This window comes from Onychostoma macrolepis, chromosome 14 (genome assembly GCF_012432095.1).
Source record: "Onychostoma macrolepis isolate SWU-2019 chromosome 14, ASM1243209v1, whole genome shotgun sequence".
Classification (NCBI taxonomy): domain Eukaryota; kingdom Metazoa; phylum Chordata; class Actinopteri; order Cypriniformes; family Cyprinidae; genus Onychostoma; species Onychostoma macrolepis.
The window spans coordinates 22757699-22901877 of NC_081168.1; the positions used below are offsets into that span (position 1 = coordinate 22757699).

The 144179-nt window shown below is 35.4% G+C and overlaps 7 protein-coding genes and 1 non-coding gene across 15 annotated transcripts; 5 read left to right on the forward strand and 3 right to left on the reverse strand.

The window, feature by feature from the left end:
• The first annotated feature begins 1288 nt into the window (after positions 1-1288).
• Positions 1289-5690, forward strand: si:ch1073-303k11.2 (LRRN4 C-terminal-like protein). The gene is made up of 2 exons (XM_058798221.1): positions 1289-1431; positions 3870-5690. Exon 2 carries the CDS (start codon positions 3877-3879, stop codon positions 4603-4605), a length of 729 nt encoding a protein of 242 aa, XP_058654204.1. The 5' UTR covers positions 1289-1431; positions 3870-3876; the 3' UTR covers positions 4606-5690.
• Positions 5691-7544: 1854 nt separating this feature from the next.
• Positions 7545-45010, forward strand: sec24b (SEC24 homolog B, COPII coat complex component). Its single transcript, XM_058797924.1, is given in 25 exon segments — positions 7545-7782; positions 9389-9943; positions 9946-9993; positions 10086-10232; positions 11752-11862; positions 20972-21055; positions 21144-21307; positions 21398-21582; positions 21682-21784; positions 22645-22771; positions 23234-23343; positions 23439-23551; positions 23633-23751; positions 28257-28312; positions 28498-28704; positions 31629-31752; positions 31843-32001; positions 32134-32307; positions 32424-32534; positions 34322-34497; positions 34685-34822; positions 39859-39963; positions 40065-40157; positions 41757-41860; positions 43994-45010. Coding segments are annotated over 25 exon segments (3528 nt in total). The 5' UTR covers positions 7545-7682; the 3' UTR covers positions 44109-45010.
• A 13004-nt stretch (positions 45011-58014) lies between these two features.
• Positions 58015-62474, forward strand: hopx (HOP homeobox). Its single transcript, XM_058797584.1, has 2 exons — positions 58015-58344; positions 61927-62474. The coding sequence occupies exons 1-2, from the start codon at positions 58183-58185 to the stop codon at positions 62002-62004; spliced, it is 240 nt and encodes a 79-aa protein (XP_058653567.1). The 5' UTR covers positions 58015-58182; the 3' UTR covers positions 62005-62474.
• A 145-nt stretch (positions 62475-62619) lies between these two features.
• LOC131553164 (testicular haploid expressed gene protein-like) lies at positions 62620-72902 on the reverse strand. Of its 8 annotated transcripts, XR_009274123.1 has the most exons (9): positions 72605-72890; positions 72474-72504; positions 72330-72386; positions 72020-72148; positions 70305-70427; positions 68930-69071; positions 68651-68811; positions 65691-66164; positions 62620-65362 (listed from the first exon to the last, which is right to left on the reverse strand). XR_009274123.1 is itself a non-coding variant. In XM_058797577.1 (8 exons), the coding sequence occupies exons 1-8, from the start codon at positions 72612-72614 to the stop codon at positions 65942-65944; spliced, it is 867 nt and encodes a 288-aa protein (XP_058653560.1). In that variant the 5' UTR covers positions 72615-72902; the 3' UTR covers positions 62620-65941. The 8 variants fall into 8 exon arrangements, 7 of the variants coding, with proteins under 7 accessions (XP_058653560.1, XP_058653558.1, XP_058653562.1 ...); XM_058797577.1 differs by having other exon boundaries at positions 62620-66164; positions 68651-68802; positions 72605-72902; XM_058797575.1 differs by having other exon boundaries at positions 62620-66164.
• Positions 72903-74486: 1584 nt separating this feature from the next.
• arl9 (ADP-ribosylation factor-like 9) lies at positions 74487-80323 on the reverse strand. Its single transcript, XM_058797583.1, has 4 exons — positions 79509-80323; positions 78351-78519; positions 75415-75590; positions 74487-74936 (listed from the first exon to the last, which is right to left on the reverse strand). Exons 1-4 carry the CDS (start codon positions 79701-79703, stop codon positions 74760-74762), a joined length of 717 nt encoding a protein of 238 aa, XP_058653566.1. The 5' UTR covers positions 79704-80323; the 3' UTR covers positions 74487-74759.
• A 238-nt stretch (positions 80324-80561) lies between these two features.
• On the reverse strand, positions 80562-91646 carry srp72 (signal recognition particle 72). The gene is made up of 18 exons (XM_058797574.1): positions 91498-91646; positions 90919-91039; positions 87952-88075; positions 87705-87848; positions 87502-87613; positions 86629-86660; positions 86328-86452; positions 85125-85182; positions 84861-84992; positions 84635-84763; positions 84490-84562; positions 84332-84396; positions 83580-83675; positions 83316-83497; positions 82996-83133; positions 82723-82760; positions 82487-82646; positions 80562-81340 (listed from the first exon to the last, which is right to left on the reverse strand). Exons 1-18 carry the CDS (start codon positions 91595-91597, stop codon positions 81169-81171), a joined length of 2001 nt encoding a protein of 666 aa, XP_058653557.1. The 5' UTR covers positions 91598-91646; the 3' UTR covers positions 80562-81168.
• Positions 91647-95724: 4078 nt separating this feature from the next.
• adad1 (adenosine deaminase domain containing 1 (testis-specific)) lies at positions 95725-109833 on the forward strand. Its single transcript, XM_058797130.1, has 12 exons — positions 95725-95777; positions 96317-96480; positions 97799-97933; positions 98019-98186; positions 99953-100027; positions 100201-100326; positions 104703-104826; positions 105549-105719; positions 106575-106807; positions 106879-107113; positions 108162-108294; positions 109390-109833. The coding sequence occupies exons 2-12, from the start codon at positions 96324-96326 to the stop codon at positions 109501-109503; spliced, it is 1671 nt and encodes a 556-aa protein (XP_058653113.1). The 5' UTR covers positions 95725-95777; positions 96317-96323; the 3' UTR covers positions 109504-109833.
• Positions 103041-103113, forward strand: trnak-uuu (transfer RNA lysine (anticodon UUU)). Its single transcript has one exon. It is a non-coding gene; the product is annotated as a tRNA-Lys (tRNA).
• Positions 109834-144179: the final 34346 nt, after the last annotated feature.

Genomic DNA, 144179 nt, shown 5'->3' on the forward strand with positions numbered 1-144179 from the left:
CTTGGTAATAATGCTGTTTCTGAAAATTTTTCCTCTCTGTTACAAATCTCATTTTCCATTCTGCATATTTAAACACAGAAGAAGAAAAAAATAATAATTTTACAAGTAACACATTGGAATTTTTAGGAAGAAAGACTGAAATAGTATTTTCTTGTTTATAAATGTAAAAAAAAAAAATTCTACATTGTAAAAGTTCATTTTGTAATTGAATATAAACACTGTATATATAAAAATGTATAAACAATTTTCACTCAAAAATTGCTAGTAAATTTCAGAAATAGTTAAAAAGAAACGGCAAATAACATACAAATTTGAAGTAGAAAAAAGTCTAAGAAAATAGTATTTTCTTGTAAAAAGTAGCCTACTCTAATCTGTTTTATTTACAATTTGAAAAATTAATTTTTAAAGGTTCATTTTGGAATCAAACATTAATTCTTAGCTCTATTAAAGATAAAGATTTCAGTGATTAACAACTTAAATATGAATATAAATTAAATATGAAAACGCAATGAACGCAAAAGTTTTATTTTAGTATCACTTTTATAGTTTCTGTTTCCATTTTAATTTTAGATAATAACTCATTTGTATTATTTTTTTAATGTTTGTATATTTTTATGAATATTATTTAAATACATGCATCACATTAAACTAAACAAAATTAGGAATGTTGACTTGACAACTAGCTAAAATTAAATAAAAAATTAAATGACAAAAAAAAATACAAAAGTATATAACAAAATTACAAAAACGTAAAATATTTAAATGAAAACTGAAAATGTAAAAATGATATCTCATTCAAATATTAATAAAATAATGTAATAGTATATAAATAGTACTAAAATAAAATTGTAGCTGCATTGATATTTAGATACTGTTAGCAATTTGGTAGAATTCAGAGATAAAATGATGTTTTAAAAATGTTCTACAGTTAAATATATTTGATCTTATTTGATTTCATGAAGTTCACATTTTTTATGGTTTTAGTTTTATAATAACCCTGACACGCCTGCACATACACGCACAGGACGGGACACCCAGATGAGTTCCAGCATGTCTCCTGTTGCTCCTGCTGGAGAAATTAACATGCAGAGCAGCACAAAACTCAGCGGGACTCACAAACACACTTGAAAGGAGCCGAGAGAGGGACGTGGGGAGGGGAATAGCATTGAGTGCCGAAGAGAGTCCTGGAGAGAAAATCAATGTGGCAAGATGGAAATGTTGCAAGCCAAAAAGAGTGAGGCAGGAGGGTGGGAGGCTGCAGACGGGTGAGGGGGTGTACAGAGGGAGGGGCTTTAGTGGAAAGAAAAAAGGGAAGGTGAAGGAGAAGAATGCATTTGACTGAGAGAAAATAAACCAGAAGTCTGCTGGAGAGAAGATCTCATTCAAGACGTGAGCAGAAACCATTCAGACAGCTGTCAAACAGGAACGCAGGTACGCATTTTTACTACAGTTTTACTGACGCTGAGGCTACAGGTTTCCATGATGATCAGTATATAATAGCGTGGTATTTTACGATGGGAACCACCCAGACACTACAGCAGCTACTGCAGATATTGTGACCACTCTCAAACTTTGATCAATCTTGGAATAATGGATAATTCTAAATAGCCTAAATATTTTCAAAGTAATCAGTGCACATTTAAATCTTTTAGATTATTTATATTAATTTGTAGTCAAATTAGCCAATGTTATTTAAGTGTCATTGAGTATTATAAAATATTTTTAATTAGTTTTTAATTTTTGTATTTTTCTTTTTCATTTTAATTTAAATATTAACTATATGATAATATATATATATATATATATATAATATTTTAATTCAGTGTTATTTTTATTATTATTAGTTGAAGTTTTAGTTATTTTTAGAGGCAATTTAGTTTTTTTTTCTGGGTTGGAAACAGTTTAAGGTGAACATGAAATGACGTTCGTCACAGGGTTATTATCGTTAACTAAAACTACAACCATAAAAAATGTTACTTTAAATAAAATAGGTTAAGCAACATTTCCCATTTTCCTTTGATTTAACTTGATGTACTAAAATAACTCAAACTAAAACCGAAATAAAAACAATAAATACTTTATAGACAAAAATCAAATTCTGATAAAACTGTTTTTGCCCATGCATTATTGTCAGGGCGATGTTAAGATGTTCTGAGCTGTTTTTAGCGAGTTGTTATGCCATTGCTAGAGTATTGCTTAGTCGTTACAGTCAGTCTTCAAGTCTCTATAAAGTATCTTCTGGTTTATACATGGCCTGGGTTCTTCCTCCAGTGTCAGTTTTTGGGTTTCTTTCACCTATTTTGTTACACCAGGTAGAAATTGTTAGTCTGATCACTTAGTATCACCTAGCAGCAGTGACTTTTTGGTTGTTGTTGTTGATCCAAGTGTGTATCTTTAGTGGATGTGAATTTTCAGCAAGCTGGCATCAGTCAGGGACCAGGACTTCTCTTTCGCTTTCTGGCTTTAGTTAGGTTCCCACGGTAACTGTGAGGCGCTGCCTTGAGGTTTATTCCACTGCGATGTGTGTGAGCGGAGCCCAGCGTGTGGCCTGTGCTAAAAATACATCCTCGTGTTTAGTTTGACTTTAATTCTCTCCAGAAGGAACATTCAGGCTGTTTGTTTGTTTATGCGCAGAGAAAGACTGTTGAAAGACGGATGGAAACAGTATAAGGTGAACATGAAATGACGTTCATCACAAGGTTATTATCATTAACTAAAACTAAAACTATAAAAAATTGTTATTTCAAATAAAATACATATATATAAAATGATTAAAGTTACTTACCAAAGCAACATTTCTCATTTTCATTTGGTTTATCATGACATACTAAAATAATTCAAACTAAAACTGAAAGAGAAATTAATAAATACTCTATAGACATATTTAAAAAATACTAATAAAACTAATACAAATTTAAAAAAGTAAATTACTAAAGCTTTAACCAAACTAAAATAAAAACTTATTCAAAAACATAATAGTATCTCAATAAAAAAAACCCTGATAAAATAAAATTTAATTTCTGTATTTCATTAAAAAAACATCCTTTCAAATGTAACCTTTTTAAAAAATAAAAAAAAAGATAATGAGATCAGTTTTCAGAGAATATATCTACAATTAAGTGACTATAACATCACTATTTTTTATTTAAAATATATATATTATTCATTATTTTTATTTTATCAGCATTTTATCAGTTTTTTGTTATTATCTTGAATAAGTTCTTATTTTAGTTTAGTTAAATGTTTAGGAAAAGCAAGAAAAATACACTATTCGAGTTCAAATTTAATTCATTTTTTTTCTTTGGGGAAACGAATATGACGATTGGTACGGAGCTGAAAATTCATTTCATTTTTTATATTGATTTTTGTTTATTGCAATAACACACAACAATGAATGGTTCAGAAGAGCAGGAGCTTGTATTAAGCACTAAACAGGGTCAAATTTGATCTTATGTTCTTTAATTTGTTTAAATGAAATGTCCTGTTAATTTATGGGTAACACTTTACAATAAGGTTCATTAGTTAACTACATTAGTTAACATGAACTAATAATGAACTGCACTTATACAGCGTTTATTAATCTTTGTTAATGTTAATTTCAACATTTAATAATACATTATTAAAATCTTGTTAACATTAGGTAATGCACTGTGAACTAACATGAACTAACAATGAACATCTGTATTTTTATTAACTAACGTTAGCGAAGATTAGTAAATACAGTAACAAATGTATTGCTCATGGTTAGTTCATGTTAGTTAATACATTAACTAATGTTTAACTAATGAACCTTATTGTAAAGTGTTACCAATTTATTTTCTGAATGGAGCTGCTAAAATGAACTTTAAGTGTAACTTAATTTGTTTCAGGATCAAGATGTTGCTGGTGTCACAGGTCATGTCCCTCCTCCTCTGTGTGATGGAGCTCGTCTGCGCCACATCTGTCGGTCCTTCACTGCATCAGCCTCCTCTCACACGTGTTCGCATTATTGAAGTCGAGGACGACTACGATGAAGACAGTTCAAAGACGACGCACGCGCCCCAGTCTCCAGGGGTCACGACCTCTCGTGTAATCCGCCGACCTTGTGATTATGACCCCTGTGCGGTTCAAACAACCCCTTGTGACAAGATTTCAGCCGAGACGGGCTGCCTCTGTCCTGGGCTGACGGGGCCGGAGGAGAGACCCGAGGCTCCGGAGCTCCGGGAGGTGAAGCCGGACGGATCCGGGGAAGTGTTTGTGCATTGGTGCGCTCCTCGCTCCACCGTCACCCATTATGAGGTCACACTGAAAGATGGACACAAGAAGCTGTTTTTCGGAGAATATTTAAGAAACGGTGCCGTTCCCGGACTGAAAGTCGGGGAGATGGTGTGCGTGACGGCCGGGAATCAAGCGGGACTCAGCGAGAAGTCGTGTGCACGATATGAGCCTCCGCAACCCGAGCAAGCGGCTCTGAGCGCAGGGATCATCGCGGGGAGCGTCGGCTTCCTGCTGCTGCTCTCGGCGCTCGCCGTTGTGCTGTGGAGACGAAGGACATGTCGGAAAGGCAGGATGGGAGACGCCGAGGGCCTCGGAAATCCTTCATACACCACTGATGGAGCGCTGTGATGAGGAAATGAATGCATGGAGAATGAAACAAGCTGCAAAGAGACTGAGTTTTGTGCAAGTGCACTGTCGGTCAAAAGACTGGAATAATTATCATTTTTTCAAAAAAGTCCCTTCTGCTCAGCAGTGCTGCATTTATTTGAATAAAAATATAGTAATAATTGTGGAACAATATTTGAATGTATTTTAAAATATAATTTATTCCTTTGAGTCAAAGCTGAATTTTCAGCATCATCACTCCAGTCTTCAGTGTCACATGATCCTTCAGAAATCAGTCTAATATGCTGATTTGATGCTCAAGAAAAATTTTTATTATTATGATTATTGAAAACAGTTGTGCTGCTTCATGTTTGTGTGGAAACCGAGATGCATTTTATTTTGTATGATTCTTTAATAAATATAAAGTTCAAAAAACAGCATTTATTTTATACATATAACTTAATTATTCCAAACTTTTGGCCTGTAGTGTATATAGTGGACAGTTATTGTGCACCTGACTGAAAATAATGCTCTCTATTTTAGGTTCACTACTAAACTGCTGTGATTGGTTCGGAATTATTTTTATTGTGAGATTGTGAGTGATTTGAATGTTTAAAGTCAACATGGAATCAAATCTCTTTACTTTCATAATTCACATTAGTGCTCTTAATGTGAGCTATTCATCAGTGCACATTAGTCTGAGGAAAATAATATTTGCATTTGCAAATCTCTCATCAAAAAAATCATCGCTCCGCTTCTGAAATGACTTTCCAAAAAGCTTTTTCAAAAGTAAATGCATTCAAATACAAAACACTTCCTGATAGACAAAATAAGTCCTGTGGTTCATTGTATTGTTTTTTAATAACTAAATATCATTTTCACTCAAGTACGTCTCATTATGGAAGTAAAATGTGTTTTGATTGTGATTTTTTTGCTGACTTTAACACTACTAATGGTTCTATCGCACTTAGGAAGCCTGGAGCTTCATTAAGCTAGACAGGGTTTTACAAAGTATCTGTTGTACAGCTACGTTTACTTAGAAAGTATGTTTAACTATTTTAAAGATTATTGATAATGTTTTATCAATAAAGATATTTTAATTGCTTTTACTTGACTGAGTTAGTTTTTTATTCATACATGCATAAATGCATGCTTTTTTATAAAAGTGACAGATACTCAGATTGAAGAAGTGGTTGCTCTTGCAGTGTGTTTGTTGTGTATGCTGCCAGTAGACATGGAAGGAACTACGTCTAATCTGATGAAGTGGCATCATTGAGCAACGATGAATCAAGCGCTCATAACAGATTCAGAGACAGTTATTTTACATCCAGCTTTGTCAATCATTCCTTCCTGTTGCTACCTACTAATCTTATTGCTGTTATATGAGTGTTACTTGCCTCCAGCACAGACACAGAGTGTTGTTTTCTTGGCAAAAGGGAGTGGTATTTATTACTCAGAAGTCGTATGATAAATAATGCATCATGAAATAACTTTAACCCCAAATAAGCGTGAAATGTAAACTCTTCACCATTAATACTGTGGATAAAAATGTCTTGAAAAATGTGCTCACTGATGCTTTTGTAAAGATCAGAGTCAAGTCCATCAAGTATGGTAATTTCAGGCCAAAACCTGGTTGCACTGGTCTGGATATCCGGGCCATGACTAATATGACTTGAATAAGACATTTAAAGCAACAGATTGGTATAATTAGTCAGTCTGTATGGTGCAATTACTTACGTTTTGTAATAAACACTAATGAAATTCCTCTGTTGTGTTAATTATGACTAAGTAAATTCCTCTTTCTGTCATCTGAATATACGTCTTATGCTTTGGATAAATAAATTAAACTGTAATAATTTCAGGAGACATACTTGCCCTCTCCACACAGAAACAAAGTATTCAGATTGGAGTTTAACTGGATCACAGGTCAAAAGGAGGTTCATTTAAAAAAAAATTAAAATAAATAAAAAACATTCCTTACACACCATGGGACCAGGAGGGAATGTTATACAATGTTTACTGCCGCTGTCGCCTTTGACTCGTTCAGATGGGGCTTGAAAGATGACTAATACTCAGAAAATATTATCAGTTTGACTGCACTGGATGAGAAGACAAAAACTTGTGTCCAAAAAACTTCAGAAACTGAATTGAATGACACTATTGTCTTCTGTAGAGCTGTTTTTGAAGTCATTTCATAATTGATTACCTTTTTAACACTTACACTGGATTTTAAATTGCGCCGAATAATGACATTATTGCCCTCTGCTTTATAGCTTAACAGAATTCATATCATAATTGATGTTCATTGATTTAATTTAAATGAACTTATATTTATTATGTAATAAAATGATATATTATAGATATATAAAATTACAAAAATTAATATGTATAAAATTAAACTTATTCCAAATAGTTGGCAAGGCAACATTTCTCAATTTTGTTTAGTTTAAGCAACTATGGTGACTGAAACTAAAACTAACAAATAAATATAATAAATACTACATACATAGACATTTAAATAGGCTACCATACAGACATTTAGTCTACTCACTTTTACATCTTTACAGCTGAAATTGGAGTTGTTTCAAAATTGTTGAATCGTTTCAAATCTGTATTGTACAAAACGCTATATAAATATGGAAAAAATGTCAATGAACCAAAATAGTAAATTGGCGTAGGACACGATCGTTTTTAGCTGTTAATGTTTATATTTTTCCAGCATTTAACGAAATGTACACACAGATGTAACAATAAAGCACAAATGTCTCCTTTAAATACAGTACTTACCAGCGAGTAATGATGGATCAGATCTCTCAATATCTGTTTGTTCTAAACCTGTATTATCAAATACATCTTTAATTTTGGACAAAAAGCCATTTTTTTCGGGGGTTTTATTATTATTTTATTTATTTTTTTTATTTGATAAAGACTTTTATTTTGAAGAGCTGTCAGTGACGCTTCTACCGATCTCTGGATTCACCGGCCCATGATCATCACCGTTAGTCAGACAGACCCTCCGCTCATCTGTGGGCAGGTCGATGGAGACCCATAACTGGTGACAGCGTCGTATATTTTTATAATCTCGAAGCACTCGGATAGAGATGTCCACACAGGGTTACGCGAATCCGAGCTCGTCCGTGAATAATTACAGCATGAATTCCACTCAAAACGGAGGCGGAGCGGCGCCGCCGTGTCAGAACGGTACGGGATTAAAGCGAAACCAACTGAGCTAACACGCTAAAGCTAACGCCAATATCACATTCAAATGAAAAGATAACTGGCTAAGTGTTGAGCTAAAATGCTAACAGCCAAACTAAGTTGCTAAATGCTAAAAGCCTAGTCAAATCCACTTTAAAAAGCTAAGATAGGTTAGCTACGATAGCGAAAGGCCCAAGTATTAGCTAAGCACCTGTCATCTGCGTCTTTGGGGTGGGGACTTCGACCGCGACAGATCACAGTATTATAGGAACATTTTTCTGTACTTGTCATTAAAACCATATAGCAGTTTAAGTGTGCTTTACTGAGGATTAAAGTCAGTGTGTTTTCATCTCCTGTCATTAGCCCGTTAGCGGCTAGTTTAGTTCAGGTAGCTCAGTTGTTATTTTCTTGTTTTAAAGGCTTAAAGGTCCGAGTTATTATCTGTTAAGACTAACTTACCTGAATTGGGAACTTAAATATGTCACTGTCTTGCTTGTATGTCTCATTATATTAGTTGCAAGTTGCGTTGGCATAATTGCGCATAACGTATCTGGCACAGATTTCAGCAGAATGTGGTAAATATTTACTAAATATTCCCAAATAGCCAAATTTGTAATTTTAATGTAATTTTACACAGCTTTTTTGAGATTATGAGAATGTGAGCTGCACTTTATATTACGTGAATATAATTTGACAATGTTACCGTTAAACTGCATAAAATTAATAACAGTTTTTGTATTTTCTAATGTACATTTTTGCGTTCAGTGTGAAAAGGCCTTAACATTTATTTAATATGTAGTGATATGTTGTCAAAAAGCTAGGAAAAAATCTGTGTAAAATGTCTTTTAATTATTAAAATAGTATTCTTAAAAGTACCATGAATTATTATGCAGTGTTTATATTTTATTTTGTCATATTACAGTACATTATATTATATTGTTTTCAAGTTTTTAATTGATATATTAATTATTTTTAAAATAATTTTATATTTTCCATTTTGTCATTTTTATTATTAGTAATAATAATAATAATAAGTTTATGTTATCTTTAGTTTTAGATATTTTGGTACATTGAGTTAAACTAAATAAAAATTAGAAATCTTGCTTTGGAAATAAAAGTATTTTATGTACTCTATTTTAAATATTTAAATTATGTACATATATCATTTTATATTAAAAAAAAAAAAAAATATATATATATATATATATATATATATATATATATATATATATATATATATATTATGTGTGTGTGTGTGTGTGTGTGTATGTATGTATTTTTAAATATTTTATTTCATTAGCGTTTATTTTATTTACAGTAACCAAAAATGTTTTTCTTTGGGTTTAGTTACCTATACTAATCCTGTTACCATGTAAATGTGGTTTATACATATAAATACATAATAAATGAATATGGCAATCATTCAATATTGTGGTATTACCATCACTTATTTGTAAAGGAAATGAAAATTGATGCAAGTTTCACCTGCTGTTGGTTTTCACAGGTCAATTTGTATAAAACATGTGATTTGTCTAATGATTATATGTGTCTCATTTCCATCACATTTGCATGTTGAAAGTACAAATCAAATTCATGTTGTTTTTGCCAGGTCCAGGACAAACGTACCCTGCCATGTATCCTGCATCCAGCTACTATAGTTCTGCTCCACCTGCTGCTTACCCCACTGTGGCGGGACACAGTGCTCCTCCCGCCGGCAAAATCCCCGTTTCGAGTACAGGCTATAGTGGGAACTATTACCAGAACAGCTCAGGGCCGTCACCATATCCAGCACCAGGAACGCATCAGTACTCAAACGCCCCGGTACAGTCATTCCAGCAGACTGCGCCGTATGCTATGCCGGCTGGATATTACGGACAGGCTTATAGTCACCCCTCACTGGGGCAAACTCAATCCCAACCTCAGCAGCTGCAGCCCAGCCTGGTGCCAGTGTCCAGCGGCAGCAACCTCGGCGCCCCGCTGTACCCCATAGTTTCTTACCCATCATCCCCTGGGAGCAGCCAGTACGGCACGCTGAGGTCCTCCCAAACCACCGCTGGGCAGCCACCCGTTTCTACAGTAATGCCACCGCCACCTACCCAGAGTTCTTTGCAACAGTATTCTCAAGGGATCGGGGCCATGCCCACACCAGCTCACCCAGGTTATGGAGCCCGCCTCTCAGCCAAACAGCCACTGTCAACGGCCAATCGAATGCAGGTCAGTTTGAATTCATTATGTATCTTCATGCAACAGAATGCAGTCAAACACCTGTAACATGCTTGGATCAATTTTATCTGATGAATTTCTAGTTCAACAACACTATGACCAAAACCTCCACAATCCCATGAGCCATCATTACGCTGCGGGCCCTCCTAACTCACAGGGCCATGATAAAGAGAGGCCACCCTCAGGAACCCCAGGCACCTCTGTGCATTCCTCGCCACAACACCATCCAGGTACAAACGATCCACTTTCACACATGAACCAACAGTCATTCGTTCATTTCTTTCAGTAGACTGTGTTTTGACATGACTTGTGTCTTTTTTATTGTTATGCTATGTGTATATATGTATATATGTGATGATTATATTACAAAATATAAATTAGACAAAATAAATAATATTAAATAATTTTACATTGTAAAAATTTAATCTAGTATTTAATAATAATAATAATAATTGTATTTTACAGTAACTGAAATTACAATGCTTTTATTTATGGCTGTCCTATATGTTGTTATGACTATTAAATAATAATAATATTTCATATTTATTAGTGCTGTCAAACGATTAATCGCATTCAAAATAAGTTTTTGTTTACATAATATATGTGTGTGTGCTATGTATATTTATTAAGTATAATTACAAACACATGCATGTATATATGTAAGAAAAATATGCTATGTTTATATATTAAATATATTTATATATAATATAAAATATAGTAATATAAATATATAAATGTATATACATGTAAATATTTTCAAAATATATACTGTGTGTGTATTTATATTTATACATGATAAATAAACACTACACATACATATATTATGTAAACAAAACGTTTATTTTGGATGCGATTAATTGTTTGACAGCACCTTTTATCATTTATTAATATTATTAAAAACTAAATTAAGAAATATTGCTATTGTAAAATAAAAATATCAATTATTTAAGAAATAATATAATTTTATTTTACAATACAACTGTTGAATTCAGTATTAATAGTGCTAATTATAGTACTAATACAGTATTATGGCTGCCTTAATTCATAAAAAAAAATGTTATGATTATAAATCTATATGAATATAAAATAATAATAATAATAATAGTTGTTGTATAAATAAACAAAATAAAAAATATTACTATTCTGATTTTTCATTGTAAAATAAAAAAAATATATATTTTATGTTACAGCTGTAAAATTGCACTAATATGTATGGCTCTCTTAATTTTCAAACGTTAATCTAGCTTTTATTTGGATGTGAAATCACAGGGAGCCCTTAAAGCTTCTCTTTTTTTTGACAACAGCCGGTTTATAAGTGCTTTTTGTTACAAGTTTGGGAAGATGCTTGCCGCACATTTCCTCCCAAATATGTGTTAAAGTGACCTAAACTGAAAAAAAAAAAGTAAAGTGACATTGTCAGCATTTCATTGAGTGTTTTTATAGATTAGTTGTTGCAGTTGTCATTATGATTGTTGGTGTGTCATTCTTGACAGGTCTCGCCTCTTCTGATGATTCTGTAGCCAAACGTGCTTTGTTTCTTACGTCTCAACAGAGTCTGTCATATCATTCCGCTTGCTTTTCTCACTCGTTCGTCTCTTTCTTTGCTTTTTTCCATTCTTCCACCATGTGTCGTTACTTTTCGGGTCATGTTAGTGTCTTTGTGTGATTTGGGTAGAACTCCAGCTCCGTTCTCGTCCTCTCTCTCTGTACTGAACCCGTCTGTTGTCTCTGATGGTTGCTATATTTCAGGGCTGCTGTACGGTGACCGTGGAGTGAATAACGCCGTTAGCTCGGCTGCGGGCGATCACTCCTCATCCAGTTCTGACCATGAGGAAGAGGATGAGGAGGATGAGGAAGCAGGTCTGCTTTCGCTTTTTCATTCTTCCAGTCACCTCCCTTTCTCACTTCCTTCATCCCTCCATCCCAGATTTCCGTCTTTTTCCATCCCTACACCTCCCACTGAAAATGATTAACGCACACAAATGTACACACGTTCTGCTGTCTAACTGCTCCTCAAGATTCATGTCTCATTCTTGCCAGTTATTCATTCACTTGAAGTCTACAAATTCCCATAAACACACACTTTCATACAGTCTGTGTTCTTGTTGTGTGTTCATCTTGCTTTTCTGATGACCTTCACTGAGCTACTTCAAGTGTACATAACCATGTTTGCAATGGATTATTAGCATACTGCATAAATATAATTTAAATAAAATAATTATACGACATACATATGAATAGCTTTGAACAGATGGTGTTCAGTTTAATAAATAAATTTAATAAAAAAAAATTTTCTGTTGTTCAGTCATATGAGTCAGAAAGGGAGACATTAAAAATCGTTGTTGTTATCACTTTTAGTTTATTCATAACAGTGGAAATAGACAGTCAAGTTTTGAGTGCACGCTTGTACATTGTCAAATTTCATTGGTTATTCAGTCAAGTCAAATTTATTATGCATCTGGTGCTTTACAGAAGATCATGATGTTAATATTTATATTATCTTAACATCTTCATGCCTTATAGTTGCATTTAGCAGATTAGAGCTGAACGATAATATAGTTAAATTTTGTGATGGTACAAGTAATCAAATAGTTGAGATTTGCTATTTAGTATATATCAGCCTACATACTGTATGACTGGATAAAGTTGAATGAACAGTGTGGTGTAATAATATAGTTATGTTTTGCAACATAGAATATGTCACTTTACATGAGTTTATTGTACATAGGTTGAAGTTGCATATATCATATATATATATATATATATATATATATATATATATACAGGCATTCATACTATCCTGATATGTCCTTTTTACTTGCACATCATGCAAATGCCCTTATGTAAGCACACACAAACTCCTAAAACATCATGTAAAACATGCACACTCACTGCCAGCGTTCGGCCCCTGAGGCTCCTGATCTCTTCCCCGCTCCCCTGTCTCTCTTTTCTCTGCTCATCCTCAGGCCTGAAGTACAGCAATTGTTGATATCAAAAACACACTTCTCACAGAACTAGTTTCAAGAATGATGAGAAACATGTCTCTACTTCCCCCGAACTCCTCATGGCGTTCATCTCAGAGTCACACGCCCACTCTCATGCACACATACACACACACACAATTATTTTTCAAAATTATACCGGTTTCACGGTATATGACGGTATTTATTTTTTTCATGAATGATCGGATGTTAATCACATTTTCTACTGATTGAGAGAGGAAAAACTGCAGTAGATTGACTTAGAATGCCCTATTTTACTGTCATGATGAGCGAATATTGTAGGAAAATTCCACACTAAATAGTGACTAAACACGACCCATTAATACATGTTAACCAGGAGTCATTCTCATTTGCATCTAACGTTATACTAAAGAGCGGCTATGCGGTGGTTTTGGCTATATTACTTTTTTGTCTCATGCAGCGCACTGCCTGCGTCTGAGTAAACTTTAAAAAAAAAAGTGCATAATATTAACAGACGAACTATGCTCATATTTATAATTCCAAACAGTCGCGGTACGGCCAAATGAATGTGGTGCTTCTCTGCCGCTCGCTGCACAGAACAGACGCAGAGAGACGCGACGCTTTCCATATTCTATGGAAAAAAAGCCGCTAAAAGGGTCTGAAAGTTGCTAAATATAGTGCTAAAGTCACGCTCGTGTGTGTGAGATGCGGAGCTGGTGGCGGCGGTGGATATTGTGGATGAGTTCTTCTGTGTCATCACGTTCTACTAGTTCTACAGCTTCAGAACACGCTTAGTAACACATACAGCTGCGTTCTCGCCACAATGCAATAGTGAAAAGAGACCCCTCTCAAACAGTGTGTCGCGTTCCGAACGTTATTTAAATAACACCGGTATTGCGGTATTTTAAAAATTCATATCATAAGAAAAATAAACACTGGTATTCGGTATGAACCGGTATACCGCCCAGCACTACACACACTCACACACACTTTTCCTGCTAGAGGAAGTAGTTTTTTTTATTATTATTGTAAGGCTGAGGCAGCCTGTGAACTAGGGTTGCGTATCGTTTGAATTTTATCGATTGCGATTCTTTTAGATTCCAATTCCAATGTGATTAAGTAATGATATCAAACATTTATCCTGTGTCTCTTTTTTGCAAACCATTTATTGGAGCTGAATACCATAAACAAAAATTAACAGGTTACATAAAAACTGGACTCTTTAAGAGCTGTTTGTGTGCAAAATAGAACTGCATGATTCTGGATAAATGTAGTTTTTTTTTTTTTTCCCAATGGAAGTTGTGGATCTCTCATGATTCTGATGAAAAAACATTAGACAACTAAACAAAATCACATTTAATTTAAGTAGAAAGTATACTTAGTAGAAATAATAATTAATAAAAATGAAGCAGCAAATCAGCATATTAAAAATGATTTCTGAAGAATCATGCGACACTGAAGACAGGAGTAATGATGCTGAAAATTCAGCTTTGTCTTCACAGGAATTAATTACATTTTAAAATATATTACAAGAGAAAATAGTTCCTTCAAATGGTAATAATATTTAACTATTTTATTTTTTGATCAAATAAAAGCAGCCTTGGTGAACATGAGAGACGGTTTTCAAAAATATTAAAAATCTTATTCATTCTAAACTGTTGACAGTAGTGAGTATCTTTAAATAACTCCTCAAGATGCTGATTAAAATTTACTTTTGTCTTAAAATATGTTTTGTAGCAGCACAGTCCATAATATCATCATTCAGCTCTGAAGTCAGTGCAAACTTGGCCGGATCTAAGAGAATTTTCCAGATTCGCTGTATGAGCTCTGGCACCTTTTCAGTCTCCAGTTGATGGGCTGGTAATCTTAGTAACCCTGTTTGCTCCTGCTTCATGCAGAAGTGTGTGAGAGTGTCGTGGGCAGATAGTATTTTTAGCTCTTCATTATGAAGTGTGTGTTGGGGTGCTGTGTTTTCTCATGGGGAGTTTGGATGTGTCATGTCGAAGCCTGCTACCGATTCATCACACACTCCAGAGGTTTCATCATCCTCGCTGAGTGAAACGGCTCCTTTCTTGGACTCCTTACACTCGAGGGGGAGTCTCTGGTTTGTAAGGATGACGCTTGCTGTGTTATCGTAGGGTTTGCCTTGTAGATGGTCTCAGAAGGAAGTTCTGCTTCTCTTGACTGGTGGTTCGTCTCCCCTGGGGTTAATCTGCAATCAGTGATGAACGGCAGCTTTGATTTTATTTTTTTTTTTTCTTCATGCACCCAGACTAAAATTTCATGTGTCCACTTATGTTCTGTGGTGCATGTTTCATTCTCCATCCGTTCTTAAGTTCAGGCTGCTGATCCAGTGAGGTAACAGATTGAGCACAGGATGACCAGGGCTTGGCCAATCACGGCCCGTCTCTCTCTCTCTCTTGTCTTGTCTGGTTTCAGTAGTTGGGTTATGGAGGATTAGTGTTAGGTTAAGCTCTGCTAAGGATTATTGTCTTCTTCTCGAAGAGTCCTGATTCTGTAATATTACTGAATATTAGAGAGCAAATGAGACATTTAACTTTAAATTACATACACATCATCAGAGCAGCGGAGAGTGTTCTGTGTGGATCTGGGTAGGTGTGTGAGGGGTTTTTCTCTGTACGATATGGTTCATGAAACGAAGATTGTTACTGGTTTCAATCACTGTTCACAAATGCCAATAGTTGGGCGATATTGCTTTAAAATTTATGTATAAATATATATATTAGTGGTGTAACGATACATGTATTTGTACCGAACCGTCACGGTACGGACATCTCAGTTCGGTGCATGAGGCCTTACAACGAATACAGGCAATTCACTCCCAACCCAGAAGGGGGCGCCCGCAGTAATGCAACGCTATTTGATAACCACGAGCACCAGCAGAAGAACAGCGAATGCAGAGTTGCGCACTTGAAAACAAAGCCCCCAGACAGTGACTATGTGCTGATTCTGAACGCATCTCTCACTGACAAAGGAGTATACTTTAGAGACTTGCGCACTCAACTGTTCGCGAAATGGAGCTTTGTGATCATGTATCCTACCTCTCTCATTCAGCACAAATCCAAATATAGCATAATATTTCCATATTTGCGATGTATCTGAATGCAAAATTATTATTCATTGTGTAAATGATAGGCTTTGTACTTCAGTCACGTTCCAACAGTGACACAGAGGCGCGCGCTGATGTTTGGTTCACTGTATTTTATTTTGATAAAGTACCAACTGCGCTGTCAAGTTAGCAATGCTGGAACTGATGTGGTGCGTGTATGTGTGCGCACGCGATCACTTCAACTGTTTCCTTATACCAGCAGAATCAACTTAAAACACTCCCGTCATTTATTGTCTTATTAATAATGCATCACTGTAAAAAGTCAACTTTTGTGTACACTCACAATGAAAACAAAACATTGTGCTTTTGTAAAATAAAGAAAACAAATAGGATGTCGCTTTCTGCCATTTGAGTTTCCTTTCTGTGAACAAAGTGTCACAAAAATGAACTGAAACTCAGCATAGCATAGCCTATATAGGCTACGTTACGTGTCACACTGTTTTTATCCCCTTGTTTATCTGTTTACTAAACCAAATATATTTAAAGTATTTATTCCTTGTATGTAAATATGTACTGCAGATATAATATTTAGTATTTTCACATCTAGGTGGAAAAAAATTGTAATTTGTACTTGGGGTTGGGTACCGAACTCGGTACTTTTAAGGGTACCGGCCGAATTGCGTTGGTACTACCGAGTATCGATTCACATTAAATCATTCGGTACCAAATTTCGGTACCTGAGAACACATTTGGGCGCATACGAGAGAGATAGAGAGAGAGAGACCCTGTGACATGATGTCACCCCTGCAACTCTTTAAAATACAACACGCAGGGCAAACCGAAATGTTCTGAAGTGTGCTTACATTTCTAGGGCCATATGGTTTCCGCGAAGACGCGGACAGGATGGTGGAGTCCATTTATAAAAAGTTTACTCTAATTTATGGAATTTACGCTATAGCCCGGAATGCCATGGAATTTGTCAATTTTTGGATGAATAAAAGAAGCTCTGTCACTTAATTCGAATCGCGATATGAACTAGTGTATGTGAATATTAAAACGCAAAAAGACGGTTTAAATATGAATCCTGCCTGTTCCATTAGTCTCGGTATGTATGAATGGCGGAGATGCGGTTTTGTTTACTACACAAATACTGAAGCACACGTGAACTCGCGTTGATTTTCGGACTATGCATTTCACTACATGAACTTACAGGCTGTGAGAGTCACTTCATGAGAATTTTACTGTTTCATTTGAGAAAACTAGCATCATATTATACTGTATACATACAGAAACTTCACGGCAACCTGTCAAAATAAAAGTGCGGTTTATCATGTAAGAGAAATATATTTCTCTTATATTACTTTTGTACATTATAATGAACGTCGTTATATATTCCATTTACTGACAAATTTAAATAAAACAATTAAATGATAAAAATAATTATTACAACCACATTAACGACTTAATTATAGAAAAAAAACATTATTATTATTAACTTTTTTTAAAGGAATATTCACACAATTTTTCTACCATTAATTTTAACAGTAAACCTCTGTTTGTTTGCCAAAAAATAAAAGGGTTTCATTTTCATTTGATTAAAAATAAATAAATGTTTCATGCCTTCATTTGATTATCAGAAAAAATAAAACAAGAATTTCTGGAAGAAAAAAAAAGAAAAAAATTTGTAGGGCCCTATTGTTCAAAATGTTGAAATTGAGAGTTTTGGACTTATTTTTCCACTGAAATAAATGTTTTTGTTATTACACAGAGAGTAAAGTACTGAAAAAAGGTACCGTTGGGTCTATTTGTACTACTGTCTGTTCAAAATAATGAAAAGAAACCTATCATTCTATGTTCTTTTTTGCAAACATGCTTTGCAAAAATGTCACTGCAGATATTCTGTACAACTTATAAAACATTAAAGTATGCAAAGCTCAATTATACAGTAATTTTAACATATAAGCACAAGTCAAACTGCCATACCAAATAAAACCACAGGAAGATGCCAAAGGGCTGCATATAAACTACTATACGGGTCCATTCAGAATCACTAAACACACCAAAATACAAATGAAAAATGAAACCAATCTGAAGGCGGCTTGACGCCACAGTGAATAGTTCCTCTGTCAGAACAAGTATCTGATGCCCATATGTAGGCTACATAAACACCACTGATCCTCACAAACTTCTCCAAAACATGCGAGCATCCATTATAAAACACTCGCTGTATTCAACTGCGTGAATATACTGAGCTGTATTCAAGTGGGCATATGATGTTATAGTGATCAGTGCGCAGAGAGCGCACATATACACGGTTCGTTTGCGGATCAATTATAACGCACACAACGCACCTAATGCACTGTCCTGTATGTCACTGTAATCATCTTTACCTTGAGAGCTGTAGTTTGCGTATCTGCTTATACAGCGGTTTTGACCCGCCGTTCAATCTGTATTTCACACAGTGTGATGAGAAATGGTTTGCTGCTCTGAAACACAGAATATCACAGAATACATAGAGAGGTGGTGCTGTTATTTATTTATATATTTTTTCATTATTTAACATATTAGTCATAACATTAGCGAATATAGTTGAGAACCATTGACCTAAAGCGCGATCTACCAGCATTGCCTTCAATCGACCTATTGGGCACCCCTATAGACATTTTAAAACAACAAATACTTATGGGGTGGACGATATGGCAAAAATACAGTCAGGTCCATAAATATTGGGACATAGACACAATTCTAACATTTTTGGCTCTATACACCACCACAATGGATTTCAAATGAAACAAACAAGATGTGCTTTAAATTTAACTTTGAGGGTAACTTTAATTTGAGGGTATTTGCATCCAAATCAGGTGAACGGTGTAGGAATTACAACATTTTGCATATGTGCCTCCCACTTGTTAAAGGACCAAAAGTAATGGGACAGAATAATAATCATAAATCAAACGTTCACTTTTTAATACTTGGTTGCAAATCCTTTGCAGTCAATTACAGCCTGAAGTCAGGAACGCATAGACATCACCAGACGCTGGGTTTCATCCCTGGTGATGCTCTGCCAGGCCTCTACTGCAACAGTCTTCAGTTCCTGCTTGTTCTTGGGGCATTTTCCCTTCAGTTTTGTCTTCAGCAAGTGAAATGCATGCTCAATCGGATTCAGGTCAGGTGATTGACTTGGCCATTGCATAACAGTCCACTTCTTTCCCTTCAAAAACTCTTTGGTTGCTTTTGCAGTATGCTTTGGGTCATTGTCCATCTGCACTGTGAAGCGCCGTCCAATGAGTTCTGAAGCATTTGGCTGAATATGAGCAGATAATATTGCCCGAAACACTTCAGAATTCATCCTGCTGCTTTTGTCAGCAGTCACATCCTCAATGAATACAAGAGAACCAGTTCCACTGGCAGCCATACATGCCCACGCCATGACACTACCACCACCATGCTTCACTGATGAGGTGGTATGCTTAGGATCATGAGCAGTTCCTTTCCTTCTCCATACTCTTCTCTTCCCATCACTCTGGTACAAGTTGATCTTGGTCTCATCTGTCCATAGGATGTTGTTCCAGAACTGTGAAGGCTTTTTTAGATGTCATTTGGCAAACTCTAATCTGGCCTTCCTGTTTTTGAGGCTCACCAATGGTTTACATCTTGTGGTGAACCCTCTGTATTCACTCTGGTGAAGTCTTCTCTTGATTGTTGACTTTGACACACATACACCTACCTCCTGGAGAGTGTTCTTGATCTGGCCAACTGTTGTGAAGGGTGTTTTCTTCACCAGGGAAAGAATTCTTCGGTCATCCACCACAGTTGTTTTCCGTGGTCTTCCGGGTCTTTTGGTGTTGCTGAGCTCACCGGTGCATTCCTTTTTAAGAATGTTCCAAACAGTTGTTTTGGCCACGCCTAATGTTTTTGCTATCTCTCTGATGGGTTTGTTTTGTTTTTTCAGCCTAATGATGGCTTGCTTCACTGATAGTGACAGCTCTTTGGAGCTCATCTTGACAGTTGACAGCAACAGATTCCAAATGTAAATAGCACACTTGAAATGAACTCTGGACCTTTTATCTGCTCATTGTAATTGGGATAATGAGGGAATAACACACACCTGGCCATGGAACAGCTGAGAAGCCAATTGTCCCATTACTTTTGGTCCCTTAACAAGTGGGAGGCACATATGCAAACTGTTGTAATTCCTTTTAACGTAATTCCTTTTAAGCGTAAAACGCTTTTTGACAGGCTTTAGCTCGCGCGCTTCGGCTGTACGGGCTCAGAAAAAGCGCACGTCAGACCGACGCGTGAATAAAACATTTAACCGGCAAGGCTTTAAAGCAGATCCAAATAATGTACAGTCTATTGAGACGGAGGAATAAGAACTGCAGCTGATAGAATGTGCGCTGTAGCACGATACTACGATATTTCTTCAAAAGCAGATCGTGGAGACATTTTTATCGTCCACGATCAAAAATCGTCATATCGCACACCCCTACAAATACTCATAAAACACACAGCAAAATTATTACAATTGTAACTCAAATTAACATAAAAGCAATATAAAAATAAAATTTAATTCAAAATATTAACAAAAACTATAATAGTGTCTCAATGATACTAATATAACATTGATATACACAATATATTAATCTGAATTTTAAGCAGCCATTACTCCAGTCTTCAAATAGAAATAATTTTTGACAAACTTTTGACAACTTAATGCATTACTGTATTAGTTTTGTGCTATACAAAATTGTTTACTGACCCTGAGCTTTTGAACGATGCTGTATATGCATATGATTTCAGGACATAATCAGTGTTTCAAACAATTTGGTGAAATAGCTCAAAAGTATGCATTCTTGAGTTTTTGAGTCATTTACTTTCATGCATAAAAATGAGAACAGTCCTAAACCACACATTTTGTGTTTGTGAACTGTCATAGGTGGAGACAGCTCTTCTACAACCACAGGCAGCGCCTCTCCGGTTCCCAACAGTTATGAGTCTCTGGAGGGCGGCGGTTACTCGGGTACATCCTTACAATGCTCACTGAGACATCTCAATGCCAGATCTGCACTTGAATGATTCACTAACGCTTTCTCTCTTTCTTTATTCAGATCTTGCAGCTCCTCCTGCTGGTGTTCCCACCAAACAAGCTCCACCCTTCGGATACAATTATCCAACCATGCATCCTGCTTACCAACAAAACCCCGCCCCCAAACCAGACCCCTCCCCCTCTCATGGAGGGTACAACCCACCAGGATACCAGCCGTACTCGCAGGTATTGACACTAGTTTGGAATTCAGAAAGTCTGTGTCATTCAGGAGGAGGTTTGTAAAATGTGTTTGAGGCTGTGTCTGTGTTTTTGTAGCCTTTCCCGTCTCTGTCTGAGCTGTCATCAGCGTTAGGAGGCCTCGGCGGCGTTTCTGAACTGGAGGCTGAAACCTTGAGACCCGTGAATCTACTCCAGGAGAGAAACATCCTTCCTCCCAAACGCACACCTCCACCTGAGCCCAACCTGAGCAACGACCTGCGCAAGGTCAACTGCAGCCCCGAGTAAGAGCAGAGAGATGACACAAGTGTTTGTCGGAGTTGTGGTTTCACACAACAGGTGCAGACTGTGTAACAGTTTCTCTTTCTTTCTGTCTCTTCCAGCACTTTTCGCTGTACTCTCACTAACATTCCCCAGACTCAAGCGCTGTTGAATAAAGCTCGTCTGCCTCTTGGATTACTGCTGCATCCCTTCAGAGATTTAACGGTAGGAGCAAAAAGCTCAAATCAAACTCAAATCATGGTCTGGTTGATGTGCTATGTAGAAGTTAATAGATGTAGGCCTACACTACCATTTAAGTGTTTTTTTAATTAATATTTCCCCAAGATGTATTACATTGATTAAAAGTGACACTAAAGACAAATATAATATTACAAAAATGTATATTTTCAAATAAATGCTGTTAATTTGAACTTTTTATTCATCAAAGAATCCTAAAAAAGAATGACCACTGTTTCCACATAAAGAAGCACAGTTGTTTTCAACATTGATAATAATAAGAAATGTTTCTTTAGCAGCAAATAAGCATATTATAATGATTTCTGAGGGATCATGTGACTGAAGACTGGAGTAATGTTGCTGAAAATTCAGCTTTGCATCACGGGAATAAATTATATTTTAAAATATATTCAAAAAGAAAACAGTTGTTTAAAATAACAATAATATTTCACAATATTTTTACTGTATTTTGATAAAATAAAAGCAGCCATGCTGAACGTAAGAGACTTGACCTGTAAAGCATGTTAGGCAGACCTATTGATTGGATGACTTTTGGCCATTTTAAGATTATCGATTGAATCAAGATAAATTAAGCCAGTCCCCAGACATTGTCATAGTTGTACCATCATGAACACATTGTCCCATTTAATATATCTTAGTAAACTTGATTCTGAGTTCCCAAGTGAGGGTAAACAATTTTATCAGCTTTTGATATGAAACCTTCTGAATTACAGATAAAGGTGTCATAAACGGGTATCTTATCTAGAGTTTTACTGAAACAACATTAGATTGTGATAATGCAGGTTCAGTCATCTCTTCATTAACTCTCTCTCTTTTTGTCTCTGCAGCAGTTACCAGTGATCACCTCTAACACTATAGTTCGTTGTCGTTCGTGTCGGACGTATATAAACCCTTTTGTTTCGTTTCTGGATCAGCGTAGGTGGAAGTGTAATCTGTGTTACAGAGTCAATGATGGTGAGAGTCTTTCAATTGTGTTTGTTTAGTCTATAGTTAGTCTGGTCTAGGGTTTCCCAAACTAGGGTTCATGAAGCAAATCAGTTAAATCATAAGAACGTCAAATTAAAATAAACCATTTTAAAATAAAAGCGATCAAAATAAAACACTTAAAAAAGATTAAATGTTATGTGACCGTTAACTGATATTAGAGAACCATGAACATGCAAATGCTTTGTTAAAATATTAACTTGCCTTGATACCTCACCAGAAATATTGATTATTGAGATGAAATATTAATCTCAGCCTTCAAATAAAAATTTTATGTCAGATGACAAAAAAGTTTGGAAATCACTGGTTTAGTCTATTACAGTTATTGTACCATAAATTACTATTAAATTCTCTAAAATAAATAGTTTTCTGACATTAACATGTTCTTGAGGGTTTCGATATGTTCTGATCAATTGTCTTCTTCCTGATCAGTTCCTGATGAGTTCATGTATAATCCTGTAACTCGTTCATATGGTGAGCCTCACAAAAGACCAGAGGTCCAGAATTCAACTGTGGAGTTCATCGCTTCCTCTGATTACATGGTGAGTGTGTGTGTGTGTGTGTGTGTGTATGTCTGTCTTTAAAGACCTTTAACGTTATGCTTTCATATTAATGTACATTTGCCTTCTCTCTCTAGCTTCGGCCTCCTCAGCCTGCTGTGTACCTGTTCTTGTTGGATGTATCCCACAATGCTGTGGAGTCGGGCTACTTGAATGTGTTTTGCCAGTCGTTACTGGACAACCTAGAAAAGTGAGATATTGCAGCTGATGAAATGGTTTTGAGTGTCACACACCTCAGAAGTGACCGTGGCTGTATGTGTCTCTCTCCCAGGTTGCCCGGAGATACTCGTACACGCATCGGGTTTGTGACGTTTGACAGCACCGTCCATTTCTATAACCTGCAGGAGGGTCTTTCTCAGCCTCAGATGCTGGTGGTGTCTGATATTGATGGTAATCCTGTCTGATTCTCTTACTTTTCTTTGTCTATTCATCGACTTTGGCTTTGCACTTTAAGACTGACTTTTGTCTAAATAATCAAGTTTTAGAACTGCAAATTGGCCAATTTTGATTGATAATAGCCATTTACACACCTATATTGTACTATAATTTACATAAAATATAAAAAAACTTAATAAAATAGAAAAGAAAATTTAGTAGAGTAGCTGTGTATGTGTGTATGTATGTGTACACACACATACATACACATTTATATAAATTTACGTTTAGACAATTCTTATGTCTGGAATATTTAAGTCACGACTTTAACAATTTAGAATATAAAATTACTATTGTTATTTATTTTCTATATATATGTGTGTGTGTGTGTGTGTGTGTGTGTGTGTGTGTGTGTGTGTGTGTGTGTGTGTTAAGCAGTCTACTATATTTCTGTATTTCTATTGTTCTACTTTATTTAGAATATATGAATATTAGAGCTGGGTTTTGACACAAATTTCACCATTCGATTCGATTCTCATTCACAAATTTGCAATTCGATTGCCGATTGAATTCGATTCAATATCGATTATTTTGGATATATATCAGGTACAGTACATGCCAAATTTTCTCAAGGAAAACTAATGCTTTAAAATATACATGAGAGTCAGTTGGTACTACATTACTATAATATTGAAGGTTAAAATTGACTGATTTGTTAAAATTACACTTAATGAAATTTTTAAATAATAAAGTTACAATTAGCCTACATAATATTTCTACTTCATTTAGTTAAAAAAAATATATATAAACATAATGGTGGCAGTCATAAAAACTTGATGGATTTATTCAAACATAAATTAATCATTGAAGAACAGTAAATGAATATGTTATATGATAGGCCTGCACGATTAATCGTTTGTAAACCGAAATCGCGATTTGAAAGGGTGCGATTTTCAAATCGCAAAAGCTGCGATTATTTCTATGAAGAACTATCAAATATGGTAACGAGCATCTACGTAGTTTTTGACAGTTTGCTTCATGCGCATTTTGTCTGCAGAAGAGCAAAGTCCTGCAGACGACTTGGTAAAAAGCACCGCATATGTTTGGAATAGGGATGCAACGATTATAGATTTTGTTGGTACGATTATAGTCTGAGGAATAATCACGGTTTCACGATTATTACGATTATTATGCATTTATTCATTTCACAACATAAAATCACATAAACACTCTTTAGATATTAAAGTGTTATTTATTGCTGCCTTTTGAAACAGAAATAACACAGTAACCAATAATACAGCACAAAATAATAATACTAAAGAAAAAAAGTCCATCTCTCCTATTGGAATTAAAAAGGTGACCTCTGCTCTGTAAATATCCATGTCAGTATTTCCTTTTGAAAATAACAAATGTATTTGGTGTTTTCATTTCATTCTTTCTACATTTCTTTTGGACCTGAGGTACAGAACTTGGAAAGATGGTGAAAAATAAATTGACTTATGAATAATACTATAACAGGGATGATAAATCACAATATTAATGAAGTATTATTAATATATGACTAATATTAACTTTATTTATCCCACAGAGGACACTGTTACTAATGAGGGGAATAAACTAAACTATTATTGTAATCAACTGTCATCAATACTTATTCATTTTAATAATCTTTATTCATCTGATTTTACATAAGGCCTGAGAAAATCATGTCTATTATTTTGGTTTGTGAGATCGAGATCGAGATCGAGCTGCCCACAAACATTTAGGAGGACAGAAACGTGTTGTTAACGCTGCCCAGCGACTTTCATTAATAAAATAGCTTAGATACTGGATCGCTATATTATATTCATCAGCAAAGAGGGGGTAAAATGACTGTTTAAATAACTAAACTCAAATCTTCATTGTTTGTAGTGACGCAGATGCAGGTAGGCTAAAGCCTCGTTTATACTGGCGCCTGGCTCCGCTTCGCGAGCCTCCGCTGACTCTTGGCGCTTCACACGCCGCTCGCGCTCTCTCACTGCACTATTTCATCTCTGAAGCGGCAGAATGTTCGAGCTAACGAACGTCGCGTCAGGTGGTCCTTGCCTTCACGTCGTGCATTAAAATCGTTTATTGCACAGCCAGAACAGGTTGGCTAGCTGTGCATTATCCCTTATGTATTCACTCTTTAACAGCGATTTTACGGCAATATTGATGTACCCAAATTTAAAATGGTCCCACACTATCGACTTCAGTCATTTCTCTGGTGGAAATAAAGGATCGCTGTTTGGTTCCTCTGTCATAGTTAATCTAGTAGCCTCCGTGTCTCTGATAAGCACGGCATTTTAAGCTGGTGCACCGCTAGTGTAACTTTGTTTTCGTTTTGCTCATGTTTCAACAGTTCCATTCCATACAACAGAAACATTCGGTGTAGCAGAGCCTTTACGATTAATTAACCGTGACGTTTTAAAGCGCGGTTAATCGTAAAACCGGTAAATCGCTGCATCCCTAGTTTGGAATGACTTTGGATTTCGATGTTCTGATGTACTTTGTAACCCCTGTTTCACACATGCTCCGTTTGCAGTGCGTATGCGGTGCAGAAGCAGCAGGACTCATTGTTTTGCACGGGATGCGTTTGCAGTCCGCTCCTGATCCGCGGCTGTTTACCACAAATACAACATTTATCCATTATTTTGATTTCAAATCCAAACGTTGTTAGCCTATACTGAAAGTGTTTTTTACAGCATTGTGATCCTCTTTTAATCACAGTACAGTTACACAATCTTTCATAGACATATTCACGTTTAAACTCAATTAATATAAACAACGTATTCAATGAATTTGGCTTCTAGATTTGTATATTAAGTTGCTCAAGTAAGTGGAAACATTTAAACACAGCATATAGCCTATATTTTAAATTAAAACTTACCACTGACAGAAACAGTCAGCTCTGGTGCCTTTTACATTTTAAATTTTTATTACAAACAGTCCCGCGGGTCTTAAAGAACTTTGTTTTTCTACCTCCACAGGACAAGTGCATATGTTGCCTTGTTTATCTAAAAGTGCACTTTTATTTGTTTTAAACCTAGCCAAAAAGCCTGTGAAACATAGTAGACTTTAATTATATCGATTTATTGGGAAATTACTACATTTCCATGTCAATCCATGTTCATTTTTACCGTGAACAAAGCGCGGTCACTTTAATTCAGCGCGTGCTGCAGACGCACCACTCCAGGAAAGCACTGCCAGACCGCAACCGCATGCAGTGAGAACGCTTTAATCCGTTAACATGGGTGTGGAAAAAAATACGCACCGCAAACGGAGCATGTGTGAAACGGGCGTAAAACCTGCCGAAAGTACAGTGTGTTTGGGTTCTTAAAAGTTTAAGATTTTATATATTATTAAGATTTTATATATTTATTAAGATTGTTAATTTAACTTTAATTAAGATACTGTAGTTCTTAATGTCATGACAGATGTTTGCATCCTGACAACTTTATATAAAAAAAAATGGACACAATGTTTAAGAGGTTTTAAATAAACAGTAGCACAGTGTAGCATAGTTTGTGATTATGCTTGGTCTTTCTTTGGTGCTGTTAAAACCACCACAACAAACCTGTAGCTCTTTTATGAAATAGTAATAAATCGCATTTTAAATCGCAAATTTGATCAGAAAAATCGCAATTAGATTTTTTTCTCCAAATCGTGCAGCCCTATTATATGATGCATATATTTAGCAAAATGCCCCTCTCTGCAGTTTATTTTTCTTTATTTTTTATTCTATCTGACTAATGTGTTTATGATCACCGAATATGTTTTTCTGAGGTAAATGTGACTTTACGTGACATTGTTTACAAGCTGTTATATTTACGTCTTTGCGCGGCTGAAACAATGATTGAGCGATTACATGAGTCAAGATACGGATTGTAAAGTTGTAGTCTTTCTTTTAACTTGCCTTCGGATGTTTAGTCATGTTTATTTCGTGCTGAAACTGGTATTAATGTGGAGGAGATGCCGCGTCTGTTGAACTAAGGCGCTACAGCGATCTGTCACTCCACATTAAACAGCGCCAAAACGGCATTTATTGTTTGAATACTGCAATACAATGGACAGAATTTGAAATCTGAGACTTTGTTTCATATTAAAAGTACCAAAGCACAATGCTTATTGCGATATATTGGATGGGAAGTGCCCTTCAACGTTCCTTCCATTAACTGAAAACAGACTAATCGATTCTTGGGATTTAAGATATCGATATTTTTTACCCAGCCCTAATTAATATTATAATACTAATTGTTTATTATTATTGATCTAAATCTAAATGCACAGTATCTAATGTTATCTGATAATTTTCATGACTAATGATTGCTTTTGCCACAGGATTTGGTCAGAAATCATTATTATTATTATCATTATATTGCCTTTCACATATAAACTATACTATATTGCCTTTTTAAATTCATAACATTCATAACAGTCCCACAGAGCATTGCATTGCATCTGATGAGTGATTGAGTGATGTTTTTTTGTGATTTTCTTAGATGTTTTCATCCCGACAAATGACAGTCTGCTGGTGAATCTCAAAGAGAGTAAAGAGGTTTGAATCTTATCATTCTCTCTCTCTGTATTTTAAGACCTTGTATCCTTGTGTGTGCGAGGTCAGCTGTGTTTGTGTTCCCATTTCCCGGCTTCATATCTCTCTATCACACAAGCTTTGATATGTGACACCGTTTTTGCAGCTGTGTTATCTGACAGAAAGTGTGTTTGTGCATGTGCTCACAGCTGGTGAAGGACCTGCTCAATGCGCTGCCGGGGATGTTCATGCACACACGTGAGACTCAGAGCGCTCTGGGTCCGGCTCTGCAGGCGGCGTATAAACTCATGTCCCCGACAGGAGGCCGGGTGTCCGTGTTTCAGACCCAGCTGCCCACCCTCGGCGCTGGACTCCTGCAGTCACGGGAAGACCCCAACCTCAGATCCAGCACCAAGGTACTGCTCCTGAATCATCATTCAACTTTAACAGATCCTGTTCGTGCATGAGTGCAAACATTCATATCAGTGGATGCCCAGTGATTAGAACATGGGAGGTTTTTCAGCCAGTTATAAAGGAATTAACATTTGCCAGCATAGAAATTGGCTCTACCAAGTTGTTGAAGTCATGACTTCATAAATATTCTGGCCATAAATAATCAGAGTTTCTTTAAAAGTTTTTTAAAAAAGTCCTTAAAGTGTTACTCCACCCCAAAATGAAAATTTTGTCATTAATCACTTACCCCCATGTCGTTCCAAACCCGTAAAACTTAATTTGTCTTCAGAACACAATTTAATATATTTTAGGTGAAACCCGGGAGGCTTGTGACTGTCTCATAAAAATATATTGACTTTGTTCAACTTTTTCTGCTCCTCCGTGATGCTTCCTGCAAGCGCGTTCATGAGTTCACTAGCAGAGCACGATGCAAGCACATCTCAGTTGACGCAGCACGTAAATGCCATTTACGGTGTATGCTGGCCTCGACGTCAGTAGGTCACGGCATTTAACTGAGACGTGCTTGCATCGTGCTCTGCTAGTGAACTCATGAACGCGCTTGCAGGAAATCGATATTTAGTTTTTTCCGCACAAAAAGTGTTCTCGTCGCATCATAAAATTCAGATTGCACGTCTGATGGCAGATGGACTGTTTTGACTAGACCTTTTTCATCTTCGGAACACAAATGATTATATTTTTGATTAAATTAGGGCTTATTTTGGTAATCGATTAGTTGGACGATATTTTTATTTATTTATTTATTTTTTCAATTAATCAGAGAAAAAAAAGCCCCATTTTCTTTCTTTTTTTTCTGTTCCATTCTATTCTATTCTATTCCATATTCTGCCCAATGTCCTTCAGACAAACGTGCCAAATGAATGCTATGAAAACATACAGTGCATAATAAAGAGAAAACACAAATATTTTCGGAATCTGTCAAAAAAAATGGTTTAAATCTAAACAATGTTTTTATCATTTATTGGGCAAATAACAAACTGACTATTTGTTCTGCCTTTCTTTCATAGATAACAGCAATAATTATATTATAGTATTAGAAATAGCCTACTACTGTTACTAAAGAGCTTATGCATATTGGAGGACTAAACAATACAGAAAGCTAAAAAAATATTTTGGTAATCACCAATACTGTTAGTTTAGAGCAGCAGTGGCACAAACCTTACATTATTTGTTAAAAACCTTGCATAAATTTGTTAAGCACTGTATATAGTGAACATAGTTTAATTAACTCTCTACATTAAAAAATTAAAAGAATAATACAGATAATGATAAATACAGACAGTGTTAACCAACAGGTGAGAATGTTCTGCAGGAACATATGCATTCACTTTGATCACAGTTACTGTCATTTCTTTATCCTATAAAAAGGCGGCTATGAAGCATCTGACATTTATATTCAGACACGCTGTTATCCCTTACAGTTCCTACTCTCATGAAATACGTGCACTACGTTGTCTTTTAAACCTAAATATAACGTTCAACAACAGATATTTCAGCACAACGAATGTTTTTTTGCGCTGAATGTTAATTGTCTGTCTCTATTGTGTTCCGTCTGTCCGCCGCGCCGGCGCTTATTCAGTAAAGATTTAAAAAAAGGACGGACTTTTATGCAAAAATGGAAATGCTCGCGTGAATTTGTGACATTTACAGATAAGGACATGACCATTAACTGAAAGTTTTTGAGCTGAGGACGCACACGCATCTGTCAAAATGCCTGACAGGGCAAGCTTAAAATAAAGCATTCTCATGTTTTGGGCAGCTTGGGTCACGTACTTCTCCCGCAGCATCTCATTCAATTTCTTGCACTATTGCACTATTTTTTAGATGCATTTTGTCCATAGAAATGCGTTATTCAGTGCTGTAATTTGACGCGACCGGCTGGAGATGTACATGCACTGTGGGCAGACCTGACTAATCGATAATGAGAATCGTTGTTGATTATTTATCATTCTCAATAATAATTGATTTTATCGATTAGTTGTTGCAGCCCTAGATGAAATCTGAGAGCTTTCTGATCCTCCATAGACAGCAATGGAACTACCGTGGTCAAGGCCCAGAAACATAGTAAGGACATCGTTAAAATGGCTGAACTATTCCTTTAAGGGGCCTTAAATTTTGGGGATCGAAAAACAGGATTGGCCTAATGTGAGCGTTGCCAAGTCAAATGTTGCACTGTTGCGCAGTTTACGCTCAGTTAATACTACGCATTTATGCCAAGCGATTATGATTTGCCTTTGATGAATTCTGACAATGTTTACTTTATGGTGTTAGTGTAATGTTGTAGATGGTTGTAAGAGTACATATTTTATCTTGCTTATCTTTTTGAGCAGCTGGAAGTCTGTGTATTTCAGACTTGTTTATAATTAAAGGTTCTGCATTTTATATATATAAATATAAAACAATTTCTTTTATTTTTTTTTATATTGGTATTTTTGTTACTCACTAAACTGTATCTGGAATTTAATTCTACGTCAACACTTATGGCTTCTCTCTGTGAACAAAAAAACAAACATTAACTTAATGTATAGATTTAACTAGTATCGGCACAATAATCTTTTTATTGCCTTTTTTTTTAACTATATTATTGTATTATTATTGTAGCAAAATCCAATACCAACCTTCAATTCATATGTATTGGTATATTACTACATAAACCAGTTTTAGTACACATTTGTATATATTCAATAATGCATCTTGAGTATTTTCAACTTGCAGTTACCCTGTTTGGCAGTTAAATGTGTGCCTTATTAATTAACCAAAAGTATCTTAGATACATGATTTATTGTCATTAAAAAAAAAATTTACAGATTATTATGTTTCAATTAATGTTTCAGCGTTTTGAGTGTTTTGTTGGCTTGTTTCTGTTCAGAACGTCCAGCACTTGGGTCCTGCTACAGACTTTTACAAGAAACTGGCTCTGGACTGTTCTGGACAGCAGATCGGAGTGGATCTGTTCTTACTGAGCTCCCAGTACTCAGACCTGGCTTCTTTAGGTACACATACACACACTTAATGTTCATTCTCAGCTCCTATATGTGACCCAAAGTTACGAAACAAGATTAAAAAATTTTTTTCTTCTGCAGCATGTGTGTCCAAATACTCAGCCGGCAGTGTCTTTTACTACCCGTCCTTCCATCACATTCACAATACGGCGCAGAGACAGAAATTTCAGAAAGATGTGCAGCGATACCTCACCAGAAAGATCGGATTTGAAGCCGTCATGAGGATCAGGTGCACCAAAGGTGAGGGGGCGGAGTTACACAAGCTAATTCTGTGCCAGAATTGCTTTGATTGACACTTCCATTAACCAGTATCTGCAGGGCCGTGTTTTTTCATATCTCTTTTTAATGGCACTTTCTCTGATTGGTCAATAGGCTTGTCCATCCACACTTTCCATGGCAACTTCTTTGTGCGCTCCACTGATTTGCTCTCTCTGGCCAACGTGAACCCAGACTCTGGTTTTGCTGTGCAGATGTCAATCGAGGAGAGTTTAGCCGATACGTCACTCGCTTGTTTTCAGGCTGCTCTTCTTTACACGTCCAGTAAAGGTAATTAAGCATTTTGCACATTTATGCTAACCCATATTTGATGTGTTTACAATGTCAGACCACTCCCACAAACTGAGTAAGATTTCCTCTGATTGGTATGTGTTTATGATTGACAGGTAAACGTCGAATCCGAGTGCACACTCTGTGTCTGCCAGTGGTCAGTCAGTTGAGTGAAGTCTTTGCTGGAGCCGATATCCAGGCCATCTCATGCCTTCTGGCCAACATGGGTGAGTAGAATAAACACATTGACATTTTAAGTGCAGTATATTATGTCAATATATTGTGCACAGTGTCCTGTTGCTAGTATGTGGGTTGCTAGTATTTGTATATATATTGTTTTACATCACACTGTATTTGAAGAGTTCATTTGCAAAAACCGATAAATGCCACTTTAAAAAAAAAAAGCATTATTGCCGTACATTATTCTCCACATATAGCACGATCTGAACCCTAAACTCCTTTTGTCAAAAAAGCCAGTATTGTCTGCTTTCAGGGCATCACGAGTTCACGTTTTACTGCAGAAGCCGACAAGCGCCCTTGTTGTTTTTGAACAGAAGCCGATAAGGCCATTTTAGCGAATCAGCGTGCTGTATTCAGGTCAGGTGACATGGCTACTTTCACTTTGAGGAGTTTCGTCAAAATTGACTAAAAGTGATCGAGGATGGATAATTTCGATGAACTTGATGAACCTGTGATATCTTCTTCAGGGTGAAAAAGGAAAATAAAATCTGATATTTGTTTGTTATTATTACTTAATCAAAACAACCCAACTGCAGTTTGATTGATATTACTTGGAATGCGCAATAAAAAAAAAACGTGATTTCTGAAAAAAAATTTAAATAAATTGAGTTATCGGTTTTTGCAAATGAACTCTTCATTTATAGTAGGGCTGCGACTAATGATTATTTTTTGGGGGTTTTTCAGTTAATCTGTTAAAATGATTAATAAGAACAGTCATTTGAATTTAAAATAAATACATTTTAATCCATAATTTACAAAATTGTTATTCCATATCCTGCCCAGTGTTGGCCTCCAAACAATGCAGAGTTTGAAGGCAATGAAAACCAATATATTGAATGTGTCTTCGTAGGCTATGTGCAAATTACAAATAACATAAACTTACCATTTGAAAGTAAAAGTTTTTAGATTGTAAAAAATTATAAAGAAAAACAAAAGCACAGACTAAATGTTTACTGGTATGAGGTTGGAGGAACATTCATTAATTTGAACATTTTACATTTATTACTCCTATTGTGAAGTAAATTAATGACAAGTCTGGAAAATATGGAAAATTTGATTTTTCACAGCTTAAATAAACATCCAAGTTCAATTTCAGCCCCAAAAATGCAACCACTGGTAATGCAATGCATTTTTTTTTTTTTCAATTACTGCATTTGACCACACATTTTTGTTTCAAAGATTTTTGTCATTAATTTAATTTAAATAATGTAAACGGTCACTGCTCTCGTAAAAATACAATTACTTGTTACATGTTGAATTTTGAACTTACATTTAAATGTAAGAAAGATTAAAGAAAAAATTTAAATAATGTAAATATTCAAGAAAAATATATTTAGGCAAAATAATTACGCTCATAGTTTAACAGAACTTCAAAATGAAAAGAAAGTTATTCAGGAAAATGTGTCTCAATCGCAGAATGCAATGTAAGTTGCTTTGGATAAAAGTGGCAGCCAAATGTACAAATGTAAGTGACAGGACAAGTAGATGTTTTCCAAGCACGTTGCACAGATATGATAAATTGATCATTTAAATTTGTTGCACTTCTATTTATTAATTTATTTATGTCATTTAGTAACAATTTTAGCAATTAGTTGTTCCAGCCCTAATTTAAAGTAATTTAATGACATGCATTTTCACACTAGTGAGAGTATTTTTTTCACCAACATGATGTTAAAACAAAACAAAAATCACTATGGAGTTGTGTTTTCATAATTTTAGTCGATACCTGTTTGGTTTGCTTTGCTGGAAACATCATCTCTGTATCTGTTCGCAGCTATCGATCGCTCCATTTCCTCCAGTCTGTCTGATGCGAGAGACGCGTTAGTTAATGCTGTGGTGGACTGTTTAACGGCATATCGCGCTAACGGCTCAAACGTCCAGCCCTCCGGCCTGATCGCCCCTGCCGCCCTGCGTCTCTTCCCTCTCTATGTACTTGCTCTGCTCAAACAGGTGGGGGCACTGTATGCACATACACCACCAGAGATTCACTTACTAACCATTCAAAAGCCATTAAAAGGAACAAATCTGATTCTTAGGGGGAAAAGTGTGAGACAGAAGGCCCCAAATCTGTACATTGTTGTTTTTTTCTCATGTTAATCATTTATATACTTCATATGTTGCGTGTTTGATCCTTCAGAAAGCTCTACGGACCGGCACCAGCACCCGTCTGGATGAGCGAGTGTTTTCCATGTGTGAGTTGAAGAGTCAGCCACTGCCGCAGATCATGCGCATGGTTCATCCGGACCTGTACCGCATCGACAACATGACCGAACAGGTACCGCACATTCATACGGGTGTGGAATATAATCATGCAGGATTGTGGAGTCCATCCCTGCTGATTAATATTCCTTACCACTATCTGTTGCCATTGAGCCTTTGAACAACAGATTTAATCCCAGGTTATTCAGGGAGCGCTGGCCCTTTAATTAGTGACAGTAGTATTAGTTTTCTGTAAATTGCTTAATGATAAAAAAGCCTCCCTCTATGACAACATGCAAAGACATAAAATAGTCGTACTACAATGTCACAAACATGAACATCAAACACATTGTTGAGTGACATTTTATAATAAGGTTTAATTTGTTAACTTTACTGAACTTACATTCCTTAACAATGCAAAGCATTTATTAATTCTTAGTTGATCTTAATTTGAACATTTACCAATACGTTATTAAAATCAAATGTTGTGTCTGGTAACATTAGATAATGGGCATGATAACTAACATTAACAAAAATTCATAAATACTGTAACAAGTGAATTGCTCATTGTTGGTTAATTTATGTTAATGCATTTATTATCATTAACATGTCTTATTAAAATAAGAAAAATTACTATGGTAAAATGTGACAGTTCAATGTCAGCCCTCCGAGCAAGCTAGTGGATTGAATCGTTCAGTTTCTTTTGAGGAGTCCATGTCTTATTAAAATAAGAAAAATTACTGTGGTAAAATGTGACAGTAAAATATCATTTTAAATTTGTTTACATTTTATTTTTTGGTGGAAACTGCAGGAAGCCTTTAAAGCGTCTCTTTTGTTGTCAACAATCAGTTTAAAGTGCTTCTCATTACAGTTTGAGAAGATGGCTGGCACGTTATAAGTGACCTAAATCATGATTTTGATTTTATTTCAATTAATTGCGCAGCCCTACTTCAAAACTAACCTAACCTAGATGTTAAAGGGGTGGTTGATTGTGATTTCACTTTTTTAACATTAGTTGTGTGTAATGATGCTGTTTGAGCATAAACAATATCTGCAAAGTTACGACGCTGAAAGTTCAGTGCAAACGGAGAGATGACTAATATATCGTCTTTTAAAATTATGGCAGTTTAATGCCTATAAAAATGGTTTGTAGGGACTACAACGAGTTACTTCCCAGGTTTGTGACATCACAAACCCTGATGAACCCCACCTCCAGGAACATGCAACGAAGGGCGCAAGGCCATGCCGCACTGCTTTAGAGAAGAGGAAGAGTTGTTGCCATGCTGTCAAAAAAAAAATATGAATCGCGATTCTGTCTTCAAACGATTCTAATGGATTCACAAGTTTCAAAATCAATCTTCTAGCAGTGGTTTGTTTCCCCCTTCTCCGCATCTCTCTCTCTCTCTGGCTCTCTCTTTCTCTTATTCAGATCATCAGCTCCAACTGTTCCAATAATACACTTTGTGTATAGACAGACAGATATTTTTTCACCTAGCTACGGGAAGAGTTAAACATGCGGTTGTCGTGCTGTATTAAAGCTTTAATCAGGATAAAACCGTATATTAGAAGCTAACATAGGCAGTAGCATTTACAAATAACAGTGTATCTAAAAGTATGAGACAATAACAAACAAAGAAAACATACCATTAAGAGCCGTGTACTTGCACAGGTTCTGCGCGATCCTCTTTGCTAGTATTCTCTGGGTCTCAATCAGGCTCAAATTGAAAGTAATATTGGCGACGCCATTGCTTACAGTACTACTAGAGCGCATGCCGCTGGGGTGAGGGGCGGGACGTTTAGATGCGCACTCGGCTGTTTAGCGAATCGCAACACACTGAGCCAGCTGACCAATCTGATCCCATCTCGCATTTCTGAGGGAGGGGCTTCATAAAAACAGGAAATTATCAGCACGTTTATAGGAGATGGTACAGAGCGGCAGAGCTGGGTAGATTACTTACAAATTGTAATCCGTTGCTGGTTCCAGATTACATGACAAAAATTGTAGTCAGTAACGTAATCCATAACCTGTCGATGTTTTTAAACGTGGTCTCAAAACCTACCTTTTTAGCAAAGCCTTTGAATGAATTTTGTATCTATTTTGTAATATTTCTTCTTGTTTTAATCTGTAGCACTTTGGGATTCTGTGTGAATATAAAGTGCGTATTAAATAAAATGTATTATTATTATCCATTACATTACACATTTTGGGTAATATAATCAGATTACTTTTAGATTACTTTTGATTTAACTCGTTTATCACATTGTTTTAAATAGCATTATCTTGTACCATAAGGATGTAAAAAAAAAATGCAAAGTGTAAGAAAACTTGTTCCATTCATTGTAATTTACAACATGAAGTGCATTAAACATTATATTACATCAAGGTTTCCCAAACTAGGGTTCGTAAAGGAACTGCAGAGGGGTTGTGAGTTTAATGAAAAGCTGACAATTAATTAAATCATAAAAAAATTTTAAATGAAAAATCATTTTAAAACAAACTCCCTTTCTTTTAATTTTTTTTAATTTGAACTTGGCAACCATATTTGCAACGCCTCCATGCAGCTCATACAAGACCAATCTTAATGAATGGGGGAATCCTGAAATCTCAAAAACTGCTCGCTGAACTCACAATTAAATTACATACAGTGGTGTGAAAAAGTGTTGGCCCCCTTCCTGATTTTTAAATTTTTTGCATATGTCTCACTTAAAATATTCAGATCATCAAACAAATTTTAATATTACACAAAGATAATGCAAGTAAATACAAAATGTAGTTTTTAAATGATGATTTCATTTATTAAGGGAAAAAAGCTGTCCAAACCTACCTGGCCCTACGTGAAAAATTAATTGCCCCCGCCTATGAAATCATGAGAGAACCGTGATTAACCACATTATTTTAGAAAGCTGAGTTAAATTTCACTAGCCAAACCCAGGCCTGATTACTGCCAGACCTGTTGAATCAAGAAATCACTTAAATAGAACCTGTCTGACAAAGTGAAGCATGCTTAAAGAGCAGCACATCATGCTGCGATCTACAGAAATTCAAGAACAGATGAGAAACAAAATAGTTTATATTTATCAGTCTGGAAAGGGTTATAAAGCCATTTTTAAGGCTTTGGGACTCCAGCAAACCATGGTCAGAGCCATTATCCACAAATGGAGAAAACTTGGAACAGCGGTGAACTTTCCCAGGAGTGGCTGGCCTACCAAAATTACTCCAAGAGCACAAAGACGACTCATCCAGGAGGTCATAAAAGAATTTTTCAATTAAGGTCAGTGTTCATGATTCAACAATAAGAAAGAGACTGGGAAAAAACAGCATCCATGGGAGAGTTCCAAGGCAGAAGCCACTGCTGACCAAAAAGAAAACAAAAGCTCGACTCATATTTGCCAAAAATATCTTGATTATATCCCCAATAATTTGGGGCAAATATTCTGTAGACTGATGCGAACTTTTGAACTTTTTGGAAGGTGTGTCCCCCGTTACATCTGGCGTAAAACCAACACAGCATTTCATAAAAAGAACATCATACCAACAGTCAAACATGGTGGTGGTAGTGTGATGGTCTGGGGCTGCTTTGCAGATTCAGGACCTGGATGACTTGCCATAATTGATGGAACCATGAATTCTGCACTCTATCAGAAAATCCTGAAGGAGAATGTCCGGCCGTCAGTTTGTGACCTCAAGCTCAAGCGCACTTGGGTTATGCAGCAGGACAATGATCCAAAACACATCAGCAAGTCCACCTCTGAATGTCTCAAGAAAAACAAAATGAAGGTTTTGGAGTGGCCAAATCAAAGTCTGGACTTAAATCCAATTGAAATGCTGTGGCATAAACTTAAACAGTCCATTCATGCTCGAAAACCCTCCAATGTGGCTGAATTAAAACAGTTCTGCAAAGAAGAGTGGGCCAAAATTCCTCCACAGCGCTGTAACAGACTCATTGCCAGTTATCGCAAACGCTTGATTGCAGTTGCTGCTGCAAAGGGTGGCACAACCAGTTATTAGGTTTAGGGGGCAAGCACTTTTTCACACAGGGCCGTGTGGGTTTGGATTTTGTTTTCCTTCATAATAAAAAAGTTCATTTAAAAACTGCATGTTGTTTACTTGTGTTATCTTTTGATATTTAAATTTGTTTGTTGATCTGAAACATTAAAGTGTTACAAACATGCAAAAAAATAAAAAGTCTTTTTCACACCATTGTATGTCAAATCAGCAACAAAAATCTGAAATTAATTGCCCCATGAATGTTGTTTCTTGTGCTCAAATAGCATTTAAAAAGCTAATTTTTCAGGCTAGACCAGGCAATGTGCATGCGGAGTCATAACGTACTTATGACTGCACATATGCATTGGCTGGTCTAGTCAGGTTTCCATGGGAAATTTGTCTTTTTCATTTAGAAGGTGGGACTATTCCTCCATATTGCGTGTTGAAGTTTCTCCCATTCATAAGTATAGGAGAGAACCGTCTTTGCATTTCAATAGTCTTTGTTTTAAATAAAACACTTACTAAAAAAATATGAAATATTGTTATTTACCTGCATGCAATGTGATCATTAATCAACAAAAAGTAACTGTAGTCTGATTACGAGTATTTTAAAATGTAACTTACATGATTACAAGTACTTAATTTTTGTAATCTGATTACGTAATCCAGATTACATATAATCAGTTACTACCCAGATCTGCAGAGCGGTGTAGAATAAAGGTAAATTACGTGAAAAATAATGTGGAAAAAAAGTCAACCACCCCCTTAATATGGATTTACTTTTCCACCTGTAATCATTTTCTGCCATTTACAAAGTTATGTAAAATCCCTTTTTATATATATTTATCAATGTTTAGATTTACTCACATTTTGTTATACATCATTCTCAGACTTTCACAAGTTAAATTGTAGTTGTTTTTTGGCACTACAACAAACAAACAAAAACATAACTCTTCAAGGGAGTTGAAGTTGACATGCTTTTTCTAAAACTTCTTGTATCAATCTGACAAATCAACAAAAATCGCTGCCAACTGCTAGTCAAAGTTCAGCGGCCAGTTTTTAAAAGTAGCCAATAATGTTGAAGTGTGATATAGAATGAATAGATTGTTGTATCTGTCCTGTAGGCGGCACTGCACCTGAATGACTCTGTGATTCCTCAGCCTCCGTTACTGCAGCTCACTGCAGAGAAACTCACTAGAGAGGGGGCCTTCCTCATGGACTGTGGCAGCGTAAGCATTACCGCACAAAAGTTATCAGGATAGAGCATTGTTGTGTCGAGGCAGCTTCTCTAATTAATTCTGCACTGTGATTTCTGCTCTTTGCTCTGTAGGTGATGTATTTGTGGGTGGGGAAGTGCTGTAACGAGACGTTCATACGTGATGTGTTGGGCTACCCCAATTATGCATCTGTACCGTCCAACATGGTGAGTGTGTTATGGTTAACTGTTCTCCATTTCTCACAAGTATTTTCTTTCAAGGTGACATATCATATTTATCCTAAGGAACGGGATTTTTCTTGCTCTTTTGAAAAAGCTACAAAAATGTCATTTTCAGGAATCGCATTGCATTGATGTCACATGAAGTCTTGCGTAATTAGACATTATAAAAGTACCATCTATTCACACCTAATTAATATTCAGTGACTTAATGAATGACACCTTGAACTGTGCCAGTCATAGCAGAGCTCATTTATTTATAGGCATCTTAAAAGCACAGTAGCACAAACAACCAGTTTAATTTTGAGGGTCAGAAAGAAGTGCAAGGTTACTATCCTAAACTAAAACCATAAAAAATTTCATTAACTGAGATAAAATAATATACAAGTACTAAAAAATTTAAAACTAAAGCTTAATAAAAACATTATATAGGCATATTAAAAGCACCATTAAAAAAAAATGACAAAAACAACTAAATTATTCAAATGTAATTAAATTATTAATAGAAAATATGTATAGTCTAATTCAAAATATTTCCAAAAACTATGACCATAAATAACACTGCAATGGTCATAAAAAAAATCTATTTTTGTTGGCTTTTTTTAGTTGCCTTTTTGTTGTTGTTGTTGAAACATCAGGGAAGTGATTTATAGACTATAAGAGGCGTATGTGTTAAAACAGCATTCCTGCTGCAAACACACATTGGCTCGTGTTTCTCAAACTCCTCTCGGCTCATATTATCATATTCTCCACGTTATGAAAGACAGAAGCTGCTTCTTATCAGCATTAGAACATGAACTAAAGTTTGTCTTGAGTTCAGCTCATTTGTTTTTCATTTTGGAAGGCGTCACTGTCGGTCGGCATTATCTCACCCTGGAGGGGATTGTGGGCCGTGTATCAATTCTCTAAATGATCTAAACCTCACATAATTCACTCCAGTTTCAAAACAAAAACCATTGTCCTAAACATCTGAATGTTCCAGATTCCCTATCCTAAGAAATCAGTTAATTTATTTTTTCCCCAAAATTCCATTTTTATGATTGTAATCAAAAAGCATGTCTAATTAATTAAAATCATGTAACTTATAGAATTTAACAATTTATTAAAAGGTAAACAAAATTCCATTTTAGGGCCCTATGAAATCAGTGGTATTTTTTCCCAAATTCCTTTTTGGGGCCCTATGGAGTTTCCATTTTACTTTTAAATAATTCTGTTTTCAGTTTTAGTTTTTATGGATTCCATTTTAATTGTTTAATTACATTAATTATTACATAATAATCAAAAATCATGTCTGATCAATTTTAAACAACTTAATTAAGCTTTTTACAATAATAGTTTCACAATAAATAAATAATTGATTCATTTCAGAAATTCTGTTGTCTGTTTTAATTTTTAATTTATTTATGATTTAATACATATATGATCAAAAACAGTGGTAATCAAACAGAGTCATTAAATGTATATAATTTATTTAATATGTAATCAAATACATTTTTTGCCACAGAAAGTGCTTTACCTTTCATCTTATTGACATAAATAGAGAATTTGGAATGAATAGAAAACCCGTTTGTTGTTGTTGTTTTCCAGACTGAGATCCCTGAGCTGCAGACGACGTATTCAGAGCGAACTCAAGCGTTCATTTCTTGGCTGCTGGAGTCTAGAACCTTCCATCCTGCTTTTCATGTGGTCAAGTATGTCTGCTCTCTCTGTTTCTCCTGAATCCATATAGCTTTCTTCCTCTCCATCTTCTCCAATCTCTATATCACTCCCTTTCCGCCCCTGTTATTCATAGTCACAGGGCAGCATATTGTTCCTGAGGGAGGATGGTGTGTTTTTATGCTATCACAGACTGCCTCCTCTTACTGTGGGAGTTGCATTCCTTCGAAAGTTTTTTTTTAGATGTTGCATGCTTTTGAAATCCATGTTTTAAAAGAGCCCACTAACATTTCTCTCAGTTTTAAAGAAATACTTTAACCCAAAAATGAAGTTTCCTGATTATTTACTCACCCCCACGTCTTCTGAGATGTAGATGTTTTGTTTCTTCAGCCGATGAGGAAATAAGGTTTTGAAGGAAAACATTCCAGGATTTAATGCAGGTGGCTCAAAAAGCTCTATTTAGACCGCTTCAAAATAATCCACACGTCCCCAGCTGACAAAAAAGACTCTCGTCTAGTAGAATGATCATTTCTATTATAAAAAAGTGTGTGTGTGTGTGTGTGTGTGTGTATTAAGGAATGTGCTTTCATGACAGCGTGCTGAAACACGGGCAAGGAAAGCAGACAGAATTCACAGATTTCACATTCTATAAAGTTCTCATTATAATGAAAAAATCTATATCGGGCATTGCATTTGAGAATGAAACTAAACACTGGTAGTATGCAGTGCATTCATCATGTAAATAAATGTTAATATTCCAACGCATCCTATATTAGATTAATCAGATATGTATGTCATCCAGACCCAGCCAGACCCACCCAGACATCACTACGTGACTTCAAAGCCAAGCTTTGTCTCTCTTCTCACGTCTATACTTTGAACCACATGCTGTGGCCAGCTAAACAATCAGAGCTCAGGGTGCCGCCCAAAGTGCCGCTATAACCAATAAAAATATAATTAATTTCCCCTATAATCATCATTTTCATGATCGATCATCGCTGTCACGCCAAGCACTCGATCGCTGTTGCACATCCTGATATTTATATATATATATATATATATATATATATATATATATATGTATATGTGTGCGTGTGTGTATATGTATATATATATATATATATATATGTGTGTATATATATGTGTGTGTGTATATATGTGTGTATATAAATAATGTGTGTGTGTGTGTGTGTGTATTTATATTATTTGTTAGCTGGATTCATGAAGCTGTCTAAATATGGATTTTGGAGTGTCAAAATGGTCTACGTTGAGCCCTGTTCAGTTGCCCTGTTAGATTTTTGATGTGTATGATTACTGTAATTATTTACATTTATTTAACCAGGCAAGTCAATTAAAAAAAAAAGTTTATTATTATTTATTATGGAATGGAATTTTAAAAATACAATCACAATCACAACTTTCCATTTTATAATGCATAGTGTTATTTTAGTGTATATAGTATTTTCTACTATTCTAATATTTAAAAATACTTTGAATTAGCTTTTATTCTTATATTTTTGTTGTAGTGATTTATTTTATTTTATTTTTTATAATTTATTTTAAAAAAATTGTTTTGGTGATTTTGCTCTCTTCATATATATATATATATATATATATATATATATATATATATATATATATATATATATATATATATATATATATATATTTATTTGTATTTAGCTTGATTTTTTTGCAGTTTTGGTGTTTTTATTTTAAAAACTTGAACTTATCTTAAGTCTGTTAAATTCATCTAAATTCAAAAGCTTTATTTCAATAAAGAAAACTGTTTTTAATAGTTTTAGTTAACAACCATTGTAAAAATGGCAATTAATTTACTCTGTAAAAAGATTTTTCAAAGAAATGGGAACAGTTTTGGTTCCTGTTCACTTTCAAAGTATTTTTATTTTATTTATTTTTATTTTTTTTGTGGGACCCGAAACTGATTGGTTGCCAGAATTCTTAAAAATATCTTCTTAAATGACAGAATTTTTATTTTCATTGGATGGGGGGTGTCCTTTCAAAGAACAGAAATCAAAATTGGTCACAATTTATATTTTGATGAAATATTGGAAGTGACATGCACAGATAAATCATTCACAGTAAAATAGGGCCAGTTATGATTTCATGTTGACTTTAAGCCTCATGCAATTATTGTCTTTCTCCAGGGATGACGCCTCGACCAAGACTAGTTTTTTCCAGCACCTCGTGGAGGACCGCACTGAATCTGCCTTCTCATATTATGAGTTCTTGCTTCACATTCAGCAGCAGATGTCGAAGTAGAATGGAGGAACCCCATAGAACCGGCCCCAGGTTTAAGGCTAGCTTCTGTTCCGCGGCTCAACTATAGCAAGGGAGCTCTTTGATTGGACCGCAGAGAGGCAGAGACACGCCCCCTGGCCCCACCGGCCAATCAAAGCCTGTGGCTCTGTGGATGGAGTGTGTAAAGACAATTAAGGATAAAAGAAGTTAAAAAGTTGATGATTAATGGACTATTATGGCAAAAAAAGAGAGCACAGAGGACAAAGATGAAATATTGTGGACTTGACTTGCACATAGAGACACTGAACAAGCTGTTTTCAATCATCCCCATCTGCTTACTCCCCTTTCATATTTAGCCATCATCATGAGTAGCCAGATGCAACGAAGAACATTTTCTGTGTACATTTTCCTGTATGTTCTATTGTGCTTGTTTCCATTGTCAGAATCATTGTAAACATGTATTTTTGGGTTTTAATACATGCAAAACATGCAGAGTTCTTTGTTGCATATTATTATTCACTCTAAAACATCCGCTCATACACACTTTTATGCTTTATGTTTTCTTTATTTGCTCCTTTTGTTCTCCTCCTGTCACTTCCCCTCTCCCAATGCCTCCTGTCCTTATGTAATGTGGCTTGTGAAACCGTGTCCGTTGTGATGGTGTAATAATTCATCTGTCTTCATCCAGCATTGACTCAACAGTGGCTGCTCAAACTCTCCTCTTGTCTTCTCAACATCAGCTGCTTGAAACTATTCAATGAAGCTACGACGTTCCTCGCTAGCAACGCATTGTTTTCTTTGAGAAAACGGATCAGGCCACCAACAAATGTTGCTATCCACTTTGTAACTCTCAACACAAAAAAATATTTTAATGTGCTATAATTTATGACAAGGTTATTGAATAAAATGAAATGATAATTCTAGCTTTGGGTGTTTGGTTCATTGTCTGCTGCAGATATTATTTGTACAGTAAGTTTCTTTGGATAATTAGAATTAGAATATATATATATATATATATATATATATATATATACTATTTGCAATGACAGTCTATTTTCATGTTTTTCTAAACTTAAAATGAGGATTGGAACTTTATACATAAAATGAAATCTAAAGTATCCAATCATAAGAACTTATGTATAATAAAAAAATATTTTAGTAGTATGAAGTATTTTTATAGTATGTATTAATATTTTGAATTAGCTTTTAATTTTGTTTTTATTGTAATTTTAATTTAAGTTTACAGTAATTGTGTTTTCGTCTTTTTAGTTTTTTATGTGTAGCTTTATTTCAGTTTTAGAGTTAATTATTTAGCACTTTAACTTATTTAAGTTATAATAATTTAATTCAAAAGCATTTAATAGTTTTAGTTAACAGTTGTAAAAATTTCCTCTAAAAAGCAGAAATGGAATCACTTCTGTAATCTCACCAGTATTTTTAAGTATCTAAATTGAGACTATTAACAGGGATTTCCCTGTGGTTGTGTGAATGAGTTATTGTTACTGATAATAATCGAGGGGGAGTGAAAACAAAACACACTTCATATTTCCTGTTCTTAAAAGCGTCTTAAGAATAGCAACGAAGCAGAGAGGAAAATAAAACACTTTTCGTTTAGTCTTACTGAGGAGGAAAGTGAGCGCATGATCGTTATTCCTTCTATTCCCTGTGAATCAGCCCGTAATTAACCACAACAAACACTAAAAATACTTCCTTCCATGTTCCCCCGAGAACATCCAAGTCATTCTGGGCCTCGTTGAATTTCCTTCCCATGCTCAGATTGTTCATGATTAATGATTCCTCAGATCGTTCCATAAGCGCGCGCTGCAGTTCTTTACCGCCGCTTTAAATTTTCGCGCTCTTGAAAGTCTGCTAGATTCTGATTGGCTGTCTATTTTGTTGTTCATCAGCTGGGGGGAAAACTTTCTGTAAAAGTGACTCCGAGGATATCGTTCCTCTCTTATCTTTATATTTGTGGTGTGGATTTTTTAATTTATAAATATTTTTAAAACTATTCTATTTATCGTTATAGTTATCATTATAAGTGAGAACTGGCCTCGAGTCCAGAATATCACAGAAACCTGAGGCAGGTCAGTAAAAAAAACACTTAGCGACCACCAAAAACACCCTAGCAACAGTAAGTATTCTTTTCTAAAAGTACAGATCTAGCATTATATTTCCCATGTAAAACGGTGTCCTGTGAAGGCCATTAAGAGAGTTTTTGTTGAATAGTGAGATTAGGGTCCATTGGTGCAGTCATGGGTAATGCACCACAAACACAAGTGCTCTCTCACGCTGCGCGTCATTAAGATCGAAAATTACCGTCGAGTGTTGCCAGGGTCCGTGGATTTTACAGTTGCAGTGTCTGAAAACAATTATTGTTCTGCAGATGGAGGGGAGGGGAGGGGAGAGAAACAAATGTTTACTTCTTAAACATATACTTAGGTTTTTGCATATGATAAGTATGCATACAGTGCACATGACAAATAGCATATGCCGTGTTCCAGACAATGTCGGAAGAGGGAACATCTGAATTTAAATGTCCCACTTCCAACCTCAGTGAGTTCCAGTCAATCACACATCATGTTAACATACTGACCACATGATGTCGCCATGACACGAGAACATTTTGTATTTGTGTGTCAATTATGGCAAAAACAGAAAACATAATTAACATAAAATGCTGCCATTCGTTTTGACAACAGCTAAAATGAATGGTTTAAGTTTGACATAAGGTAGCTTTTCTGAGAGCTACAATTCATTGGGCGCTATATGTGCGATTCGGAGTCCAAGGGTGTGAACAGCTCCAAGTAGAACATCACATGTTGTCATTTCGAAATTACAATAATTAGGTCATGGTGTGAATGCAGCGCGCATGTATTGTACTTGCGAAACAAAACCAGTCCAACTGCTAATCAAAACTTGCTCAATTGCATTTTTTGCTCTGTTTTCTACGGAGCCCTTTACATGACATTGTGGTGGGAGGAAAAAAAAAATTTCAAAACTTTTGTGTTCCCTCGAGAAACTTTGCGTTCCCTCGCAGAACTTTTGCGTTCTCTCGCAAAACCATTTGAGTTCGGACAAACGCTTCCTGTTTACTTTGCAGCTTGCAGTGGTTACAGCTCGTATGTTCACAATGGAGCGGTTCATAGAGTTTTATTTCGAACTTGCACTCATAGTTATACAGTCAGTGCTTATGTCGAAGCACGGTTTTGGGACATTCTAAAACGCTTAATGTGGCTTAATGTTTTAAAACAGTGACATTGGAGGACTAAATTCGATAATAATAAATCCTGATAAAAATTATTAGGCTAGCATTAATAACCTTATTAATAATATTACTATTAATAAAGCAGAATATGAATGCAACGCCCTGCACGTTAAGCCTTTTCTTCCCCATAGAAAACGCTTAAGGTAGGCTATAATGAAAGGTTCATGCAGCTCGTTCACAATGGAGCGTTCATAGAGTTTTATTTTGAACTTGGACTCAAATAAATTAAGTCAGTGCTTAGTTCAAGGCACGGTTTTGGGACATAAAACGCTTAATGTGGCTTAATGTTTTAAAACAGTGACTTGGAGGACCAAATTCGATAATAATAAAAGCCGATACAATTATTAGGCTAATATTAATAACCTTATTAATAATATTACTAAGCAGAATAGCCCAGAATATGAACGCAACGCCCTGCACGTAGCCTAAGCTTTTTCTCCCCCATAAAACACTTAAGGTAGGCTATAATGAAAACGGTGATTTAAAAATACCAAATCCGTTGCATTCATATTCTGGGCTATTCTCCTTTATTAATAGTAATATTATTAATAAGGTTATTAATATAAACCTAACAATTTTATTAGTATTTATTATTATCGAATTTGGTCCTAATGTCACTTTAATACATTAAGTCACATTAAAGCGTTTTAGAATGTCCCAAAACCGTGCCTTGAACTAACCACTGTCTGACTGTATTTCTTTATACTTGAGTCAAAGTTCAAAATAAAAACTTTATGAACCGCTCCATTGTGAACATACGAGCTGTAACCACTGCAAGCTGCAAAGTAAACAGGAAGCGTTTGTCCGAACTCAAATGGTTTTGCGAGAGAACGCAAAGTTTCTCGAGGGAACGCAAAAGTTTTGCGAGAGAATGCAAAACATTTGAGAAATTTTTTTTCCTCCCACCCTGAATTTTTTTCATTCACCCCGAATTTTTCCCACCACAATGTCCTGTAAAGGGCTCCGTAGTTTTCTACTCAAAATAGTATTGTGCGGCAACAGTGTAAAAGTAGCCCAATTCCGCAGAAAAACCATGGACTTGGCAACACCGCAGAGTCATAGTTTAACCCCATGGCCTATGATCGAACGGGCAAAAAATCACAAGAAACTCACATTAAAAATTGTGCACGTGACAATGTGATTGTGTGATATTAAGAGTTATCCATAACTAGAATAAACTAATACAAAGAGATTTTATGAGTGATAACTTCTGGAGAGAAACAGCGCAGACACTGGACAAGGATGAAATTTCAAGTGCGCACAACAAGTCACTTTGATCAGAGCAATATGGCGATGTATACTGTACATCTGAGCTGTTTTTGCTTTTAAGTGATTTTAGTAAAGTTATAAAGGTGCTGTAAATTGATTCATTATATATTCTATCATAAAAAAAGACAGTTCCGAGTTTCCCACTTGTGATTATGACTTTGTGGTTCTGATGTTCATGACTTGGATGCATCATACGTTTATTTATACACACATGCAAAACGTTTGTTTCAAAACTGAAGTGTACTTTGGGGTTAAGCTGACTTTTAGGATAGTTTCAGATTTAAATTGAAAAATTATAGGTGTGATGAATTGTGAATTGTTCATGAATGCACACAGGAGGCTCACGGTTGGCCGGTGTAGATGGGAACACGTTACCTCCCCTGCCAAGATTGAACACACACATCACACACACACACACACACACAGACTTTCCCTGCACAGAGGGGCTTTTTTCAGTAAGTCACACCTATGGGACACTCTGAGGGCTTGTTTAGTGATGGAGCGTGACGTTCAAGGCTCATAACCACACAACGTATTTGTAAACAAGTGGTCATTTTGAGCTGCCTTCCTGACACACACACACATACTTCTGCTGTTGGCGGCGTCTCTTCTCCACTACAGAACTCTTTGATATTTCTTGGGAATGATGTCACACGCTTCCTCCTGCCCAGATAAATGACCACATTTTCCCTTTACGTGATCCAAGCATGTTTCTCGTCTCTTTGTCTTGTGCTGTGGATACAGCATGACATGCACTGAGATCTCTGTAATTATACAGTGGAACATTTTGCATCATATTTTGTTCTGTTGTTTGTATACAGATAGGTTTTTTATGCATTAAATGTATCGCTGGCCACAGAAAAACATGGCGGCATTTCCTTTCTGGGCACAATATGTATTGTTTGACAGGAAATGGGGGAGAGTGCGGTATTCCTCACAATAGGCAGATTACGTCTTAAGGGCTCAGTAAACATGGTCCCTGCTTCCTTAGAAAAAACCACAAATGTCAGTGGATTTATTTACAATCCTCATATGATCCGCAGTGGAATCTGTTTACAGTCTTTACTTGATCTGATCAGAATAACATGTTTGAGATAAATTAATACATTTATTCAGAGGATGCATTAAATTGATCAAAAGTAACAGGAAAGGCATTTATAATGTTACAAAAAAAAATCTATTTCCAATAAATGCTGTTCTTTTGAACTTTCTATTCATCAAAGAATCCTAAAAATATGAAGCAGCACAACTGTTTTCAACACTGATAATAATCAGAAATGTTTCTTGAGCAGCAAATCAGCTTGATTCAGAATGCTTTCTGAAGGATCATGTGACACTGAAGACTGGAGTAATGATGCTGAAATTTTTATCAAATAAAAATATTTGATACTATTTTTATCAAATAAATGCAGCCTTGTGAGCATAAGAGACTTTTAAAAACATTAAAAACGGTACTGTATACAGTCACTCTGAATCAACTCTGCTGGTTCTTTTATTTTCCTGACCAGACATATTTCTGCTCATTATTTGACATAACATATATGATATAAATAAATGTGTGTGATTCAGTTCTAGTCAGCAGCGTTGGTTTATTGATCTTTATCAGACTGAATCCTGAGTAATGATCACATGAGCACATCAGCTCTCTTCCTGATCATCAGTGTTTTTGTACACACAGACAGACACACCTGTGTATACACACACACACACACACACACGCATGTTTATTTACGCATTAAATGTCAGTCAGGACAAAGACCTAAACAAAAATTGCTGTCCCATAGAAGAAGAAAAAACCGATAGAATAGAAAAGATAAAGAGTGTTTTAATGAGTGCGCAACCAAAAAGAAAAGAGGATTATTGTTGGTTATGATTGTTTATTAGGATTTTTACATTTGTTCCCACTTAACCGCTTAATTTTGCATCCTTAAGGTTTCAAAACATTTTTTGTATTTTATTTTAACTAATTTTATATAATTATATTAATTATAATAAATATCTAATTTTTTTTTATTTATGCAAATCTGTGGACTTTTGTAGAATGAATTTAAAGAAATTTCCTCTGTTAATTCTCAAGGTTTCAAAAAGCCTTCATTTCATTATTTTATTTAATTTTTTAACACATTTTAAAAAATGATTATCATTATATTAATTATAATAATTATATAATTATTTTTATGTATGCATGCATTTTCTGTGCAGGGGAAATCTGTAGAATTTTGTGGAAAGGATTTAAAGAAATTTCCTCCATTTTCAAAACCCCTAAATTTCTATTTTATTTTATTTTATTTTATTTTATTTTATTTTATTTTATTTTATTTTATTTTATTTTATTTTATTTTATTTTATTTTATTTTATTTTATTTTATTATTTTAATTTTATTGTTTTGTTTTGTTTTGTTTATATCACTATAATTCTTTTAACATATGCATTTTCTGTGTTGTCTTTGGGAAAAATCTGTGGAATTTTGTGGAACAGATTTAAACATGGTAAAATGTTTTAAACTTAACAAAGTACAATAGTTTTATTCAGAGCAAAATGCAGACTACCTGAAATATGAATAGCTATGTGAAGGGTCAGGAGTATGTTCAGCTTATTTCCTTTGTGGACCCTCTTTGTTAAAAAAAAATAATAATAACAATTTTATTTTATTTTACTTTATTTTATTCTACTGTATTGATTATAATATTATATTAATTAGAATATTATTATTTTGGAATATTATTACTGGTAGTGGAAATCAAGCTAATCAAAATATATAAGTGAAGGGTCAGGCAAGGGTTCAGCGTTGCGAATGCTATTGTAATCGTATGGAAATGTGCCGAGCTTTCCACAGTGTTCTGCTGACACTGGATCTGTTTTCACTCAAGATCCTATGAAAATTAACCAGAACTTTAATCTAACTCACATATAGCCTGTCTTTTCTCCATAAACTACACACTCACATTAACAGAAGCAGTAATGTATGTCAGACTCTGTTGTTATATATGACATCTGATATAACCGATATAATATCCTGATGTCTTCAGTCTGCACAATAACACCCACACACACACACACTGCATCAATTAAATCCATTTATCTCACATTTAGCCTTTAGTTACTTCCTGTTATTTGTGTGTCAGCAAAGAGTGATTGACAGTGTGCCTGTTCATGTGTCTCTCTCTCTCTCTTCAGTTTCTGAAGTCTCATTTCCTCGGGTCGGTTCTGGTTGGAGTTCCAGATGTTGAGTGGATCTGAGGGAGGAGTGTGTGCTTATGTAACATCCATGTGCCGTTCGCTACACGTCTGCTGTCCGTCTGTCGTTCTGCTCTTTACTGGATTCTTCTACCAGTGTGTCAAGCACCAGTTTCCCACTAAAGCAGCTGGATCTGGTAGTTGTGGTGTTTACATGTGTCCAGACTCCGTCTGTGCCTGTTTCTGTTCAGGGACTAAATTAGACTGGTATTTCAGTCTTCAAGCACTGTAGCACATTTCTTAAAACTGGAGCTAAATACAGGAATCCTGTCTATCCATCAAGAAAATAATAAAATGAAGGAAAGGATGGAGCAACGAAAGCTCAGTTCTTCTCTTCTTCTGGGTATTTGATAAAAATGCTAATATGAAAAAGTACTTAAACATTTTTACGCTGTCTGGTTTTAATCCTGCGTTAATAATCAGTTATCTTGTATATGTTTCACTCTGCTCATTCTGGGTTAACCCAGGGTTTAAAAACGATCTTAAAATTCTTAAAGAATGCTTATGTTGATATTATATATTTATCATTTCTATACATAAACATGATTGTATTTATAGATATTCATAAATTAAGTAATACATTAAATTATACATTTGATTTATTTATAGATTATCATTTATTTGGTGTGCATATAATTTATAGATATTTTTATATAAGTTATGAATTAAATTTCAATAATTAATTATAATTTATACATATTTATAAATTATTCTATTCTATAATTACTCAAAAGCCAAAAATGTGCATTATTATTGGCCAATGCAAATAATAAAATTAACCATAAATAAACACATGGCTGAATAATTTGATAAAATATTACTATATTTATCATATATTTATTGTATTTATTAATTAAGTTAGACATTCAGTCATGGCCAAAAATATCGGCACCCTTGGTAAATATGATCAAAGAAGGCTATGGAAATTAATCTGCATTGTTAATCCTTTTGATCTTTTATTTTAAAAATTCACAAAAATCGAACCTTTCATTGGATAATACGAATTTAAAATGGGGGGAAATATCATTATGAAATAAATATTTTTCTCAAATACACGTTGGACACAATTATTGGCACCCCTAGACATAAAATAGTAAAATATCTCTTTAGTATGTTCCCATTCATATTCATAATTTTGAGCGCTCCAGGGTGATTATGAACATGATATTATGCAGCCATAGCGTCCTGTTTCACAGAAATATAAATAGGAGGGAAAACAAAGCCCAAATTCCCTTAATCATCCATCACAATGAGAAAAACCAAAGAATATATTTCTGATGTGCAGCAAAAGCTTCACAAATTAGTGAAGTGGCTTTAAGAAAAGAGCTAGAGCAGTGAAAATTCCCATTTCCACCATCAGGGCAATAATTAAGAATTTCCAATGGACATAAAATGTTACGAAACTGCCTGGAAGAGGACATGCGTCTATATCGTCCTAATGCGCGGTGAGAAGGAGCGTTTGAGTGGCTAAAGACTCTCCAAGGACCACAGCTGGAGAATTGCAGAAAATAGTTGAGTCTCGGGGTCAGAAAACCTTAAAAAAAAAAATTGTCAAACAGCACCTACTGTCAGTCCTCTGTCGTGTGTGTCATGTGTTCCCGCCTCGTGTTTCCATATTTGGTCTTGTTCCTGTCCTTGTTAAGTGTGATTATTAGTTAAGTCTTGTCCAGCTGTGTTTTAGTCATTATCAGTAATTGTCATGTGTATTTAGTTCCTGCCTGTTTAGTTAGTTTTCGTCTGGTCTACTCGTTATTCCCCGGTGTTCCTGTCTGTGTTAACCTTGCCTTGTCTTGCCCTGTCTTGATGTCATCATTAAAGACTATTATTTTGAAGTTTATCCTCGTCTCCGTGTTCCTCGTTCCTTTCTGCTGTGTGCACCGTGACACCTACATCACCACATGTTGTTTGGGAGGGTTTCAAGAAAAATTCTCCTAGCTCATCCAAAAACAAAACACTGGCTTCTATGGTCAGATGAAACTAAAAAATTAGCTTTTTAGCAGCAAACACTCAAGATGGGTTTGGTGAACAAAGGGATAAAAAGTACCCCATGTGTACAATGAAATATACTGCTGTATTTTTGATGTTGTGGGCCTATATTTCCGCTGGACGTCCTGGACATCTTGTTTAGACACATGGCATCATGGACTCTATCAAATACCAATGGATAAATCAATAAGTGACTGACTCTGTTAGAAATCTTATAATGGGCCATGTTTGGATCTTCCAACCGTACAATAATCCAAACACAAACCTCAAAAACAACACAAAAATGTGTCACTGAGCACAAAACCAAGCTTCTGCTGGCCATTCCAGTCCTCTGACCTGAACCCTATAGAACATGAGTGGTGAACTGAAGAGAAGAAGCACCAATATGGAGCTGGGAATCTAAAGGGTCTGGAGTGATTCTGGATGAAGGAATGGTCTCTGATCTCTTGTCAGGTGTTCTCTAACCTCATCAGGCATTATAGGAGAACATTTAGAGCTGTTAAACTGGCAAACGAAGGTTTCAAAAAGTGTTGAATAAAAAGGTGGCATTAATTGTGGCCAATGTGTATTAGAGAAATTTTTTTATTTCATAATGATATTTCCCCCCCATTTTAAATTCTTATTATCTTATTACTTTTGATCTTTTATCAAATAAAAGATCAAAAGAATTAACAATGCAGGTTAATTTTCACAGCCTTCTTTAATCATATTTACCAAGGGTGCCGATATTTTTGGCCATGACTGTAAATTACACATCTGAATTATAATTGATTAATTATATTTCATTTATAATATATTTATTTGTTATATATTTAATTTATAGGCCTTTATACATTATACTCTGAAATATACTCTACACTATCTTACAAATCAATTTATTTCATGATTTATTTGAGGCACACGTTTTCATAAAGGTATTAGATTCAATTGAAACACACCTTTTTATTTTCGCTATATTGTGTCTGATAAAATGAAATCATATGCTGAATATGTGCTCTTCTCCTCCACCCTGCTGACTAACTATAAGCATCCATAAACACACCTGATTAAAATCATCTTCTCTCTAACTAATGTTGCCAAAGATTCATCCTGGACGTCCACACCTCATCTCCTCCCTATGCATACACTCACCTCTCCACCCTTATACAGTAAACACATTAATAGTGTTAACAAACGCGTGACCTTCTGCATCTGCCTGTGTTCCTCCAACATTATTCTGAGACACAGTATCGCTTTAACAGCATTTTGACTTATGAAAAGCTCTCATTATATATTACAGGGCATTTCCGCACATCTCAGAGCGTGAGCAGAAAGCACTCCTCCAGGTTAAAGACGGGATCACAGGAGCAAGTATGGACACTGTTACGCAAACCTTTTCAAAGAGCTTCAGAAAACAAAACTGTGAGTCATTCAAGCCCAACACCCTCTCCTCAGGCAACAGAAAAACACTTGGATTAAAGGAGGTGTAGAAATTATCCCAAAAGGGCAGGAATCAATACAATGCCAAAGAAATAAAAGACAGTATTTTGAGTCATCTGTATTGATTCTGTTTTGTTTCCGGCTCAAAAGTGAAGGACGAGCATCAGTTTCATGACCCACTTTGCCACAGGTTTTTTTAGCTTCCATTTACATGTAACAGTTTAAGCATAAATATATGATAAATTAATGCAACTGATCATTGGGGGACTATAGTTATTTCACACATGTGAGTAAACAAGTATAGCAAGATCTAAAACATCATAGAGATCACCTAGCAACAATCCAGAACACCCTAGCAACCACTTTGACAGCTTACATAACAATTCACTTTCCCTGTGTGTCTGTTAAGATTATATAAAAAAACAAAAAACAAAAAAAAGAATTTAAACAGAACTTAATCTTAAAGAGAATTAGATTCTAAACTAGAACTAGAACTGAAATTAAACTATTAAAAATTAAATTAAATATAAATATTAGATGAAAAAGTTTAACTTTGAAAAAAAACTTGAGAAATGTTGCCTTGGCAAATAAAATTTAACTGAAATCAAATAAAACTATTTAACTATATATAATATAACAACACAAAAATTATAAAAAATAATATATATAAATAAAAATTAATTCAAAATATCAATAAAAACTATAGTCTCAATGACACAAATGAAATTGAAACTAACTAAAAAAAATCAAATGAAGTACTAAACTGAAATAAAAATGAGTAGAAAAAATAAAAATGAAAAAGCACATAAAATTACTAAAACTTAAACTAAAAATAAAATGAAAATGCAAAATATCATAATAAAAGCTAATTTAAAATATTAATAAATACTATAAAACTATATGTTATTGTAGTTCCACTAGTGACCTGCAAGTGGCAAGAGTCGTGTGTTACACTGGGGCAGGTGAATCTGACACAAGCAGATCAAATTATATCACATATCATCATGAAAGCAGCACTGAAAAAGATGACATATTTTATGAAAATCTACTCTTTTAAACAACTCCAGACATCAACTAATAAAAACGCTATCAAAGTTATAACTGCTGAAAGAATGCAGCTCCACAGAATGAGGATGTGTGTGTGTGTGTGTGTGTGTGTGTATGCTTACTCTATAGGGTTTGTGTAGCATGTAAAGTGATATATAATCAGTCCTGAGGGTCCAGTGGTCTCTTTGTGGGAGTCTGCGCCCCCATTTCCTCTCCCCCTCCACAGAAGTCTCCTCTGACAAACGCCGCAGGCTCCTCTACAGCAGACATGTGTTTTCAGGACATGACAGACTGGTGTTTCTGTTTCAGAGAACTCACCGCTCAGCATTCTTCTGATGCTTCACAGTCCAGTGCTGTCAACTGCTGCCTTCCCATTACCGATCTGTAAAAACATCCAGGGGGTTGAATTTAGCTGAATTTACCTGAGATGGAAGAGAGATAGAGAGATAATCAATTTCAACTGTATCAACTGTATCTGTACAAACTAGATATGATCAAATTGCTGACAACTGCTGGACAGCCTGTATGAGTTTCATATTTCACGTGAGCAAGCTCAGCAAAAAAAACACACACACAAAAAAAACACTATTATACAATACTACTATAAATATTATTTATTAATATATTTAATAAATATTAATATATTAAGTACATTAAATCGATAATAATAATAAATATTTTGCTAAATGATTATATTACATACATTATTATTCATACTTATCTATTTAATAACAATCATATTATTTTTAAAGTACACTACTATACTACTATAAATGTTAATTAATATATTAAATAAATATTAATATGTTACGTGAAGTAATAATAATAATAAATGTTTGTAAATCTGATTATATTAAATACAATCAACAAAATAATAATTATTATTCATACTTATCTATTTAATAACAATTACTTACTATTTTAAAGTACACTACTATACTACTATAAATATTATTAATATATTAAATAAATATTAATATGTTACATGAAGTAATAATAATAATAAATGTTTTGTTAAATGATTATATTACATACAATAAATATAATAATAATTATTATTAATTTACTCATCTATTTAATAACAATTACATATTAATTTAAAGTACACTACAATACCACTACAAATATTTTTGATATATTAAATAAATATTAATATGGTAAATACATGAAATATATGATGATAATAATAATAATTTAATAGCAATTCTATACTATTTTAAAGCTTTTATACATCAAGGTACGTTTTGTTGTAAAATTTACATTGAATTGATATTAAAACTAATTTACTGTAATATTTTTTTTTACCGTAATATATGTCCAACGTGTTTTTAATAATAATAATGATAATAATTAATAATAATTCTTATATTTTTGTTGTTGTTGTTGTTGTTATTTATTCATATATTTAATAAATATAATAATAATTATTATTATTATTATATTTTGTCATGGTAATGAGAAGGGGTAAAAAATACACATAAAATATGGATTGATTTTTAGGTCAAATGGCCAGGTTTTATGAGGTAAGCACAGCATGAGCTCATTGAGGTACTTTCAAAGGTCTGTCAGATTCTGCCCCGCTGTGACGTCACCCGCAGGGCATTACATAATGCAGTGAAAGCTCAGAGCTGAGAGCAGATGGAGTTTGGTCATTATCAGGTACTGTACTCACTTCTGACGCCTCACTCAGCGCAGACCACTTCGCGCATCTCACACTGACTTTGTGCTTTCCCTTTCACACAGCATTTCCTCGTGGAGGCTGCCGCTTCTTTATCGACTTTGGACTTTATTTGCATGGGACGCTGAGGCTGGCATCAGTCGAGCTGTGATTTTAGTTTCCAGTCCGTTTGTCTGTTTGGAGTCGAAACATGAGCGCGAGTGGAAACGCGATGGCGATGTTCGGGATGCATTTAGCGGAGGATCAGATTAAAGTTCTGGAGGAGAATTTCACGAAGGTCAGCAAACATCCCGACGACGCCACGCTGATGCTGATCGCAGCGGAGTGTGGGCTCAGCGAAGAGGAGACAGCGGTGAGTTTATCAAGAGATCCTCATCTACAGCGCTATCTGGCGACGCGACGCGACGCTTGGAAAACGCGTCACGTTGATTGGCCGATTGGGAGCGTTGCGGTTTTGCCACTTCTTTCTGATTGGTCGAATGGGAGCGCTCGCGTTTTGTTTTGTCGCTTTTATTTTTTAAAATTCTTTTAATTCTTATTCATTTTTCAATATTTTAATGTAGGCAGAATTGTCTTAATACAAACATATTTATAATTAAAAGTACATTTTTAATAATAATAATAATAATAATAATATAAAATGCACCTTTCAAAAATGACTAGGAATTGCAATATAATGTTCCCTGAACTTTGGCTGACGACGTTCTGACAAGATTATCTCAAAGTTACTTCTATTGAAGTTATTTTTCAAAACGTTTGCACAAAAACATTATGAAGCATTTTTGACACAAGTCTCTTTTTTTTCAACTTTAGGCTATACTTGCAAGCCTACTAGTTTAGAGAATATCCAAAATAACGTTCATATAATGTTTGCAAAATGATAAAATTGAACCTTCCTTAATGTTTTCTCTGACCTGACGTTAAAATAACCAATTAAAAAAAAAAAATGTAATTTGTATTTTTATAACATTTATAAAACTGGATGTTTTGAACGTTCTAAAAACAATAATAATTAATAGTTAATAATAATTAATGTAATAATATATTAGCATACATGTTTTTGTAAGATGGGATTGTACCATGGCATTTACATCTCGATGTAATTACAAATGTTAAAAACATAATAATACTATGGTGTGTGTCTAAAAATATAGTAATACCAGTGTACACCAGTGGTTCAATCAACATGGTTGGCTGTGCCATATGGTTTATGAGCCTTTATTGAATAACGACCTGCCTGACTTTAGGGAAAGTTAATGACAGCAATAAATGTTAAAGTAAATAATAATGCTTCCAGAGAGGAGTTTTTCATTGCTCAAAGTGACTTAACTTATACAGACTGAGTCCCTCTGGAGGTTAAAACTCTTAATTGCACAATGAAAGTGCATGGATCAATTCTTCTGGGGTGTCAGCTTACAACTTTGAACACAGTGAACACATGAGATCTTTAACCACAAAGCCACATTACCCATGATGCAAGCTTCTCTCATGCATTGTCTTCATTCCTGTTTTGCTGTCACCAGCTCAAAATAACACACTGACAGCGTTAAAAACCAAAGGCTTGTGAATGGAGAGCTGACACTGACCATAAACAGAGCATTGGAGCACAATAGGTGACCCAGTGTGCCTCCGGATGCGCCTTCCCTCTTACGGATATGGTCAACATGTTCAAACGCATTGTGTCTGATTTCTAAACACACTCATTTTGATGAAAAACCCACACAGGAGTCATTATGTAATGGGGCAGTTAGTAATGCTGTAATGTGGCTACTTACACTATCTAATAGATACTTCAGAGCTTGTGAGCAACACTTCAGTGCTGACAGCGTGAAGTTAGCCAGGATTTTACTGGAAACACATTCCTTCTCGAGGCTGGTCTGTTTCTGTCACTATGATTGTGAAAAACCAAGTGCATTTATACAAAATGTGAACGCCTTTGAGATAAATCATCCTACACAATAGAACAGGCTTAGCAATTCACCATTTTAGGGGTGTGTGAATGTATACAGTGTGCTTAAATGTATTCACTCAAGTAATATTTAATATACCATATAACGTTAAAGATTTATAGGGGGTTTTGGAAAGAAATGAATACTTTTATTTGGAAAGGATGCATTAAATTGCTAAAAAAGCTATTCTTTTCAACTTTCTATTCAAGTAAAAACAACCTATGGTTTCCAAAACAAGGATAAGCAACTCAAAGAAATAGCTTATGGCTTGACTTGCTCTGCTTCAAACCACCTTCTGGTCACACAGCAAAAAAAGTGACGTTTATTCTCAGGTACTTTGCATTGTTTTCCCATTCAAATGTATAAAGATTCTTAAATCAAGACACATTTACTTGAGAAGCAAAATGACTTGATGTCTTGTTTTCTGTGAAATTGATCAAAATGAAGTGAGTTTAATTCAAAGTGAAAACAAGTTTTCATACACCTTTGTCAGGTATATATTTAATTTGAAAAATTCTTTCAGAAAACAGAGACTTCTTATACTCTTTTTGCATCTTAAATAAATGCATCTTGATTTAAGGATGCTTAGATATATGCCATGACTCTGATTTCTGCTCTGACTTAAGACTTTTTAAGGCCTTAATTTGTGGAAGCGTGAATTAAGACTTTTCAAAACCCATAATAACCCCATATGATCGTTTTTCAAGACAATAAATGTGCAAAATTGCCATGAAAATGTCACCATGAAAGCAAAGCGCAGTGCCTCATCTATGGCTTTATTTCATAGGCAAATTATGACCCAGACAAAATTGGTTTGAATAACAAACTCTGTCCTGGTTCTTGCGGAAATTATATCACCACTTTGCATTATTTTAATGCTAAGAAAACTTAAACGCAAAGGGTGCGGTATGAGGAACAGGTGTGCACCTCTCTTTCTCTCTCTGTAAACCGGTTGTGCCTGCTCGCTGTGTTGGCTAGTAAACACAGACTCTGTGTGTATGTGCTGTAGGGTCAGTGATGGGTGGATACTCTGATGTAAAGAATTTGGTTCAGAATCAAACGCTATGCTGCACTAAAACCTGTGAGGTGAAGATGAGCAGCGCTGCCTGATTTCTGCTGTTCAGACAAACACAGAAATGCAGTGCACACAGTTTTTGCTGTTCTTCTTCTGAACAATAGTGGCGTGTTTGTGTTTTTTAGGCAAACAAACAAAATATTACCAAAAATAGCATGACTGCGCCTCTTAACTGCCTAAAATGTCTTAGGTTTGGCTTTGTTTTCCTGTTGATGGTCTCTCTGCAGTCCTTTAGCAAGTCTGAAAACTATAGGACATTTTATGCAATTTGGAAATCAGAAAAAAGCGGATGTATATAGTCACCCTACCAAAGAAGGGGATTTTATACAGAGCTTTTTATATACTCTCATGGTTTGTTATGTGAAACACTGACAGTTTTGCAAGTGTGTTGCAATGCTAGTGTTAAAGATCATTGTACTGTAACTCAGAGCTGTTGTGCAACTGTCTGTTTCTATGAAAATCAGCTAATTTAGGATATTCTAGGATTAGTGTGTGTGTGTGTAAAAGTGAAATATTTACTCAGTTTCATAAGTCAAATGTTTCACAACTTGTGCTGAAATGGATAACATTAGCTACATTTGCATGTATTCAAATAATCCATTTACAATCAGATTGATGGCCTAAGCGGAAAAACCTTCATGAAAACACCTGTTAATCTGACTGAGTTTGATCTGAAATAAATTTAGACCTGTGGACCTGAAGCAATGTAAACACTTGAATCTGACTACTTTAAAATTGCCTTGTGCTCATATAAACAACTTTCAGAATCTGAAATCGGATTTATTCCAACTGACAAAAAAATGGTAAACATACCTATTGAAAACATATTGCAGTCACCACTCCAGTTTTCAGAAAATATAAAAATTCAGCTACAATCAACCTAATCTCTCTCTTTCTCTCTGTCCTGTAGAAATGGTTCAGGATGCGAAACGCTCTGTGGAGGAAAGCAGAAGGTCTGCCTGCTGAACTGGGATCAGTGAAGGACTGATGGAAGATCTTCATGTTGTTTTTCTCTCTCTGCTCCAGTGATTGTTCAGTAGACCATCTCACTGTCTCTCTTTTCTTATTTGAGGATGTTCTCTAAAGTTTAAAGACCGCTATGGGTCTTATTTTATTTTTTAAAATTTTATCCAAGTTGTAATCTTTTGCAAAGTGTATGCCATATAGCCTATTTTTATTGCCTTAATAACTATTAAATGTAAGTAAATAAACTAAATGTAAGCATCTGTATATAAAAAGTGACATCTGTATTATTTTCAGGGTTTGATTTCATGTGTTGAATATTTAGTATAGAGCTTGTTTGCTTTCTCATTATGAGAATCATCATGCAGTTGAGAAACATAGAAAAGCGGTAAATGTCTTTATTTATGAACCTAAAAATATAACAAATAAATATCTCTTTATCATCTCAATTGTTTGTGCTAAACACTAATATGAGATTAAATGGAGAACAAATTAGCATGTCTTCTCAGTTTTTCTCCCACAAAAATAGACCACAGTAATCTCAAATAATGTTTCAAACTGTGCTCAGATAATATTATCTGCATTCAGAAGTCAAAGATTAGTATGAAAATGCCACATTTCATTTACTGTGTGGCAATTTGTTTCTCTCTTTATTTCTTAAAAGGAATTATTGGAGAATTATGCCTGATATCTCAAGTTAAGTTTCATATATGAAAGAGCAACATCTGAACAATAGCCTACATTTTTTCTGGGAGCTTGTTCTGAATGTATCTGAAAACCTGGACAGCAAAAGAGGTTTAAAAATGAAATCCTGATGACAAGGATGGTGGAAGAGTCGACTAAACAACAGAGTCCATGTGAAAAACAGTGAATGGAGTGAGAAGCCTCAGGCAGACTCAAACGCTGATGGCAGCGTTTCATAAAATATTCAAATCCTTAAGCACATCCAAGTAAGCAAAGGATGAACAGATGAGGCAACTTTTACATGGTTGGCAGAGTGCAGCTGACTGCAGTGGTATATGTGTGTGTGTGTGTGTGTGTGTGTGTGTGTTTGAGCAGTGGGGCGTGAAAAAAACATCCCACACCCTCAACGGAAAAACAAACATGTTCATTTGACTGCAGTGCAGATGCTAAGCTGAACACAAACACTGCAGCAACTTTCCTGGCATATCCTGGAATATATTAAAATAATACAGCTAGAACCCTATAAAAAATATGAAACTTTAGGCATTGTAAGAAATTTTGGTAAATAAAAATAAATAAATAAATAAAAATCCATATGAGTGAAAGAAAGAGAGCAATGTATTGAGCTACTAGCTCGCATTGTCATTGGTTGATTGCACTAGTCTCCGCCCCCTCCTGCACCAATCAGAACACTCAGCATTCAGCTGAGGAGGGTTTGATTGATTTCAGCTGCGCCGGTTTAGAGAGGCTTTAAAAGTTCTTGCGGTAGACTAGCGTGCCTCTGAAGTGGCCAAATCACAGCGCTGGCTGGTTCTCTTGACTCGCTTCATCTACTTTATTTAATTTTTTTGTATTATATAGTTTTCCTTCCACATCGTCCCTTAGGTCATCCAAGATGTACAGTAGATGAATTTGTTTCTTCATGGGAGCAGATTTGTAAAAGGCTGGATCCTCTGCAGTGAATGGGTGCCGTCAGAATGAGAGTCCAGACAGCTGATAAAAACATCACAATAATCCACAGGTTTGTTGTTTTTGGTCTCTGTTTGAGGCTCTTTGGGCTCCCTGGTTGGTAATACATATCTGCAACACCGTAAAAAAAAAAAGGGTTGCAAGCAACAAGGTAGAACCACAATATTTAGTTTTATTATTTTAAACCTATGTCAGAATACCTCCCCCATTTGATCACTGATGTTATTTATACGTGAATCTTTCACCTCTAAATCCGCCTGATGGGGTTCTGACTCGGTTCTGTTTGATGAGTTAATACAGTGAGAGGAACTAGATCTGTTTACTGAATCTGAATGGCTGATGGAGAGCCGTGGCATTGTGTGTTACCACGACAACTCGACAGACTAAAGTGGAATCTGTCACCCATGGGTCAGAGAGAGAGTTAGAGGAGGATCATGGGAACAGGAAAGACTTTGAGAAAATAGAAAGGAAAACTGGACTGATCTGGGGTCCAACTGGCTCCTCTAGTGCCATGAGCAACTGTACGGGGTTCAAACACATGCTAAAATGTGACCGTTTTTGAGTTACTGCTAACTCATTTTCAATTAAAGAATCACAAGGCATAATCCATGGTGATTATGCTTAAGATTTACTTTTTTTTTTTTTTTTTTTTAAAGTGGTTTATTTTTTAACCGTAAATACAATGGAACTATTGAAATACTTGCCAATACACACAGATATATATATATATGCATGCATACACATACAGGTGCATCTCAATAAATTAGAATGTCGTGAAAAAGTTCATTTTTTCTTGTAACATTTCAAAAAGTGAAACTTTCATATATTTTAGATTCATTGCATGTAAAGTAAAACATTTCAAAAGTTTTTTTTTTTTTTATTTTGATGATTAGAGCTTTCAGCTCATGAAAGTCAAAAATCAGTATCTCAAAATATTAGAATACTTGCATTTGAGTTTAAATTAATGACCATCCCTACAGTATAAATTCTGGGTATCTCTTGTTCTTTGAAACCACAATAATGGAGAAGACTGCTGACTTGGCAATGATCCAGAAGACGAACATTGAACACCTCCACAAAGAGGGTAAGTCACAGAAGGTCATTACTGAAAGGTGTGGCTGTTTACAGAGTGCTGTATCAAAGCATATTAAATGCAAAGTTGACTGGAAGGAAGAATTTGGGTAGGAAAAGGTGCACAAGCAACAGGGATGACTGCAAGCTTGAGAATACTGTTAAGCAAAGCTGATTCAAACACTTGTGAAAGCTTCACAAGGCGTGAACTGAAGCTGGAGTCAGTGCATCAAGAGTCACCACGCTCAGACGTCTTCAGGAAAAGGGCTACCAAGCCACTTCTGAACCAGAGACAACGTCAGAAGCATCTTAACTGGGCTGTGGAGAAAAAGAACTGACTGTTGCTCAGTGGTCCAAAGTCCTCTTTTCAGATGAAAGTAAATTTTGCATTTCATTTGGAAATCAAGGTCCCAGAGTCTGAAGGAAGAGTGGAGAGGCACAGAATCCATGTTGCTTGAAGTCCAGTGTGAAGTTTCCACAGTCAGTGATGATTTGGGCTGCCATGTCATCTGCTGGTGTTGGTCCACTGTGTTTTCTGATGTCCACAGTCAATGCAGGCATCTACCAGGAGATTTTAGAGCACTTCATGCTTCCTTCTGTTGACAAGCTTTATGGAGATGCTGACTTCATTTTCCAGCAGGACTTGGCACCTGCCCACACTGCCAAAGATACCAAAAGCTGGTTCAATGACCATAGTGACCATTGATTGATTTCAGCTGCGCCTAAATCACAATTAAAAGAACCAAAGACTTAAACTACTTCAGTCTGTGTGCATTGAATTTATTTAATACATGAGTTTCCCAATTTGAGTTGAATTACTGAAATAAGTGAACTTTTCCACGACATTCTAATTTATTGAGATGCACCTGTATATGCATGCATACATGCATACATACACTTTTTTTTTTTTATTAATTCACATGATTCTAGTATAGAAGTGTAATCTAGGTGAATGTGTAGAAAGAAAGTCCAGGCAAGAAAACTTACACCGATGTTCAAACCAGATGCTGATAATGCTGATACTCTTACATTTTCTCACAGAAAGCGGCGGCTAGACAGAAATCCAAAAAAAGAGACAATCTGGAAACACTATAGGCGTAAAACACAGAGTCCTGTTTGAGGAGCCAGGAGGGTTTGGCAGAAGGCTAAGAATAATGTAGTACTTAAATTTCAGTCAAAAGTAGTCCAGAGTCAAAATCTGAGACTGATTAGAAAACCAGAGCGAAAGCAACAACCAATCAACAAGTTCCTGATAGGAAAAGGAAGGTGGTGAGAAAGTGACAAAATACAATAACTGCAGATGATGAATAGGCTGGAAACCACAGCTTTGTGGTCTGTCTTGTTTTCTCAGGGCTGCCATGTTGGTTCTCTGGGTGGGATGTAATCTTTAGAGAGGGCTTTAGGAGTGGATAAAGCTTGGATTCGGGCACTCGCCGTGGCGATTCTTGCTCCTCTAGACACCTGTAAGAGAAACCAAAAACGGCTGAATCAATCCACAATTGGAAGTCCAGACAAATATCATGTCGTACTACAAACAAAAACAACAGAAAAAGTGACCAACAGTTTTATATTTTATTTTTCTCTAAAGGCCCTGTTCACACCTTCACATTCCAGAAAGCACGGTTAACTTACCGTCAGCTAAACCCTGAGCTTTCGGTTGATTATAATCCCAAACCTTGCTTACTCGAGGTATGTGGTTCCAAAAACGATATGGAGAGCAGCAGCTTTTATTTCTTCATTGATACCCGCAAAGCTACGCTGAACGCTGTGGGTTTGTGTTAGAACTTTATGCTTTTTCAAACCAAATTTTTGTTTCAATGTTTAACAGATAAGTAGGCAGAGAGGAGGCGGTTTTTGATCGCTGTTTTGGTAACTGTTTGAATGCATTCAACCATGTGACCATCTACACTATGAAAGCAATCCGGTTGAATGAATTTTTTACCATCTCTGGAAGTGGTAAAAAAGTGGACAAGCTCAATGTTTCAGACCCGTAGTTAGCATTGCCCACTTGTGATTAGATTGACAAACGCATCTTAAGGGATAGTTCACCCAAAAATGAAAATTCTGTCATTAATTACTCACCCTCTTGTCGTTCCAAACCCGTAAGACCTTCGTTCATCTTTGGAACACACATTAAGATATTTTTTATTAAGTTTGAGGGCTTTCTGATGCCGCATAGACAGCAACGCAACTGACACGTTCAGTGCTCCGAAACCTAGTAAGGAGGACATCGATAAAATAGTCCATGTGACATCAGTGGTTCAACCGTTTTTTTAAGCTACAAGAATACTTTTTGTGTGCAAAGAAAACGACAATAACGACTTTATTCAACAATTTCTTCTTTGTTTCGGTTTCGGAGTACCATGATGCATGAGTGTGTTGCTGCTGATGCAGGAGCCGGCGTTCTGATGTAGGACATCCATATCACTTTGTTCATCATCTGTATATTCTGATTCAAATAAGTAAGGCTGGGCAAAAAATTGCAAGTCATCCTCTCTGTTGAAATCTTCAGACATGTTTACGAAGACATGTACAGCGTGTGTCTTCCTCTGCTTGTAAACAAGGTGCAGCGCGTCCAGGTTTTAAGTCAGAACACCGGCTCCTGCGTCAGTAGCATCACACTCATGCATCGTGGTACTCTCGTGAACATGCATCGAAGACTGACATGGCAGAGAAGAAATTGTTGAATAAACTCATTATTTTTGTTTTCTTTGAGCACAAAGTATTCTCGTAGCTTCATAAAATTATGGTTGAGCCACTGTCACATGGACTATTTTAATGATGTCCTTAGTACCTTTCTGGGTCTTGAACGTGGTAGTTGCTTTGCTGTCTATATGGGAGGGTCAGAAAGCTCTCAGATTCCATCAAAAATATCTTAATTTGTGTTCCGAAGATGGAACGAAGGTCTTGCGGGTTTGGAATGACATGAGGGTGAGTAATTAATGACCGAATTTTCATTTTTGGGTGAACTAACCATTTAATACCAGGTGTAAACAGGGCCTGACATACTTGATTCTGGTTGGTCAATCTGTATAGTGTTTTTTTTTGTGAACAATATTGGTTTCATTTACAATTTATACATACACAGTACAACTTCTACAGGGGTTTTCACACTCAGTTGAAGTAGTTAACCCTGGGTCATTCTAAAGCCCAAGACACACTGCACGATTTTAGCAATTCTATAAGATCACTGCATGTCACACTGTGCGACATGCATCTAATAAACTTGGCTCTCGTGTGTTTGTAGACTGTACAATGATGACACCTATTGACTCGTAGGCTATCTTTGGTTGCAAGACCGTGACAATGGCCGTCTTTGAACCTCTCTCACTGTATGACACAGGACCACCGATTAGGAGCCACGATCACAGAAATCGCCACGATTGTTTCACGATGCCAATCTTTCGTCTGGGACAGGCAAAAATCGTGCAGTGTGTTCGGGCTTAAAACCTGGATAAAATGAATAAAGGGTTATCTTGGGGTTAACCCCATTCTTATCTGCATATTTGTGCTGTCAATGTCACTGATTGGACAAATGCAGCACACAACCTATTTACATAAAGGCTCTAGTATTGTGCATTTTCATATTATAAATTGCAGACTGCTGTTAAGTTTGTCCTGAATTTTGACTTTTTCCACTCCACAAGACGCATTTTTTGTCACCATCTGACATTTTTCTCCTCAGAAACTGAAACGACTGTTTATACAATGCATGGTTTTCCATGACTGTCAAAAGCACGTTAATATGAGGTACATGCATGTTTCTCACTTTCACCGTACAGTTTGGTACCGCAATGCTGGGTTAACACAGGAATTGCGGTGCTGATCCTGCACTTATAATCCAGGTTAAAAGCGGTGCTAAACCTGTCTCTAAATTATAAATGTGAAAACAAATGTGAAATGTTCCTTTACCCCATGTTAAAACTGGGGATAGGAATGGCAATAACCTGAGGTTAAGCACAGTGTCTCTTACAGTTCGGATTGGACTCTCTGGTCGTCCAGGGTCGTAGAAGTGTCTGTTCTTTCTTAGTTTGGGCAGTGAGAGCTGCTCAAGTCTGGACGTCATCTTGGCTGTTTGAGCTGCATATGAGATGAATGTCTGCACATTCTGCACACAAACACCCAAAGCCAATGTGAATGGGGTTTGAATATGTAAAACTTGGCCTCACAATGAATTAAGCACCAGTTCTTGGGTTAAAAACGATGTTGCTCCTGTAAGTTCAGACCTGTCTGTTGCTGGTGAAGATGGGGTGGTTGGTTTTGGGGTTGGCCAGCCGAAGGATTCGAGGTGAGATGACCACGTTCCTTACACTGGGACTCACGTGCCAGATGGGACAGTCATGCTCGCATAACAATGAGTGAGGAGAACTACAGAAAGAAATGAATACTTTTGTTCAGCAAGAATGCATTAAAATTTATTTAAAATTAAAGGCATTTAGAATGCTGTTCTTTTGGACTTTCTATTCATCATATAATCCTGTAGAAAATGTATCACTATTTCCACAAAAATATGAAGCAGCACAACTGTTTTCAACATTGATGATGATGATGATAATAATAATAATAATAATAATAAAAAAATGTTTCTTGAGCAGCAAATCAGCATATTAGAATAACTTCTGAAGGACCATGTGACACTGAAGACTGGAGTAATGATGCTGAAAATTCAGATTTTAATAGAATATATTAAAATAGAAAACCGTATTTGAAACAGTAATAATATTTCACAATATTACTGTATTTTTTTTTATCAAATAAATGGAGTCTTGGTGATCTTAATAGACTTATTTCAAAAACATTTTAAATGGTTTCCGAGCAAATCTGAACACAGATTTGAGATTTTCCTAAACATGTTAAACATACTAAATACATTAAATATGTTTCTGTTGCCTCATACAACACAAACATATTTAAAAGACCTTATACATGCCTTTAGCAACTAGCTGAAAAACTTTAAAAAGTTTGTTTTATATTTCTTTCAATTAACGTTTATTTCAAGTAATGGAAATGTTTTTTTTTTTTTTTTTTTAGGTTTTGCTGATAACTCGCGCACTTTTTTTTCCCCATATATGGCAACTTATCTATAACAAGACCTGCAAACATCATCTGCTGTGTTTGCTTTGATAAGAATCAAAGCTTTCTTCTAGCTCACAGCGCACGTTTTCAAGATGTTATGTAACAAAAATCCAAAGGTTGAACATATCCAGAAATGAACATAATGGCCTGCATGCAGACGATTTATTTACCACAAAATATAAATGACATGAAGTCTTCATAAACAAAATTATACTACAAAACTGACTCAATATGTTTGTCTGTAAAACAGCTTGGAGATGAAATTGGGCCCAGATCTGAGATTGTGATTTAAGATTTAAAAAAGACCTCTGTGGTCAAACACAAGACTTGCCAGAGGTTACACACCAGACAGTGGTCTATTGTCTCACAGCATTTTCTCTCTCTCTCTCTCTCACACACACAGACACACACAGACACAGCTACTGAAAACACAGATGTTGAATTTTGGCTTCCTCCTCAGCAGGAGCTAATTTTAGTTCTGGAAAGATCTCATGAATGTGTCCAGGTTCTCTTTTGACCTCTTACTTCACTTCCTGGGCGCTTCTTCCTCGGGTTTTGGGAGTCGCTAGACGCACAACGTTCTCGTACTGCACTGCATGAGAAGAAGGGCGGGAGATCTTCATCCTTCTCTCCTCCTCTTCCTCTTTCCTGCAGGAAGATTGTAGAGGGAACGTCTGACATCCGAGAGAAAATCCGCCTTTTCAAACAAGACAATAGGACGAGTGTTACAGGATGCTCGCTAGGAACAAGTGAAACCAGGATTGGGAGAGTGTTTATGCTAATCACACCCATATTTCTCAGCTTGGTCTTTTATAAGAGTGATTGTTATGCTCTCTGGTGAAGAACGTGGCTGGAAACGTTCTTGCGAGCTGGACTCAGAGAACCAAATTCATTTTATCCATTATCTCATAAACTCCCTCTGGCTTCAGACACAACCTGCTCATTCAGAGGACTCGGGCGTCTTTAACCGGACTGCTGGGTGGAAAAGGGGCAGTTGGGCAGAGAAAGTGAGAGTTTTAATGCACTTTTTCCTCGTAATATGAATGAGGAATTTGTCGGTAAGAAAGAAATCAGTGTTTCTTGATAAACGCAGCAGGGAACTGCTAGGAAATGAGTAACCTAATTACTTTTGATAGCATATTTGATCAAATTATGAGATATGGTGTAAAGTATGACCTGTACACTTGCATGACACAAAGCATCCAAACATGAATGGCAGGAATTGTGGATTGCTTTCTCATTTCCACTAAAAGGTATAGGGCACATGCTTGATTCTGAATGCTGACCTCAACTCATTCATTATTAACCTAAAAGTTCCTTCCGTATAAGCTGAAACAGCTAAACCTGAGCTCACACAACTGTCTTCATTTTAAAGTATCATTAAAAAAAACTGGGGTTGGTAAGATTATGTAATGTTTTTGAAACAAGTCTCTTATGTTTACCAAGGTTGCATTTATTTGATAAAAATACAGTGAATAGTGCTGTGAAACGATTAATTGCATCCAAAATAAGCTTTTGTTTACATATGTGTGCGGTGTATATTTATGTATACACATGCATGCATATATTCAAGAAAAATTATTTATTTATATACACACTGTATGTGTATTTATATATAGCACACACACACTATGTAAACAAAAACTTTTATTGGTGATTTAATGGCTGTATGGTGTTTAACACACCTCGATTTTGCGCTCTTTTCCATTTTGTTCGCGTTTTTAAAAACACAAACAGGTTCTGTGTGAACAGTCTGTTCTTTTAGCTCACAGCAGTTTCAAGCCCTTATTTAGCTGGTATTTAAACAGTACCTGTTCCAGCCAGTAGGTGGGACTGTCAGTCGACACTTGATAGTTCACCTAAAAATAAAAATTCTTAAATTTACTCACCTGTGTTATTCCAAACCTGTATGAGTTTCTTCTTTCTGCTGAAGTCGAAGATATTTTGAAGAATACTGGTCACCAAACAGACGGTCCCCAATGACTTCCGTAGTATGGAACAAAATACTATAGAAGTCAATGGAACCCTCTTTTCTTTTTTTTTTTTTTGAAAATATATTCTTTTGTTCATCAACTTCAGGATGAGTAAATGATGTGACCATGTAAATGTATACTACTATAGGAAAATTAAATAAAATGTAATAAATGCAGGACATTGAGTTGAACAGTACTGTACATATACATGAGAACTAAATAAAAAGAAAATTTTAAGACATTTGTTGATGTGCTGTTTCTCGCTACCTGAGCTGGATCTGGAGGCAGAAGTCTTTCTTAGGCTGGGCCAGAGCCTTTATTCTGGGGCTCGGAACGGCTTGCATTGCGGAGCGGGACAGCGGCCGTATCGATTCCTGGTTTCCCCAGGTCAGTATCCTGAGTCCCGCAACACAAGCACAACAGAGGAGTCAGCTGGATCAAGGGATGAAACGACGCTTTTATTTTATTTACTTGGATATTTGGGTAATGCTGAAAAACCTAAGCCTATATTTGTACTTTTGGTTGACAATATAATTTCAGATTATAATCAAATTAAAGTACATAAAAAAAGTTGTACCAAGGTGTTGTAGCCCAAACCGTCTTGGACTTCTTTGGTTGAGCTAGAAATGAAATCCTACAAGCAAACATGTTATCAGTTTCTTAAAAATACAAATGATAAAGAAATGAAAGAGAAAAACTCATTTTTTATTATTATACATACCTATCCAAATGGGATGACTTAAATTCAGGCTCTTTCAGAAATAGAAAACAAACAAAAAATCATATTAACCTATTTTTCAATAAAAATAACACGAGACCATATTTAGGCTTTGTTTTAAAAGCAGACTTTACCCGAGTCCATTCTGTCCAGGTACAGACCCCAAGGAATCCTGGGAAACTAAAAGCTTACTGAATGTCACAATAGAGACCGCCTGTTGCCAAGGAAGCTGTTACTGTGACAACCAAAGTCACATGGTCCTGCTCTGTCATCAAAGAAGAGCTGAAATCAGCCTGAACAGACCATGACATCATAAACAAAACAGGAAATAAGATTCCAGCAATTCTAAAGATTCTAAAAAAGATGTCATTGATGCTAAAAAGTAACATTGCGGGATTTTTGTTACAAAAATGACAAACACATTCAGTCATTTCAATTAATATTTAATGGTTATCAAAAGTCCCTCACCAATTTGATCAAATCTTCACTTGATTTCTGGCATTAAAAAGACATTTAAAGACAGAAACGTCAAGTTACAAAATTAATGCACAGACATTTGGATTCCAGACTATTCTTACTGACAAGTCAGCAAGTTGCAGCATAAACCAATTAAAGTATCTTATCATCTAGAACAGTGGTTCCCAAACTGGGGGGCGCGGAGTTATGATAAGGGGGGCGCGGCAAGGCTAGTGTATATACAGTCAGCCGATATTTATAGGGACGCACCGAAATTTCAAAAGAGAAAAACGGTCCAATGAGCCGAAAATATCTGCCGAGCCGCCCGGCAGTATTCAGCGCGCACTCTCTCTCTCTCTCTCTCTAATCACTGCCGCCGTGACACTCCGCTGAATATTCCGCTCTATGAATGTGCGCAAAGCAAAGTCCTCTCAAATAACGCGCCAACAGAAAATTTCAATGTATACTTGTTCCTTTTTGCAATAGCGCTATTGTGATGTAACATGCTGTAGTACAGATGTACTGCACAACGGTGGTAAAATGACGCCACCCTCTCGTGACGCGATGCTCTGCTCACGTGCTCCGATAATAATAGTTTTGTAGGACTATAAAAAAAGTTATATCCGATTCGGTTTCATAGAACTGAATAAAAATAATATATTGATTGATATTTAATATTAATAGGCTATATTTTCTGTCCAATTTTGTGTTACTTTCAATAAACGTGGTTATTTTATTGGCTTGTGATTTTTAAATTCAGTATCATTAAAATTGAGTTAAATTAAAAAGTCTTACAAAAATGACTTAATATTATTTAATAAAATAATAAATAATTATTACAAAGCAGTTTTGGTTTCGGCCATTGATGTCACCTCTGATTCAACAACAAGGCTTCAGTTTAAGTCCAAGGCATTGGCTGCATTTTGGATTGGAGTGGAAAAGGACTACCCATTGCTGGGCAGGAGAGCCCTGGCAATACTCCTTCCTTTTGCCACATCCTACCTATGTGAGATAGGGTTTTCTGCAGTTGCCTCAATCAAGACAAAATACAGATCAAAGCTGGACATTGAAAATGAGCTAAGAGTGGCAGTCTCACAGCTGCATTCCCGATTTGAGAGGATCTGCAGCACAAGGCAAGCCCATCCCAGTCACTGAAAAGACTGTGGGACTAGTAAGAATAAGTCTAAATCCTGCAGTTCAAAAATGTTCATTTTTGACAACAAAGAGAAAATCTGTTGAAAACAATGAATACTGTTACATAGTTAAAAATAATAATAATAAATAAATAAATAAATGTTGAAGCTGCATGCTTTACTTGTAATGCTTCTACTATTGACTAGTTCCTTATTTATTTATTTATTTATTTTTTTCAGTAAGTTGTCACACACTGAATTTGTGTTAATTACCATTAATGAATTACAATGTTTCAAACAAATCCTCCTGGAGGTGTGTTTATGTGTATGTGTGGGGGTGGGGGGGGCCTTCATTTTTTTTATTCTGCAAAAGGGGGGCCCGGCAGAAAAAGTTTGGGAACCACTGATCTAGAAAAAACAACACACACACTTCCGTATCAGTTTACTCATATTCAAACATCCCATAATCCACAATTACAACAGCAGCAGCAATAAACTGAAAAACATGATTATCTTTGGCATCTTTTTCAAAATGCTCCGTTCTTATTCTCAGTTTAAGCAATCATGAAGTTTTTAGTGTCGCTCTTCTACTAGAAAAACAGGATGTGTTGTTGTCATTTGGTTTGAAGACTCTTTGGTGACCATAAAGCCCTAAATAATTGTGACCAAAGGAAACTATTTTAAGACACACAGTTGGTGGTCAAACATCTGACATCATCTCTATGATGAGGTCACGAGCATCTTGCACACCGGTGTTGGCCTCAGACTTTCCCTTCTTCACCCGAGTACCAATCACTCTGAGCCGGTGCCCGTCGCCAACATTACCCAAATCCAGCGCCTCGTAAAGATCCGTGATCCCACGGGCCCCAAGGACGTCCTGCGTGAAAGAGAGAGAGAGAGAGAAAGAGGACCATGTGTCCAATAACAGAAAAATATGCACTAATGAATTAGTCCAAAAAGACCAGGAACAGGGGTGTGCGATATGCATTGCCTACGATACAATATTGTAATGAGTATGTCATTCACTTAGCAAAAACAGGCCTTAATAATGCACACTTTTGCATTATGTAGCCTATTAGAATGATTCCAAAATTCAATTTATGGTGGCAAAAATGTTGTATTCCACTGGAGGATCCCAGTAAATATAACCAGGAACTATTCCTGGGCCAATTTGATTTCATGTTGACTTTAAGGCCCGTCTGCCACACCAGATATGTTTGCAAGAACATTTGGTGTCTCAACAGGAAAAGCTGCACTGCCTCAGCACCTTAACCTCACATCTGAGTGTCCAGATGGTCCTGACACGCACTCTATCAGACGGATCGTGCTGAGAAAGGATTACAGAGCGCTCTCACCTGCTTGTTGGCGAGCAGCACTAGAGGCAGGCAGGGGTCGGCTGACAGGAGCTGGTGCAGGAGACGTTTAGCCAGAGGGAATCGCACGGGGTCAGACGAGTCCACCACGAACACCAGCACACGTGCTTTACCCAGATACATCCGCCAGTAATCACGCAGCTTCTCCGTACCTCCAACTATATGACAGAGGAAGCACGAAAGACACGATTGTAGTATTACACTGTTGCGCTATTCACTTCAAGTCAGGCTTGTTTTTGTTAATGAAAAACCTTCAGTTCAATTACTTAAAACAAAAACAAGCTTTCATTGAAATAAAGTGAAATGAAAAAAGATAACACTTTAGTTTAGGGACCAGTTCTCACTATTAACTCGCTGCTTATTAACATGCCTATTATTAATATATATTATTAATATATTGGCTGTTTATTACTGCTTGAGGCAGAAGTTGTAATTAATGGTTTGTTAATGGCAAGATTTGGACCTTAAAATAGTGTGACCAAAAAAAAAATTATTTGAGCTAGTTTCTCAACATTTCTCATTTTCATTTAAGATGAAGTGCCATGGAAGCCGGTTTCCTTTTTTCCCCTCAGAATTGTGATATATAAACTCAGAATTCTGACAATTTTAATCTTATATCTCGCAATAGACTTTTTTTACTTTACATTTTTGAGTTTACATTTCACAATTGTTTCCCCCCTCGAGGTAATTGTGGCTTTTTACCTCATAACTCAGACTTTTTTTCTCACAGTTTCAAAGTTATATCTTATAATTTGGACTCTTCTGATCAGAATTGCGCATTTATATTTTCAGGGTTTCTGCAGGATTTTTAAGCTCAAATGTAAGACCTTTTAAGACCTGCACAAATAAAATTAATACCATATTAGCGGGGTAGGGCAATGTCTGTAGTACCATATTAAACTGTAAAATTACTGTAAAAAGCAAGTTTTCACAAAAACAAAAAGTGTTATAAAATTATAAACTTTACATTTCAGCCTTTAAACCATTTTTAAGAACATTGATGAGTCAAAATTATTAATTATTATATTGATTTAAACAATTATTATCAATAAATTATTAAATAACATGAATTAGGGGTGTGCGGTATTGACAAAAAATTATATCTTGATATTTTCTGGGATTTTATCAATAACGATAATTAGACAATATTTTGCCGAGCGTGTTATTGTGCTGGTATCTTAAAGATTACCATGAACAGCTGACTCCTGAATTTTTTTGATATTCTTCATATTCTGTGTGGTCAGTTCACAGCAGTGATAGAAATTAATCTTTTCCAACAAGTTTTATGGGCATTTTTACCTTTAAGCCGTTTTTATTCTAAAAGTGTGCATAATTTTTTGAGTCAAATTCTTGCATTTGGGCTGTTACAAAGCAAATGAAATCAGTATCAACTAAATTTATCTTTGCAATTAATCTGAAATGGCATTTAGATGTATTTACACGCTGTTTAATGCAGCTCAGAGGGACACTGAATGCTAACCTGCAGTTACAAATGCATAAATAATGTTTCGATACTTGAAACATAAAACGTTGAAAACTGATGTTTGAAATTATTTTTAAAAAATGAAGATACTTTAAATGTGAAATTAAAACCGCCAGCAGGTGGCAGCAAGTCACTGTTAACAAGTTACTGATTGCGACTGAACCAAATCATTTAAACAGTTGATTCATTCAGGAACGAAACACCATCATGTTGCTCAGAGACTCAAAACAGTGCTGTGGCTTTGTTTGGAATGATTTTTGTTTGGAGAAATAGAGCAAAAGCAGGAAATATGGTGTCTAAAACGTAAGTCTCTTAATATTAACTTCTTGTTTATTGAACTGTTGCATAAAATCAATATCACATTTGTAATCATGCTGACTTTTGGAGAAAAAAAAAAATGGCACTCTTCGTGTGATATTAACTATATGAAATGATATAAATATTGGCTATACATTTTCAGCCCTAATATCTTAAATTATGTGATCATTCTAAATGCATTTTAATAGACTGAATCGTGCAGTGAAATAAGGCACTCGTACGCGCACTAGTTTAACCAATGTTAACTGATTCATTCTCTGACAGCAGGTGTCTCGTTTGGCAGAAATATAACGGAAAGCAGCGCAGCACCGGACTTTGAATTTACAGCACTGATGTTTATTTAATGAAATCATAGCCTTCTGAAGTTTAATCGCAATTCTGGTCTTTCCGTCCCCAAATTTAAGACCTCTTGAAATCATAATTAAGACTTTCTTATACAATTTAAGACCCCGCGGAAACCCTGATTTTGCAATTTCACTTTTATTCAGAATTCTCACTTTCCTGTAACTCAGAGTTTACATCTCACAATTCTGACTTTTTTTCCTCAGAATTTTGAGTTTACATCTCGCAATTCTTTTTGTTTTTTTTCTTCACAGAATAAAAAATTCTGACTTTTTTTTTATTGCAATTGCAAGTTTATATCTTACAATTCTGAAAAAAATAGTCTGAATTGTGATAAAAAGATAAAATCTTTTTTTTAATTTATTTATTTTTTTGGAAACAAGCTTCCATTAAGTACTAATATAACTAAATCTAAATTAAACTAAAATCTAAACCTTAATAAAGACTACACAGACATTTTTTTTTTAAATAACACAATAAACATGACAAATACAGCAAAATTACAACAACTTTAAAATTAAACAAGATATAAAAATAAAATCTCTTTTTAAATGTTTACAAAAACTATAATAGCATATCAATGATACTAAAACAACAATGATAATTTTTTGGTGGTACTAACATTTTTTCCAAAGCGACTTGCATGCATTTATTTAATCAGTGCATGTATTCCCTTTGGATTCAAACCTACTGTATGACTTTGGTGTTGCAAGCACCATGCTGCTGTTTGATCTACAGTAATCACAGTATGTGTGTGTAAATGAGCTGTATTTACTCTCTAAGAACTCAATCTGAAGCTCTTCCTTGTTGATGGAGACTGCGTTGAAGCCCTGAGTGGGGGACACGTCTTGTTCCAGGCTGCCCGTGGCAAAACAGTGCAGTAAGCTAGTCTTTCCTGCCCCATCCAGACCCAAAACCAGCACCTGAGTACCTGCTGTCCTGGGCTGCACAACACAGAGAACAAACATGGCATTACTTTACAGAAATCACAGCTTGATGGGAGAGTAAAGCTGCCTCACGTGTCACACTGACACGCAGGAAGAGACGGATTAAACTACAGGAGGTCGATTCCTCACAATAAACCAAAAGTAGTTCATTTGATCAATGCACCATGCTCGAAAATGCAAACGCTGCATGCTAATTTATTTTGAATGAATTTTTTTAAATAAACTCCCAGGTGACACTTTAAAATTATTTGAAAAAAATAAATAAATAAAAATCTTCATTTTGTAATATATTAACTTTCACTTAACATTATTTATAGCTTGAAAGATATATCATTATTGTACATTTATTAAACAAACATGAATCAGTATTGCATGATATTTCTATTACTTTGCATTTATTTTAAGCATGTGTTAAGCATTATAAATTATGTTAATAAATGTAAAAACTATATTAATCAAATTTAATATTATAATAATATCAGGTGTGTCTATTTCCATGTATCCTATTCAAGCATTATGTTTACTATTGATTTTATTTATTTATTTATTAAAGAAAACATGAATTAAAGTTCCTTTTTAAAAACTTTTTGCATCCAGCATTATAAATTATAATGTTAAAAACATTAACATTTCATTTTGACTTGAATCAAGTTTGCATAATATTATATGGGACTATTTGCATGTACTTAAAGTATCTTTTTAAGCATTTCATATTCTGATCATGTTTATTAACGAATATCAAAAATTTAGAATTGCTGAATATTACCATTCATGAGGATATAGACATGCATGATCTATTAAACACCTGTTAAGCATTAAATATTATAATAATATTTATTAATAACATTTCAAACCACGTCACTGTAAAATGAAATTATTTTAATTTCGGCAGAACTTTTTGCTTTGAGGCCTCGAGTGCAACTAAAACACTGGGATTAAAAAAAAAAAATGTCCAAGAGGGTAAAACTGGATCAAAACCCACAAACCTCTGATATTATGGGCGTTTTTAGCGCAGTTTCGGTCTTGGTGGCTTTATGCACGTGCTCTCTCCTGCTCCCGTCCTCATTGACTGTTTTCTTGGGTTTTTGTGTTTTACTCATCAGATAGCACACAGCGCACGCGACTCCTCCCGTCAGCGCGAGCGCGGTGCCCACCAACCCGATCTCGCGCGCACCGGGCATGTTCACCCTCCAAATCAAATCAAAACGTAAACAAATGCGATACTTTTTTTTTTACATGCACCCGGACATGATGCGCCACACACGGGCCTCGGTGCGGAGCCACAAGTGGATTAGAAACTCTAGAGGTCGGTATTTCCGGTGAGTGGAAATAACGCGAGCGAAAAACAGAATTACTCTTGCAGAATTATAAAGCGCTAAATGTATTTTCTCGTCTTCTCACCAAAACGGAAAAGGTGTCACCCGAGCTTTTGCGTTTCCTGGAGATCAACAACAAAAGCGGCGGTCTCGTGAGATGTGAGTTAATCACAACACATCGCGAGAGATTTTGATCTTCAGTTAAACCAGCGGGAGTCGAAGCTCAAATAATCTCCTGAGATAAACTAACCTGCTGCCGAGCGCCAGTCTTTTTCATTTAAAGGCGCACACTCGCCGGTGACATGTTTGATTAAAGCAATGCGCGACAGCTCCAGCAGAGGGCGCGCAAACACACAGCGCCGCCTGCCGGAGAAACATATCTACAAATAAAATTACTCCGTAGAGACAGATCACACGGTGCAAAAAGTAATTTAAACATTGATGTATGTCAACCTATTAAAAGAATACCTAACTTTGAAGTAAACTCCTCTAGAATAAAATTGTAAAGTTTGGGTTATGTGAATGCTACTAAAGTAAATACTTTTGGCTCAGTGAATAAAAAAATAACTCAAAGATGAATTGAAATCTACAGACACAAATAGATATTAGAGCAATAAAATAAACATTATTTTGAGTATTTGGGATGTTTTCTTTCCACGAGTCTGAAAGAGGACATAATTCAAAATCTCAAAATTGACCAGTGCATAAAAAGAACAATGGTTTTAATGGTTAAACGGTTATATTTACTGCACAATTATGGCAACAGATCTTTAGGAGTTTGCATGTGAAAGAGCAAGACATTCAGAGTTCATTGCTTTTTCCAGAAATCTCTTTATTAAGACATAACACTGGAGATCTGTTTCTGAGGAGAGTTGGTTCAAAATTATAATCAGGGTTGAGCACTGGATTTAAAAAATAAATAGCTCAGCTTTGCATAAACAGCCTCTATTTGTGACACAAATTTGCTTTATTAAGCGTTCATGTACCAAGCAGGGGCAAAAAAAAATAAAGTAAAAATAAAATTAAAAACAAAGAAATGTCCCAGACTCTTTAACATTGATAGTAATGCATGTACACAGTGGATTGGATGGTTAAAAAAAAAATAAAAATAAAAATGCATTGACAACAGATTCCCAATTTATCCATACGGCAGTGTCGCTCACACTTTGACGTTTAAAAATCACCTTTTCCTCATCCTTCAGAATTTAATGACAAAAACTTTTGCAATTCATCCTCCAGGCCACTGGAGCAGGTGACGTCTTCATTATTACAACTTTTTCTCAGCGTTTCAAAACCAAGTGTTAGATGAAATCGTTTCGTCTCTCTCTATCTACCATCCTCCCTTCCCTCCTTTCTTCTTCTTCTGCGGAACCTTCTTGCGAGCGGCTCCGGCCGCAGCGGGTTTCTGTTGTCGCGGGGGAACCGCGTTGCTCGTGGCGGTGCCTGTTCCTGAGCCAGGTCGAGGGGAGGTGGGCGGACTGCTGGCGCTTTTACTGGCATCACTGAAAAACAGACACAAAAAGTATGTGTGATGTTGCTTCTGGTTCATTTGTTAAAAAAAATAATAATTTCTTAATTATAGACCTAAATCGCTTTACACTGCAGGTTAAAATACTAATATTTCTGTCTTAAATTCTTCAATTTAAAATGTTCAAATCCTTTTTGTGTGCAAAAATACTAGTGAAACGCTGTAAACTTCTATCCAGTCATGTTGGAAATTGTGCAAATCTTTAAATAAAGTTAATCTAATGCACAATGTGTTTGGAAAACCCTGATTGTTATTTGTGATTATTATGGTCACAAACATCACCAAATTTACTGCACTGACGTGTTCAGATGGACTCATTAAAAATGAGTGTATTGCATTGGTGCTGCATGCATGCAGCAGGGTTACAGTTCATCATTTTTGTTAACTGAGAGAAAGAGTAACATTATTTTACAATGTTCTTCTTCAATGTCTCTTTACTAATAACAGTAAGTTATGCATAATTACACACAACGTAGTCTAAACCAAACACTACAGTAAGTAAGTTGTTAATGTTATTCGGTATTTCAATGTATAATTACAAAAAAAAAAAAAAAAAACTCCACAATATTATTATTGCTGCGTTAACAAAAATAAACAAATGTATTACTGTTGAGAATTACAATTTTTCTGTAAAATAAATTTTATTTTCTGTGCAAGGTATAATATTATTGTCTTAAATTCTTACTATACTAACAGTAAATTATGCATAATTACATGCAACTTACCCTAAACCAAATCCTAGAGTAAGTACATGATAATTAATATAACTCAGTACTTAAATGTAAAATGACCCTGTAACATGGACAGAAACAAAAATTTAACTTTTTATGTCACCTAGTGGCCAAGTCAACATCTCATTTTAATTTAGTTGATGTACTAATGTACTAAAATAAAACAAATAAAAATTGATGATAACTTTACAGATGTCTTAAAAAAAAAAAAAGAATTCGACTAAAAATGAAAAAAATAATGACTAAAGCTTCAACTGAAATTGAAATAAAAATAAAATCTGATTTTGATTTAAAATATTAATAAAAACAATAAGATGATCTTGATGATACTAAAACAACACTGGCGTTCTGTAGTATATGCTGCAGAAAAAGGAGTATGGTAGACTTACAGCTCGGCAGTCGCTCCAGATGTTGCTCCCTGTGTGCCGCGGCCGATCTGCTCCTTCTTCTTGCCCTTCTTCTTGCCGCGGTAGTACGACCGCTCTCGCATTGGCAGCCAGCGCTCCGGGTCGGGGGTCGATTTGGGGTCACAGTTCTTGGGCAGTTTACCTGAGCACAAAAATATGAACAACTTTGTATTCTTGCTAGTGCTGATAAAATGCTCAGAGACCAGTAGCAGACATACCTTTCTTCTTCTTTTTCTTCTTTTTAACATCCTCTGGACTGAAATAAAAAGAACAACGTGTTAAATGAACAAGAGAGCAAAAGAACTGTAAATACAGGCTAGAAATGTAGACCAAACGTTTTTGTCAGCCAAAGCCCTTAGACAAAATAATCACATAAAGCCCCCTTGAGATTTTAATTGAATATTTTAATAAATAAATGTAATAATTAAATTAATTTAACTTTACATTAACTATCCAAAATGTAAATTAGTTTAAAAAGGAAGGTGTGTTACCCCTGTTCTTTAGGCTGGCTTTCGCCTACGACTTTGGCAGCTTTCTTCCTGATATACGTGGCTCCGTGCGAGTTCTCCAGTTCATCAACGTCCACATTGAAGGACATGGTGTCCGGGGAAGGCAGATGCTTACTCAGACTGAATATAACCAAGCGCTCAGGAAAACACAAGAAAATAGTGCAAGAACATACAGCATTTGAGTCCTTTTCCAAAGCAAAGTGCATTTACAGTCAGTCAGCAACCTGGAGTGAAGTAAAATGAAACCTTCCTGCTGAGATTTGAGCGATATTACTGTACAAAACCGCCATCTTTGAGGATACGCTTTGGCCTTGTCTTGATCCACGAGCGAGTACGCAGAGATGAGCTGGGCCAGCGTGTGGATGTCATTCGTGTTTTGTTTCCACAGCTGCTCCAGATCACTGGTGGCCTCTTTCTTACGGCCGTATTTCAGCTTGTAGTTGGCAGCCTCCCGCACCAGAGAGAGGTGGATCGCAGACCCCGGCTGAGAGCAGGTAGAGATAAAAATACAATTATGCAGTTCTGAGCTAATAAAGTGTCTCTGAAGCTTCATCGCTCTCGTTTACCTGCTCTGACTGATAGTACTGGATCGCTTGAGTGAAGACGTCAATCGCGCTGTCAATGTCCTCTTCATGCGTGTACATCGTGACCAGAGCAGAAATCTATTCAAAAACACATATCAGAAAAACAAACAGAATAAGATTTAAAAATATATAGCCAAAGACTGCTAAAACATCAATAACACTTTTAACCTTTTTTTTTTTTTTTAAATAAACACACACACATAGTACAGTATTTGTTTTAACATTTGGTTCCTCTTAAGAAACAAAAAGTCCTTCAACACTCAGATCTTGACTGCTGAAAGTTATCAATTATATGTAACTATATTTTTAAATAATAATTATATATATATATATATACAGGATTTCGATAAATAAAATCATTTTGTATAATTAATTTTATGAATTTATAATTTGCTAAAATTTATAGTCATATATACAATTTTTATACAATTTAGTGCACACAAATATTTATAACTTTGTAATAATAATTGTAATTATGCTTTCTGAATTTATAATTTGCTAAAAGTACATACAAATATTTCCAGCAAATATAATTTATTCTTCTTACAAATTATATTTGCTGTACTTAGAATATAAACGTATGAAATTGAAAAATATACCGTTTCAGCGAATATAATGTATCACCTTTAACAAATTCAACTACAAATCAATTTAGATTCATCACATATATCTTAACTCATTAACAGCCCTCGTAAGTCCCTTCAAAAATAAATCAAAAGCAAATTAAATCTCACCATTCCTGGTTTATACTTGATCTCCTCTATTGACTTCAGGATGTCACAGGCTTTGGTCACATGACCTGTTGGAGATGTACACATAAAATAGATTTCAAATATCCTTGCACGTTCAGTCTGCTCTCTGTATTAAGAGCGTGTTTGGTTTGTTTCCGTACCTTGCGTCAGGTACAGCTGTGCCATGGTGAGTTTGATTCCAGAAGCGCTTTCGGGGTGCTGATCTGAAAAGCGCTGCAAGAGAGACGGAAACGATTACAGAACGCCACAGATAGCAGAAACAAAAGAGCCAGGAGGACAAAGTACCTGTAAGAGCTCTATGGCTTTGGTGTGCTGTTTTTCTCGGCAGAGCTGGGCCACCTTGATCAGAACCGGTCTGGGGTGCCCTGGATTCTGGGTCTGCAGGCTTGCCAACATCTTGTTGCACTGATCGGCCTAAGAGGCAGCAACAGAGAAGTCAGAGGTCATGCATTTGATGCATCAGGAAAAATCATGAAGAAAGAATATTGTACAAAACAAACTGGATGATCACCTGGTTAGTGTACATAGCCAACAGGGCTTTGTTGATCTCAATAGCCTGCAGCTGTTTTTTGGCCAGTTTCTGCTCAACCCCTTCAGCACTGGTCAGTTTCACCTTCTTCTTGGAGTCAAACACGTTTTGGTCCTGGAAGAACACCGATAAAAACAGCGGTTACAAACAAGCTGAGGGTCTAATTTATCATTCAGCTGACATGATCTGCCCTTCAGGCACATGGAAGAAGAATACGAGAGAAAGTTTTTGTTTTATATTATTTACCTTGTTAATGGTGATGATGTTATTGGCAGTCACAGCCAGCAGACCCACATCAGACGGCCTGGACGCAAAGACAAACACAAAAACCCACTGTGAGAGTCTAATGTGGCAACCTTAATATACACAATCAAAAATTTATTTCTATAGAAATTCTTAAATCCAATGCAATTCAAAGCAGCAGAAATAAATAAATGATTAGAATAGAATAAAATGATAATGATGCAAATAAAAACTGGAATTACAAGATACTATATAAAAGCCAGACTAAATAGATTTAAAAAAAAATCATTATTTTCTGCACTTTTTAAGCTCTTTGGGATTTTTTCCCCATCTTATCACCAGAGCACACATTTATTTGCCATAATATTAAATAAATAGTTCACTCAAAAATTACAATTTACTGAATATGTACTCACCCCTCAGGGTATCCGAGATATAGATGAGTTTGTTTCTTCATAGTAACAGATTTTGAAAAATTTCATCAGTTGTTCACCACTGGATCCTCTGCAGTGAATGGGTGCCGTCAGAATGAGAGTCCGAACAGCTGATGAAAACGTCACAACAATCCACATGACTCCAGACCATCAGTTAATCACATGTCTTGTGAAGAGAAAAGCTGCTTGTTTGTAAGAAACAAATCCATCATTAAGAAGCATTAAACTTTAAACAGTTTTTTCTTCCCCGGCTAAATGTCCAAAGAATGGCAAAAAAAAAAAAAAGAAGCTCACTCTAGTGGAAAAAAGTGCATCCCCTGTTATCCTCTCACATCAAAATCTACACACATATCCGTTTAGAACAGTCTTGGACTATTTTGGCTTGCAAACGGTGCTTGGTCTGTACATATTTCACTCCTAGATTTGTCCCTGGAAAAAGTAATAATATGGATAACGGTCTAAAGTTAAAAAGGTCTTAATGATGGATTTGTTTCTTACAAACATGCAGCTTTTCTCTTCAGATGATGTTAATTGATTGGAGTCTGGAGTCGTGTGGATTATTGTGATGTTTTTATCAGATGTTTGGACTCTCATTCTGACGGCACCCATTCACTGCAGAGGATCCCTCGGTGAGCAAGTGATGAAATGCTAAATTTCTCCAAATCTGCTCCAATTAAAAATCAAACTCATCTACATCTTGGATGGCCTAAGAGTGAGAGCATTTTCATTCGGACACCTGTTGAGTTTTAAAGGTGCAGTCTGTAACACACACTTGAGTTTAATGACTTGATTGTAGAGTTGAAGGGCGTCTTCGGTTCTGCCCTGTAGCTGCATCACATAAGCCATCTGAGAGTGAATGATGGCCAGTTCAGCGTCAACATCCTCCTCCGTCACATCCTAAATAATTCACAATGAATGGCAACAAATTAATCAAATACTAACACGCAATTTGAGGTCTTCCTTGAAATCCCTATTAGGGTTGTGCATGTAATGCTTACATTCGCAAAACCCAATAATGAAAGTACGTTAGTGTTGCAAGCACATCAGATCGCAAATATAGATGAATTACTCACAGAATCCTCAGCCAAAGACTTCCTGCACAACTCTGGAAAAGCAAAGAGAACAAACAAATAAAACAAAAACTGATTGACTCATTCATGTTTTTCTTACCCAACTCACGTTATCCTTCAGAGCTGCAGAGACTCAAAGTGAAAACGTGTAGGCGGCTCGCAGAGCTAATTTTATCAAATCTGGCACAGTGACATGTGACTAGTGTGACAGAACCACAGTATTACCACTTGCATGAGAAATTTAATGCTAACTATTTCATTCATTAACAGAAACAGAACAAGGAAGCACTTTACCACCTACAGATTTTATGAGCCAAACCAAAAGCTGTAATTCACTATTTGAGGTTTTTCTTACAGTAAATAATCCGCCTGGTTTGGATTGCACAACATGACTTCCCAGCAGTTCAGCACACTCCCACGGGATGTGAGAAACAGTTAATAATAAACATACTTCATAAGAAGACCCCCCCATAAACTTTGGACGCTGTAGAGAGATGGTCTCCAACAAGACAGCATTTTGCCATTGCATATTTAAGCAAAATTATTGTGAAATATTATTACTATTTGAAACACCTGTTTTCTATTTGAATATATTTTAATTTTAATTTATTTCTGTGATGCAAAGCTGAATTTTAAAGCACCATTACTCCAGTCTTCAGTGTCACATCACACTTCATATCATCCTAATATACTCTTTTCGAGTCCTGCACGTTTTCTTCCCAAAGAAAAAACCCAAACTTATATATTTGGAGTTTGTAAGTCTTTATATGACTACAGATGCACATGATCTGTGTTGACTATTAGCTTTCTCCAATGATACAAACCCGTAGTTTGCAATCTCTGCTATAACTCTACAATAAAGGCATGACCTCTGACCTTCAGCCATCTGCAGTTTCTGCATGGCTTGGCTGAGCTGCCCTTGACCAATCAGGCTGCAGGCAGCGTTGTAGCACAGCTCATATGAGCTCTCCGGTAAACCCAGATCCTCCTGAATACAAACAAAACATGAAAGAAAGGTAAGATGTGACCACTTAAAGCAAATCAACACATTTCCGCAGATGAGCCTGTTTTTTTCTCACCGCCGACGTGTTCTCCCAGGTGCTCTGTGCCGCTAATACAGCCGACATATTCGTCTTCCTCTCCTCTTCATAATCGTCTTGAGAGTTTCTGATCAGGTCTTTATAAACGGCCAGACACTCGTCATACCGCTCCAGTCTGTACAACTACACACACAACTGCATCAACTCGTGCATTCGGACTTAAACAGCAAACTGCTGAAATGTTGAATCTGACAGCAAACGCTGGCACAAACTACACAACTCTCACCACTTGGCCGTAGAGCTCCTTGAGTTTGTCTGTTTGCTCTGGGATTCCCTGGATAGTTTTCAAAGCATGCTCCACCCTGTTCAGACGGTATTCGCAGTAGGCCTTCTCGAACGCGATCATGTCACTAGAGACACAAAATACAACAAACAAAAACTTTTATTAAACTGAAAACCTCATGGACTGAAACCTCCATCAAATCCAGCAACTCTTATGCACACTGTACTGTATACGGAACAAATCCAGTTTCAACACATATACGAACCAGCCAAACAACATCTTTTGTGTTTATTAGAATACAGAAAAAAATTATGTGCAATAATAAATTTGTTTGTTTTTAATGTAACATTTTTTGAACCTTACGACAAAACATTAAACTAAAGCCTGAAATACACTACGCGATTTTTGCCCCAATTTTCCCCTGATTTTACAGTCTGAACAAGTTGACGCTAGTTGAGGAAAGTCGGAGCCAGTCTGCAGATCACAGCTGACAGATTCCACAGAAAATCGCGTAGTGTATCAAGGTCACAGACTCAGACTCTGATTCTATCCAGTCGGAGGATATCAAACATGTTTGATATTTTCAGCCGATTTTAGAACACCTATGTTTTCATTTGTCATGCGTCTCCTAGCAACAAGGCGCACGTTTCTGCATGAGTTTGTTGTGATCGGAACAACTTTAAAGTCTTTAAAGTGTATGATCCTTGGTCGTGTAGTGTATGATGCCCAGTTTTCCTTTGTCACTATTTACTAAGTCGGTAAGTGTATGATGCCTAGTGTTTTAAAAATCTGTTTAGATTTTAAAAGTCGTGTAGTGTATTCCAGGCTTAAATCTTTGTCCAAAAAAAGTGTTTTTGTTGAGTATCATATGATACAGACTTTTAATGCTCATATAGTATGATATGATGAGAATATGTAGCTCATACTCAAGGATTTCATTCAAAGGCCCAAACACAGATTCTGAAATTTCTATGGGCAAAACATAAGATGAAATTCTGATTGTAATGTAAATAAATGAGATCTTTATAACAGTACACCAAATACTTGCATAAAACTATATAAACATCAGTCATCACTCTATATCTCCAATAATATGCAAGATTATATTTAAATGCTTAGCTTGATAATCAAAACACAGTGCAATGCAATAAAATGATGATTGAGATATGAACAAATAAACTAGTGCTGTCAAACGATTAATCGCATCCAAAATAAAAGCTTTTGTTCACATAATGTGTGTGTGTTTACTGTGTATATTTATTATGTATATATAAATACAAACCAGGGCTCGACATTAACGCTTGTCCGGGACAAGTGGATTTTTTGAAGGGGCAAGTGAAAGAGAATTTTACCTGCCCGACCGGACAAGTAACCTGATTAAAACATCAAAAGCAAACAATGACTAGGGCAGCACCGAAATTTTGGTGAGAATGATTCTGATTTGAATACTTTATTTTATTTACTTTTTTTTTTACTAGGCGCAACAGCACACAAATACTTGCATACTGCAGTAAAAAAAAGAAAAGATACATATTCTATATAACATATGATATAGGTAAGCATCATCACATGACCAATCACCAGCACGATTGCAAATGTGACATTGATTTTATACAACGGAAGTTCAATAAACAAGTAGTTAATTATTAACTGCCTTACATTTTAGACACATTATTGACCGGTTTTGTCTAACGAAAATAGTTCTAAGCAAAGCCACAGCAGAACAGTCGCTCATCTCCGAGCAACACACAGCAGTGTTTCGTTACTGAATGATTCAGCATTTTTGAACAAATCGGGCGAGCCAATGATTCAGTGAGCCATTCATAAAGACAGTCACTTGCTTTAATTATTGAATGAATTAGCCGTTTGAACAAACTGGTTGAATCAGTGACTCACTCATTAAGACAGTAACTGGCCGCCAGTATCATTGCATTTTTCCAACATTTCAGATTTATGTTAAAAAAAGTAAAACATTAATCTTATAATATTATTTATGCATTTGCAATTTTACTGTGTAAATGAATTTATGGAACCTCTTATCTTCATTTTGAGTAAATACATATAAATGGCACTTTTGATGCAGCTTCCTCTGCAGTGGAAAGATGGAGTTTGTTGATACTGATTTCATTTGAATGGTAACAACCATACAGTCTTGAATTTGACATCAATTATGACATGTACATTTAGTAAGGTTAGAAATATAGCCCTTCATAAAGTTAAAAAGTGTCCTAGAAATCAATTTAAGGCAAATATCACAAATATGTAGATTAAAGTGAGACATCATAGAGCAGTGATGAGACTATTGCTTCAGAATGGATTACATTTGTGTCAAACAAACAACAACAAAAAATAAAAGGCTTTATTTGCCCCGGACAAGTAACTTTTTTTACTCGGACAAGTGAATGACTGATTTACTTCAAGCCCTGCAAACACAGGCATGTATATATTTTAAGAAAAATATGTTACGTTTATATATTAAATATATTTATGTATAATATAAATTATATGAATATAAATATACACATGTAAATACATGTAAATCTTTTCAAAATATATACTGTATGTGTGTGCTTTTATATATACATAATAAATATACACAGTACACAAACATATATTATGTAACAAACAAAAAAAACCTATTTATTTTGGATGCGATTAATCGCAATTAATCGTTTGACAGCACTAAAATAAACGTTCCTGAGACGTGAGACTCACTGATTTTTCTAAAACAGTTGTACAATTATACTAAAAGGCCTTTTACTTGCTAAAAAAAAAGGATTTGATAACAGAAGGCAGCTTAAATTTTCAGCAAAGACCATGATGATCATTTAGAGGCCTTAGAAACGTATACAACCAGTCCTGATTTGTATGTGATGTGATTAAGATTTTTGCACACAAAACTGAAAAATAACGCTATTTCTAGTGACTTGTTTTTCAAAAGGGTCCCTGCAGTCTGGGTGACCACCTCACCTGGTCAGTGATTTAGCGTGAGTGTTCATGACATTCAGGGCTTCTTTAAAACCTCCATTCTGGATCAGACAGACGATTTTACAACGCAGGGCTGTCACATCGTCCTTATTTTCATGAAGAACTGCAAACAGTGAGAAAGAAATGATAAATATAAGATCAACAAGACATATCATTGTGAAATCTCAAATATTGACTTTACACTGCAAAAAAAAAAAAGAAAAAAAAAAAGGTAAACATTTAAAAACTAGTACATCTTTATAGTTAAATATAAAATTAAGACATTTGAAAGCATGTTTACATTTAATCCAACCCCTTATGACACGTAATCACTAACTCAAACCTCCAGAAAGTCTTGAAGACTGCCAACACACTCTTTAAGAGCTTCTCAAGAGTTGTATTATTGAAGGAAACATCCCATTTGTCTTAATAAATTATGAAATTTGTGTAGAAAACAGATATTAGCGAATCTACTGCACTGCAGGTTAGACACATGCTACGGCAGACATGGAGCTAAACAGTGTTTTTATCTAAAGTGAGAGAAATCTGGACAAATATATGATTAATATGTTTTTATTTTACTTTTGTTGACAGCTTTCAGGGCTCTAGTGAAATCGCCGTTCTGTCCGCAGCGGTTGATTTCGGTCCAGAGAGCAGAAACGGGCCCCGATCCGCTCGCCATCTTCAGCCATATGAGCGGAACCAGCGACCGGGGCAGAATAAAAGTCCCACAGCAAGCCAAAAACACAATAAAAGTCCGAGATTTAAAGCGTAAACACCGTAAACATACAAGACAGAATAAAAGCTAAACTTAAAAGAAATGTCCCGTAAAACATTAAACTTTAATAGTATTTTTTCAGACTTTTTTCTTTTTGTTTTAGATTTTTATAATTTTTTTTTTCTTCACATCATAATTAACCCTTGCATATGTTTAATTACCAAAGTGATTTAATTCATATTGCTTAAATAAAAAATAAAAAAAATGAAATAAAAAACTTATAGAGGTAGTATTTTTTTTCAATGCTTTAAAATATCGTATTGTTCCCTTTTCAACCTGAGTGTTTATTTTTTACGTGCATCCTGATAAACACAGAAAAAATATATTATTATAAACAACTTCTGTTCTCGTCTCTGTGAACGGAACCTTATCAGGTCGTTTGGCTTTGGGCATATAAAAATAAAGCCTTGACGGATGCAGTTATAATTTGACCACAGTGGAGACGCATTTAAGTTTCTTCATGGGATGTGAATCATAGCATCCTCATATTGTTTGCACAGTAGAAAGTAGGAACTCATGCTGGTCCAGGAAGAAAGACTTCTATATTTTCACTAAAGCAGAGGCGTATGACGAGTCAACTGGGACCCGGGCCTATATTACAGGTCACGGGCATGTCACTGAGAGGATGCTAAAATGAAACCAAATTAGCCTATCTTTCTCTATGAATAAACCATAAGATGGTTAAAATGGTTAAAACACAGAGAAATATTTCTAGTGCTCTTTCATCACATCTGCAAAAGATCAGCGACCTGAAATGAGAAACTGACTTGTCAGATTCTAACGCGGTATTTTTGTGGTCAGGTTATGTAGGTCATCATCTGACCATCAAACATTTCAGACCTCTTTTCTTACAGATATCAGTTCATTCTACATTTCTACAGCTCTACATTGGTTTTCCATTGTGCCTTTTCTAGAAAGCCATCTTTTGCCACCTGACATTCCAGTTCTTCATACATTAACAATTGTTTTATTGACGATAATCGATTGATTTCTTTTGGTGCTCCATGAACTTACTTATTTATTGCTTTAATTGCATAAAATCCATTATATTCTCTCTGTATCATTTAAAACAGTTCTCCCTAAATGCTCATAGATAGTAATTGTTGTTTTACCAATGTGCACCACAAGAGGGCAATAAAAAGCAGTTCACATTTTGACTTCGATGCTTGTCATAAGAGCACAACTGTCACTTTAGCTAGACTTAATCAAAGACTTCAGATAAAGCAAGGCTATGCATTCATGTTACTAAAATGTCAGAAAGTAACACGCGCAATATGGAGGAATAAGTCCAGCCTTCTAAATTAAAGAGCCAATCGCCAATTGGTAAAGTCATGGCGTCACTGCAGCACTTGTTAGAAGCTCTGGTTGCCATGAAAATATAAACCCGAAATATAGCCTAAAATTTTTAAGGCTACTTGAGAAAAAGGAACAATATGGGGCAATTGATGTCAGATTAGGTTGCTGATTTGAGATATAATACTTAAACATGACTATGGCAAGCAGGTTTTAAGATTTCCCTATTAAAAATATGAAAATATGGCCACCGACTGAACAGATTTTTCTTTAAATGGACCTTTGACTTTAATCATTACGATTAGAGTCTGAAATGAGCTGTTTTATTTAGGGGCAATATTTGAAGAGTTCAGATGCAAAAGCTTCTAAGTGCCGTCTGAAATTTTCATCTAAAATTTGCATTTTTATAAGGCTCCTTTGTATAGGATAAGTCATTTTACTCTAATGGCAATGTATAGGTGCTTTTCTATGCAATTAAAGTGAAATAACTGAACATAAATATAGGAGCCTGATAAAAATGCTAATTTTAGAAGAAAATTTCAAACGGCATTTAGAGGATTTTGCATCTGAACTCTTCTGGAAGTGATTTGGATAATGAGGGTACACTTTAACCATATACCAGTAAAACACACAGTGTGCCATATATGTCAAATACTTAGGTTTATTAATTGAAATAAATTCTTAATTTTATTAATACTGTGCTTGTATGCATTTTAAATAAATGTCCAATACCTTACATTATACAGCTCTCTAGAGTATAATCTAACATACACTCAACCCATATTAAATCCATAAATCTATGTCTAGAACAGATCATCATGAAATATATCAAGTGTTATCTTTCAGTATTTCATTGCTGGTAGTTCTGCTTATTACGCAGATGTTCAGATGTTTCAGTCAAAACAGTTAATCATCATTCTGGGCACTTTTCCAATATCTTGACTGTGCACATATCGATATGTTAAAAAAGAAAACGCCAAAGGAAATGTTTCAACTTCAAAGCGCAACGCTGTTTATAACAATTGGCTTAGATTTCAAGAAAACTTCTTGTTGGTTTGACTTCCGCTGGCTGTGCTGTTGGCCATTAAAGCTGAAATGTCTGAAACATGTCATCATATAGCTCGTCAATGACTGCTGACTAAGTGGAATAAGTACTCCTACATAATGTATATAAATTTAGATTAAAGATAATATCTGCAACCCATCCAACAGAGTTGCTTGTCTTTACTGTACCACTGAGTAAGAACCACAGTCTGTCAAACCAACACCTACACTGCACTTTGCATGCACACCATTGCACACCAATCCCTGAGCATCTAGACTTGGCATGGTCTTGCAAAACACCCTTTGGCCATTATTGCATGTGCAAATTAGCTAAATTATTAAGGATAAAAAACCCTGAGACCAGATTCAGGATTCTGTCTGCATGGAAACAGAGGTTAGGGGAATGATATCGCTGACGGTGAATGTTCTGATAGAGGTATTTCCAAGCATCAATATTAGTGTGTAGGCTTTGAGGTAGGATGTCTTGCTCTTTTGCTCACCATAGGACTCCACCGTCAAAAACACCACAGATGTTTCCGCTGAGCTGATAAAAATACAGGGATCCACTGCTCATTTATGCATTAAAATAAACACTGAAAATTAACAATGGCCTAAAGTGAGGGCTTCTGCATCTGTTGCTTGCCCATTTCTGACAGTGACAGTAATGTATTTCTGAAAAAAATCGCAAATTGAAGCATTGTGCATAATAATAATAAAACAAAACGTATTGTCTATTTTATTCTGTGTTTTTTATTTATTTTTTTATTTTTTTACTAGGCACCTAGATTAAGTCATCAAAACTATGACACAAATGAATAAAGAAGAATCAGCATAATTTTAGATTTGAGCTTTTTTAGCCATCACTGACTGGAGGAATGTCTGAATAAATACAACAGATATGGCCTAATAAAAAAAAAAAAAACAATAAAAAAATGGGAAGGGTTGAAATTCTGGGTTTGTTTTGGCAACCGAGTACACTGTAATCCCCTCTGAAGTAGATCAAAATCTAAGTATGTGGCTCATGCAAAGTTTGTCTCCTCTTCGTTTGATGTCAACATTGCATTTCTTTTTTTTTTGTGGTTAATAAAGGTCTTCTATTTTTAGAATATGAAAAACAGGCCTATAGCTTTCCTGTTGCACACACACAGTGTTGAGTCATACACATCTCTGGAAAACTCTGTTTTCATGAGTAACTGTTTAAAAACCCCTTTGTTGTCCCTAAATGCTCAACCCGTTTTAATGCTACTTCCTGGAGACCTTCACAGTCCATCACTTTCACTTTTAGTCACTGGTCTTTGTTCTGGGCTGTCACTAATGGAAAAAAAGAATTTTGTGGTTGAGCTTTTACAAGAAAATTATTGTGTATAAGAAACCTCTTCCAGCAGTTTCCAGTAGTATCTAACATGTGAAAGAGATAAATCTATTTTTCAAACTGATATGACTTCTAAAATTAGTTTTCATTGCACCAGGTGAAATTTCAGGTCACCAGTTCCTCTAACCGTTCACTTACTGAATAACATTTCTCAAGTAAAAAAGTGATGCAAATTAAATGTAATCTTGACTTTAAAACACATAGCCTATCTATCTATCTATCTATCTATCTATCTATCTATCTATCTATCTATCTATCTATCTATCTATCTAGTGTACTGTAAGTAAGTAAGTAAGTAAGTAAGTGTGTGTGTGTGTGTGTGTGTGTGTGTGTGTTTGCGCGTGAGAGTCAGTTGTGTTGAGTGAATCGTTGAGGGTAAGTGCGTGGGCGTGTGTGCATATGAATTAGCATGTGTTTGTGTTCGTTTGAAGATAAAATGTTAACATTTAGTGTTTCAGTTACCAGTTATAAAAAATGAGAATCAATACAAGTTTGCTTTCTTTGTATAGTTCAGCTAGATTAGGCGTGCTAGCAGCGTGACTAGCGTCTTAATCGGTGCTATTTTACTTAAATCCGTTTTATTTCGCGTTAACCTGTCACATGCCATTACTGTGTTTATAAGAGTTCAGTTTAAATGAGTTTCATGTCAGTTTGGTAATTAACACATGCAATTGAAACTTCGTTAGAACTGTAGAGTCACGCGCTCTTCTTGTTTACTTATAAGCGTTATAAAAAAAACAGCAGCATCATTACATTCTTAAAACCATCAGGAATTACAGACCTGCTTGATATTACATCATTTACATGATTTGTGATGTGAATTTTCCTGTAAACACTGCCTGTATATGTTTATTTTTCTTTTTAATAATTGATATCTAACTTTAATGTGTTGTATTGCTGTCTCTAACTTACAGCTGTTAGATGAAGATGATGATGAGGGGTTCATCCTCGAGAGGGTCCAGCTTGGCCCACAACCACTGGACAAACATCTCATCCCATCCACCTTTCTCAGACTTCAATGACATCAACAACAACAAATGTCTTCCTGGACAACCATCCAGTTCCTCCACCAAAATCAGTTAAGCGTTAAGGCTTTATTTTGTTTTAGACTTCCTTTTGTTTCTCTCGACCGACTGAACGTTGCTTTTTTTAGGACTAAAATTCTGGGGGGAAAAGGCCAAATAAAAGTGTTAAAAATGAATTTCCATTGACAAATGACTTTTTGTGTTTTAAAGTCAACATGAAATGACAGTTGCATCCTATTTTACTTGCATAATGTTTTGTATTTCTGTAAGAGTGAAGGGTTAGAGGAATTGGTGACCTCAGATGAAAATGAAAGCAATTTCATAGGCCGAGACATGTTTCTATTTGGAAAACTGCACACCTATGAATCAAGCACAATTACACCAGGAACATGCATTAAGATGTGTTTGTTGCATTAACATGCATTGCTGTTTAGACTTAGTGATGTTTTTATTAGCTCCAGAATGTATTTACAGTCATTCATTAAAGGGATAGTTCACCCAAAAATGAAAATTTGATGTTTATCTGCTTTCCCCCAGGGCATCCAAGATGTAGGTGACTTTGTTTCTTCAGTAGAACACAAACAAAGATTTTTAACTCAAACCGTTGCAGTCTGTCAGTCATATAATGTCAGTCAATGGGCACGGAATCTTTAAGAGTAAAAAAAACATGCACACACAAATCCAAATTAAACCCTGCGGCTCGTGACGATACATTGATGTCCTAAGACACGAAATGATCGGTTTGTGCGAGAAACTGAACGGCATTTATATCATTTTTTACCTCTGATAAACCTCAATGTCCGCCTGTCACAACATCCGGTGCGTCATGCGTCAACCTGCTCTGGCACATAGATTTATATACATAGATGACTCATATATATATATATATATATATGTATATATATATATATATACACTTAGATGCCTCATTAGTTTATATATACCTATGTTCCAGAGCCGTTGACGCATCACGCGCCGGATGTTGTAGTTGAGCTCAGGACAGTTGGACATTGCCTGTATCAGAGGTAAAAAATGATATAAATGCCGTTCAGTTTCTCACACAAACCGATCGTTTCGTGTCTTAGGGCATCAATGTATCGTCACAAGCCGCAAGGTTTAATTTGGATTTGTGTGTGCATGTTTTTTTTACTCTCAAAAATTCTGTGCCCATTGACTGGCATTATAGGACTGACAGACTGCAACGGTTTGAGTTAAAAATCTTTGTTTGTGTTCTACTGTAGAAACAAAGTCACCTACATCTTGGATGCCCTGGGGAAGCAGATAAACATCAAATTTTCTTTTTTGGGTGAACTACCCTTTTAAATCATGTTATATTAATAACGTCCACAGCCACTTTTGTCTCCTTTGCAGATTCCAAACCGAAAACCCTTCCCCGTGAACATATTGACAGATATAAGCGAGGAGAGACGCACCCAGTGTCGGCGTTGTACCAGCTCTCTCAGGTTCTGCAGTTTCAACTGGATATGAAAGAGACTGTTACCACCGGTAAGTGATGTCCCTCCTGATTTTATGTAGTGCATTGTCCAGTTCATTCGTGCATTCAACATTTGTTTCCTTTGTGTGTGAGCAGCAGGAATAACGGGGTTTTACTTTGCGTTCTGTGCTGTGATTGATGGAGTCCAGTATAAGACGGGAATGGGCGTCACAAAGAAAGAAGCCAGGGCCAAAGCAGCTGAACTGGCCCTTGAAGAGCTCATTGCAAGTCTAGAAAATGATGGGATTCCTTCAGATGTTTCTGGTAATGATCAAATGATGATTTTAGGCCTCTTACCACCAGCTAGAAAACAGAAATTCATATTATTCTGATTGAACTAATTAAATTTGAGCAAATTATTAAGTCAAATAAAAGCTTTTCCCAAATTCAGAAATGCACAGTATTAAGAATCTTAATTGAATGAATAAATAAACATATATATACACACACATTTATATTTACTCACTTATATATATTCATACTATGGGGTCAGTAAAAAAAAAAAAATGAAATTAATAATTTATTGAACAAGCCTATACACTGTAAAAAGTGATAAGTTGACTTAACTCAAAAAAATTTAGGAAACTCATTGCCTTAAAATTTTTAAGTAAATGATAATTAAAATAAGTTAAGTGAATTGTCAAGTTCAATTAACTTTTTTTAATTTATTTTTTTTATTATTTACTTAATAATTTTAAGGCAACGGGTTTCCTCAATTTTTTAAAGTTAAGTCCACTTATCACTTTTTACAGTGTATTAAGTTAATCAAAAGTGAAATAGTAAATACTTTCACATGGTTATCAGATTTACATTTAAAATAAAGGCTATTTTAATTGATGAACTTTCCATTCATCAGTTAATCCTGAACAAAAAAAGTGTCACTGTTTCCTCAAAAACATGAAGCAGTACAACTGTTTTCAGCATTGATAATAAGAAATGTTTCTTATGCAGCAAATCAGCATATTAGAATGATTTCTGAAGGATTATGTGACACTGAAGACTGGAGTAATGATGCTTTGATTACAGCAATAAATGAATATATTGTAATAGAAAACAGTTATTTTAAATTGTAATATTTAACAATATTACTGTTTTTACTGTATTTTTGATCAAATAAATACAGCCTTGATGAGCAGAAGAGGCTTCTTTCAAAATTAAAAAAAAAAAATCGTATATATATATATCTTATTTATAAAAAAAAACTATATGTATATATTTTTTATGTGTGTATATCAAATTTATTTAGAACATAATTTTGACCATTATCAATTGCCACTGATTAGATATTTATATTGTTTTTAATAAAACAAAGGGTGAAACACCTGACTTCAGCTATGTGGTTTAATCCTAGATTGCTACTATATTGTTTATTCACTAATGGTCTATTTTTGCAAAACAAATAGGAAGATATCGTGTGACCCATCTTTCCATAGAATCAGTGCAAGCGGTTAGTCAGCCGTTCCATTTTTAGTGTAAATATGCAAACTTCGAAATTCAATGTGAAAGTTTCCCCCAGATGAAAGAGAACATCCTCGCTGTTCTGCCTCCCTTCGAAACAGACCCAGTCACTCACTGAAACCGTGGTGAAGCTTTTTCCTGTTTGAGGTGGGGGTGCAGCATTTTTTTAATGCAAAAAAACAACAACAACAACACATTCTTACATTAGGGTGGTGCTGCAATCTTATTTATTGCAGCTTTTCAGCCTTTTTCGATTGCAATTGCATAAAGCCAGCAAACATTTTATTACTTGTATTTTATATTTTTTCTTGTCGATTTGAACAAACCTTTAATCCTGATTGTTAAACTTTGAGTGCAAAACGTTTGAGTGCATAAGTCCTGCACTGTTTGATCTTGATTGGACTTGTGCCAATGGAATCATCTACTGTATCAATACCATCCTGTAAACTGCAAATAATACAGTAAAACTGTTGAGAATATTTTAGCAACTGCCCATGCATTGCTTGCAACCACAAAGCTGCAAGTCTTACTCACATTCACTTAACTTTTGTATGTGCTTTTGTTTTTTTCAGTGGGACCTCCTCCTCTGCCAGTAAGAGAGAAGGACTCAACAATCCCAGAAGTCCATTCTGGAAGAGCTGTAATTGGTAAATTAGTTTTTCAAGTCTGGATGTGTTTAATAGCCCAATTAAGAACAACTATATTCCAAGCGCAAATGTTTTAGCCGTAATACACTCTGACGTCAGAGCAACCAATAATGTCGGATTTGGAAATATTTGCGAACGTGACTAACAATTTCATTCCGGTTGGTTTAACGCAGAAAGAAAGAATCCCATTAAGGATCAGGTACCCAACGTGGTGAGGGAGATGTTCACCAAGCTAATGGACAGTTACCCAGAATTCTCTGGCTGTGGCGGAACAGTGGCTGCATTTGTCATGCTGTCTCGTAAGTAAGACGTACAGGATGTCAGACCACAGTTTTTCACTGTGGTATTAGTATTCATAAGTCATGTGACATTTAAGGTGTTCTTTGTCACCTAATAATCTATCCTGCACAGAACCTGCATTGTCAGAGCTTTCGGGGTGAACCTCAAAAAAAAAAAGAAATAGGTCAACAACATAAAGCCTGTTAACCTATTGTACTTCTTGCATTTTGGCCTTTTTCACAACAACTAAGAAATTCTTATTGCTATAATGCAAGAAAGTACTTTTTAAAAATTATTTATTCAACATGGTAGTATTATTTGTTGTTCTACCTTTAATTTATGCTGATTTATAGAGGTTTTATTTATTCATTTTTTTAATATTATTAATACAGTGATGATAATCACCTTTGAGAAATCATAAGCAAAGCATACATTATTACGTTTATGTAAATTTGATTAATTGTCTTGATTAAAAACCAACGACAAAAGTAATTGTCCTTACTTATCCTTACAATGGGAACATCAAACACTTAAGGTGCAAAATATTGTGCATGTTTGCCTGTATTTTGCATATGTCTTGCATATGCACATTATCTTTCTCAAGTCTTGCATTCGATGACGACACACACAAACCAAAGACGAGGGAGCTGACTTTGAGAGAAAAGCAAGCAATTTGAATGCTAAAAGAAAAGAGGAAGTCAATTAGAGCTATAGCCAAAACAAAGGACAAGGAGAAATCAAGAGTTTGGAAACCACCGGAGACATAAGCAGCCAACAACGACCTGATTGGCTGAGAAAAACAACAGTAGTTGATAACAGACAAATCATAAAAACTGTGAAAATGATCCCTAAAATGTGTGTCTGTGAAATCAACAACAACCTCCAGAAAGCTGCGGTGATGCTCTGACAATCAACTGTCCGCAGGAGACTTTGACACAGAATTACAGATGCTACACAGCAAGATACAAACCTCTGACCAGCACCAAGATTGGAAAGGAAAGATCAGAGTTTGCAAAAAAGGTGAGCCAGAAGAGTTTTGGAACTGTGTTTATGGACCGATGAGACAAAGATGAACCTTTATCGAAGTGATGGGAAAGCAAAAGTGTGGAGAAAAAAGGGAACTGCAATGATCCCAAGCAAACAGCCTCATCTGTAAAGCATGGTGGAGGTGGTGTCATGGCATGGGCCTGCATGGCTGCCTCTGGAACAGGCCCTTTCAACTTTACTGATGACTTAATGTATGATGGCAGCAGCAGAATGAATTTGGAAGGGTACAAAACCATCTTGGCTACCAATATTCAAGAAAATGCCACCAGACTCATCAGAAAGCGATTCATATTTCTTTAAGACAATGACCCAAAACACCCTGCCAGTTCAGTGAAGGAGCTTATCAGGGCAAAGAAATGGAAAGTCTTAGATTGCCCAAATCTCCAGATTTTTTTTTTTTGCTTTGTCTTAAAAAGTCTTCATTTTACCTTCATAAAACCTGCAGAAACTTTGTTTGTATAACAGTTCAGTTCAATTCATTCCAGTGATTGGTACGTGACATCCAAATGCAAATCTTTGCTTATTACAGTATTTATGCTTATCCAGTAATCATAAATAAATGAAAAGGCCATGGATTTTCATTGGCCAAAAGGTGTGGGAACAGATGGCAGCATGACGGGAACAGATGGCAGCATGACCAGAGAAAGTGTGTGTGAAGAATGATCTTTTCTCGTTCACACTCGACCACTTCCCACTCAAAGACGTTCTGGGAAATAGTACTTCCTGCAGTGCATTATGGAAACTTTTGACTGTAATAGAGACTTCTATTGTTCTTATGCAATGTAATAAACACATGTCACCTGTTGTATTTATAATATCATGAGGGCACTTAGTTATGACAGTCGGTTGGAATTTCCACAGTGAAACTCGTAGTGTAGATAGTGAGATGTTAAATAATGTTGCACCAAATATAGAAATATGCCGCAATAGGAAGTAATTATATGGTTTCCTTTGAGCCTTTCATCATTTTTCTTCAGCTTGAATTCTAAAACTAAACCAGATAAACTAAAACAGGAAATTTTGGAAGTTGGAGGATACTTAGTGAAATAGGTAATATCCACAGGATGTTGAGATGTGCGTACAGCTGTGTAATTTTAGATAAACTAAATGGCCAAGCAAGAGTAATGAGAGGTCTTGGCCTGGTTGGAAAGCTTGGTTTTGGAAACATTTACAGTAAAAGGAAGGGAATTGGGAGACATTCCCAAGTGGCGGTTAGACTCCCCTAAATGGCTTGTGTTTGTTGATGAGTTTGTTTGAAAGTGGTCAGATGAAGAAAACACATGTTAGGCCTTAGCAAAACGTTTTCCAGCATTTTTCAGTTTTCAGTTTTAACCTGGGCACTTTTATTTAAAAAATAAAATAACAGGACTTTATGCTGAAATTCAGCATTGCCATCACAGGAATAGAAGACAGGTATTTTAAATTGTAATATTTCACAGTATTTCTTTACTCTATTTTTTTTAATCAAATAAATGAAGCTTTGGTATTGAAGAAAACAGTCACTTTAAAAATATATTTATTTTAAGTTTAAAGTAGATTCTAGTGTTGCTTATAACTCTTACCAAAAGAATGCCAACATTACAGGAAATAAATTAAATTTTAAAATGGGTATTTAAATAGAAAAGTTATTTTGAATTCTAAAAGTATTTTATAATACTGTCAAAAACTGTAAGTGAAGCATTTGAGAGCCCGGATAGCTCAGTCGGTAGAGCATCAGACTTTTAATCTGAGGGTCCAGGGTTCATGTCCCTGTTCGGGCAAAAGGCTTTCATATTGTGGGGAAGTTGTGGCCTAATGGTTAGAGAGTCGGACTCATAACCCAAAGGACCGAGTCTCGGTACCGGCAGGGATTGTAGGTGGGGGGAGTGAATGTACGCTACGGCACTCTCTCCACCCTCAATACCACGACTGAGGTGCCCTTGAGCAAGGCACCGAACCCCCAACTGCTCCCCGGGCACCACGGCAAAAAAATGGCTGCCCACTGTTCTGGGTGTGTGTTCACTGCTGTGTGTGTGCACTTTGGATGGGATAAATGCAGAGCACTAATTCTGAGTATGGGTTACCATACTTGGCCACATGTCATGTCACTTTTTTTCACTTTCACTTTCATTTGTGATAGATAAAACAATCACAATTTTTGACTTTTTGTCAAGTATTGTCATTTACTTGACAATACTTATTTTAGAGTGGACTTTTGGACTTTTGGCATGGTCTCTCAGTTTGGTTCACTAGGCTACAAAATCATGGGGAAGACTGCTGATCTGACAGTTGTCCAGTTAAACCACTCCTGAACCACAGACAACATCAGAGGCATCTTACCCGGGCTAAGGAGAAGAAGAACTGTCCTCTTTTCAGATGAGAGCAAGTTTTGTATTTCATTTGGAAACCAAGGTCCTAGAGTCTGGAGGAAGGGTGGAGAAGCTCCACCAGTGTTAAGTTTCCACAGTCTGTGATGATTTGGGGTGCAATGTAATCTGCTGGTGTTGGTCCATTGTGTTTTTTGAAAACCAACGTCACTACACCCGTTTACCAAGAAATTTTGGAGCACTTCATGCTTCCTTCTGATGACCAGCTTTTTGAAGAAGCTGATTTCATTTTCCAGCAGGATTTGGCACCTGCCCACACTGCCAAAAGCACCAAAAGTTGGTTAAATGACCATGGTGTTGGTGTGCTTGACTGGCCAGAAAACTCACCAGACCTGAACCCTGTATTGTCAAGAGGAAAATGAGAAACGAGACCAAAAAATGCAGATGAGCTGAAGGCCACTGTCAAAGAAACCTGGGCTTCCATACCACCTCAGCAGTGCCACAAACTGATCACCTCCATGCCACGCCGAATTGAGGCAGTAATTAAAGCAAAAGGAGCCCCTACCAAGTATTGAGTACATATACAGTAAATGAACATACTTTCCAGTAGGCCAACAATTCACTTAAAATGTTTTTTTTTTATTGGTCTTATGAAGTATTCTAATTTGTTGAGATAGTGAATTGGTGGGTTTTTGTTAAATGTGAGCCAAAATCATCATAATTAATAGAACCAAAGACTTAAACTACTTCAGTCTATGTGCATTGAATTTATTTAATACACGAGTTTCACAATTTAAGTTGAATTACTGAAATAAATGAACTTTTCCACGACATTCTAATTTATTGAGATGCACCTGTATACTCATCTCTTGGTAACCCTTAAATAATTATTAAACTTTGGTGAATAACTCACAACACCAAATTTCCAAGCACCACATGCAGATGGACTTTATGTACTGTATCATTTTGTTACTGTTCTTATAAATCCATTGGCTGATATTCACTCATTTTGACCTAATCTGTGTCCTGTGTTTTGTCTGCAGCTGCTGGATGTGAGGTTGTTGCTCTTGGCACAGGCAGTTCTAATACCAAAGCCAGTCCAGCACCCACAGGAAGAATCCTGCATGACTCACATGCAGTAGTAACCGCACGGAGATCATTAATGAGGTAAGTAGGCTTTTCAGTTGTAAGTGGTCATAATTTTCATGCGTGTTGATGGCTAGTTCAGACGAGATCTGACTCTTTTTAAAAAGTCTTTTGGCACTTTGGTTTGCTCTTTGTTAACACTGCCATCAAAGGTTTGGACACACTTGACTGAAGGGTTTCTCATGATCTAAAAGCCTTTGAACTAAAGGCTTTTTTTCTTAGATTCTTGAAATGAAATGAAACAGTGTTTGGAAAAAGCATTTCTTGAAAGTAGACGTGTTTGACCCGCTGGTGAAGGACCAACATACACATCTCAAATGTATTTTTTGAAAGAAATGAACACTTTCATTTAGCAAGGATGCTGTAAAATGATTAAAACTGACATTAAGGACTTTTATGTCGTTGCAAAAGATTTCCATTTCAAATAAATGCAGTTCATTTGAACTTTGTTTATCAAAGGATCAAAAAATGTATCATGTTTTCTAAAGAAATGTTTCAACATGGATAATAATAAGAAATGTTTCCTGAGCAGCAAATCATCATATTAGAATGATTTCTGAAGGATCATGTGGCACTGAAGACTGCAATAATAATGCTGCAAATACAGCTTTGATCACAGGAATAAATTACATTTTAATGTATATTCACATAGAAAACTGTTATTTTAAATTGTAATAATATATCACAATATTATTCACAATTATTATTGAGTAGAATTTAAATGTGTTTTGAATGTGCCGTAGGTTTCTGTACAGGAACCTGTTGCTGTTCTTCAGTAAGAATAGTGCTCTGGAGGAAAAGTCAGTCTTTCAGCAGGACCAGACCACGAAACTCCTCAGCCTCAAAAATCACTTCACTCTACACCTGTACCTGAGCCAACTGCCCAAAGGAGCAGCGCAGATACCATCTCAGCTGTATGTACACTCACAAACAGGGGTTATTTACATCAAATTTAGCATCATATCTGATACATCAAGATAAAATTCTGATTGTAATGTAAATCAATGAGATCTTTATAACGGTATAGCAGATACTTGCATACAATTATATAAATTTATATAATTGTATGTAAGTATCTGCTATACCGTTATAAACATCTCATTGATTTACATTACAACCAGAATTTTATCTTGATGTAAATTGATATCAGTTTTCATATTACATATGATACAGTAGGCTTTATAGGGTTAAAGTCTGACATAATTGACCTATCGGTAAGCCCCTCCCCTCGAACGCAGACTAGCCAATGGCAGTCGAGTATCAGTTGCATGGGGAGCGGAACTTGGATATCTATAGGTTTCAGCGCCATAGAGAAACATTGGAAGATCCGAAGCTCGCATTGGTTTTATGGGGTTTATGCTTCAAAAATGGAAAAATGATGTGTCAAAAGACAGAAGAAATCCCTCACTGCTCTTGAATAAATAATGTTTTGTTGAATAACTTTAATATGTTGATTTACAGTTTATTCAATTTCTGTATCCTATTTAAAACATTCATATTACAACTTCCTCAGCGCGTTGCAACAAGTGGCCTCACAAAATGGCGATTTTTCCCATCAGCCACCACGGCGCTAGAGCAGTGACGTCACGCCCCCATCCCCTATTGGTTGTGCTTTTATTCTTCTTTGTGCATGCATGCAGTGTGGCCTTTGTATTAAAGAAGTATGGCATGAACATACTTTTCAAGCAAAAGAAATAAGGTTTCTTAAACTACAAATGGTATGTCTAATTTTATGAAGCTAAATGACAGTTGTCATCTGTGTTTTCTAGCCGCCTCAATCCTCTGTCCATCTCTGCGTGGGAGGTGAATAATCAGATTGGCCTTCATGCGGTGGTGGAAGGAAAGGTTTTCTCCAAGTTCTCTAGCTCGTATGAGCAGATGGGCTCACATGTGGTCAGTATGTCAGCCACCGATAAGATCATGCAGTGGCAGGTGTTGGGCTTCCAGGGGGCGCTACTGAGCCACTTCATTGAGCCGGTCTACGTGAGCAGCATCTTCATTGGTAAGTTGGAGTAAAGCCCAATGTTGAGCAGTCTAGTTGCTGTTAATGCATTTTGTACTTGTTTTGCTCAGGCGATGGGAGCTGCAGCGATACTCGCGGTATGGAGATGGCTGTGAACCAGCGTGTGGATGGCATCACCTCAGCGCTTCCCTTGTACTACTGCGTCTACCGGCCACACATCAGCCTGCTGTCCTCAGCTGTGCCTCCGGACGCGCACCCTTCCCAGAAATCACTCAGCCTTAACTGGAGCCATGGAGACCTTTTGGTGGAGGTGGTCAATGCACTAGATGGGAAGTCTACTGAAGAGTGAGTGTTATTCGTCTTTATTCAACTTTTCATTTTTCAACACGGAAGTAAGCTATTTTCTGTTAATGTGCAAGACTTCTGATTCATTAGCCTCTGTCACTCTCAGTGACAGGGAGTTAAAAGTATTTGCACTACAAACTAATGTGTTTATGATTGTGATTTAATACATTAAAGGAGTAGTCTATGCAAAAATGAAAATTTGCTGAAAATGTACTCATCCTCAGGTCATCCAAGATGTAGTTTGTTTCTTCATTGGAACAGATTTGGGGAAATGTAGCATTACATCACTTGCTCATCAATGGATCCTCTGCAGTGAATGGGTGCCGTCAGAACAAGAGTCCAAACAGCAATAATCCACACGACTCCAGTCCATCAATTAACATCTTGTGAAGTGAAAAGCTGCTTGTTTTTAAGAAACAAATCCATCATTAAGGTGCTTTAATTTTAAACCTGTTACAAAAAATTATGCTTGATCTGTGCATATTTCTCTCCTCATTCAGACAAGATGACTTGTTCAGTGAAGAAAACAATATTTTCGATACTGGAAGCGGTGCTTTGAAGTTAAAAATGTCTTAATGATGGATTTGTTTCTTACAAAGATGCTGCTTTTCTCTTCACAAAACATTAATTGATAGATTGTCATGTCAAAGTGTGTGTATAACTTATGGATTGTGATGTTTTTATCAGCTGTTTGGACTCTCATTCCAACGGCACCCATTCACTGCAGAGGATCCACTGGTGAGCAAGTGATGACATGCTCAAATTCCAAATCTGTTTCTGTGAAGAAACAAACTACAACTTGAATGGCCTGAGGGTGAGTACAATTTCAAAAACTTTTATTTTTAGGTGCACTAATTCTTTAAAATATTATGATTACAAATACCAGTTATACCAGAATAACAAGCTGTTTTTTTTCTAGGTAAAATAACTGAAAGTGAATGACACTGGAAGCCTTGCCCATTCATGTTACAAATAGCCACACCAATCTTACATTAAAACTAAGTTGGATAGTCATGTCTTCAACCTAATTTTTGTGTGTTTGTTTCAGTTCTCCATTTAAGAGCAGTCCAGCCTTGGCTAGCCGACTTTGCAAGGCAGCAATGTTGAGTCGGTTTAATTTGGTAGCTAAAGAGGCCCAGAGAGAGGAGCTGCTCACCGCTGTCACATACAGGGAGGCCAAGGTAATGCATTCTGCCTTATTTACATCCAGGAACGGGTGCATGATTTGTGGCAAAAATGTAATTGCGATTTTTCTGGCAAAAAATTGCAATTTAAGATATGTAAATCATTTTATTTTTATTCTTTAAAGCTCCAGAATTTATAAATTTATAATTTATAGAAATCATGTATGATCAGATTCGATCCTTAACGCAGTGGATCTACTGTATGTCAAAAGTGAGAAACAGATCGGGATTAATAAAAGCAGAAATTGACATGAAAATATTTTTATGCATATGCCAAGTGATAAGCATGTTTTTTTGGTGCAAATATACCATTTTTTCAATTAACTCAACAATGTTTATGAAAATGTAAAGATAAATCACAATGTGCATTAATAATTATATGCAAAAATGAGCAACATTTTAACAACTTTTTATTAATTACGTAATAATTAAAAATAACATTATAAAGGTGATTTCCTGAAAATTATAAAATGTAAAGAGATTACTTAAGTAAAGGTTAATAGGAACATTTTGGAAAATGTGGTAAGATATGATTGCTACTGTTATTTTATAAAAATAAACAAAATAAATATTAGAATTGTAATATTTTACTGTGAAATAAAAATAGAGTATTTAAGAAAAATAATAATATAATAATTTTTATTTTACAGCATAACTGTAAAATTACAGTACTAATATTGATGGCTGTCAATCCATTGTCCAACGTTAAACCATCAAGATTTTATATTGTGTGTAAATGAACACAGTGCCACACTTCTCAGAAACACGAAACGTGTTTATTTAATTAAATTGCAGTCTTTCAGTTTTCAATACACAGTTTCAGTTTTATTTTGATCAGTCATGCGTTCCTAGGTTGTGGTAAAGCTGCCATCGTGCTAGCCAACTCAAAATGTCTTTATAACAATATTAGAACCTAGAACACCCTAGCAGCACCATGGAAACAATGGTTCACTATTACTGAAGAAAATGTCAAAATCTAGTCATTTGTATAAGAAGAAATCTTAATTTCTGCTGCAGCTGCTGCTAGTTTTTCAATTCAGATTCGTATTGGACGTTTAATAATGACCATCTAATTTTTTATTGAACGTCAAGATGATGGCAAAGCCGTACCAGGAGGCAAAGAGTGTGCTGAAGTCTTACCTGGAGAGGAAGGGCTACGGCCAGTGGGTGGAGAAACCGCCAATCAGTGACCATTTCTCCATGTGAGAACCACCTACAGATGCCATGAGCCACTGCGATGGCATGTTAAGTTTTTTATATGTTGAAATTGCATGCTAAATTACTTTTTGGTTTGCATGTTTGTTTTGCTCAGTTGTGTTGTTTCTCGATGGCAAAAAGTGAGGCACTTACAGACAACAGATGTACATATGTTTGTGGACTGGAGAAACCTACTGGATTTGAAGTTTCTTTACACAAGTGCAAAGATATAAAATAAAACCAGTTTAAGACAGACCATAGTGTAAAATTAAAACAAAAGGGGGTGTTCTGTTTTGTTTCCAAGGCAAATGAAAATAAAAGAGTTTCTTTTGGTCATTTGTTTTCTTTACTGTCTGAACTCTCTGAAATGCCATATTTAAAGGAGTCATACTATGAAGGAATCAGCTTTTCTGTGATTTTTCATGATTGATAAAAGATTTCATTGTATTCTGTTGACTTTCAGTGTTCAAAATGTCCTCATCAGACCAAAATGAAACCAGTTTGTTCTGAAAAACTTGAATTTTTGATGTCAATGATACAAAAGTAACACTGCTCTCCAGATCCTTCTGAAGAATCCCAAATGACACTGAATTATTAAAGAGTAATTCATGTGAGCAGTGTGCTGCTTTTTAGTGCTATATGGGTCACTTTATGAAACCCAAGTGAGAAACTGCATGGCCACTGCACGGTGTGTTTGTTGCTGGGCGTTTGGAGGTAAACATCAGATATTCAATGCCCTGTTCACACTACAGCACAGGAAACCTCAGGGGCTTCCTGTCAAAGGTGTAACTGCATCCAATCGCTTTTAATATGTGTTTATGTCAGTGGGTCTCATTCGAGGACCATTTTCAATGAATTAGGTTATGTTGCGCATCTTAATGACAAGACAGCATTTTGAAGATTGGAGAAGGTTTGTACTTTGTACAGTATGCAAAGTTTAAAATGTTCTGATGAAGCGTTTCTGTATTCGGCTTGTTTTGGATTAATGATCTTTGGATATGAAGCTATACAGAAGGTATCGCTTTTGTGTTGGTCTTTGTAGCAAATTTGCAGGTCCAAAGTGCACGTTTATGCATGCGTGTAGTTTTGCTGCAAAGACTTAAAAATGCATGCCAGTTGTGCTGTTAACATGCAGGATGTCTGTGCTGTCAATACTTAACTTGGATTGTGGTCAATTTATGTGTCGTGTTATGTGTTATTTATTTCCATAGCAATGTATTCATATCTGGCACAGTCATATGTTAGTATTTAGATGAAATAGTGAAACTGAATGTAAAATAATTGGGTCTAGAGTCAAAGGTCAAGGGTAAAATGTGCATGGATCAGGGAGGTTCAGAGACAGTGTAAGGAACAGGACACTGACCATTTGTTAAAAAAAAAAAAAAAAAAGAATGGGAGAAACCAAAGAAAGTCTATAATACTTGCATAGAGAGCCTGTTAGCATTCCCGTTCTTCCTAATAGCAGTTGGCAGAGATGGAACTATGTGGTCAGAAAGCTGATATTTATGCTTATGGGAACTCACAAATGTCATATATTTATTTTAGTTTATTGATGTGTTGTTTTTTTTATTTCTCTTTTATCACGACGCATGTGTGTTCAAGGTCAGCAGCACCATACGCATGCATCGTGATAAAAGAGAAATGCTGCTGCGCCTTGTTTAGGTGCAGCGGAAAGCAGGTCATGATATTCTCCACAATGGGCGCTAGGGTGATGCGGAGGAGAAGAATTGTTGAATAAAGTCGTTATTTTTGTTTTCTTTGCGCACAAAATATTCTCGTAGCCTCATAAAATTAAGGTTGAACCACTGATGGACTATTTTAAGGATGTCCTTTCTACTTTTCTGGGCCTTGAACTTGGTAGTTCCCGTACTGTCTATGGAGGGTCAGAAATATGTCGGATTTCATCAAAAATATCTTAATTTGTGTTCCAAAGATGAACGAAGGTCTTACGGGTTTGGAACGACATGAGGGTATTTTCATTTTTTTTGGTGAACTATCCTTTTAACTGTTCATAGAGGAAGAGGGTGAATCGAATTCCAGCACGAACTGAAATGTCAGTTTTAACGTTGAAAGAGCGAGAGTAGATGGAAGTATCGAAACATAATATTTGACGACTATTTTACGATAGAAATGTTAAACTACCAGCAGTAATGCAAACTTCCCCTCAAATTTCGCAGTTTGCAATGGAAATTTTGGTTTCATGTTGTTCAAGATATGGTTACGGCTTTTGGTTTGTATCCAGTAGCTTTGAATGAATCCAATCCGATTTCTGATTCTGAAAGTTCTGTTTTTTTTCATGATGACATATTTGAAAAGGATTAATAATGCATGTTTATTTTCAGAGCCTTCTTTGATCATATTTAGCCTACCAAGGGTACCAACAATTTTGACCATGTGTACTACTAATTACTAACCAGCGGTGTAGTCTACTACGTGATACGCAGGTATACGCCGTATACCCACTAGGAAAGGTCAAGGATTTGCGTATACCCACTTAAAAAAGCGCGCGGATACGTAACAACATCGTTTTGTGACAGACCTTTAACACGTTCATAAATTCACCCAGTCTGTGTTGCGAAACACCGTCTTTTTAATAATCACGCCGTGTTTTTGTTGACCACTATTGCTATTGTGAAGCTCTGGCGCAGCATTGAGTGCCAAACTTGAAATGAACTAATGTGAATCATTAAAGGAGATATGGAACGAACTACACCCTTTCAGTATTTTCGTAAGCCTGCCCCTGAAGCTGCTGCTTCGGGTGACACTGCAAACAGATGACAGGAACTTTAACATTATAGAAACTACAGAAAACGAGCCAGATAAGGTTGATACTATCCTACGCGGTGCCGATGTTATGGTAACGTTACGTAGTAGCGTATACGTTACTGTAACAGCAGGGATTGTTGGCATATAAGAACAATGAGTGAATTCAATAAACAAAAAGTTAAGTCACTTACCTTGTCTGACTATAACAGTATTGCCTGATTTTGCTCTATTTCATCAACTAAAATAGTTTCAAACAAACTCACAACTGAGGCGCTGCACATCTCCATTCAGTAGGAGTGGGCGGATCGATCCTAATATCGATAATAGCGATACCAACATTGGTATCGGTATCGGATCGATACTAACTTGATTAGATCGATACTTTAGGTTAATTTTCTCTCCTCTACACTTAATACATTGCTTAATACATTCAACAAAAAAAGACATATGTGTGTCTATATAGGCCTACTGCTCTTTTCACATCTGGTATGCAAACATTACTGCTCCTCCCCAGGGGCCAGTTGCATAAACTTAGCCTTTATGTTAAGACTGTGTCTTAAGAACAAGTTTGACAAACTAGCAGTTAGCAAAGGGGTAATTGGTCTTATTTTTGCATTTATCTTAGACTAATCTACAATTTAATGTAACTCAATTTAAAATATCATGGCCAGTCTCAAATAAAAAAATTAGTTGACTAACTTTTAAGACTAGTCTTAACCTTTTATGCAACCGGCCCCTGCTTTAGTGTTTTGTTATGCCATTATGTGACTCAGCGGCTCAAAGCTCAAGCGGATATTATTGGCTACAGCGAGAGATGGAACTGTAGAAATTCACTACTATGGCAACAGCACCAAACTTATTCACTTTTTTCAATGTGGAAGTAAGCTTTTTTCATAGACTGAATGTGCGAGACTTCCACTTCATTAGGCACGGTAGGGAAATCATGAGAAAAATAACAGTGTAATAAATGGTAAAATTGTTTGTGCTATCCACCGTGTGTGTTTATAATTAAGACAATTAATTAAAATAATATGGTAAGAAACACCAGTTTGCAATACAAGCAAGCAGCGAAATGAGCTGTTTTGTACAGTTAAAAACAGCTGGAAGCGGATGAGACTGGAAGCCAGACCCATTCAATTTACCGAATTTGGCCTTTTTATTCAGTATTACTTTCTTCAACCATTAAGCCACGTTGTTGTTTTTCTTTATAAAGGTTTTCTATCAGAGGAAAACACTTAACATGCATTCACTTTACGTTTGTATCCTGGGCTGCTTGCCTGCAAATAGTTTGCATCATCAGTATACTGAGTTGGCCTTTCAATATTACTTTCTTAATGCATTAGGCCACGTTAAGTTTATTTTTCGTTATAACTTTTCTGTGGGAGGAAAATGATTAACACGAAACTTTATGCATTGCTTTCATATTCTGGGCTCCTCTGCTTGCAAACTCCTTTCAGAAAGGCAAATAATAAATCCACATAGCTTTAAGGTGAATGTAATATTTTAGTCATATCAACATAAGTTATTGTTAATTTTCGAAGTGTAATTGGTCATTTAAATGTATGTTATTAAAAAGGGAAAAGTATCGGTATCGGTATCAGTATCGGCGATACTTACCCTGTATTTACTTGGTATCGGATCGATACCAAAATTTGCAGTATCTCACACCCCTACCATTCAGACACAGCGTTGTTTCGTTATGAATGAATCTGCGTTTTAAATTAATCTAGTGAGTCAATTCAATCACTAGACAGTCACTAGTGCCTGAGTCCAAATGTGCATACTATCCATTCTAAATCCTATGTGATATTAGTAATTTTCAATAGGCTACTATTTAGGACAGACAAGGTGGATAGTACACACATTGGGACGCAGGGACTTGCTTTGTTCCTGAATGAATCAGCCGTTCAAACGAATCAATTGAATGAATGATTCAGTGATAAAATCAGTAACTTGCCGCCACCTAATGGCAGTTTTAGTTTCATTTTTTAAGTATCATTTCAACATGAATTTATGAAGTTAATTGCACTCATGCCACCTGAGCCTCATTAAATGTCTGTAAATACCTACAAGCCACTTTTGTGTTCTTCTGTGCCACCTCTGTAGTGCAAATGAATTTTGTTAATACTGATTTTATTTGATCGGTAACTTATTCTTCTTATTGCATTGTTTTAATTAGAAATGTGGAAAAAAGCTTATAAAAATACACTTTTGAATTTGACAAAAGATAACACTTCGAATAAAGTTAGAAAAAATGCCCCTGTAAATCACTTTAAAGGAGTCCAATATTACTTCGTAGGAAGGCTAACTTTTGTTATTGATCAGAAGGTGCTCCTGATTTTTTTTTTTACTGTGCTCATAATTTTTTTTTAAATTAGCAGCACAAGTGCTCCTAAAAATAAAAGTAAGCGTAGATTCCTGTTTAGTGAGTATGGTGGTGCTTATGAGCGGCAGCTCTGGGACGGGTGTGTATGAGGCTGGGAAGGAAAAATCACAGTATACTCAACAAAAAACTAGACTACACCACTGTTACTAACGGATTATTTGATTGGATGTAAACGTTGAAGATTCAAGTGCAGTTCGCGTTCTTTAATGACTAAAAAATGCTGACCGGATGCATCAAAGTTGGACACAAACGGAACTGACTTCAATGGAGTTTGGGAGTGTTGACGAACTCTTGGAATTTATGACGCACATATAGTTTTTTTATGGTGCTTTTTTGACATTTTTGAACATTAGCTTGACATACCGTGGGCGACACGATGGTGAGTAAATAATGAGAATCCTGTTTTTCTTTCTTTTATCTTTTTTCCCCCTTTACTTTTGATTAAATAACGCGACAGATCATGGCTATGTTCTTAACGTTGAGCGCTGAGGTGAAATAGAGCAGCTAGATAGCGTTTGTGCAGCTGGTTGAAGCTCAGATAGCCTATCATTTTATGGTTTAAGGGGCTCAACCACATAAACTGTCATGTGGGCCAATTTATTATTATTTTTTATTTTATTATTATTTGCTGCGCCGGCGGGCCGGGCTTTCCTTTTATCCTATACCCCTCATCCGATTTCCTATTGAGGAAGGTGGGCGTCAGTCTTGAGCAATCATCATTTCATGTCATCTATTAAACCAGCAGATAATTGAACCGACTTGCCCTGTGGTATAGTGCTCAGTGTTGTGCAATTGGTTTTTGAGGTGATTGAGACATAAACGCATGGCACTTTATAGAGTTGCCCACACATCTAACCTGAAACATTTCCTTAATGCTGCAAAGTGCAGCTTAATCATTTCCCTTCACACCTTTCAGGAAGGAAAGCAGTCATGTTAGTGGTGTTTGCCATGTCAAGTATCACTACTACTATTGCTCATACTCAGGTTAAGGATTTCAATACTAACCTTAAAAATTATATTTTGATACCTAGCATGTGCTGCACCGTTTGTTCTGCGGATATGAATACCTTGTTTTTATGATTAATGAATGATATTCCTAGATTTACAGATTGTAGACAGTCACTAGGACAATCATATAGATTGTATGCATCATGGGACCAGGCCTAACTTGATGCAAACTTTGGAGATAATTTCAGCTTTATCTTAAATTGGTATCTAGCCTATATCTATCTATGTAAACTTTATAAATATTAGAACCTCCCATTGAGCATTCATTCATTTGTTTGTTTTATTTGTTTAAAATTTATAAGAAATATAGAAGTCTCCTATTGACCATTTATTCATTTATAATTCATTGTATTTGTGTAAAGGTTCTAAGAAATGTAACAATTTATGACCATTTATTTAATGTAAACTTTATTAAAAATATAAGAATCTCCCACTTCATTCATTCATTTATTTTATTTGTGTAAACTTTATAAGAAATATAACCATTTATTTATTTATTTACTTATAAGAAATATAGAAATCTCCTATTGAACATTAATTCATTCATTCATTCATTTTATTTCTGTACAAGGTATAAGAAATATAACCATTTATGACCATTTATTTAATATTAAAAATATAAGAATCTCCCATTGATTCATTCGTTCATTCATTTTATTTGTGTAAATTTGATAAGAAATTGAAATATTAATTCATTTTTGTTAACTTTATAAGAAATATAAAGTTCTCATATTGACCATTCATTCATTTTATGTAAACCTTATAAGAAATAAAGTTTGAAAATCTCCCATTGACTTTGACAGAATTTTCTTCATGTAAAATGTAACCAACAGTGATGGCATCATTGTAATATTTACTAAATGATTACTAAATTGTCTCCCTTCTTAAATTGATTTACATACTGAATTGTGGTTGGTCTGGCCTTACTTGCATATATTAATTAATTCATAGTTGTCTTGCTTGCACTGCTGACAGAAAACAAGACATGAACTGATGGCTCATTTGCACTGTCCTTTTGCTGCATCGCAGGTGATGTTGTTTCAGGAAATACAAATATAATTGGAGAATTAATGTCACTCTGGACAGACACCTACTGCTGTCAGGGTGAGAGTGAGTAATGGTATGAATTTGATCTCTGAGGGAAAAAAATTTTTTGTTTGTGACCGCAATGACATTAAACGATCTGAATTAGCATGTGTAGTGAAGGAACGTGCCTTAATGTATAGCTCTAATTCACTGTAATGCTAAGCATCCCAGTGTGGTTTAGGTGGGTAAGAGTGATGCACGCTGACCTATTAAATGTAGGAGTCAAAAATGGGTGGATCTATTTTCCAGGCCTGTTTCCCATTGCTTGTCATAAAAACGTGTGATTAGGGACTTTCCCAGTGAGTTCATACACATCATGTCCACCTTAGCAATGGAAGATATCAAACACCCCAAAAAGCGAAACTTCAAAATTCCGCTGTTGGCTGTCCCGCGGTTTAAATATAGGTCAGGGGGTCAGGATCAAAATTAGCTGCCGCATTTCCATCCAAAGCTGTAGCAGTGGTGCAGTTCATCACCTGTGGCCCCTTGAAATTACATTTACGTAGTTTTAAACCCACAAAACCAATGCGTCAATGAATAAATCTCAAACTTTTAGAAGAAATCTGTTCACATTTATTTATTTTAAAATGGCAGAGAATCATATAAATAAGCAATAAATAGTTTAATAAATACATAAATAAACAGCAAAGCAAGTAAAATATTCTAGTGCTTTTCTTTTTAAAAAAAAAAAATACAGCTTTGAGAACTGGCCTTCATGGAAGTTACATACACAACTATATCAAAAATACATTCCTAGCGATACAATGTATAAATATGAAATATTAATATCGTAAACCAGTATGAAACAAACGTTTTTAGTTAATTTAACCCTGATGTTTTTTAGTTTCCTGAACATTGTCTAGCAATAGCTTGTATCCTGCAGTGGTCAAGAGCAGATTCACATGATCATGGGTTGGTCAGCGCTCTGGTCACTTGCTTGAATTGAGTTGTTGCACCTGATCTTCGATGTTTTTTAGAAACGTCTCAACGTCTGTTTTCTCGTACATCTCGCAGCTGCAGTTTGGGCTTGAGCTAGTTGGAATCTAGAGAGAGTAAGAGAAAGAAAAACATGTCAAACTCTTAATAATAAAAAAAAATTAAGGTTCCAACTGGAGTTTTGTTTCATGTCAAACATTTAAAGGTGTCACTTTTTTTTTTTTTTGGCAGCAGTACCATAGAAGAACCAATTTTGGTTCCCCAAATAATCTTTAAGTGAACAGTTCTTTAAAAAAAAAAAACATTGTTTTCTTAGTATGAAGAACATTTTAAAATAAATTTTTTACTATAAAGAATGTTATGTGGAATGGATGTTGAAGGTTCTTTATGGAACCATTGATGCCAACCTTCATTTTCAAGAGTTTTCAACACTAATTACTCTCATTATTTACTTCTATATCGTCACTTTAGGCCTATCAGATGAAGCACAGAAAAAGGTTAGAAAAATGTTACTTACAATCCGGTTTCCTTTCAGTACAACGGCAACATTTTCTATAACGTCGTAGTCTTTTCCAGGAATATTGCAGTCAAAGTTAAGGACATTTAGCTCCTCAAGGGTGCAGTTCAGAGCTGAATACATGCAATCCTTCAAAGAAACAGAGACAGGATTGTATTAGGTCTGTTCTAAAGCAGCATCTCTTTCTCCCTGCCAATGTGAGCGTGTGTGTGTGTGTGTGTGTGAGAATTCTTGTGAGAGCTGTCTCTGCTGGCTTGAGGTTTGGCTTTCTCATAGTAACCTCCTTCCTGTGCGAGTGATCTACTATCTCTCTTTAGCAAACAAAGTGATGTTAAGTGCTCAAAGCTCAAAAAAGTGCACTTACCATTCTGATGTCAACAGGGGAGTATAAACGTATGTCGTCTGTCTGTAAAAAATAAACAAATGCACAAACAGTTAGTTTATGACTTTAAAATGGCTTGTGATGGGTAATATCTCTGGGTGTTTTAAAGCAAATCATACTCACACAATTAAGTTTTCTAATGGTTGTATGTAATTCTGAAATATGCAGCTGTATTTCGTCAGCATCCCTTTTCACAGGCTGGGCAATCAGGCAGCTGACCAGTGCCAGTGTCAAAGCACAAATCCAGTGTAGAGCAAACATGATGTCCTTTCACCTGCTGGATGGTTATCCTCAGTTCACAGTTGCGAGTGACTTATAACCAGCTCGTCTTGTCTATTTATTGAGAGCTCTTGGAAAATGAATGGGTGGGCAGAGGACTTCAGATATTAGCTAATGCAATCAACTGCTGGAGTTTTTTTTTTTCCTTTTGATGACTGTTGGGATTTTCTTTTTGCCCTTTCTCCCTCAGCTAGCCCCCACCCCCCTGTCCTTCCACCCTCACTCTATGTGTGTGCGCATTGAGGTTTTACGCTGATGTGATATTCTCAATGTGGGAACGTGGTCGCCAAATAACTTTGTTCAAAACTATTTTGTCAACCATCCAGTCACCTCTGATGCAATGCATGTATTTGGCATGAGATCATACTGTAGAACACCATTACATCATAGGCACCAACGGGTCATTGGTTTTGTGGGTTTCAAAATATTTCATCTTTTTATTTCTATATACTATAACTTGTATAACTTTTATTTATATATAACATTTTTTAAAAATCATTGTTTAGAGTGTAGGTTTTTACTCACTCCTTGTGTGAAAATGATGGTGTGTCGTTTTTCTGACAGCAGTGGGCGCTTTAAAGCTTTAAAGTTTTTGGGTTACTGAAAGTAATGCGTATAAAATTATTACAAATAAAGGTTCTTTATTGGCATTGATGGTTCCATAAAGAACCTTTAAAATTCATGGAACTTTTCCATTTCACAAAAGGGTCTCACAAGGAAGCATTTTTGGTTCTCCAAAGAACTTTTCAGTGAACAGTTCATAAAATAAACTTTTTTAAATTTCTTTAAAGAACACTTTTTTTTTAAGAAAATACCCTTTTCCACTATATTTTTCCCCACTATATTTATACCTTTTTGAAATGGAAAGATTCCATGGATGTTCAAGGTTCTTCATGGAACCATAAGTTCCAACATTGTAAAAAAAAATTATTGCTGCGATTTAGTTATCCTAACTCAAAGTAATAATGCGTTGCGTCAACTTAAAAAAATCAAGAGCCAGATTTACTAAACAAGGCAAATTAGCGTGAGAGCGCAATTCCAAAACCGCACTGATGGGAGCGAAAAGTTCTACCATGCACTCTGTCCTCTGTGGTGCCTCCTCCTGGCAGCAACAATCACAGCCATGTCAAGAGAAAAATGGGTTAAAGGGATAGTTCACCCAAAAATGAATGTCGTTCCTAAACCGTAAGACCTTTGCTCGTTTTCGGAAAACAAATTAAGATATTTTTGATGAAATCCTAGAGTTTTCTGACCCTGCATATACAGCAACGCAACTACCACGTGCAAGGCCCAGAAAGGTAGTAAGGACATCGTTAAAATAGTCCATGTGACCTCAGTGGTTCAACTGTAATTTTATGAAGCTACGAGAATACTTTTTGTGCACCAAGAAAACAAAAATAACGACTTTATTTAACAATTTCTTCTCTTCCATGTCAGACTTCAACGCGCGCTCGAGAGTACCACAACGCATGAGTGTGGTGCTGAAGACACGGCATATTCTAGTTAAAATACGTAAGGCTGGGCAAAAAATTGCAAGTCATCCTCTCTGTTGAAATCTTCAGACATGTTTATGGAGACATTTTCATGTACAGATTGTGTCTGATTTACGGCAGACATGCTTTTTTTTGGGTGGTAAATAATGTCGCAAATACCAGTAAACTGACTGTCGCAAACCGTAGTAAATCATGTTGCGTGATTCATTTAAATGGTCGTTTAAATGCTAAAATGACTGTGTCCATGCCTATTCATCATTAATTTTTCACTGCATGTAGTAAATCAGTAGTTTTTAACACCAAAAGAGAGTTTGTTTTGGCACTAGCTTTTAGTAAATTTTGCCCTAAGTGTTTGTGCTTGACTTTAAGACATTTGTATGTCAGTTCCCCCAAAAAAGTGTAACACTGTGGTGCTTTTAAAACATTGTTGTGACTTTGGGGCAGGACTAAAGACTGGCAGAATGTTTTGGGAAGCTTGTTTCTTTTTTATATATGATTAATAATTCTGTTTGGTGATATGAAAGCTGTGCAAGAATATTAATTCCTGTTTTGATGGTCTAATTTTTTTTTTTTTTTCAAATGTTTAAATATTTAAGAATGTGGTTAATTTGTGTAATTTCTTAAAGAAACAACCTCTTATAAATGGATAGTTCAGTTGCTTCTACACTTGAAATCTTTACATTACAATCTTTCACAAAGATTGTTTTACGAGAAAATACTATTTAAGTCTTTCTTCTTCAAAATGTAATGTTTAATTTAATGTGTTGCCATTTCTTTGCAATTATTTGTGAAATTTACTAGAAATTTCTCAATGAAAATTGTTTCAAAGTAAATGCTAAACCAATTTTTTTCCAGTCTATAATGTAATAGTTTCTGAGGGTTTTATAGGCAAAGAAACAGAGTAAATACATTGAAACTCAAACAAAACCCGAAGGTGCTTCAGATACAGTATAATGGTGTGCTATAGTATGCAACCCAAACCTGACATGCTTTTTAAAAACGGCAGTGCACACGTTTTCTCTGCTCTAGAGGTAAAAGCAGTGGTTTTCAGAAAACAATACATTAAGATAGATTTCTTGCATCTGGAAGTTCATGAGTCGAGGTTGTAGAGACTATCTCCAGACTGTTCCTTCCTATTAAAGTTTACACTTACACATGTAGAGAACAATGAAGTCGCTAATGGATTTCAAAGTCTCCCACAGGAGAAATGGTGACATAATTTCCTTTTCTATTGCATCACAAACAGTTTATCAGCACAGTGCAAACCCATTTAAAAACGGGTTGGTACCACAGTATGGTACGTCATGGTATACCAGTTCTATATGATTACCGTATTGAATACTTAAAAGTATTTCAAAGTATATTGTGGTATTACCTTAATTGGTAGTGTCCAAAAAGTTATATGGGGCTTTTTTTTTTTGACACTCAGCTTCATATAATATGTCATTAAATGTGTCATTTTTTTTTACCATTTAGTAATAGCCAGTGGTATGGGGCAACAAACTACTAACTTAAAAAATTGCCATGGAAAATGTACTTGTAACATTATTACTAATAGCCTTAATTTTGCACAGAAACTGGTTTTCCCCATTTACATAGTTTAAAGATCCTGATATTTACGCACATTACACATGCTACCTAAATTGTTTTGGTTTGTGGTCAAAAAGTCAGAAAATATTTAGTTATATATTTTATTATTTTCCTGAAAATCACTTTTGTATGTGATTAGGAAGATTTATAATAGCCGCATGTTTATGCAGTCTTGGTAAGGCTTCAGTAAGTTTCCCCTTTGCCTAGCATGAATCATTGGGGATTGATTCAGTTTAATCATTTTTCCATGCTACTTAGCAGTAGATTGAGACCGATATTCATGCAAATGAGTTTTTAAGGTTAACATGAAGCTTGATTTTATGCAGTGGCCTTGAGAAGAAAAAAAAAAAAAAAAAATATATATATATATATATATAAATAGTTAGGCTACATTTAAAAATGTTTTAATTTAACTGGATGGTGGCTGTGAAAATAAATTTGCAATGTTTATCTTTTTGATCTTTCATTAAAAAAATCAGGTAACACTTTACAGTAAGGTGTCATTTGTTAACATTAGTTAATGTATTAACTAACATGAACAAACAATGGTCATACATTTATTACACTATTTATTCATCTTTGTTAACGTTAGTTAATAAAAATAGTTGTTCATTGTTAGTTAATAGTGCATTAACTAATGTTATCAAACACAACTTGAGATTTTAATAATGCTTTAGTAAATGCTGAAATTAACATGAACTAAGAAGTTCATTTTTAGTTCGTGTTAACTAATGTTGTTACCCAAAGTTAACTAATGAACGTTATTGTAAAGTGTTGCCAAAAATCACAATATTCTAACCTTTCACTTAAGTAAAACAATTGAAAGTGGGGTAAGTTTTTCCCATTCATATTTACATTTTTTTAGCACACCAGGGTGACTAAGAGCATGGAATTGTCCAGCCATGGCTTCCTGTTCCACAGGAATATAAATATGAGGAACACAAAGTCCAAATTCCCTTAATCATCCATCACAAGGAGTAAAACCAAAAAAAATATAGTTCTGATGTGCAGAACAAGATTGTTAAGCTTCACAAAATAGAAAGTGGCTGTAAGAAAAGAGTTAAAGCATTGAAAATCCCCATTTCCACCATCAGGGCAATAATTAAGAAGTTCCAATCAACTAAAGATGTTACAAATCTGCCTGGAAGAGTGTCTATATCGCATTCCTCTGACCTGGACCCTACAGAAAATGAGTGGTGAACTGAAGAGAAGAAGTACTAACATAGAGCTGGTATTCTGAAGGATCTGGAGTGATTCTGGATGAAGGAATGGTCTCTGATCTCTTGTCAGGTGTTCTCCAAACTCATCAGGCATTATAGGAGAAAACCGTTATCTTGGGAAAAGGACGTTGCAATAATTGTGGCCAACGTGAACTAGAGAAAAACATTAATTTTATAATGAGACCCCCCTCTATTGTTTTACTTCAATGATAGGTTAGAATTTTTTGAATGAAAGATCAAAAAGATAAACAATGTGTGGAGGGCAACAGCACCAGTGCGCTCACCACACACCAGCTACAGGTGGAGAGGAGATAGTGATGGAGCCAATTCAGTGAATGGGGATTATTGGGAGGCCATGATAGAATAAGGGCCAGTGGAGGGAATGTGGCCATGACACCGGGGTTACACCCCTACTCTTTACGAGAAGTGCCGTGGGATTTTTAATGACCACAGAGAGTCAGGACGGTGAATGTTTAGATCTGGTGACTGTTCATACATTCTTTGTTTAGTTCAAAGGCAGCATTTAAAAACCTCATGGCCACCTGTAGGGGGAAAATACTCACCCACATATAAAAGTTGATGTATTTCACATATTTACATGTTTAAAAAGTTTAAAATGTTTATGTTGAAATCTTATGAACTTAATTGTTACTTTTTCGTATAATGTTGTCTCTCAGGGGATGTGTATAAATCGATAAATAGACTTTCAATAAATAGATTTTTACCCCCTATATAGATTCTGTGGAGTTTAGACTTTGTGGCCTGTTTTAGAAAATCAATTTAGTGCTCTTAAATTAAAATTTATATTCATTCATTTAGTCATTAATCATTAGCTATGTTGAATTTAGTTTTATGTCAACAATACACAGATTTTTTCTTTTGAGATTTAAATATTGATTGGTTTTGTTCAAAACGAAATTAAGCGATTCTCAAAAAAGTATTAAAGATGTTTCAAATAGGGATTGCACCAACTAACCGACTAACCGACTAGTCGACTTTAATGCTCTGCCATGAGGCTTTAAGCTTGATCGCTTAGTCGCTGGTCCTATAGAGGCGCAACAGTATAAGAAATCGCTGAAGGACTTCCACATTTACGCTCGTTTCCAAACAGTTAAAATGACAAATAAATGCATACTCTGAAACCGCTCCACAAGACATGTGTGATTATATTACTGGATGCTCGAAATTGAACGGGAGAATGCACATTAAACAGCTTATAGTACAGGTCAATTAATCGCCATTCTAATATAATGCGCTGCTGCTCTGTAACGCGCACACATAGGCTTCAGACAGTAGCGCGTACATCACGCGCAGATCGCGCGCGCACAGAATCGTTCAGCGCGGAAATGTATTGTCAACATGATTTTTCAATAAAATAGCTTAGAAACTGAAAAGTTCAAGCATATATTTCTTATTAACTAAATCCCACAGCTTCATTACTAGTAGAGAGTAGCTGCCAGGTAGAATTAATTCTCACTAATGCATTCATATGAATGTAATCTTTACTGTGCAACTTTATCTGTATGTGATTTAGAACGAGCAGAAATCTGTGAGAAATATAACGAATATAAAGACAAAAGAACTGATAAAAATGAGCTGTTATAGGAGCAATAGCCATGGCGGCACTGTGTCATATGCCATAGCTGTGCACAAGCTGTTTGTCACAGCTCCAGACTTATTTGTTCCTTAATGACGTCATCAGCGACTAGTCGACTTTGAATCGACTTTCTTCACATAAAAGTCAACTTTAAAAAATCAGAAGTTGTTAAATCCCTAGTTTCAAGTGAAGAGTCTGAAGCTTGAGAAGTCTACATTATGAAAATCTTTAGTAAACATTCTCGAGCCTCAGACTTTTCATTTAAGAAAAGTCATTTCCAACATGTGGAACAGCTGTCCAATATGAGCAAATGCAAATCAAGTTAAACCAAATAATACTTCAAATAGTATATAACAGAGTTGGATATTAATTAAGACATTTAAAAAAAGATGAAGTACTGGTTGCTCAGTGGAACCTTCATAATGACTGTCCCTTGGTGGTTTGAGAGTGTGGGAAGTGTTTAGTGAAAGTGTGAGAGAAGGGAAGCCTTCAGGGAAAAGCCCTCTTCTGTGCTTTGGGCAGTCTTGTACATCACAGGTCTTACATGCATATAAAGGTGACATTGTCATGGAAAAGCATCTTTCAGCACCTCAGGGTTCCCTCTGTGTGTATGTGTGACTAGAGGCTGATTTTATCTTGAACAATCATCACTCGGTTACATCAGAATCCCACTGACTTTTTCCCTAAAACGAAGAAAACTCCCTCTTTACAATTTTTACAGGGCATTTTAAACACATCGCGCCCACTTCATGTCATGTCTAATGGATAGTTGATTAGTTCCTCTATAAATTTGGAGAATTTTCAGTGTTAACAATTCCTAAAATATAGTTAGTGACTGGTTGGTTACCTCAGCTAAAGTCTTGTGACAGGAAGTTGTTCACGCTCTCATTTAAAACATAATGCTTTTGGTATAATGTTCCTGTAAAGATGTTGTGAACCCTTTGAAGTCTCTGAGTTTACAACTGTGATTTATAGAGTGAATCACAAGCACGTTCTCCTTAGATCTCTTGTCTGGAAGATCCAATTCCGGAAGAACTGCTTGATTTTTGTAGGTGCAAAAACAGGCATGATAGACCTTAGACAGCATATTGAACTTTATGTGGAATGAAACTGAGGCTGTGAGAATTAGACTACAAAAAAGGCTCTAGATTACATATAATTTACAAAACACAACTTTCAAAACTGCTTTATGGAGGTTTTATCTACTGAAAGTCTTTGGAAAGACATTTTATTTTATACAATGGTACAATCCATTGAATGCACTGTACTTATATTTCTCAGCTCCGTTTTTATTCCAGTCAACGCAAGTCTAACATTTTGAATGAACGTTATGAAAGAAGTTCTTTTTGTTTTGTTTTTATATTTTATATATAATGGGGTCATTCTACAGAAACGTCCACTTTTGGTATGGCAAGATGTCTTAAAATGTATTTCTTTTTTTTAACATTTAAACTTAGACCACATTACTAGATTACCTTTTGACTTTATGAATACATATAAATGACAGCTTAATTATTATTATTTTTTTAGCTTTTTTGTGCAATTATTTCAAGACCACATGTATCATATTTTTTTGTCACTGGTGTTACCTTCTTTAGCAATATTAAAAGTTTTTATGAAATATTATTTCTCGTTTTTTTTTATTATTTTTTTTTATTATTTATTTTTTTTTTTTCAGCACATGTAGTCTGTAGAGTTTCAGAAAAATAATGAAAATGCAAAAAATAAGTAGATTGTGTGACAGACAAAAACAGTGCAGTAACACGGTAACACAGCACAGTAACACCAGTGACAATTTTCATGAAAAATGCATTTTACAAAATGTCTGCGGCAAGGTATCAAACCACATGTTGTCAATCATGGTATACTCACTAAATTAAGTAGTTTAAACCATTTGTGTTATAGTTTTTTTTTTTTTTTTTACATTTCCCTAACAATAAATAGGTCACACCAGTGACGTCAACTCAAAGCTTCATATTAAATCATGATGCCTAGGCAAAATTTCTGATAACTGAAAAGAAACAGTGTACTAAATATAGGCCTTTTTTCATAGATGTTTAGAAAATAGGAAGGAGGAAGTCGAGTGATGTCATCAGTGTGATTTTTTTTTTATTACAAAATAAAAGACTTTTGTTAAGCCGTAACACCAGTGAAACAACTCCAGGGGACCACTATTTTCATTATATATTTTATAATATTTATTTGGCATTTTGTTTTTTTTATATATATTATAAAATATATATTTGATAGTTATGAATAGAATTTAGTATTTTAAATGGTAGAAAATCCTGTTTTTGACCTCAAAATAAAGCACTTTCCTGCTGTACATGGCTGTGGGGACAAGCAGTTTTGTGGTACTTGGAATTCTATATAATTAATAAAAAAATAATAAAATGCCACATTGATGGCTCAGGAAGGTGTAATTGTTCCAATAACATTGTTTCATTTTAAAATAGAAAAAAATTGTAACCCTAATGTGTATTTCAATTGTAATATTTCTGTAAAGTCTAGGGACAGAAAAGTATGCCGTGCAGCAAGGCAGTTTCTTTTTTATAAATCATAACTAGGTTGGCAGGAAGTTCCCACATGATATTACATCCTGAAGTGGTTTAAGCAATAAAGCCGCTTGTGAGGGGCTCGGGCCTGCAGGGTCAGGTGTGATTAAGATAACCACTGTGGGCTGCAACAGTGATAATACTCATTTATATAAAAGTTCTCCTCAAAAACCCACACACTTGCGTCAGTGCAAACTACCTGAACTATGGAAAAATGGCATGATCAGAGCAAGAGGGAAAATCAGTTTCACTTAGCTTCACAAGGGCGTTGTGCTTCTGAATCATAATGATGATTGGAACATGAATAATGATAAGGAGCTCTGATTTGATCATACCCAGCAGGCACCAGACGCCTATGTAACGTCAGGTTGGCTTTGGACATGACGTCGGACAGACGTTGCATTTTAGTTGAAAATGAAAATCGGGTTGATGTCAATGTTTGACGTTGACTTAATGTTGGATTTTGGTTGCACAACCTAAAAACAACAAAATCGCAATGTCAGCTGACGTCGGTATTGGACATCAATTTAACATTGACATTAGACGTTGAATTTACATTGAATTTTGGTCACCCGACGTCGCAACCGAAATTTACAGTGGGGCAAAAAAGTATTTTTTGCCCAAGATCTGCATGGAGGAATGAGCCAAAATACCAGCAACAGTGTGTGAACACCTTGTGAAGACTTACAGAAAACGTTTGACCTCTGTCATTGCCAACAAAGGGTATATAACAAAGTATTGAGATGAAATTTTGTTATTGACCAAATACTTATTTTCCACCATAATTTGCAAATAAATTATTTAAAAATCCTACAATGTGATTTTCTGGTTTTTGTTTTCTCATTTTGTCTCTCATAGTTGAGGTATACCTATGATGAAAATTACAGGCCTCTCATCTTTTTAAGTGGGAGAACTTGCACAATTGGTGGCTGACTAAATACTTTTTTGCCCCACTGTAACCAAATATCAATGTCTTATGACGTTGTGTGCCTGTTTTGTGCCTGCTGGGTAGATAGATAGATGGATAGAAAGATCAATGTATAGATGTATAGATTGATAGACAGAATAATAGATGGATGGATAGATAGATGGAGAGATGGGCTGATTGACTGATTGATTGGTTGGTTGACAGAATGATGGATAGATGGAGAGCAAAGGTGCACATGGTAAAATACATCCATCAAGAGCATGCTCACAGAGGAAAACAACTATAGAGAACGAATGGTGCTGCTTGAATTGGATATTCATGATTTAAAAAGTCACTTGCACGTAAATGTCTTGTGTGTGACAAAACACGCTATCCACAGATCAGTGGTTTTTGAAACTCTTTGATGCCAAGGGCCCACAAATACAGTAATTCCCTTCAGGCCTGGTTTTACTGGCGTGCTAGAGGGTGCTAAGCATCCTGAAAAGAAAGCGAGAGCACCCTCAGTTGAAGCTGTAGTACTAACATATTGGTGAAACAGTTGGCAAATTATCCAGTGTGTATTTGTGTATTTGTGTGATACTGTAGATAGATAGATAGATAGATAGATAGATATCTTATCTCATTTGAGCAAAAGTATACGAAGTGGTACATGGTGGAGAAAGCATTCACCAAGCACGCAATGGTGCAATTATTTACTATAAATAAATGTTTGTTTGTTTTTTAATAGACTAATTGACAGGATTCCACTATTAAAAAGAAGCCAGGACTGATAATTAATTGTGGTAAAACAGATGAGGAAGAACCCTAATTGGGTTATAACTGTTAACAGAAATGTATGCGATGTTAAAAAGTGAGGCGAATTGCCGATGAACGGTGCTTTCACACTGAGCGCGAAACAATTGATTGCTTTCTGCTAATTCACGCTTGCATGCAATGTGGTGCCAACCAACAAAACATTTTTCCTCAGATATGTATCTTGTATATGGATTTAACATCGTCCACGTCATTGTGCCGAACATTCGTGCAGATGGCATTTCGGCTTTGTTGTCTACACCAATAAAATCTTAATTTTCATTGTAAAATTGTCTGAAATGTCTATTATAGTTTTTCACCATATATATTAGGGGAACTTACCGTTGACCATTTAACAGGTTTTTACTGTAGCATTTTCACAGTTTTTTACCGTTAAAATCACGGTCATTTTTTACAGTGTATTTCATTGGTTATGGTTGTTAGTTAATGGTGGGTGAAGTATTGTAAACTCAGCCTGACGTGACCTTTAGAGTTTAATGTAAGAATCACACCTGTAGGGGAAAAGTGGCCAAATAGATGGTCTCAGATTAACTCACTCTTCTCTATAGATGACTTATGAACAATGACAGAATAGTATGTGTCCTTGTGCAACAGGAAGGACCTGCTGATGTCATTTTCCTTAGGTCATTGCAAGGCTTCATAATTCAGGTTTCACCTTTCAAAAGCTGAAGTATTTCGCCCGTACATGCCTAGGCAGCACCAGAACAAGCTCTGAACATGTCATGTTTGTGAATTTGGAGGACTTGTGTGGTTTGCTGTGACCCTGATTTCATATCTGTACTCTGGTGCTGACTCATCTGTTATTGGTCAGACTGTGATCTGATTATGCTGTTTGTTGCTTGTTTTACCTTCTGTGTGTTGTGAGTATATTGCAGAAAGGTTTTTGTGGCCATCTGAAAATTTGAAATCCCCCGGTTGGAAATCACACACGGCTGTTGTTTAAATCAAGAAAACACATTTTTAACACCTGCTGATAGAAGGTGTAAGCAGCTGCCAGACTTTGAAAATTTTGTGGTGTGGCTAACCACATTTCATGCGTGTGCAATTAAACAAGCTTTTCTTTCATTGATTTTGTATTTTTTTCAAAATGCAAAATTGCAAAACAAGAAAAAAAAAATTTCAGGTGTTTGTGACCACAAAGAGGTTTTACCTTGCGCTGATCTCCAGGTGCTAGCAAAGCTGGTAATGGGGAAAAAAAACTCTTATATTGTAAGCAAAAAACATTAGTCCAAGGGACTTTTTAAAAAATTTTCTTTGCTCAAGCATGCATGATCTTTGCTTTACAGTACTATTTGTGCTGTTTAATGCATTCTCACTAGTTTCAATGCCACTTAAACAAATAGCTTTATCACAATGTACTTCCTAACACATACTGGAGAAATTTTAATGATATTACATTACCAGCCCTTATATTACCAGTTTAGGGCTAAATGCCAAAATCAACAACAACAACAAAAAACCCATAAACAGTCCAAAAATAGCACAGCAGCAGCTCTTCTTATCTTTATACAAAGTTATCATATGACTTTCACCATAATGTTCCTCAAACCTCTCCTTGTCGATTCTGGCAGTGTTATCCTGTAGGAAATGGCCATCACTGGCAAGGAACACAGTTGCTATGAATGGGTGCTCTTGGTTCAAAACGATGTTCAGAGACCTAACAGCTGTCTATTGGGATAATGAGGCCTAAAGTGTCCCAAGAAAACATCGTCCACAGAATAACCAGCCCGTGTCTGCCCAACGGTGCATCCAGGTGCCATAGCTTCTGTAGGTAATCAACGAATCTGTGCTCTGCTGTTGACGTGATGCACCAAGAATCTTGATGGACCCTTTTCACAAGACTGTGATGACACGTTTAACGGTCATCAGCTTCGTAAATCCTCAAAAGTTTTTCATATTTGTATTTTTTTTTTTTTTTTAAATGTATGTAGATTTAGAAACACTATTCTTTGTATTATATTACCTTTGCATCAAATTACAAAAAAACTAGTTACTGCTAATGTGAGGGTGTTTCTAATGCAGCGTCTATGGGAGGGACGGTAAATTTGACATTGTTCTCTCTTTTGACTACCGTTTCTTTTTATTGAAAGTCATGAAAACACTACCGTGGAGTTTTTCTTTTGCTATTTGAGCAAATGGGAACACAAAAAAAGGTCCCACTTTATATTAGGTGGCCTTAACTACTATGTACTTGCATCTAAATGAATCATTTGGTACAATGCACTTATTGCGTACATACATGCTTTTACATTGTACTTGTATTTTTAAAAATACCTATATGTAATTACATCTGTAATTAATTTCTGTAATTACATTTATAATTACACTGTTGGCCCATCCCTTACACCTTAACCCACCGTTATACCTACCCAAATCACCAAACCTGTCCCTAACCCGTATCCCACCTCAAAGCAGCAAAAATGTTTTGCAATACAGTATGAACACAATAAGTACATTGTACTTATTTTTTGATGTAAGTACATTGTAGTTAAGGCCACCTAATATAAAGTGTGACCCAAAAAATATATTTGTGGTACTCTCTCATTCACTGCTTTTCAAGTTAACCCAACTATGACGACTTCTGCTGCTGAAAAAGGTCCATTTGTCAGACCAGGCCACTTTCTTCCAATCATCCACGGTCCAATCGTGATGATCTTGTGCTCATTTTGTGCGTTGTTGGCGATGGCATGTGGTTAGCTTGGGGTCCCCGGCTGGGTTGTCGGCTATGTAGGCACATGCGCAGAAGGCTGTGATGAACCCTGCTGCAATATTATGCTTCTGATAACAAGATTTTCAAAGTTGTCATATACCTTTAGAAATCTCTCAGTATTGACTAAATTTTTTGTCCTGCTTTGAGCTTGAACTCATATGTAAGAACTCTGTAAATATATTTTGTTTATATTTTTATTTTTAAAGTATTTTACCTTTCTGTGATCTCCAGCTGGCCATTTTTTTTTTTTATATATATACTTTTTTTTGTTCAACTTTTTTTGTACTATTCTGTAATATGCTGTTAAGGACATTTTTGTATTATTATTTTTATTTTAAATAATTTACCCTGCTGTAATCCCCATCTGCTCAGAACAAGTTTTTCTTTTTTTTTTTTTTTCACACAAAGTTATCATATGACTAAAGGGTTAGTTCACCCAAAAATGAAAATTAGCCCATGTTTTACCCACCCTCAAGGCATTCTAGGTGTATATGGCTTTATTCTTTCAGACATATCCAATCGGAATTATATTAAAAATTATCCTTATCCTTGCTAATTATCCAAGCTTTATAATGGCAGTAAGTGGGTGTTATAAACAGTTTTCTCTCACTTCTGCTTCCTGTGAGATATGCTAGTCTCGCGAGTTTGTTTACAGTAGCAAAGGAAGCAAAGTTACATTACTTTAGCAAAGGAAAACCAGTCTCCTCTTGGCTTATGTCGAAATCCTCCGACATTTTTCTTTACAAATCCTTGTTTGGTCACACTTTATATTAGGTGGCTTTATATTAACTACTATGTACTTACATCAAAAAATAAGTACAATTGTATACTTATTGTGTTCATACTATATTGCAAAACACTATTGCTGCTATTGAGGTGTGATATGGGTAAGGTTTAAGGGTGGGTTAAGGTGTAAGGGATGGGTCAACAGTGTAATTATAAATGTAATTACAGAAATTAATTACAGATGTAATTACATATAGATATTTTTTTAAATATAAGTACAATGTAAAAACATGTATGCACACAATAAGTGCATTGTACCAAATGATTCATTCAAATGTAAGTACATAGTAATTAAGGCCACCTAATATAAAGTGGGACCCCTTGCCGTTTTGTTTTGCTGTCTCTCTGTCACGCTTCCGTGTTCGTCATTAATCACCGCCGGGTGCACTGAACATACATACTACATCATCTGCCGGAAGGACTTCTGCCTACGTCAGTTAGTGAAAGTGAGAGAAAAGTGTTTATAACGTTTTAAATATGGATATTTTTCTTACAAAAACACATCGATTTGCTACATGATGCCTTTATTCACCCTCTGGAGTCTTGTGAGGCATGTTTTATTATGGATGGATGCGCTTTATTTGACTACTTCTGGGCTGTTGAAAAAAAAAAACACCTGCCTACTGTCATTATAAAGCTTGGAATAGCAAAGATCATTTTTAATATAACTCCGATTGGATTCGTCTGAAAGAGGAAAGTCTTATACACCTATGCCTTGAGGATGAGTAAAACATGGGCTAATTTTAATTTTGGGTGAACTAACCCTTTAAAAGAGTTTTCAAAAGCACATCAGATCTACAGGAATCACATAAATTACCTATTTTGAATTCAAAATGAGGACTGGGTCTGTGATGTCGAAGGGTGAGCTGTTTGTATGCACTCACTTGATAAAATACATTTTTGAACACATTTAAAATGATAAAAAAAGTAAAATAATTATTTATATCTGATTATTTCTATTCTATTTCTATTGATATACTATATTGAAGATGGCCACCTAGAGCAGGGGTGGTTTGTTAGGCTCCCCACCTGCTCTTTTGTACCAGCTTTTCTTGCTAATTCTGGTTGGAACGGTCTACATTCTTCAACAGTTTTACTCAAATAGGAATAAAAACAACTTTTATTCATGGAAAAACTCAGGATTACCAAGCCACAACATGGGAGAAATAGGATGTGACTGCACATGGCTGAACTGTTCATTAGACCCTGCATCTGCTCTTCTGCTTTACCCTCTGTACCAGCTTTGTTTACCAACTCTGGCTGGTTCAGCCTATATTTTTCAACAGTTTTATTCTGAGGAGAAAGAAATCAACAATCTTCTGGTGAGAAACACAGGAATTTCACCTCTAAACACCAGTTTTGTAGACAAAGGATATGTTGGCACATGGCTGAGTTGTTTGCGGTTTCTTCAATTACTTATGGATTATGCATTTAAACTACTATATTTCAACCTAAAGGACAGATACTATCAATAAAATCAAGACCAAAGTGAAAAACCAAACACCAACTTCAGAAATAAAAGGTATGTCTTCATATGGCTAATCTGTATGTGGTTTCTTTGTTTCCCTTTTAGTCATTGCTTGAGCCTGACTGAAGATGAAACATCAAGTATCCCTGTCCGTGCTTCACCTATGACTAGTATATCAACACTGAACTTTTATGGACATGGATATCATATTATCTACTTAACTTGTTGGCAATGTGATCAAGAAATTTTAATTGCAAACAAGGTTAAACAATGAATAAAAGGCAGAAGGAAAGGACATGCTCTGAAAGTTCTGTTCTTTTTGCTCTTGCTAAATGGTGATATACAGCTAAACCCAGGCCCTTCAACTAACATCAACTTGGGTTTGTCTGTTGATATGCGGTCTGAAGGATGTCTGCAGTGGGAACTGGTGAGGCCTTCTACAGGCCTTGCACGGGACAGTGGCTTCCTCATGGAGTTTAATCAGAACTCATCAAAGTCATCAAGTCATCAAAACCACATGTTGGTAAAGGAATTTTTGGTTATGCAGCATGTAAGCAAAAATAATTACAATACTTTCAAACAGTGAATCATGCTAAAGTGATCTGGGACTTAAAGTCAAAGCCAAAAGGTATTTTTGGAGGTCATCTTAATATATGTAGTGTTTTATCAGAAAAATAAGTAGTTCAACAATTATTGAGTGAATCGAATTTGGATTTCTTAGCACTGAGTGAAACTTGGTTAAACAATAATATTCCTACAAATATGATTGATGTCCCTGGTTATACATGTTACAGGAAAGATTGTCTGGTAAAGGAGGTGGGGTACTGGTTTATATCAGAGATCATTTTAAATGTTCTGTGATTGTACTGGAGACTTTTGGGTTAGAATGTTTAATCTTAAATGTAGTGTTATCAGCGAGAATGAATTTTAATATTATGCTGTTAATATAAATTGTTAATATAAATAATGTAAATTGGTTGAATAACAGTAAGAAAAAAAACTTACAATTATTGCATCTAAATATAAATTGCATCAAATGATAAGGAGCCCTACAAGAATCACTCAAACAAGTAAAACACTTATAGATTTAATTTTTACAAATAAACCAGAGCGAGTTACAAAAATGTATAATTTGTTAACTTGTCTGTCTGATCATAACTTGACCTTGATTGTAAGAAAATTAACAAAACAGAGCCGTTTTTTTTTGGTTCCAGAGTTAATAATTCACAAATCGGAATTCCCAAACAGAAAATGTTTCAGTTTGAAAATGAGTTGAATAAATTAGGAGAGTATATTTCAAATTGATAATCTAAATGAGTGCAGTGATTTTTTTTGATGGACACACTTGCAAATACAATCCAGAAGTTTACATGCTCCTTTAAAAGTAACAGGAGAAAAGTTTTTTTTTGCCTTGGATAAATAATGATATTCATCAGCTAATGAAAAAGAGGGATCTGGCACTGCAAAAATCTATATCTACAAAACAACCAACAGATATATTGATTTTTAAAGGCTTAAGAAATAAAGTGGTTAGTGAACTTAGAAAAGCAAAGTCATATTATTTCATGCAGTTGTTTGCTGAATCTCAGGACAATAGCTCACTTATTTGGAAACATATGAATAAATTAACCAATCAGAAATTTAGTCAAAGTAAAGGCATATCAAAGCTGAATATAAATGGAGAGGTTAGCACTGATGCTTTGGAAATTGCAAATTAATTTAATACTTTTTTTGTTAAATCAGTAGAAGAACTTGCAACAAATTTAAATTCTGTTTGTTTAACATATGATGTAGTAAGAAATTCATCATCTTTTTATATTTCACAGGTTGACGAAGATAAAATCGTTAAAATTATTAATCAATTAAGCAGTTTAAAAGCTAAAGATATATTTGGTTTAGATGCTTCTTTTATTAAAAAAACATAGTACAACGTTGGTAAGCCCAATAGCTCATTTGGTAAATTTATCTAAATTTATCAATTAAAACTGGTGAGTTTCCACAAAATTTTAAAACAGCTGTGGTGACCCCCGTTTTTAAGTCTGGGGAGACTGATTAGGTGTGTAATTATAGACCAATCTCAATTGTTCCAGTAATTTCCAAAGTTTTAGAAAAGTTAGTGGTTGAACAATTAATGAATTATTTGGAAAAAATCATGTGCTGAACCCTAAGCAATTTGGATTTCGGGCCAAAGTATTCAACAGAAATGGCTAAATGTCATTTTATAGATAACATAAAACATAGTTTGGATCAAGGAAAAGTATAGTGGGAGCAGTATTTTTAGACTTTAAAAAGGCTTTTGATACTGTGAATCATGTAGTACTCATAAATAAATTGAAACAAATGAACTTTTCTCAACAAGCTCTAAACTGGTTCAAATCATACCTGGATCGTACACTCTCAGAAATAAAGGTACAAAAGCTGTCACTGGGGCGATACCTTTTCAAAAGGTGCACTTTTGTACCTATTAAGTTCAAATATGTACACTTTAAGTACTAATATGTATCTTTAAGGTACCAAAATGGACCTTTTAGGTACAAACATGTATCTTTTGAAAGGTACTGCCCCAGTGACAGCTTTTGTACCTTTATTTCTGAGAGTGTAAGCAGCAATGTGTTAAAATTAAAGATGTGAAGTCATCACTTCAAAAATGTAAACTAGGTGTACCACAAGGTTCAATATTAGGTCCGTTGCTCTTCTGTTTGTATATAAATGATTTACCTGAAAGTTGCAAGGAGGTTGATTGTCAAATGTATGCAGATAACACAATTATTTATGTAACAGAAGAAACTTCTCATATGGCTTCAGAAATGTTAACCAGGCAACTGGTCTGTATTTCCCAGTGGCTGCAGGATAAATGTTTAACTTTAAATTACAACAGAACAGTTTCAATGTGTTTTTAATTAAAGAACAAAGCACTGGATGTATTTAAAATCAAAAGTGACCAAAAGGAAATCAAGTGAGTGAGTGAATTTAAATATTTAGGTGTTATAGTAGACTCTAAGCTTAAGTTTGATGCCCATATTAAGAAAATGTCTAAGACTATTAAGACAAATTTGAACCGTTTTCGTATGATCAGACCATGTATATCTCTTAAAGCAGCTTAAGTGTTTATGCATGCTATATTATCACATATGACCTATTGTGCGATAATTTGGTGTCAAGCTTCTCAATCAGTTGTTAAGCCTGTGATGTCACTATACAAACTTTTAAAAGTAATGGATCATAAACCAATGAAATGGCATCATTGTCAAATTCTGCAAAAGTATAATTTGGCAAAGACCATAGGGGCAGTAAGTGGGAATTGTAGAGTTTGGAGATGCAGTACTACTGTTGGTCAATCATCCTTTTCAGTGAAAGGTTCACATCTATGGAATACCATGCCTATTGATTTAAAGTTGCAATCAGAACTCACAGTTTTCTCTACAAAGCTGAAACAATGGCTGAAATCTTTACAGCGATGTGAACATTGAGTATGTACCTCAGGCTTATTCAGGCTGGTTTAGTTTACATTTACTTTCTGTATGCAGGTTGATTTACATTTTATGTTTGTGATTTTGTATAAAGTTGCATATGGGCTTAGGTATGACAACATGTACAACATATACACACACAATTATCTGTATATATGTTTATTTGTACTTGTTTTGTTTCTTGTGATGATTGTGCTTGTTTTTTATTTGGTTGTTTTGATTTTATGTAAAAGCCTAACCAAGGACGAGGGCTGCAAACTAGCTTTATGCTATATGCCCTATGTACACGGCATCGGTTGTCTGTGTATAACAATGCCTAGTGTATTGTCTCTGTTAAATAAACAAATAAATAAATAAATGTTTCATTGAAGATTTTCACAATGGAGGGTCAGAGAGCTTTCTTATTTCATCAAAAATATCGTAATTTGTGTTCCGAAGATGAATGAAGGTCTTACAGGTTTGGAACGACATGAGGGTGAGTAATTAATGACAGAATTTTCATTTTTGGGTGAACTATCCCTTTAATGATCTTTCAAAGAGAGTTCTGTGGTCTTTGGTAGTGTTCTTAAAATGTTAGCAAAAAAAAAAAAAAAAACCTTATTAATACATGTTCATCTAATGTTTTTTTTTTTTTTTTTTTAATGTTTCTATAGTTTGGGAATGTTCAGAGAACATTTAGATGTTCTTTTGAAGTTATGTTCTACCAGTAAGTTAATAGAATGTTTGTTCAGAGTTACTGTAGCCTATCTTTTTTTTTTCTCCCCAAAATGTCTGCATATAATAATTTATACATTGTTATTAGAACGTAATGTTCCCATAATGTTTGCAAAATTCTAAAATTGAATATTCTATTTAGTTCCAGTAACGGTAATAGATTCATTCAGAGTTCTGTGGTCTTTCTCAGAAAGTTGGCGCAAAAACGTTTATTTATTTTTATGTCATTTATAGTGTTTTTCTTTTTCTGAAAATTGTTAGTTGGATGTTCATATACTAACTAAATTAAGTGTTACTACTTGTTTGAGGACGTTCACAGAACATTCAAAATGTAACATTCTCATAACATTTGCAAAATGATCAAATGGAATGTTCCCTTAATGTTCCTATAACCAAAAACAACAACAACAACAATAGCTTATAAACATTAGCAAAACATTCTCAGATCATATTTTGTTAACTAGGTTCATCATAATCTTTGAAGAACAAACAAACCATCCAGTTGTCATCCATCCATCCTCCACTCCGGTAGAGCAAGTTTAGTGTCACACTAGCAATATTAAATTCCAGGTAAGTCTAAATATGAAGAAAGGATCCCAGAAGAGGCCATTAACATGACACATTTAATCCATATGTAGCCTACATGGACCTTTTCGCAGTATCCGCCTTATTTTTCAATGCAGAAGTAAGCCATTTTCTGTGAATGTGCGAGACTTCCCATTCATAAGCAGGGAAATCACAAGACAAATTACAAAGTGCAGTAAACAGTAAAACAGTGTTTATCATTAAGACAATACATTAAAATAATATGGCAATAAAGACCAGTTGCAACATCAAGCAGAAAAATTAGATGTTTTGTCAGCGAATGAAGCCCAACACACAAAATTTTCAAATGTCCGCGCCCGCACTTACGGGAAAAATATTGTTGTATTTAGCAGATTCTTTGATGTTTTAAAACTGTCTTTAGAAGTTTTTGATCATTCGATTAGCACTGCTGTACATTTGTACAGTTTCCAGTAGTAATCATTTCCTTTCTCAGTTTTAACAGCTGCTGAGATCAAGCTTTAGTTATTTTCTCACTGGACAGTTTTGTAGTTCATAAGTGCATAGATGTTTAGAAATGTTAGAGTTCACTATCGTTCATATTAGTGTTTTAAGACATATATTATACTTTTGCTCACAGTCTGGCTAATGTCATGAAAACCATCTTGAGTAATTAAATCACAGAGGTCAAAATGACCACCAGATGGCAGCATCTTCTAACGTCTGCCATGTGTTCCCTCACACTGTCTCAATAATGTCAGCATTAGCATACGGTTTTTAACCTCTGTGTAGTAGCCTACACAAAAGCAGTATATATGCAGTATTTTTTAACAGTTTTTATTTTTAACAACAAACAAACAATGACCTACTGCAACCTCTGAACTTATTGTTTTTGACTGCAGTCACGCCATCTGCGCTTCGGAAAAGCGCGGTCACGCTATCTACTCCGAAAGTTTTGTTGCGCGTCTACGTGGCGTTGCGTGGTAGTGATAGCCGTGAAGCTTCCAAACCTTTGCAAATCATTATTTTATTTATTTCTTTTTTTTTTTCTAAAGAGTATCAAGATAATAAGCTGATTAAAAACACATTATTATGTGGCATATATATAATGGTATTTTATTTTTTATTGTTTAATTGTATTCATAATGTATTAAATGTTCAATAAAACATTTCAAATGTGTTTGTAAAATGTTTTTGTTTTGAGAAAATTCATAAAGAAAAAATAAAATAAATTTTTTCAATTTTTTCTGCAAATTCTTGTTCTGCATCTCCCCACCTACCACTGTGATGATTTTCATGTTGTTTTACTGTATCATTTTTTAATAATTGCATACCAAAGTCATGGCAAATGCTATTTACATTGCTATATAGACATATTTTAAAAATTCATAAAAATATAAAATCAAATTGTTTTCTGCAAACTCCACCAGATTCTTGTTCTGCATCTCCCCAAGTACCACTGTGATGATTTTCATGTTGTTTTACTGTATCATTTTTTAATAATTGCATACCAAAGTCATGGCAAATGCTATTTACATTGCTATATAGACATATTTTAAAAATTCATAAAAATATAAAATCAAATTGTTTTCTGCAAACTCCACCAGTTTCTTGTTCTGCATCTCCTCAAGTACCACTGTGATGATTTCCATATTGTTTTACTGTATCATCTTTTAATAAATGCATACCAAAGTCATGACAAATGCTATTTACATTGCTGTATGGACATATTTTAAAAATGAATAAAAGTATAAAATCAAATTGTTTTCTGCAAACTCCACCAGATTCTTGTTCTGCATCTCCTCAAGTACCACTGTGATGATTTTCATGTTGTTTTACTGTATCATTTTATTTTAATTGCATACCAAAGTCATGACAAATGCTATTTACATTGCTGTATGGACATATTTAAAAAAATCATGAAATTTTAAAATCAAATTGTTTTCTGCAAACACCACCAGATTCTTGTTCTGCATCTCTCCAAGTACCACTGTGATGATTTTCATGTTGTTTTACTGTATCATTTTTTAATAATTGCATACCAAAGTCATGACAAATGCTATTTTGTATTGCTATGTAGACATTTAAAAAATTCATAAAAAGATAAAATCATATTTTTTTCTGCAAACTCCACCAGATTCTTGTTCTGCAAGTATCACTGTGATATCACCAAGTATCACTGTATCACATGTAGCTTTACAGTATCATTTTTTTAATGATTGCATATTGGTGGAAAACAATTTGATTTGATCCTTTTATTCCTTTTTAAAATATAGTGAGGTAGTAAATAGCATTGGCCATGAGTTTGGTAGGCCTATGCAATTATTAAAAAATGAAGCAACATGAAAATCACAACAGTGGTACTTGGGGAGATGTAGAACAAGAATCTGGTGGAGTTTGCAGAAAACAATTTGATTTTTTAATTTTATGAACTTTTAAAATATGTCCATACAGCAATGTAAATAGCATTTGTCATGACTTTGGTATGCAATTATTAAAAGATGATACAGTAAAACAACATGAAAATCATCATAGTGGTACGTGGGGAGATGCAGAACAAGAATCTGGTGGAGTTTGCAGAAAACAATTTGATTTGATCTTTTTATGATTTTTTTTTACAATAGGTCTATATAGCAATGCAAATAGCATTTGTCATGACTTTGGAAAGCAATTATTAAAAAAATATACAGTAAAGTAGCATGATAATCACCACAGTGGTGCTTGGGGAGATGCAGAACAAGAATCTGGTGGTGTTTGCAGAAAACAATTTGATTTTATAATTTTATGAATTTTTAAAATATGTCCATACATCAATGTAAATAGCATTTGTCATGAATTTGGTATGCAATTATTAAAAGATGATACAGTAAAACAACATGAAAATCATCACAATGGTACTTGAAGAGATGCAGAACAAGAAACTGGTGGAGTTTGCAGAAAACAATTTGATTTTATATTTTTATGAATTTTTAAAATATGTCTATATAGCAGTGTAAATTGCATTTGCCATGACTTTGGTATGCAATTTTTAAAAAAATATTAAAAAATGACCACTGTGGTACTTGGAATATGCATAACAAGAATTTGCAGAAAACTATTTCATTTTATTTTTTCCTTATGAATTTTCTCAAAACAAAAACATTTTACAAACCCATTTGAAATGTTTTATTGAACATTTAATACATTATGAATACAATTAAACAATACAAATAAAATACCATTAAATAAGAAGTGCCTGTATAATGTGTTTTTAATCAGCTCGTTATTATCCAGACTGGGCTTCAGTTTGATACTCTTTAGAAAAAAAAAAAGAGATTTGCAAAGGTTTGGAAGCTTCACGGCTATCACTACCACGCAACGCCACGTAGACGCGCAACGAAATTTTAGGCGTAGATGGCGTGACCGCGCTTTTCCGAAGCGCAGATGACGTGACTGCCATCCTAATAAATGTAAAAACTAAAAACTAGAACTGTGGACCTGGGTTCCAAGAAAGTTTTTTTTTTTTTGTGGTTAAATTGTTTAAGATTATCTAAGTAAATTATTTTTTGAAAATGTTTGTTAAAGTACACGAGTTACAGTTCAATGTAGGGATGTAGTTTAAAAAAAAAAAAAAAAAAAAATATATATATATATATATATATATATATATATATATATTTATACTACACTTTAGATAAATAAACTAGTGATGAACAAGAGTTCAACATGCTATAATCTCATTACATGTTTTTAAAGAAGGATTGACATGGAAATGTAATTAGATTATGGGTACAAATTGATATCAGTTGACTTAAAAAGTGAAAAGTCCATGTGCAGTTCACTAAAAAATAGATCACTTTGCAGACTGTAACAGGCATATCATTATATGGAAAAAAGTAAATAATTATGAAAGTATGCAAAGCCAGTAAGACTATAGACAACTAATTACAACTAATTAGCTTTCTCCAGTAGAGGGCGCCTTTTGTTCATCTAAACAACATACACATTTTATTTTTCCTGACTGGGTGCTCGGCTGGTCATGCATGTATTTATTTGCTGTCAATTGTTCATCCTTTGCAACATTGAAAATGCATACAAAATAAATATAAAAATAAATTAATAATGAATTATCCTAGAGATGCTCAGTGTACAGGTCATCACTATGTATGTATGTATTTGGGATTTCAATTTTTCTAAATTATTATTTTTCTTTTGTGATGTGTTTTAGAAATCACAGTTGAAATGATCCTTATGCAATATGTATTTAAAACTAGATGTGCTTATTAGGCAATGACCCAAGCCTAGAATATAAATGATTACTAAAGAGTAATTAAATAAACATTATTATAATAATTATTAATGACCTTTTCTAAGAAATGTTTGCATTTTAATTTTTGATATTTAAAACGGGAAAACTTGCAGAAATAAAAGTGACATGGGACCTTCTAATTGAATTCTAATTATTTTTATTATTATTTTTTTTTCTTATGCAATATGTATTTTAAATTAATTAGATATGCTTAAGGCAATGGCTCAAGTCTAAAATAATTGTTAAACCACAATAATATAATGATTACTAATAATTTTAAGTACAGAAATGTTTATTTGTTATTTTATTTTCCAGATAATATTATCTAAATAAAAATATTTTCCAGTTAAAAATACACCTGTCACCAACAAAGCTTCATTCAAAAATTCCTTATAGGGCAGGATGCAACAAGTTCGATTAATACCATTCAAATGATCTCAGAAACATTTTCATAAAGACTTTTGTTTTGATAAATCTTGTTTGCAAACTTTAATTGGTGGTGTATGCCCACACTAAAACAACAAGAACTGTTTGCTGGAACTGATTGGGTTTAGCTTTAAAGGGGTCATTGGATGCAAAATTCACTTTTACATGGTGTTTGAACATAAATATGTCTTGGCAGTGTGTGTACACAACCACCCTATAATGATAAAAAATCCACCCAGTGTTTTTTATTTTATTTTAATCCCCATAAATGATAACCCCTTTCTCACATCAAGCCATTCTAAGATTCTTGGCAGTGACTTAGTTCTGCACAGGCCCCTCCCACAATTGTTGATTGACACTGGTGTTTTACCTTAGACCTGGCCTGATTGAGCTGCAAACAGTCCGCCATCGTTTCGACGCTGGAGCAGGTATAGACAAGAATGTCTCTGATTAAGCGATTAAGGAGTTTTGTTGTTGGATGTAATAATGAACATAGCAGTTGTCATTTACTCCCGACATCTGAGCCGCTGAAGACGCAGAGGATTACATTTGTTATTGAAGGGAATGCGCCCCCGATCTACCTAAATGTGTTTATGTTCGCGCGAATCATTCCATGGATGCAAACTTGTCACCTTTTGGTGAAAATCACCTTTTTGAATCCAAAACAGGTAATTTGTGTGAGTTTATTTATCTTTTTTTTTTCTTTTTTTTTTACACACAAGCT

Coding starts and splice junctions, on each gene's coding strand:
- si:ch1073-303k11.2 (XM_058798221.1), top strand. CDS start 3,877: ATGTTGCTGGTGTCACAGGTCATGTCCCTCCTCCTCTGTGTGATGGAG.
- hopx (XM_058797584.1), top strand. CDS start 58,183: ATGAGCGCGAGTGGAAACGCGATGGCGATGTTCGGGATGCATTTAGCG. Junction 58,345..61,926: donor TCAGCGAAGAGGAGACAGCG/GTGAGTTTATCA, acceptor TCTGTCCTGTAG/AAATGGTTCAGGATGCGAAA.
- LOC131553164 (XM_058797575.1), bottom strand. Junction 72,387..72,473: donor AAGTCATCCCATTTGGATAG/GTATGTATAATA, acceptor GTTTGCTTGTAG/GATTTCATTTCTAGCTCAAC. Junction 69,072..70,304: donor AGAAGCGCCCAGGAAGTGAA/GTAAGAGGTCAA, acceptor TTCTTTCTGTAG/TTCTCCTCACTCATTGTTAT.
- arl9 (XM_058797583.1), bottom strand. CDS start 79,703: ATGCCCGGTGCGCGCGAGATCGGGTTGGTGGGCACCGCGCTCGCGCTG. Junction 78,520..79,508: donor AAACGCCCATAATATCAGAG/GTTTGTGGGTTT, acceptor TGTGTTGTGCAG/CCCAGGACAGCAGGTACTCA. Junction 75,591..78,350: donor TCAGATTGAGTTCTTAGAGA/GTAAATACAGCT, acceptor TCTGTCATATAG/TTGGAGGTACGGAGAAGCTG.
- srp72 (XM_058797574.1), bottom strand. CDS start 91,597: ATGGCGAGCGGATCGGGGCCCGTTTCTGCTCTCTGGACCGAAATCAAC. Junction 91,040..91,497: donor CCTGAAAGCTGTCAACAAAA/GTAAAATAAAAA, acceptor CACTGTTTGCAG/TTCTTCATGAAAATAAGGAC. Junction 87,614..87,704: donor CCTGGGAGAACACGTCGGCG/GTGAGAAAAAAA, acceptor GTTTGTATTCAG/GAGGATCTGGGTTTACCGGA.
- adad1 (XM_058797130.1), top strand. CDS start 96,324: ATGAAGATGATGATGAGGGGTTCATCCTCGAGAGGGTCCAGCTTGGCC. Junction 96,481..97,798: donor CAGTTCCTCCACCAAAATCA/GTTAAGCGTTAA, acceptor TCTCCTTTGCAG/ATTCCAAACCGAAAACCCTT. Junction 100,327..104,702: donor TGCATTTGTCATGCTGTCTC/GTAAGTAAGACG, acceptor TTTTGTCTGCAG/CTGCTGGATGTGAGGTTGTT.